Source organism: Parambassis ranga, chromosome 16 (genome assembly GCF_900634625.1).
Source record: "Parambassis ranga chromosome 16, fParRan2.1, whole genome shotgun sequence".
Taxonomy (NCBI): domain Eukaryota; kingdom Metazoa; phylum Chordata; class Actinopteri; family Ambassidae; genus Parambassis; species Parambassis ranga.
The window spans coordinates 20,678,896-20,823,074 of NC_041036.1; the positions used below are offsets into that span (position 1 = coordinate 20,678,896).

The 144,179-nt window shown below is 41.9% G+C and overlaps 3 protein-coding genes across 3 annotated transcripts in view; all 3 read left to right on the forward strand.

Annotated features, from left to right (window-relative positions):
• The first annotated feature begins 18,568 nt into the window (after positions 1-18,568).
• On the forward strand, positions 18,569-26,531 carry meox2a (mesenchyme homeobox 2a). The gene is made up of 3 exons (XM_028426412.1): positions 18,569-19,502; positions 22,623-22,795; positions 25,708-26,531. Exons 1-3 carry the CDS (start codon positions 18,938-18,940, stop codon positions 25,924-25,926), a joined length of 957 nt encoding a protein of 318 aa, XP_028282213.1. The 5' UTR covers positions 18,569-18,937; the 3' UTR covers positions 25,927-26,531.
• Positions 26,532-30,618: 4,087 nt separating this feature from the next.
• On the forward strand, positions 30,619-71,708 carry agmo (alkylglycerol monooxygenase). Its single transcript, XM_028426479.1, has 13 exons — positions 30,619-31,102; positions 35,476-35,606; positions 35,955-36,106; positions 49,319-49,422; positions 49,530-49,625; positions 51,230-51,296; positions 51,497-51,562; positions 51,745-51,824; positions 52,138-52,272; positions 55,453-55,569; positions 59,577-59,659; positions 60,525-60,630; positions 71,148-71,708. Exons 1-13 carry the CDS (start codon positions 30,983-30,985, stop codon positions 71,226-71,228), a joined length of 1,338 nt encoding a protein of 445 aa, XP_028282280.1. The 5' UTR covers positions 30,619-30,982; the 3' UTR covers positions 71,229-71,708.
• Positions 71,709-103,225: 31,517 nt separating this feature from the next.
• dgkb (diacylglycerol kinase, beta) overlaps positions 103,226-144,179 on the forward strand; it is a 54,926-nt gene continuing 13,972 nt past the window's right edge. The window contains exons 1-19 of the mRNA XM_028425163.1: positions 103,226-103,296; positions 106,095-106,171; positions 106,619-106,639; positions 107,238-107,385; positions 111,218-111,355; positions 115,431-115,480; positions 116,515-116,589; positions 116,687-116,806; positions 118,121-118,238; positions 118,478-118,566; positions 118,914-119,030; positions 119,313-119,411; positions 120,051-120,152; positions 121,724-121,797; positions 122,460-122,534; positions 125,499-125,584; positions 126,153-126,242; positions 126,480-126,640; positions 134,031-134,095. Coding sequence (XP_028280964.1) covers positions 103,227-103,296; positions 106,095-106,171; positions 106,619-106,639; positions 107,238-107,385; positions 111,218-111,355; positions 115,431-115,480; positions 116,515-116,589; positions 116,687-116,806; positions 118,121-118,238; positions 118,478-118,566; positions 118,914-119,030; positions 119,313-119,411; positions 120,051-120,152; positions 121,724-121,797; positions 122,460-122,534; positions 125,499-125,584; positions 126,153-126,242; positions 126,480-126,640; positions 134,031-134,095 — 1,775 coding nt within the window. The 5' untranslated portion in view covers position 103,226. The remainder of the gene's footprint in view (positions 103,297-106,094; positions 106,172-106,618; positions 106,640-107,237; positions 107,386-111,217; positions 111,356-115,430; positions 115,481-116,514; positions 116,590-116,686; positions 116,807-118,120; positions 118,239-118,477; positions 118,567-118,913; positions 119,031-119,312; positions 119,412-120,050; positions 120,153-121,723; positions 121,798-122,459; positions 122,535-125,498; positions 125,585-126,152; positions 126,243-126,479; positions 126,641-134,030; positions 134,096-144,179) is intronic.

Consider the following 144,179-nt stretch of genomic DNA (forward strand, 5'->3'; position numbering starts at 1 on the left):
TCACTCTATTGTGTTTATTTTATTGTCTTCTGCGGCCCCCGTACCCGCTCCCACATATTTCCTCCATCCTTTTGAGCTCCTGAGGGCCAAATGAATTCCACATTTCTCCCCCTCGGAGCTGTCACAGCTCCACGCACAGCTGAGGCTCGCCTTAAAAAATGAGACTCAGCAGGACGCTGGATCCCTCGCTGACAGCTTCGTCTGAAACAACCTGCTGGGAATGGAGATTCAGTCCGTCCGTCAGTCGGTGTCAGAACTTCATCTGACGCCCTGTGCCGCCAAAATGTGGATGGGCCCCGGGGCCCCTGTGTTGGTGCTGTGGCAAACCGCAACTGTGTGGTGAGCAACCTGCTGTTGAGTGGCAATGTTGTGAAGATCTGCCACAGCTCGTTGCAAATGAAGGGCTGCATTCAGTAGCCTGAAATCTAAGTTTTTCTTTGCCACAGAGGTAATGCCTGGACTCAGATCCAGAGCAGGATTTATACACTGCAGTGAGTCATGTCCTACATTATTATTAGGTGGGCAATCACTCAAAGCCTGTACTTCAATAAACGTAGGAATGCCTCAAAGGAAAAAAGAGCTCCTTTACTTGTAAATCTTAGCTTACAGTAAAGAAATATCAGCAGTAAAACGTGCTTGAAAGTCTTCTGTCACTTTATATTTTTTCCTTTCGCATGCAGTGTGAGGAGAGAGGAAAAAAGGTGAGGTCCAAACGATTTAATGATTTAGGCTGGAACACGTTAGCAAGTTTGAAATTTGTGCGTAAAGTTGTCCACTAGAGGGCAGAAAATGCCAAAAAAAACAGCTGTTTAGAATACTCAATTCAATTTTTTTGGCCACTAGAGGGCAGTATATGCCAAAAACACATGTTTACAGTACAAAAAGCCAGAGACCTTCACCTACAAAGTGAATCGCCATTTTTACTAGCTACCATGGAGATGTTTTTGTGAAGTAAGTGGGCGATGAACCAATCTGACATGCACTATACTGACATGGCCACAAGAGGGCACTATTTTGAAAAAAGCACCTCAAATCTGTTTTATAACTGTGATTAAAAGCCTTCTTGGCCTTCTTGGCATCCTTGTTTTTGTTTTTACCTGATGACTTGATTGACCACGAGTAAAGGCCACAATTTTTTCACCTTCACATTCCATATTTGGTCGAGCAGCTCCGAATAAAATATATCTGGCTCTTTAGATGTTGTTTTCCTCACACTAGCTAATTGCTAACATTTCTTGGGGGGCACTGAAATTGATATGATTAGGTCAAATCAGCTAAGCTAAAAGCAGTGAAAAGGGCCTTACATCTGCTATGTGCTGTTCTGCCCGCAGTGTGATTTCTTGCTAAGCTAAGAAGCTCTCTGGCCGGTGGTATCAGTCAGCAGTCGGATCCTAAATGATGTCTACATTAGCAGTGCCAAAAGGGAGGATTAGATGTAAGAGCGAGTTTAGAAACAGGGTGAATTGGCCCAAATTAGATCCAACAATTATGTACAATTACAGCGGTGGGAGGACGCGCTCGCACATCAGCCTGATTATTTGTGTTTGGAGGTGGCTCTGTGCTGTGGGTTAATGGATGGAGAACAGGAGGGAATGACTCATCCTGTGGACGTGCACGTGTCTGTGAGTTTTGAGGATGTCTAAAATGGGGGGGCAGGTGAAAAGGGGGACAGAACATTAATTTGCAGGCTATGAGCAGAAACAAGGAGACGAGGGATGAGGGTCGAACACGGCAGAATCAGATATCTCTTTTACTTTGATGTCATAAAGTTTGGTGGATAGAGCTGAAACTGAGGGAGCGCTGAGTTAGGTGGAAGCAGCTGTGGGTCCTGATAGGATCTCCATCATATTGACAGCCAGCCTGTTGCAGCTCTGGCTTCTGATTCACATTATGAAATATCAGCAGGACTCTGCGTCCGGACTCCTGGTTGCTTTCTTTGCTCCTCTGACACTGCTCGATCAATCCTTCATCCAGCAGCGAGCCAGGACGTCCATTTATTACAGACGACACCCACACAGAGCACAAAGGGTTGACAAACATTTCCATCATTTCTTATGTCTAAAACTCATCTTGCACCATCTTTAACCCTGTAACTTAAATAACTAGCAGGGCTGATGCTGACAGAGTAATCTGCTCCTGTGAAGTGACGTGTTTAGCCTTATCTGATTTGGCTGACTTAAATAAACTTTCATTGCTGCATTCAAAAAAGTTTATGGTTCCAATCCCAGCTAATAGGTCTTATAAGGCTGAGCTGCCTATCCTAACATTTAACAATATAACTGTTACATTAATATTAATACACGGAGGGGCTTCTGTTATTAAAGTGAGCGACCCTGACGCCTGAACAATGCTGACATAGTTTCATTATGACACTCTCTCTATGATTAACTGTATGATTCAAATGTAATGTCAAATTACTTGACAATGTGAAATACATTCTAAGATCATTTTATTTTAATGTATACTTTTTGAGGTCTGAGAACTATGAGCATCCACCGACCAACACAACATAGGAGAAATTAGGTGAAACAGTTAGCTGAATTCTGAGATGTGTGAGGGTGATCTGGGCGCCATTCAGAGTTGTAATTAGAGGATATACACAGACGGAGGAGGATGTGAAGAATACTGTGTATTTGTTTTCTTCTGTGATTGAGAAGTGCTATTTAGATGGTATTGAAAGCAGACTGTGAATGAGTCAAGTCTGCCAAAAAGTCAACTTTGAAGTTCTGATTCAGAAGAATGGTACTAAAGTATACTGGTGAAAAGTTATATTGATGGTCAAGGATAAAATCAGGTGTCTTCAGCTTTTGTCACCCCAAACTGGGCAAAGTCTGCCCCAGTCTGCACCAGTTGTGGACAGTTGTCATGTGTAGTCGGCACTAAAGTCTGTGTGTGAGGGTAACGGACCTCAGTTATTCAGGCCGAGTCTGAACTGATCACTGACCCTGCTGCAAACATGTGTTGTCACAGCCAATGAAAAGAGAGGGTGAGACACAGGAGGTAGTGTCAGAGGATGATGGCAAGGATCCACTACTTGATCCAAACCTGTTCTTTCTTCCTGCTGCTTTTTTCCGAGCAGGTAGCTGCAGCCACTCATGCAGTCTGTGATCAGGAGCAGGTGTGAAGTGTGTGACCTCATCATCATAAACATCTTCTGAAGTCAGTGTGTCCTCCTAGTCTGAAACTAAAGAGCTAATTAATGAATCATTTGTGTACAGAACAGACAGCATGAGGCAGACGGTTGGAGAGGAATAGGTGCCTGAGGGGAGGATATGTAACTCAGTCAGGCCATGATTTGTTGTGTTGTAAGTAGCCTGGTTCAACACATTTGGACAGGGTAAAGGCGTAGGCAAAGCTCATGGTTTGTCACTAATTGACGATACATTTTTCCCTTCAGTTGCCATTTTCGTCTGTCATCGCAACAAGTACGCACAGATGTTTTGGTTTCAAGGACTGAAACGTCGACCTCATGTTAGGTTTTCCTGGTGAGAACGGCCGGTCTCTGTATAGTGTGTTTGTCTGAGTTGTCTGGAGCTTTCTTACAGAGCATCATTCAAAAACATTTTGCAAAGGTTTTCGGGGGCCTGGAAACAGAAGCCAAGTGTGATCGGACAGCCAAAGCAAAGAATTACTTCTCAAATCATATCTGAATTATTCAGGCTGCACTGCCTGTTTCACACACACATTCACAGACTAACGACACCATAGAGACAAATTCCCACTTGACGATTCCCATGAACATGCCAACCCCCCCCCTCCCCCCCCCCCTCCAGCTTCACCAGGCCCCGCTTCTCTGAGCCTCCGCTCCCTCTGGGCCACGGTGAGGGACTGTAACTATTTTCTCCACACTGAAAAACCTCAAACACAACAACAGTGAGTCATAGTGATCTGCCCTAACACACACACACACACATCAGTGTTTTCAACCTTCGACGGATCAACTCATCATGAAAAGACTTTTGGAAGCTTGCTCCATCTCTCCTCCAAGATTTATGAGGCCAAATCATTCACAGCACTCACTTCCTGTCAGTGAACTCTCCAGACGTCCTCTTCTGTTTTATACTGTCACGTCCCATCTAGCTGGCTGGCTGTGGAATTTAGTGCACGGCTGGATTAGTGTTGTCCGCACATGTGTTTCGCTGCGGGAAGCTCTGTGCCGCTGCACCGTCCTCATTCAGCTTTTTTTTATGCACTTTGTGTTTTCTTTATATTTCTTGATCATCTCTCTGGCAGTGAGTAAAGCATTGGTACTGACAGAAATACAGCACCCTGTAAGACTCTCCGGCTCCTTCGGCTTCGCCGTCATCAGTTGGCTTGACGACTTCCTTTTCCGATGGCGCTGTGATTTTTTTTTTTTTACAGCCTTCTGCTCAGACACTTGAAGATGCTGAAACACTTGCACAAAGAGAGAGGCAGAAAGTGGCCCGGTAATATTTCAGTGACTTTAACATTCATACCGAAAGATCCACTTTTTGCTTCTCGTTGCAAATGAACCGTACGTCTCCAAGTAGCGACATGCTCCGGTGATATTTATTGATATGCAACAGTCCCTCAGAGCGTCTAATTGGCTGTTTTGGAACTGTCCCGACCTGTGATGACTCCCTCAGCTGCCAGCTCTCCTCCCAAAATGGCTGCCCCAACCACAAGCCCATGGTTGGCCCAAGCACTTTTCATAGAGAGGCTGTAAATCCTTTTTCTTTTCCCTTCTCTCTCTCTCTCCTTCACCCTCTTCATTACCCAAGTTGTTTTGTCAGCACACCATTGGGTGTAACAGAATACCATACTGACCAACATTTAGGTCATTTCCGCCTCTTAAGACCAGATATTGCTCTGCCGCAAAGGTAGCCGGATTGCCAGATTGGAACCCTGGGTTGCCAGATTGGGGACCCGGCTAATCTAATTAGAGAGTGAGGGAAAGAGGCCCGAGGGGCCCGCAGGACTGGGACTGTGGTGGAGCCAGGACCAGTTTCCCTCTTTTGAAAAACTATGCACCGCAAAATACAATGTGGTAATGTCTGCGGGCCTAATTCTTCCGGAGGGGAGAGAGAGGGAGAGAGAGAGAGAGACGGACTCTGTGCTGCAGACAGCCACATCCCTGGCTTCAGAGAGAGAGAGAGAGAGAGAGAGAGAGAGGGAGGGGGGAGCGGAGAAAAAAGAAAGTCCGAGGATGATTTATGTCCTGCTGTGCAGACGCAGAAATAAATCCAGCGACCTAGCGCAGAGGGGGAAGCAGGCCATAAAGCACAGGATCAATTCAGAACTGGTTCCCCTTTTTTGAAAAACCCCAAATGAGCTAAAATCTCCTCCCATGTCAAAGCCAATCTCTTTGTTTAATGTCACCGAGGCCTTTTTTATGATTGCTGCTCTTAAGAAGAAGAAAGAGAAGACGAAGAAGGGTTAATCTGTCTATCGATGACACATGAGGTTCAGTCAGTGGACGGAGCTGACACTTAGGGTCCTCTGTGGTGAACATGCTCATGTGGCTGTGTGGGAGGCCTCTTTAAAGAAATGCACCTCTAATTTGAGCCGTATAGGAGTTATTGGGGTTATTGCTCCTCGCCTTGGCCGCCACCTCTCATCGGTGTGTGGAGCCTGCATGCTGTCTTAGATGTCACACACACACACACATTTACGTGCACCTCCAGGTGGCCGAGAGCTGCACGTATATTTCACACCCACTCTGCTACGATCAATTTCACCTCCTCGCATGCGTCCAGTTAAGTGTGCAACTTTTACAAGGCAGAGAGGGATCGGTTTCAAACTCCCCCAGAAATCCCAGCTTCTTTCCATCTCTATTAAACAGACCTGATGTTGACCAGTAAAATGATCGCTATGCGTATGTGTGACCTCTTAAATCTGCTAGGGAGGACACACAGAGGCACTCATTTAAATAAACAAAGACAGATAAAGTCAGCTTTCTGAATAATGCATGCTAGACTTTTTATTTAACTAAAGGTAAAAAAACACACACCAGACCAGATTGTTTCAGTATATCTGTGTAATTATTCGGGACATACAAAAGCAAGCATTGACTATGGAAATAACTTTCAGTTAACAGTGTATTTAGACATAAAAATGTATGCATATAAAGTAGTTTTATTTAAATCAATGAGGACTACTGACCATATATTATCAAACTAACCTGAATGTTGCTGTTGTTAATCTAATCAGAAAAGAAGAAAAAAGCTCTGTACTGTAGCTTTATATAGTCGGTCATCCGAGTCTGCCCCATGCCGCAGCATCTCTGGTGGGTAAAGATATTGTAGCTTGAAGGCCAATGCTAACAAACTCGGCTAATTGTTGCTATAATTGGGTGATCGTACCAGGGCGATATATTCAGACAATATATGCATATATAACATTTTTAGTTTTAGTTTGCCTTGGTCTTATTGGAGGAACCACTGCTCTTTCTAATATCACAAGCAGCAGAGTAATAATGTTAATTAACATGCTAATAAATACATAAAAATAAAATGGGGAATTCACTTCTGGTATTGGTACTTGTGGTACATCTCCTCCACCTTATAACCTACATAAGCTTATTCATGTCCCTGTACTGATAGCTTTAGCTTTAGACTAGCTGCTTCATAGCACAGATGTCAGGCTGCAGTGTTTGCTTTAGCAATTTGCATTTATTTCATTGGCCTCTCGTGTGCGTTTAGAACCACAGAATTGGACGTCCTTTGCTAGTATATGGCCAGCACCGAGAGAGAAACACAAACAGCGTCAATGTGACAGAATTCAAACGTTTTTATTTTTTCAAAACAGAAATATTTTTTGTGTGCAAAGAATTTTTGAAAATGGACACCCTTACAGTGATTAGTGTGATGAACAGGTTCAGGACCACTGTTCTGACCACACACACATTGATCCTAAGTGGAAGCTTCAGTCTAATCTTCCTCTTCTCGGGTGCCGTTGCACCCAGGAGATTCCAGCAGAAAGACATATTTGGATCCTGGCACGGCACCCACTCTTCCTCTCTTTGCCTGTCTTTCTCACACATTGTAAATCTCCCCACATCTCGCCTCCTCTTCATTTCCCTGACGTTGACTAATTGTGCTTTATTGTGATTAAAGCCACCAGATGCTCCGGAGAAACTGGCCAAACCCCCGTAAACTCACAGCTCTTTTTCTTTCTTGTGGAGAGCAGCAGGAATGTCAGCCATCTTCCCATCAGCGCGGGACGCCACAACACGCTCGGATTTAAAGAGCGTGTTTACAGTGAAACGTTCCGCTGATGTGGGATAGATTTATTACTTATTTACTCTCCGGCCTGGCCCTGCTTTTTTGTTGGTCCCGGTTCTGATCACTTTCGATACCTCGAGCCAGACCACGAAGTGATGGTGGCATGTAAACACATTCGGCGAGAGCTGGATCCAGGAATGTGTGTGTTAGTGTTTGCGTGGGTGTGAGAATGAAGCAGGGAATCAGTGCATTTATACCCATGCCTGGATGTGTGTGTGTGTGTTCAGGCACTTTTTCATGTTTGTGCATGTATCCTTCTTGATTCCTGCCAGTTTGTGTGTGTTCTGCCTCCCACTCAGTGATGTGTAATTAGTCGGTTGTAATCAGCGCCTTTATACAGGATCAATCAGGTGGAAGATAAACACGGCCTGGTTGTGTAACACACTTCATTAGGAGGAAAAATGGAGCCGTGTGATCACAGAACATCATTACTGCTGCACATTTTAATACTTCTAATGCTCGCTCTTTAGGACTTCTGGGGTAAAACACAGGAGGCTGTACGTTTCTGTGCTAATCCTTGCTAAGCTGACTGTGTTAGATGTTTAAATGGAGAGTTTCAGTCCATCATCACTAGGAGAAGGTAAAAAGAGGTCAACATTTCCAGGCCTTTCCTTTAGTTTACTGTATTTCAGCTGCACAGCCAGATATGATCTGGTACTCCAACAACAACATGACCATCTGTTGTGTTTGGAGTGGGAGTGAGTGGAAATTGGCTAAATGTGATGTTTGTGTATTGGATAGTTTAACCCTTCTTAAAAAAAAAATTGATGGCAGTTGACTAAACTCATTACCCAGGTTGCTATGACTTAGCCTCACAGCATATGGACTTTTGCAGTTCACCACACAGCCTCTAGGGGCCGGCTCCAAAATGAAGTCAATCCCCTCAGACTCCCGTGTTAAAATGGTATACATAACAAAACATGTTTACAGCCTGGTACTCTATTGATAAGTTTGTGACAAGTGTACATTAGGACTTTAAATTTTGCATAATTATGGGCATGACCACTTTGAGGGGCAGTTGGGTTTTAACTTATAGGACGAGCTTCCTGCTCCTGCCGCTGCCCACCTGTTTCAGCTCCATTCAGAGTTTAGGTGGACTGTGAGGAGTCCCAACATGGTGACGGTCAGAGCCCCCCACAGACACTCAAAACACCTCCTCAGAAACCTACTCTAAGTTATGTCATGGACGCTTGGTCCGTAGCTATAAACAGTCTATGATCTATAGGTCTCAGAACTACACATTAGCACCTTTTTGCTTTTTGTTGATGGTGTACTAACAGACATCCTAACTCATCCTTGGATTTGAATTGTGATTTCTTAGTGTTGGGTTAGTCTTAGGGGCGAGCTGCCCAGAAGTCTATTTGTTTGGACAGACAATAAAGATAAGCATAAAACAAAGACATGTATTATTGTTCAGATGATGTTTGTATAGTTAGTAAATCCTCTGGCTGTGAAACATGCAGCAAAATTATATTATGCTTATTTATTTAGAGTTTATGTATTTATGTCACAGAACACTGAGCACAAGGCTTACAGTAACAGTTTAACCACACAGTATATTTTACCTGAAGGGGCAATAACAGAGATATTCTCAGATCACAGACACATTTCATTTTGTTGTTTGGACTTCTAATGACTCTTTTCTTCACAAAGTTGCACAAAAGCTCTAAAAACTGAGAAGTAAATCACTTTTTATGGAAAACTGTCTGGGATCCAAGTGGCAGACTTCCCACACTGGTTCCTGAGTGAGTCTGTTGCTTCAGAATGACAACATCCCTATTGTTTCCTGCTGGAAGATGAACTGCAGTAACGGCAACTGTCAAACCCCAGGTGTTGCTCTCTCCCCCTCTTTCCTCCTCCTTTGTCCTTTAGTTGTATCTTAATAAGGAGTTGTTGTGTGTGGGTCACTCCAAAGTTCAGCATTGTGTTGAAACAACAGGCAACATCAGTCCCAATATCTGCAGTTGATGAAGTTGTTTATGTTTGAAGTGTGGTCACATATGTGCTTGCTTCATGTGGACTCCATTAACCATTAATTCTACTTATATGAATGGAAGGTTCCACTAGAGGGCATTCATACCATAACATATGTATTCATTACTCAAAGCAACACTAGAAAATCTAGCTTGCAAAATGTTCAAATGTTACTTTCCAAGCATTAACGTGGCCATGTTATTAGAAAGAACTGAGGATTCAAATAAATGTTACATAATACATGTTGTAAATTGTTTGGACCTGCTTATTGATTAGCTAGACCCATAGACTGTAAATAAAGATGGATGAAGACAAATCCCCAAAAGTGAGGACAACAACATCTAGATTGCCCCCTGGTGGCTGGCTGCAGTATGGGCCATAAACCCCACCTCCTCCATGTAAGTGGATGGGACATGCACCCAACAAAAACTTAAAGCACTCCTCAAATAAATCTTGTTGTTGGTATGTTTGTATCACACTGATCTGTATTCAAGAGGGTTTTTATTTAATTAGTGATTGTTTGCTAAAAAAAAAAACAGCAGCCAACAGCAGCCATGCTTTGCAAACAGCTGAGGGAGGGGTGAGCTTGCTGTGGAAGTGGGTGAGTGAGGGGGAACAGCAGCAGCTACACTTCACAATCTCTACTACACAGAATATGGCTTCAAGATGGAGTCTTTTTTATTTTATTTTATTTTTTGTAACATGCCAGTGCCCGTAAGTGAGATATTTTGGCCACAGTTTTGCAATGGAGGTGAAGCTGTGTTGTCCAGCTGTATATATATCAGTCTCTGGCTAGACCTGCTTAGCAACCAAGTTTTCTATGCTAACAGTGCTAAAATGACCTAAGATTAGATTACCAGCAAGTATTCAAAAAAGCCTTTATATAATGTAATATGTGTTAAATGCTAAATGTCCACACATTTAAACTAAACATAACTCCCCCACACTGTAGTTACGTACTGATCAGACTGTAAACAGAAACATACAGACAGTAACTGCTCGTTCTCACTCCTGGCATTTCCTTCTGGTCTTGTGGGAGTTTTTCCCAGAGAAAGAGGCAAATGTCAGCTTGACTTTTTGGCCGAAACCAATGTTAAATATTTAAATATCTGTAACTGATGTTGCTGTAATTCCTTCTGTTGATCACTAGAGGTCAAAGCCTACTAGTAGTTAAGGAAGGTTGTGTTTCAGTATCAGAACTTTATCTGTAGTGATATGAAATTACTGCAGCTTGTCAAACTTCCACATTAAAAGTTGCAGTTCTTATGTGGTCACGGTTGGTCTGTTACATTCCAACAGGAAGTTCCTCCTCCTCCTCCTCCTCCTCTTCCTCCACCTCCTCCTTTTGTTTTAATGAAGCCCCTGGGAGGTTCTGGAAAGCCCTGGAACTGAATGCAGTCCATCCCGTCCAAACCGCCGCCTCCTCTTCAGTCCCAGCGAGCTTGGACCAAACCCTGCTCAGCCTCCTGCACATTGCACCGTCACCATGGCAACAGCAAACAGGACGGGATAGGGTCCTGCTGAAAAACAGGGCTATGATTTCAGCAGATGTCACGACACACACAAAGCTACAGAAAAGGCTCCACTCTGGTCAGTTTATAGCGTGACTCTCTGTGGAAATGATCCACAGGCAACACGTTTTCTATATTATCGGATTCTTTTAATGCAGCACAGGTCGTCCTGGTTTTTTTTAACAACGCGAAACACGGGGAGGACCTCAGCTGGTTGAAGGTGTCACAACATAAAATTCAGGAAATCGACACTTGAGTGTATAACAACCCATCTAACCCTGCCTGTAGCTGCGCCCTTACAGCATGCCTCTGTATCCTCCTATTGTCCTGGCCATGCGTCATGTCCACACGGCTGAAGCCAGGCGCTCCAGCCTCTGATTGGGCAGCGACATGGGATTGTTCTGGGGGAAATGCTTGGGAACTCCACTTCCCAGCGTGAGAGGAGACGGAGAGCAGAACGGCTCCCTGGAGGCCCAGCCAATGACCCCTCTGAGTGCAAACTATGCAGAGGTCACCGGGTTTCTATTGGGCAAGAGCTAAATCTGACTGACACTGAGCAGCAATAACCCTTGACTCCCGAGCTGCTGGAGAGACATGCTATTTATTTGCAGGCAGATAAATGTCAAGCAAACATTTGAACATTTTTGAAACATGCCTTCAGCAGAAAACAATCTGTGATGTAAACACAGAGCTGCCACTGAAGGAAAGCTTTAATACCAGCAGCCGTTTTGCCTTCATACAACATCCTTCTTTGTTTATACTTTAGGTCAATTTTTGAATCCTAAATTACAATTTGCATGAGCAGGGACTTTTTAAGGACACAACTCACTACATGCAGGTTTTGGTTCTGATAAGTAAATAAATTTGACTACATGCTGGGCTGAGATATGAAGCCAACATGGAAGTCTCAAAGCTACAGTACCTCCAGTGGCCACATGAGGTTGGGCCAAAAGTGAGTAAATCCACATAGACCTTCACCTCTCTGCTCATATTTGGATTGACCTGGGAGTTAGACAGGTGACGGTGACGACAGTTGTGTTCAAACCTTCTATATGCTGCTGCCAAATTCAGGATGCAGTAGGTACTTCCTACTGTAGAAGAAAGTCCAACACACACATGCTATATATGATGAATAGGTGGCTCCCACATGGGAAGGATATAGAGATAGTTAAAATCTGAAAAGAAACACATTTTTCCTATGTACAGTGCATACAGTACGTGCTACAATCTGTCCACATCTTTTTTTTTATAAGAGAATATTTTCAGGTTGAAGTCATTTGCAGTTTTAAGCATTAGAAGGTCCACTCATCAAATAAGATGATGAGTGTTGTGCTAGTACATCTAACTTAATGTAATGCTAATGTAATGTAACAAGTACATAGCAGCAGTAACCTGCATTCATCAGTCCAGTTCCCACACTTATGAAGCCACACATGTATAAACAGTCCCAGACCACTTTTATGACCCACCAGTGGAGGTCAGTGTTCTCCTGCTGCACCTCAGAGCAGAGCACCTTTAGGCCCTCAGGTCACAGCCCGCAGGGATTAATGACGGATGAGAACCGAGCAGGATCAGAAACCAGTAACCAGTGCTAATATGGCTGCAAGAAGCAAGCATGCAACTGACTGATAATCAAAGCTGAACTTCAGTGAGCAAGCGGAAAAAAAGCGTTTGATCTGATAGCAAAAAAAACTTTGGATGACAGCGAAACGTGCAAGGGTACATTTAAAAATAAAATATGATGAATATGTTTATGCAAACTTGTTCTATTTAATCAGCCACGGCCTCATGTTTTTTCCTTTATTGGTGTTTCTTTCATCTGTATTGTCCCAATAAAATATAGTATACAGTATGTAGTTATTATGAATGAAATGACTGAAATTGAAGTATGAAATTATTATACATAATACATACATACATTATACATACACAAACACTAGTTAACATTGTTAAACTAAGTTCATACTTTTTACATTGGCCTGAAAACCATTAGAGGTTGAAACTTTTATTTGTGATGTGTGTGTGTGTGTGTGTGTGTGTGTGTGTGTGTGGGAAAATATTTCTTTTTTGGAACACCTTTATATTTATATCTGTATACAGGCCAATGTCAGAGACCACTCCAAAACAAAAGCACCTTATAAGTAGAATACTCTTTTAAAGACGGTATAGTGAATCTAAGAAGCTTGGTAGACAGCTTCAGAACAGCTGGGAATATATGAGGAAAGTATGAAAGGGGACAGCTGTGATAGAAGGACGAGCGGTTTAAGCAGGGCCACCAAGTCACTCTTGAAGGCGTCTTTATTAGTTTTTTATCATGCAATGAATTGAATGCAAAGCAGTGTGCGGTGTACAAATGATTTTCTTCTGCCTCAACAAGTGCAACAACTAGCAGAGAGCAGCAGGTGTTCACCAATCACAGCCCACAGCACAGGATTGGTCGGGTGAGTGGAAACACCTGTGCAGGCAGACTTTGACATTCACCGTTTGTCCAGCTCCATTTAAAAGTCGATCTTTTTGAATGTTTCCAACAAAAAACTGCTTATTAGGTGTGTTTCGATCAATTATTGCAATTGCTCAAACTCATAGCTTTGTGCTATGGTAATGCTTTGATCCTGTTTTCCAGGATCAGGACGTGTTCGGACTTTGGCGCGTCAGTCGGAAACTTTTTTTTTTTTTGTCAATTTTTGGATGTTTAGATCTAACTTTTGTGAGTGTTTTTTTTTTCTCAAATTTTGCAGTAAACAGAGTGAACTCAGCTTGTGATTGGCTGCAGATAGCGAGCATACACAGTTCATCTCTGGTTTTGAGGCAAGTTGAACTTTGAAGTTCGCAAATTTGTCGTTTTCTGTACCTCTATCGCTGACTCATCATTTTGTATTTTACTGCACTGATGCTGAGCAGAAATCAAACTGATGGCACAGAGTCTGAATGAAGTGTTAATGAGATTCACCGGCACCCACACATTGACTTAACATTAGTCAGAGAGCGGGCCCTGTCCTCCCCATATATGAACGGAACAAATTCTCTGGGAATCATCCAGAAAGCCCTGCAGGAACCAAAAGAGAGAAGGAAGCCGTTAAATCATAAAAGGTTGACTTCACTCTTCTGAATGATTTGCCTTATTGGAACAACATGTTGAGGCCGGACCATCAGAGGGAGTGATGCAATATGGCCAGAGCTCCTTCACTGCGACTGGACCGAGGCCTGTGGTGTAACGTGCCATAGTGTGGCGCAGGAAGTTTGGGGTGCAGGCTGGTTTTGGTTTTCGGTCGGGTTGGGTGGGTGGGTGGGCAATCCAGTCGAACAAATAAAAAGAAAATCACTAATGGCCCCGTTCACAAATTGGATCTGTTCCCCTCGGCTGGCACCCGCTCCCCTCTCTGATGGTGAAGAGTGTGAAGGAGGGCGTTTACAAATTTAGTCTGGGAGGAAACGAGCTTAGCGCTGCGGCTGGCTGAAGACGGTGCCGCTTTTGGTTTTTTGGCGCTTGTACCAGGTCCAGATCTAAATGGAGGTTTTAGTGCGGCGACCCCGGGCTGTTTGAGGTGTGGTCTGACTCTTTGCGCGGGGGCCCTGCACAGCATCACACACGTCTACTCAGGCTCCAGTGCCTACAAGCAGGCGGAGGCGGAGGCAGAGGGGAACCGTCGCACCAGGCAGCTCCTCCAACCACCCCCCCACCCCCATTATAGATGATGATCTCACCCCGGCTGTCCACAGCCATTACAGACACAGAAAATGGCCACCTAAGAGCGGCAAGCGTGTGAGATGGCGCCATTAGACCCTCGAAACAGACACGATTAATAAAGAGACATAAACTTTTTGAGGGACAATATTTGCATTGTTTTATCATTTAATAATAGTAACAAATCAAACAACTGTATGTAATTTATAAAAAAGGCCTGAACAAAAGGGTTTCACCAAACTTTTAAATAAAAGAACTTAAAGTAGTAAAGTACAATGAAAAAGCTTTACAGTACAAAATAAATTAAAAAAAATTAAACAAGATTTTCTTTTTAAAATATATAAAATGTGTATTTTTTACACACATACAAATGCTTAGATTTAAACAGAGATATTTGATTCCTTACAAATGCTTCTGAGGTTGTCACAGCGTGTCACTGCCTGAGAAGAGTGTGTGTGATAGAGCTGTAAAGGGAGACAACATTTACTGTCTGTATTCATCATATATCACACACATCCCTCCTCCGTACAGACAATGTTCCTGACAACTGCTGTAAATCTGCGGCTGAGAGCCCTGAGGAAATGAGCGGCGACGACAGTTTCCACGCCGCCCGCAGATGTTCATCCCCACGCTCTGACGCTGTCACTGTCCCTGCTCTGTCATTAGAAAGATATTTTAGGACTGCCACCCTCTAAATGTTTGTTTTCTAAGGTAGTTTATGACTTGACAAAAAGTCATTTTCAAAATGCTCTCTCTCTGTTTTTCTTGTTATTTACATGGATGTTACTATGTCCTGTGGATGCAGGCGATTTACTGCGGCTCTGCACATCATTTATAATCACAGCCTACTTAGCTGCATGCTTTTAAAATAACTGAGAGAAGCTCACTGAACGTAACACACTCCGTGTTAGTACATGAGTGAAACTAGAGGAAAATGTTTAATAATGATTACACACGCACATACACAAGGCCCTTTAAACTGCCTATACTGTACTCTGAGGCTACATCAAAGCTGCTCAAATTACGCATCAGGGGCTGCTAAATTTAGGAAAGTGAGCGATTGAAAAGAGCTGAAAACGTAATCCAAAGAAAATTTAAAAAAACTCTACGACCTTATTTTAAAATTTAAATGAGTCTTTATAAAATGAAGAAACAGCTCATATAAACATACAATGTACATTTTAAAGTCATTTCCTTTCCTGTGCACACACAGTTTTAATATATTATCATTTATTCTGCTACTTGTCAAGTGAAAATATATGTTCAGAAGTTATAATGTGCCAGTAAATGCTGATGTATGGTGTAAATGCTAAAGGTGGTGGGGGATTTAAGGACACATTAAAGGGACAGTTCACCCCAAAATAAAATCTTAATACTATTTACTGTGGCCTGCAGTGCTGCATAGCGTTGGTATGAGTTTAGGAGGAATCAGCCTTCTCTCCAATATAATGGAACAGTCAATTACAAAAACTGATTTCCCCTCCAGAAATCATTATGTGTATGTTCAAGAAAGTCCACAGATGGCTTATGTGACACAGACATCATGGCCGTTCTCCTTGTGATACAGTAGAAAATAGTTCCTGCATTCACAACATTGCTCTGAGGTTTTTCTTAGGTAGCCTCTTGTGTATTTGTTGGCACTTTGAGCACCACAAATCGTCTTGTTGTATTATATCAGAGGAAAGGCAGAACTCTCCATGGCATTGTAGACAGAAAAAACAGTGTTTATTTTTGGGTGAAGTGTCCCTTTAATGAAAGCAGAGGGCTGTTTTAGAATCTTTTAGGGCAAAGCCGCAGTGTGTCACTGTTAGATTCACATGCTATCTTTAAATTGGTGTGAGAAAAGTTGGTGTGGTATGTTTGCTTTGGTGACGGCGGCTCGGAGCTGTAATCCTTTCCTGCCTGTGTGACTGACAGCCACAGGTTGAGCTGCAGGTTCTACCTTCAGGTTCTGTGTACTGTGGAGAAAACACACGAGAAAAACAACACAACCTCTCCCTCTTCACTTTTTGCACCTTAAACGACCTCTTCACCTCTTTTTCATTTCCCTGTTTCATTTCACACGTCGTCACGCACGCTCACAGTTGGACAAATGTGCGCTTTTTTTAGAGGCCAGGACAGGTAGTGAGAGATTTATGTTACTTAATTGTAGTCACAATATCTTCAAATGGAGCTGTTTTCTTTTCCATATAAGAAGTTTCCAGATGGATTTGGTTCAGGTCAGAGAGGAAAAGCGTCTGAAATTGTATTTACACCATCATGGACTGCTGAAACTCTTCACTAAATCTGACATTTACCGGTATTTTAAAGTTAGTGGCCCCTAAAGGCACCGCAAATGTAGATTTAAGAAGAATAAAACAGAAAGAATATTCACAAATTATGTAAAGAAAATTCAATTTGTAGACAGTACAACTGAGGGATACCTCATATTCACACAGTTAAAGTCTAATGTTGGTGCAGTATGAGTGTATCCCTGATTTACACACTCACACACTCACACTGGGACATTTTGCCTCATATAGCCCACAAAAAGGGGGCAAAGCCCAGGACTGACTGAAAACACCCACGCCACAGGCCATCAGTGCAGCGACAGGATTGGAAACACGTGTGCATTAATACCTGCTCAAGGCCTCCGAGCAAATATATAGCCCGGGCTAACCTGCTAATAGCCTTAATTTGTAAGATAAACATTAGAAGAAGTTTGACACTCACTCACCTAAGGTGCTTTTCCTTCTGCTGCGCTGCCTCTGCTGCCGTCTGAGGCTTTGCAGGGACTGGAGGGCTGGGTGGGGGTGCGGAGTGGGATCGACAGCCTTGCCTCCGCCATGCTATCTGTTAAAGTCATTTTCCTCTCAAAGAGGAATTAATTTCCTTTCTCAGGCGGCCCACAGAGCCTGTGGCACAGATTGTGTCGTCCCACTGGATCCCCAGAGTGGAGTCATTGTGACTGTCCACCCCTGACGGAGTTATGCAAACTCTGAAAACTCATTTTAATTTATATCAAATTATATATATTACTTGACTTTAATTTATCCTATATGGTCCTTTTACAATTCTAATAGACAATTCTAAATAGACAAGGAAAGATTTAGGGAGGTTAAAATATATATATATTTTTTTTAAATTATGGCTATGCTGTAAAGAGTAAAAAGTTTTGCTGCAAAAAAGTGATTTTTATTTTTCACATTTATTAGAATAATTTGTGATATTTTTAAATATAATGTAATAAGTGAATTTAACAAAACAAGTTTTTACCATTTTTTTTGTTTTTATTAACAAAATTTTTATTCCCAGAATAAATCAAAAATTGTTTCAGTGTGATAATGTGTGATAAGAGTATTTAATGTCTTTTTTTAGTTAGTATGTGGTGGAAAAGTGTCATCTTATATAAACACCTGTGATTTCCAGGAGTTTAATAAAATAATGAATTCATAAAAATGACAATATAAAGTATCACAGGTCCGATTACGAAAAAAAAATGTTAAAAAAAAAAGTGTTGCTGAACCTCATGACCTTCTATCAAACTTTACACGTGCGTCTGCTTCAGTTTGATGATGTGTTTCATTTCAAAATAAAATTAAACTCACATTTGACATTAAATCAAATTCTTAATAGTGATCCATCTTTTTTGCACTGCTGTAAATATATTTTTATGTTTAAATGATTAGGCCTCGTTGGTATAAAGTGTTTAGCTATACAGGAGCTCCTAGCAGGCAGAGCGGTGGGCACAGGAGTCCATTAATGGAAGCAGCCTGCTTCCACCAGACTAACAGTACGTGAAGAGGTCAAAACCGACAAAGACAGAATGACATGCTGAGTTAACCCCTGACACCTCTCCCCCCTCTATCTCTCCTCACTTCCCCTCATACGACCTCCCTCTCCCTCAGCTCCACCCATGAACCATTAAGGCTGTTTTCTTGAAGGGGGGAGTGGGGAGTGGGGGGGAGGGGGTGAGATGGCGATGGCCACTGGAGGTCAGATCCAAGTCCAAAATAAATTGCCTTCTTTCCTGAGGCTCAGCCATTTTAATAGTACAGATTTATTGTGCTGTGCTTTTTGGAGGGTGATCATATGTATGTGGTCAGTAGCGCGTATGCAGTCTATGACCCAGCCTCCCTCTCACGTTACACCCTATTTATAACATCCCCTCTGCCGGCTCCCCTCGTTCTGCAGTTCCTAGGAACCTCCTTCTGCTCCCAGCCTCGAGCTCCAGTCTGCTGTTCCTCCTGACATCTGAGAGGCTCTGCTGCTGCTTATCCTGGGCTAACTGTTTATCCTGTACAGCCTGGCAACCGGCCGCACGCTCCGGATTACCACAGGACACCCATTTCCACTCACATTACTTTCTGCTCTGACTATTTCATCTGTCTAACTGCAGGAAAAAAAGTTTTGGGATAGTCCGAGGAGAAGAGAAGCATCTTGGATATGTGCTTGTGATCTTTTTTGTTTTTTGGTTGATTTAGTAACTTTACTCCTTTCACTTGCCCTTCTCACCTTTCCTGGAGGGCCGTGTGTGTTTGCACATGATGGATCACACACTGTTTGGCTGCCTGCGGAGCCCCCACACCCCGGCACAGGCCCTGCATCCCGCCTTCACCCAGTCTCCCCTGACTCTGCACGGACGTTCGGACCACGTCTCCTACCCTGACCTGGCCTCCTCCTCGTCTTCCTCTTCCACCTCTTCACCCTCACCCTGCATCATCTCCAGCTACCCAGGAGATGAAGGCCTTTTCCCCGGGCAGCACCACCACCACCACCACCACCCTCACCGCGGCCACCTGACCTCCCAGCAGCATCACCACCCACCTCAGCACCACACTTCCTGGCATATCCCACAGATGCCGTCCCCCGGCAGCGGTACGCGCCACAGCCTTTGCCACCCGCACTCCCACTCGTCCCACGACAATGGTCCCACAACTCAAGATCTGGGCCACCCCGGCGGGCCAAGTATGTGCGCCAGCACCCCTAGCCTGGGCAGCGGCAGCACCCCTACAGGGGCCTCATGTGTGCCCGCAGACTTTGGCAGACAGACTCTGTCACCTGCTGAGGCTGAGAAGAGAAACAGCAAGAGAAAAAGTGACAGTTCCGGTAAGAAGAGATTCGACACACAAAGTTTTTATTCCTCAGATTTTTTCCACACAAATAACCAATTAAAAAGTTCAGGTAAAAAATCACCATGCAGACATTTTATATAAATATCTGCATTTTTCAAAATTCCTCACAACCACAAACATCTGTGTGCGGTACTCTAAATCCTTCAACAGAGCGACTGTGAAGAATTCTGCAGCCCTGATAGAAAAACAACAAAAAAACCTACAGTTTGTAGGTGTCGGCTGACATACAGCACGGCTGCAGGAGAGCAAAGGCCACATCTCCACTGTGTGGGCACATCAGACTACTAGCATGATTTGTTTGAAAAAAAAAATCACATCTGGTTTGTTGCGACAGTCTTCAGAGAATGAGGCACGCAGTAAAGAATTAATGTCACGGATTGTAAAAGACCGCACCGGCGCCTCACTCCACACTAAACACCCCAGCAGACGCAGGCACAGCTTTTCCTTCTTCTCTAAATGTTGTAGTTCAAATAAATCACCAAAATAAAATGAAGGTGTCACATTTCAGATATAGCGTAAAATAAATCATATTTAATTCATCAACAAATAATATTTTCCTTTTTATATAAATGATTTTAATATCCAGCAGAAGCATATGTGTTGTTGCCCCAAATCAGTGTTTTTATTTAGTTTTTTGTAAAATTTGTTTAGCTTCAGGTGGCTGCAGGTGTTTTAACTTTAATCTTAAAAAATATTATTAAAATAAATAAATCTTATTCACAAATAGGGATGTACATATTGTAAAAAAATTGTTTTTTTCCTCACACTTTTTCCACACAAATTCCTCTTGTAGGGCTGCCCTCAGATAGATAACACCTCCCCTGCTGGTCTGTGCAACATTTCCAACCTGCAGTCACTACAACAATCAATCACGGCGTGACAAACTGCTGGTGTCGGCACTAGGGACGTGATATTAGAGAAAGTTTCCAGTTTAAGTGTGCACGCTGCTCTGTCCATTTGAGGACTGAGCAAACCTTCAGTACGGATCCTTTAGAGGCCTCTTTGTATTCACATTATTGTACTTTTGATGATGATGATACCCGTGTTGGGATACAGGTGATCATCTACTCGTGACAATACATTTAAAAGTATTGAGACTTCTTTTATTGTGTAGTTTGTGTTAAACCTCCAGCTCCAGCTCTCCCCATGCAACATGTTGCAATAATCCTGTCCTCATTTGTCAAATCATTGAAAAGCCTCTGCTTCCAGATCCCTCTTCCCCCGTAACAACACTTCCTCATCACATGTGCTGTGCATTCTCTCTACGCTCAGCACCAAACACACTTGATTATTGGGGGGGCTGCTGACTCAATCAGCTGTCTAAATATCAGACTGCTGCCTGTTGCATGAGATTAGAGCTCCGTTTAAGTTTCACCATCTGGACTCAGAAAGTTGAGCGAAACCTGAATATAGATACAGAAACAACAACAGAACCACAGAGAGTTCATTTCCACATTCAAATATGAAGCCTCTCAGCTTTCTGCCTCTAATACCCAAGTTGTGATTGTTTTCTCAAGGAAGGCCGCAGGGTGGGCTAATGGGATGAGTAAGGGTGTCTGGTTTCTGGGTAACCTTTTTTTTTAAGCTGGGTCAAAGGGAGTGGTCCTTCCTTTAAATGTTACAAGGATTCTGTGTGGAACAATAAAAGGTGTTGAAGTCTTATGTTGCTTCACGGATGTTTCTGACTTCATTCCTGTGCAGATCATCACTGTGACCTGATTTTTTTCAGTGGGAACCCTGAGCGCTGTGCCCTGTCTGGGTGCGTGTATTTTTCTCATATTATTCCTTCTTTGTTTTTTGTGGAGATGAAAGTTACGGCTGGGACCTAATTGCTGTGGTGTTAGTGGCTGTGTCGTTAAAAGCCTGCCGCTCATTTTAACTCCAGGCCTGCTGGTCTGAAAAGCAGCTGGCTGTGTTGTACTTTTTTTTTTTTTATTTCCACTTTACACAACGTCTGTGTTTACCAGGGGATGAAGACGTCTGAAGGCTCGCTTCAATCACCGTATGGAGAGTTCGGTCTGAAATTACAGGGAGGGGAAAGGCGGGAAGGTCAAGGGGGTGGCACAAGCCGGACACAAGCTGCGGGTCAAGCAATGATCTGTTTTACATTTCGTAAAAAGTCATGCGGGAATTCTTGCAGTTTTATATCTGTTTTTGTTTGTCCTTGGCTCGAAAACTGTGCGATCGCCATACAAATATAACTTTTGTAGAGCAGTCTCAGTTTACCTCTCATCTTCTCGTCAGCCTCAAGGGAGTTATTTTGCTCTAGAAAACAAATATATATACTCTTAATTATAAGGATGATTCTCTTTATGACAGAAGAAGCAGCAGGGGTCCCTGTGGGGAGAAACCTTAGCTTGCAGAGGTAGCGACTCCTCTTGACGTCGGGCCTCGGGCTTGTATCGTTTTGTGAGTCTGGGATCTGCGGAACTATTTACAGTTTGGCTTGACGCAGGCCTGTTGGATTAACACACGCTACACAACAGGACCGCAGGATGAATTAGCGTGCGAGATCGCCTCTGCCTTCAAGTGCAGAGTGCAACTGAAGTGTGTCCAGCAGAAAAACCACATGGGCCGCTCACAATAGGAAAGTTTTGGAGGGCAAATGAAGCGTTCGTGTTTTCTTTGGAAAGTTGTGGAAACAGCAAAACAAGTTTTTTTTTTTTTTTTTTTTGTATGTCGGGTAAGGAATAGACGCGACATGAAGCATTATTTATTTATTTATTTATTTATTCATCAATCAGTTAACTGCCTCATATTTATTGACCATACCGCTGAAAAGGGATGAAAAAAATACTGCAGCAGATTTCTTTAAGACAAATTAAATCCATGTTGGCAGTATAAAAGTCAGCCTATTGTAATAGCACAGCTGCAGCAGTCAGACACACACATGTGTTGCCGCCCATGAGTCCTTCCAGCCACTTAAAGTATTCATAAACAATGGCTGAACAATAAAGTGTGACTGACAGCTCTCCCTGTGTTTCTCCCTTTACCTTGCCTCCTTTCTTGCACCTGCCACATAACCTTTTTTTTTTAAACTTTTGTTGCATATGAATCTGTGACAGACATTTGTGCGCCTGGTGTTTGCTTTCAGAGTCCCAGGACGGGAATTACAAGTCAGATGTGAGCAGCAAGCCCAGGAAGGAGAGGACGGCGTTCACCAAGGAGCAGATTCGAGAGCTGGAGGCCGAGTTCGCCCACCACAACTACCTAACCAGGCTAAGGCGCTACGAGATCGCCGTCAACCTGGACCTCACTGAAAGACAAGTATGCTCCTGCTTGTTTCCTCCTGGATTTAAATATTATTGACCCCCCTCCATTAACACATTAATGCCATGTTGTGAAAACAGAAGAGGCCTCAGGACTGCGAGGAGACTTCTCAGACTGCTACTGTGTTTTTGTAACTTCGGTTGCGAGGGGGCTTATTGTGCTCCAGATGTGGCTGTGTGACGGGACTATCATATTCCAGATGTTCCTGTCTATTCTTTCAGTCGAGCCGGGGAGACGGGTTTGAAGGAAGTGCTGTCTAGCAAGTCACTTCCTCTCTCCCACTATACCTAGCCGAGCACAAATTGGTCTCCGAGCGTGGGCTGGGCCGCTGTAAAATGCAGGCACATGAAATAAATAACAGGAGACAAATGGATGGGGTGGGGGGGGGGGGTGGAAGGAAACGTGCAGTCTGTTGTTCAGTGACACCAGTATGGAAGCTGTAACTCAGAGTCGACGCCTCCCTGGTCATTTTTAGTGATTAAATGTCAAGAAAGGAGTCAGGTAATTTATTTGGACAGTTTTATCAGTGATACTAAATTAAAACAATTCAGACTTTTCTAAGATTATACAATGAAACTGGACGGCATTAGTCCACACAAACATGACTGTTGCATTGGTTTGCTCCGTCACATGGTTGGGTTGTGTCAGAAGGTGGTCGCTCGTGCCCTCACTTGTTGATTTGGTTGCTTGCTAACACATGTGCATGTTAATGGGTGGGTTTTTAAATATTTATGCGCATGATAAACGTCTCGCTCATTTGCGCTAAGATGTCAAATATAGTCTGAAAAATCTACAGAGACATCTGAAAATGTTGCTTTTAGCTCAAAATGCTATCAAAAAGAAAAACGGGTGTCTTGACATAAGGGGTCACATTAAAATAATAAAATATATAAAAATATATATTTAAAAAAAAAACTTTCAGCATATGTGATTTAGTGTAATGAGATTAAATTAGATAATTATGATGGGAAAATTTGCATACTAGGGTTTTAAAAAATACAGAGGCTGCAATGCAAAAATACACAATGTGATATTAAATATATTTCCTGCTAATATTGCTAGTTTCCTATGTAAAAAAAACAAGACAGTGTCAGTGGAGTATTGTTTAACTCATATTGACAGATATGATATTGATAGTGATTTATGCACACTGATTTTCTGCCTGCTTGCAAAGCACAGCAGATTAACTACAGGGATACATGATGATGCAGGCTAAGTGAGGCAGGTATCAGCTTTAACATGAAATATTGAAGGGCAGATAAGTAACTCTCACTGTGTCTCCTCGGCACACCAGACATAAATGTCCCTTTTTTTACACCTACACATGTAATCACGTCATTTTTGATACATGCAATACAAGTATTATGTCACGTTATCTGACAATGCTAATATTTGATTTTACAGCCAGTGCTGCATCCAAACTTTACACAAACTCCAGCTTTAGTCTGATTTGTGAGCGTCTCAGATAATATTTAAAGCATCCTAAACAGCATGTTCCTGCCTGTAAAATTATTTGATATCAAAATGTCATTCATAACTTTCAGTGAGTTGTGTGCTTAAACTCCCAAGAGAGGACATTGATCCTAGAAATGTGCAGCGCTCATGGTGTCGTTTAAGAAGCTCCAGATAAAAATGTGTCCAAGAGACACAAAGACAGAACTGCAAATAAAAGATGTCTGCAGGTGTTCCTGAGCCTGCATTGTCGCATTCACTTTCTCACTCTTGAATGTGACGTGAAAAGTGATGAATCACGTTACGAAAACAGAGCACTCCACAGGGCCACCGAGCGCACACACACACACACACACACACAGGAGTCTGCCACCATAATTCCACTTCAGCCTGCTCCCAGACTGCTGCCATGAATCTTTCTGTGGCTTTAAACAGCAGTAAATGTGCATGAAATTTCTGCAAGCTCATGCAGCATATGTTGTGTGTGTGTGTGGGAAAATATACAGCGGGAGATAGTGAGGTAAATATTGGCAATACATTTATTTGGCCAAGGCACTTGATTTATGCTGTTTGGAGAAGTCTGATGGATCTCTTATGTTCTTGTAGGCTGTGAAAACTGGATTATTTTCAAGGATGGCAGCTTCAAGCTCAGACTTCTTGGAAGTTTTAGACCAGACTGAGGGCCTTTTTAACCAAAATGTCAGCATCTTTTGACATAAAAACAAAAGACACACCAGTTGTGAGCCCTCTATACATGCGTTTCATTATCAGAAGTGTGTTTGTGGATAGATGTTGTGCTCTAAAATAAGTGCCCACGCATGCTTAAAACAAGCTGTAATTCTAGATATGGATTACTGTGTCACTGTAGGTGTAATGTCAAGCTGTGCAGGTACTAAAAGATGTGTGTCCATGACCATGTGTGTGTGTTTAGGGCTTGAAAATAACATGTCCGGGTTTGATATTAGAGCCATAAATAAGTGATCCCACGCCTTGTAAAGAATCTGAAGTGAAACTTGTGCACCCCTGACGTTTAAGACAAACGTTTGCACCTAACTTCCTGGCCATGTGACCCTTCAGTCTCCTCGGAATGACACTCCCCAAAAATAAACCCACACAGGCCTGGGCGACAGGGAGCGAGCTCGACCTCCGTCCCCTCCTCCTCCTCCTCCCATCAGGCGCATGTGTCGACACTCAGGGAGCCTCTGCTGCTAGTTGACGTGTAAACCGTTTTAAGCAACAGCTTAATCATCAATCTGAGACGTAAATACGGCTGAGGCTGTTGAGTCAGGGAAAAACAGGTAGACGCCAAGTGGCAGATGGAACAGCACATCCACACATAATTGCTGCTGTACAAAAACAGCTGCCAAACTTTGAGAGGAAGTTGAGCTGTTGAGCTGAAAGTGCTTCTAATTGCTCTCTCCTGAATTTGAAAATTCTCTGTCTGTTTAACCCCGTAGGTGAAGGTGTGGTTTCAGAACAGGAGGATGAAGTGGAAGAGAGTTAAAGGTGGCCAGCAGGGGGCAGCGGCCCGAGAGAAAGAACTGGTGAATGTGAAAAAAGGGACGCTGCTGCCGTCGGAGTTCTCCGGCATCGCAGCGCTCCACCATTCGACGGACTCCTTAGCCAATGAGGACAGTCATGACAGCGACCAGAGCTCCGAGCATGCTCACTTATGATGCACTAACACTCTCCCGCCCAACCCTTTCAGAGTTAAAGGCCTTGCCTCTGCCTCAGGACTGTCCTCGGAAGGACTGCTGTTTGCTGATTCGCCATCGTCATACAACGATGCTAAATAAGTGTACAGATGTTAAAAAAATTGAAGTCGCCATGCAGGCAAAATGTAAGTTTCTGAGCACATAACGCAAGATGGTGGAATATTTCAAAGCACCATTGGTTAAAAATACCAAAATAGATATTATAAATATTGAAATGTGATGTCTTGGTTACAGAATATTACAATTTTTGAAATCATATTTAGATAAGCGTTAACATTCCATGTTATGTGCCTTGAGAGAAGCAGGCTAATGCTTTGATTTTGCACTGTTGAACATACAGCCTGCACCTCCACCCGTTTCTACTGTACAAAATGTAAATTACAATGTAATTGATCAAATGAAGTGCCAGGAAATCAAACTGCCTCGCTAATATAAATGATCTGTAAATAAATCTCAGTAATCCCAAATTATCCAGCTCACACAGTACCAAACACTGACAAACAAACGTATAAATCTGTTCAGTTGCAAATTGAATAAAATGTAACCAGTGGTGGTTCTTGTGATTATGTTTTTGTTGTGTTTTTTTCCCCATGTGTGAACCCAGCGTGATGAATGCATGTTCCACAGACTGAAGCTGAAATAAATCAACACACAGCCAGTGATGTGGGTGCATGAGAACTTCACCTTTGCCTGAGGGCAGTCCTGGAACTCCTGCCAAGACTCGAGAGAACCCGCAAAAAGGGTCGGATTTTGTTACAAACCCCATTTGAAAATCATTTCACGACTTGATCTCATCTTTCACCACATTGTGATTGTGCATTCTAATATGTTGAAGAAGCACACTGCACACCGTTTGTGGATTTAAATTTTTTCCTTCCCCCACAGGATGAATATGATCCAGTGCAGAGTATTCACAACTGTGGTGGACACCTCTACTGGGTCTGAAATATTAGCATTTACCATTCTATGTGTTGCCAGGCAACCAGAATAACTCCAGGAAGTCACGGGTCCAGTTTTTGGCTCAGCTCAGAGGTTGCATCCCTTAACGGATGTAGCCTAGAAAAATATCTTTTGTAGATTGCGCTAATTGTTGTTAAAAGCGATGGTCTGGCCTGTGGAACACTTCCTGTTTTATCACAAAGTTGCTTCTCTTGCCTAGCAACCTGATCGTCATCATCATCTTTGAAAGTCTTTGGCTAGTTATTGTCTTTGTGGAGTCCAATTTAATTCAATTCAATTTTATTTATATAGCGCATTTTACAATCAGAATTGCCTTCTATGCACCATACGCCTGGTCCCGACTGAAAGTTAGGACCAACTGGATGTGGCTGCTGGTGGTGAAATTAATTGGGTAATCTAACATGTGCAAGTCCACACACACAACATTTGACAAATGTTTACTGGTAGAATGACTGGATGACATGCATTACGATGGATCTGAACTCTTATCATGTAGCTACACTGGACCCTGAATAACACAATGTACAACAACACAACAGAGGCTCCCTCTGGCGGCCTATCTGGAAGGCAAAGATGTTAATAACCCTGTCATTAAAGTCTAGTGTTCTGATGAATTCTCGCTCGATAAAAAGCATAGCCAGGGTGTTTTAGTTTACAGAAAACGTCTCATTTTTCCTCACAGGACATTGAATAAAACGGATTATTACGATGATCCTCCTCATTTGTGTTAGGCCTGGGTTAAGTTAGCCCAAATGGTCAGTAAATAGTGAGGGCGGGACATGCTACCTGTCAATCATTTACATCCAGAAAATAAGTAAGAGCAGATTTAATGCACTTGAACTGTATAAAATTAGCCCATCCAGATATTCTGTGTTATTCAACTATTTGGTGCTGTTGCCACCGTAACGTTTAGTTTTAGGGAAACGTGAACTTTCAATCGTTTATATGTTGTTTAGACAGTGATTTTCCGTCTTTATTGCATAACGTAGTCCATTGATACCAGCCATCACTGATTTTGACAAGAATGATCACACCACCTTGAAAGAGAAACAACAACGGCAGCACATTTTGTTCACAGACTAAATAAGAAAAGAGCATTCAGCTCAGAGGGAGTTGTGAGTGAATCAGTTCAGGCAATGAACTGATTGAGAGGTTTCTACTACTAGTAACATCTATTCTCATTTCCTGTTGATTTGCATTGCTCATATAATTTGTATTTGAAGGCAGATATAAGCATGTGCTTCAGATACAGATAAGTGTGTTGCTTGGCAACAGTCCTGACACTGGACGTATTTACAGGGACACACTTTCAGTCCAGGCACAGCTACGATCTTGGTTTGATGCACTTGGTATTGATTTCATTCACGTCAGGTGCAGAATATACCTAGTTTTTTACACCCAGCTGTTGAAGGAGCCGTTGAAATGTAATCAGACTACGAATCTGTCCTTCAAAGGGAAGCAGCCCTTGGGTAGAGACACTTCTAGCCTTCTAATTGATCCATCATGGGCTAACCTATGGTCCCATGGTTCAATGTGTTCCATTGATGGCTGAAGTTTATTTAGCGTAATACAGCAGCCTCTGATGGCCTTAGAGTAAACTCTTAAATGTTCAGTATCAACTGCAGACAGCTAGGCAACGGGAGCTGTGCACCATGATGAACAGGAACCATCCAGTCCAACAGTTCCAGGCCACCCTTCAATAGACTGCATCCCTCAAACAACGCAGCTCACAAATTGAGACATAGCTCATGCACTAAGATAAGCTAAACTCAGCTAAGTCAAGTAGCTGCTGGCTCTAGCCTTACATTTAATGGATATAATTTATTAATTTCTATCAAAATGTTGAACTATTTATTTCAAGTTGACCTCCTACATAATACGACAGTTTAAAAGAAATGACATAAATCATCAATTTTATTTCAGTTCTATTAAATAACACTGACACTGATAACCCTGAAAACACTCAAACTCAATTTATCTACACGAAATAGATACATCGTAAAAATAAATAGTCGAATGTCAGTCCAGTGCCATGCACACTGCTGATTTCAATGAACATTCTAGCAGTAGTTCCCACCCTGTTTTCCTTGGAGCCCTCTCTGCTTGCATCTACGAGTCCCACAGCACACATAAACACCAAAAGTGATTGATTTCACATCTGTATTGGCAAAAATTAACACCAATCAATTTCCCTTTCCTTTGGTTCTCACTCTTTTAGTTATAGTATTGCATAAAAATGAAAGATTGTATAAAACATGTATTAATCTAAGACACGGCCTTGGGCCCCAACAGCCAACCTGTGTGATGATCTGCTGAATAACCTGTAACATGTCAGTTTGCTGCAGCAACATATTTATAAAGTCCCCGCACAAAGAATCACACTTAGTGGCAAAGTTCAAAAACTAATACCTTTTTTAACCCTTTGTGTATTGATCTGTGGGACCTGTTTTCATTTATAACCAAAAGAAAAATACTACAACCAAAGTTTTTTCCAAACTGAGACTCGCTGGCCTTGGCTCATTTTCACTGAACATATTTTAGAACACATTTTCAATGACTGGACCTGGGGCCCATAAAAGTGTGGAAATTAAAGGTCCTGAACCTTCGCTGTCTTAGGTTTGTGTTTCTGCCCCTGTCATTCCCACACAAGGTCCCTTCATGGCTGCTAGTCAGACAAGGACGCAAGCACAGCACACACAGGTGGCGGTTACTCATGTGCAGGACAAGTCTTCCTTTGAGCTTTTTATTCCATCCAGAAAATGATTCTGGACCGGACCAATGTAGAAGGAAGGTGTGTTTTCAGAGAGAGGTAGAAGGAGATGGAGCAAATTTATTTTCATGCCTGCTTTGGGGTTCTTATATTTAGGGAAGTATGTGGACCCAAGATTGACCCAAATATTAAACATATATGCTGTTTATATTGGAATTAGTAAACATCTGTTGATAGATACATAGATAGGGACAAATGACTTCCTCAGTCTGTCTGTGGAGCAGGCCGGGGACAGCAGTCTGTCCCTGAAGGAGTTATTTTAACAAAATAATAAATAAATAAATAAATAAATAAAAATCTGTTGAATTAAAAACCCAATAATTCAGTGTGTCCACCACACATGAACTGGCTGAGTAACATAAATATGAACACCACTCAAACCCTGCTTCCTTTAACAGGAGGAACCGGTTAAAGACAAAGAGGTTTGTATGACATTAGTCTTGGTTTGTTTTGGGCTTAGTTTAGATCATGTTTGAGTGGGATTATTTCAGTTTACTTTTATTGTTTACACTTTGTGACAGCTGAGTTCCTGTCATGTACTGTCTGTGTTTGACCAGTCTAACAAAACTATAGACATTTCCTCAATGACTGTAATTTAGTTCAGTGTGAACTACAGGTTCAATTTTCAATTTCAATTTTATTTAAATGTATTCAAATGTTTAAAACCTTTCCTCCTCACCACATGTTCCAGGCTCAGCTCAGCCTCTGTGAGCAGAGGCTTTGACTGTGGAAGCAGCCCCAGGCCTCCAGCCTGGAGACAGCCCATGTTTATTTACAGTCGCTACACAAAAACAGAGATTGATTAAATAGCTTTAGTGTCTTCATGCCTAGATGACAGGGACAGACTTTTTACTCCGTTACTTACACCACCGCCGTCCCCAGTTAAAACTACACCAAGCCTTCAGAGAGTGACAGTGTGTTGACCGGACCTCTGTCAGATGATCTCTGCCTGCTCCAGGGCTCCAGCGCGCACAGTGGAGGCAGCAGCAGCTCTCGCGAGACTTTGTGGCGGAATGTGAGTCCTGCCGAGCCCCAGCCTGACCAAAGGTAACGCGGCGTCCTGTGAACGATGGATTAATGGGTGACTGGTCGGGGACAGGATCCCTGCTCTGAAGCTCGCGGGCTGCCTTTACTCCACTGAAGAAGTTTGCAGCTGGCGCGCGCCCCGTTTCGCAACTGACCTACTTAAGTTTCGCGGCAGACACAGAGATCTGAGACAGGACCCGCGGCTCAGCTTCAGCTCCACACCTGCACAGGTAACACTCACCTGCGCCGCGGACAGCAGGCATGGCCGAAGCCCTGGAGCTCGGGTACGTGTCGCGGGGGGTTCGCTCCCTGTTTTTCATGCTCACGCCGAACGAGTCATCCTTCGAGAAGGTGGCAGAAGTCCCGCAGTACGTGCAGAAGGTGGGTGTAACCTCACATCTCTACCAGGTCAGGCTCTGTCCCTGCTCACCGCCAGATAGTGTTAAAGGTAAAAGAAGAAACAACCTCCTCTACAGTGGAAATGATCCAACATTAAACAACAAGTGCTTGAAAGTAACATTTGTGCAGCCAACAACATTTAAATGGCCAGGCTGCTCTTTCACCTCTGTTTCATAGGTGGCGCTAGTTTACAGTAGTATGTTCTGGTGACAATGGGGCGGGGTCGAATGTTTATCAGTTATTTTTGAATACTTTCTTCCTTTTGCTAACTTTGCTAAACAACTAACACAGTCTGTCACTAAACTTTAAAATGCCAAAGTTTTGGAGATGATACTGCTTAACCTTTAAGGAAGCACTACTTTTATTTGTTGATAGGTGGCGCTATTGAGAGAGTCCAGAATGAATGGGCCCTTATGGGCCACAGACATTTGTTTATGGACATTTTTGTTATGTTATTGGAGTTCTCCTGCCACATTCAGTCCTAACTGAACTGAACTGACCCATCAGCATCCATTAGCTGAACATTTGTGTGTTATGTTCCAAATTACCTTTAATCTTTATTTCAGTTTTTTCAATGTAGTTCTAAAATAAGTCAGAACTGTATTTGCCAAAACTTTGAATCAAATGTAAACTTTTTGTCTAGAAGCAGAGAGTTATTTTATCTAATGTATCCATTAGATGAAGGGCAGACATTTTTACTACATGTACATCGGCATGAACACGAGCTGAAATGATTCATCTAAAACATATCACTCCGGTGCAAGCGCCCTTAAAAGACAGTTGAGTTTTTTTAAAATGTTTCATCCACATACATAATTTTGCAGGTTTGCTCAATCTGACACTGTCGCTTCAAGTCTTAATATAAAGAAACAAGATATTTATTCATTTTTGAGCATTAAAGGTAGGGTAGGAGAAAACTCAGTGAGAGTCAGCCAGATTTGGAAAGTCAACACACGCCCCTTTCTCTCGGAGCTCACCAAGGAAGAGAGTGACAACCAGCCAACTATACGCACAGGGGCGCCTCGTTTGCGCCTCGGCTGATGTTTTTAGTGTTTTATAGCTTCCACAGGTGATTCATATTCTTCGTTTTAAAGGAAACTGCTGAACTAATCGGTTGCTATCGGATTGTAAAGAGAAGTTACACTAATTTAACAAAAAGTGCATCAGAGTGAAATCTCCTACCCTACCTTTAAATGTGTTTTGCGTGAAGATGCCTGAAATAATGTCTTTGGTTAACACAAGCCCACAGGATTTTTTATCAAGCTTACTCATGAGATGCTAACTTCTGCATCCCATCTGCACTCTATCATCAGAGAGTACCAGGCTGTAAAAATGTAGGTCTGCTTTAACATGACAGTCTATAGGATGGATTCGCTTTTGGAGCCAGTCCCAAGAAGCCACTTGAAAAACTGCAGTTTTTGGCCCTTTGGTGTCATTTCACAGCGTTCTAGGTTATCGTTTCTGAGTAGTGTGTGTACCTTCAGAAACCAATTTTGCACCACTTTGTTAAGTTACTTCTTAATGCGCAACTCATAAAATGGCTTCATCTCACTGTCAGTTAAGTGTCTCAATTGCTTTTTATTGTGGGGGTCCGTCTGGTACAGGTTTAACAGCATGTTTGTTATGAGGTTTTATGGGCTCATGATGGGAGGGGAACAATTACCCGCACAGCAGGGCTCCTTATAATCTACTACAAAGCGTGATTAAGCAAATTTGTTGTTGCTGCAGGGCTTGATGCTGAAGTTTTCATGGGTGTGCCTGAGCAGTTTAGTGACTCAGCACTGTTTACGGTGTTGGACATGTCATTCATTATCCTTCACAGCTGTTGTTCTATGATCCCAGCAGGCCAAATTAATTAGAAAAAACAAAACACTACCTTCTAATTTTGAAGTTGTTTGGATTTATGGGTTTGTGGTTTGCTGCCAGGTCTCTCAGTGATTCGGATGCAAACACAAAGTTTCCCAGACTGCAGTGATAAAAGTGTATTGTCAGGCTGCATGTTTTCAGCCAACATCAGTCATCCGCGACCTTATAAAAGGACTGTTTGGGGAAAATGGAGACATCTGGTCTACAAATGTCATGTTCCATGTAAGGTTGAATTTAAAAGAGAATAAAATACAATTATTAGACACCACAACAAACAGTCCACACAAGGTCCAAGTATGCAGACTGATGATATTAAGTTTATTTGTGAAGAAGACAAAAATACAAGAAAAGTTTAGAGCCCATGTGAGATCTCATAGAAACAGATAACACAGTAACGGAGGAGAGTGGAAAAGGGCTTAGCTGCATGCACTCTTTCTTTTTGCACAGCATGAGAATAAGCTTGCCCTGCTGAATAATTTTGTCCTAAGCTGTCAAGAACTTGGGGCTGCAGAGGTAAAACTATCTGCTTGACAGGGGAGCAAAAAGGAGGGAAGGCTTTAGGCTGGCGTCCAGAATGATAATCTCTCTCTCAGCGGGTTTGGAGGAGGTCTGCCTGCACTGCGAGCCCATTTGTTAGCTGCAGCTCTGCAGTCTGCTGCCAGATGTTGGAGCGTTGCGTGTGATCGCAGGTCCCTGGTGGTGCTCTCGCTGCTGCCTGTGCACACACACACACCTGCATGCTAAAGTGGAGTCATTCACATGGGGATATGCACACACACACACACTTTTTTCCTCCCTCTCCACCTGCAGATGTGCTCCTCTGTGGTCTGTCACAGACCTCATTCTTCGCTGCTGGCGGGACCATGTGTCCCCGGTTATGAGTGCAGTCACTTGGTCAACAAGCTCCTTCGTGGTAAAGCTAACCAGCCCGGCTGACACGCCGCTGAAGGCACAGTTGTGACCTGCTCGCTAACCCCTTCCCTCTCTAATTTGTTCCATGTTTGACAGACCCATTAAGAGGTTATTACATGTTTCCAGCACCGTTAGGAATGAAGCCTGTCACTGACGGTTCGGGTAGCGCTCACCATTTGTTTTGTCATTGGTAGAAACTACAGAAATGTTAAAGGGTTAAGGTATTTGAAGGTAAAATGTTACTTGTAAGTTTACCCCAGCAGCATGTGCTCCAGTGCTTTGCTCCTACACAAAAATGAAGCCTGGTGTGAAGTCATTGCATCAAAACAAACTTGCACAGCGAGTTTGGTTTAAATATAAATAAATTAAAATATAAATGAAAATGTCACTATTTCCAACAGAAAGCTTGCTTGTTTACCTGGTTTCGCTGAGGAGTCATGGTAGTATCATTAGGAAACTTTTGCACCTTTATTGCACCTAACTGCTCTCTGAGGAGCACCTAACAGCTGAGGATCTCCCCGACGGAACTCAGGTTTTTTTTGTTCGCTACAAAGAATCTGTTCTTAGAGCTGGCTCATTTGGGAATGACACATTACTACAGGTCACACTGGTCTGGCCGTCCATCCCAATTCTTTAAAAATATCCTAGATAAAATCCTAGATGTTATTAGCTATCCATGTTGGATAAATAGGTGTGATTGGTACAATAGGGTTTGTACTGAGTGGACCTGGCTGTGAAGTGGAGGGACACTCTTTACTAAGGATTTCCACAAAGTGAATGGTGTGGCTGGCTAGGCTAGGCTGAATGACCAATAGAGAGAAAATGTCCAATGCCATGTGAACTTTTCTTCAACATCACAAATAAAACTGTCATGCAGCTTCAGATTTAGGCACACCACAGTGTAAGAAAGAGGGAGGTAAGGATGGATGATCACGCTGGTGTTACTGTTGACCTGGATCAGCATTTCTGGCAAACAGGGAGTTCTGTTTTTCTTTGACAGTCATCTCCTCTGACATCAATTTTCTCTGCAGTAGGAGCCACACGCTGTGCTAGTTGCTAGTTGGCGAGTTACTCTGCTATCGTCATCATCTTGTATTTTCCAAGTGTCAAGGTGCATTAGCTGTGCTGCCTCTCTTATATAAAACTATGCAAATTTCATGTGTGTTTTAGACATTATGTTAATATTCCATTTTTATGGTCATTGTTTACACTGTTATATTGCCATGTGTTGTATCTGTGAGCATTGATTGATTTTTCCATGAAAACATTTTGCTTGGCTTCTACATAACATCACTTAAATGAAGCTCTGATGTTGAATTCATCCACTGAGATCATTTCTACCTCCACTGCTGCTCTGCTCACAAAAATGTTTGTGTTCTCCAATCTGCCAAGTCATTGTGGCTTTATACCCGTTGCTCCATGCTCTGACAGTGAAACAAACATGGATCACAAGACGTAAAAGTCCTCTTCGCTTTGAACTCATTTGCCAAAACAAACACTTACAGTTAACACAAACAACATCCTGTTTTTACAGTTTGCATCAGTGCTAATGTGTGTGTCTGTGTGTGTGTTTGCAGGCCACCCCTTTCTTCATAGGACTGATGGTGTTGGAGCTGGTTGTGGGCGTGTTGAAGACAGGAGGCTCTGTGGTCACCATCAGTGATGGACTCACCTCCATATCTGCTGGAATGATCCACAGACTCCCGCTGTGAGTGTTTATACAGGCTGTAGTCAGGTCATACTGCATGATAAAAGAGGACAGTACAGGTGTGTGAAAGAGCCGAAAGTTGAAGATATTACCTCTGTTCGTGTGAGCTTTAAAGCTCAGAAGACAGATAAGCCTTTACCACCATAATGCAGATATGGGGTAGGCTGTGCAGGATGTTTTTCTAACCAAGGTGAGCAGGGACAAGAAGCAGCTTTTTAATATTGATCCAGCTTACTGTTTGAGAGGCCATTGTACGGTCTGCTATCTCAGTGAGCAGCACAGGATTAATGTATGACCATCGCCCACTACACAGTGTAGCATTAACTGACATGAGTACACCTCCCTCAGGTTACTGATGAGAGGCTGTGAGCTGACTGCGTACATGTATGTGTGGGAACACTACCGCCTGGTGGAGCTGCCATGGGACTCTGCCTGGACCTGGTGGTTCACCTTCCTGGGAGTGGACTTCTGCTACTACTGGGTCCACCGTTTTGCTCACGGTACCAAGACACTCACACTGTAGTCAAAAATCAGTGGCAATCAATGACAAGCAAAAAGGAGTTTTGGCAAAAAAAGATTTCTTCAACACCCAGAATGCAATGCTACAAATAGCTGACCAGACATTCTAAAGCATAAGCTTAAGTTTTTTCACTACTGTAACATTTTAAGTCTGAGGGTATAGGTTGCTACAATTTAAAGTTCTGCACCTCCATGTAAACACAATATACCACAATTAGAAAGACATAAAATGTTCAAAAATTAAGGTTTAATTTTTTATTGATTAATCATTTTATACAAAATGGAATAAATCAAAGATGTTTCCAGTCTTTGACATGGGAACTCCAGTTACTGTATGTACTATCATTATAGTGTTTTGCAGAGTAATTGCAGAAAAAACAGAATCCTTACACAGAAAGAATTTTTGATGACCAGCAAAACTTTAAGTTGTATTTTCCAAAGGTGGTGCATTCAAGAACTATTGGAAAGTTTTCTTCATTTTCTTACACTAACTACATTGTGTTATGCAAAGGTCGATCATAATAATCAACATTTCTCCTAAAAATAACGTACTTTTTATTTTTACATCAAAATTATGGCTAAATAAGCTGCTTCCATGTCATGTTCAAGAATTGTGGAGTTTCCACTGTTTGTACTGAATGTTAGATCATTTTGCCAGTATCACTCTGCTACCTGTGCCAAACTTATCGTCTTTTAAGTTTTCTCTCAGATGAATACTAACAAAGACTACAAAGTCAGCTGATGATAAATGGTTGTAAAATGTTGATTTAGTTTGCCCATCCCTGTGGGGAGGAGTCGTGAAGATAGCACTCACATCATGCTTTCCTGGACGTTGTAGAGGAAGCAATTATTTTTGAGTTACATCCAGCTGCTTTAGAGCTGCACAGATGTGAGAGGCCTTGGTCTCTAGAGGGCTGTGGTTTCAACCCGGAGCTGTCACAGCAGCAGGCTGTATATAGCAATGTCTCGGAAGCAGCAGCGTCCTGCAGCATCACTATAAAAATACACAGATAAAAAATATATGTATGCCGGATACAGTATTTCTGCAGTAGTGGTGCAGCGTTCTTCACTCTTTGCATGTGTGTTGGCTCACTGATGCACGTGCCAGATGCTTGGCCACAACCGGATGAGAGGTATTTATTTGTGGCCTGCACTGATGTTTATTTGTCAGTGGCACATCAAGCTGCCCGCCGTCTAGTCCGCACAGTTTTGGACGAAAGTCCACTGCAGCACTGTTGATGCTAGAATCTGGCTAAACAGAGGCTGTGTTTTCAAAGCATCTGCTTGCCAAGTACTGGCTGATGTACTTTGAGGTGACTGAGAACATTGCCCCAGGATCCTGGTGGTTAATGCACATTTGGAGGTTTTGTTATTTTAGCATGGTAGCAAGCATGTTTAGCATTGTAACAATTTAAGTAAGTAAGAATTTTATTGAAGATGTCATGCTAAGTTCCAAAAAACATTATTGATACCATGGGAAAGTTTCACCAAAATTAGGCCTTTTGGAGCTTGAACAATAGACGGATAGTAAATATTGACAAACCTTGTGTGACCTCACAGATTCAGTTTTTAACTAGTAAAAGGCTCTGATGATGCAATCTTGACAGCACCAACCTCCGAGATAATTTATGTATGAGCAAAGAGGTGGAGCTACCGCAGACAGTGACAAGTCTCTGTACCAGGCTATAAAAATGTTGATTTCTGCTGTATAGTTGGAAATTTTAATACAGAGGTCCTGACTCACTTTTGAAGCCAGCCTCAAGTGGCCTCTACAGGAACTGCAGTTTTTTAAATTAGCCCTAGAGGTTGTTGTTTCACTGCAGCTTACCTGCGATGATCACTTTGGTTCTCAGTAATTTTGTTGATTACTTTCTCAGATAAAATAATCCTGTGATGTCACAGAAAAATGTGCAACATATCAGGAACCGATATCCTCATAACATAAGGTGGCAAAACGTCAGATCCAAGACATTATTGTGCGCTGTTATTCACATATCCCTATGGCTGCTAGTCCCCACTTTTATTTCCACATACTCATTGTTTAATCACCATACAGTAGTCAGCGGTAGCAATAAAGAGTGGGAGACAAACCAGCTTGTCTTACACTGAGCATGTTTCAAGCCTTCTGCAGTTACTGCTGCTAAAATCTATGTAAATTCTTTAAATCTGATTAGGAGAAGCAGCATTTCTGCAGAGCAATAGCTTTCCACTCACAAATCAAATTTTCAGTGTGTTTACTAGACAAAGATCAGCGGGTAGTGACACAGTGATTGGACTGAATAATCAATATGAGCCACAGTGCACATTTAAATCCAAAATCTGCACGAAACCAAAAGTAAGCTTTTTAGGAGCCAAAATGTTGTGGGAGAAATCTGTTTACTAAGCTGCATGTTAAAAGTTGCAAGTGGTTGTAGTGCATGTGAACATGAGAATCGTGGCTTCTTGTACTCATGTAAGAGTCTTTTAAACTGTTAGTTCATAACATATGAGGTGCACAAAAAACCGCCTGTAGAAGGAAACTCTCTAGAGCTTTAGAATACTTAAGCTGTCTTTATCGCAGTGATGCATGACAACAATGGTTCAACATATGGCAGGGTGCCTCGCCACAATATTGTATTATAGTCTAGATGTTGCAGAGCGACACAGTGGGAACATACACCTCATATGTACAGTCATGTGTTAATGCTGACCACTTTTATGATGAGCTGCTGTAAATCAGTAACAAAGGATAAGAAAGGTCATTCTATCAATTATTTTCCTTTTTTTAATCATAACATAACATATTGTAATGATTTTCTTGCAGTTTACTAGACTGACTTGTACAGTTACCTGCTATTGACTTTTTTTTCCAGTATTCCAGTGACATTGTTAATTAGCACTTGGAGACATCCCCCATTAGGCTGTGTACTTCTTGCACTTGATGCATGTATTTTTAGTTTTTGTGTCCATCTTGGGACCACACACTTCCCGAAATATAAATATAAGAACCCCAAAGCAGGCATGAAAATTAATATGATCCATCTCCTTCTACCTCTCTCCAAAAACACACACTAGTCCGCTCCAGAATCATTTTCTGGATGGAATCTGGACAAGAAAGCTCAAAAGAAGACTTGTTCTGCATGTGAGTAACTGCCATCTGTGTGTGCTGTGGTTGCATCTTTGTCTGACTAGCAGCCATGTGGGTGACTCCATTCTTGTGCAAGAAGACCATTTAATTTCTAAGTTTTTTCACATATTTCTTGTGAGCTTGTTAGCTGCTGACAGGCTGGTCCCGTGGCTCATCTTCGTTTTGGAACTAGCTGATGCTCAACCTCATTCGCTTCAAAGTCACTGTCAGACTCCTTACATCCAGCAACCTCTTCCTCTACTTCATCATCAAATGCTACAAAAGTAATTGCAAGGCCCTGTGAGCAGCGCCATCTTGGCCACCTTGATCAGTTGTAGCAAAGCTATAGTTATTGTGTCCTGCCTCCTGCCCCAAATGTGCAGCTTAGATAGAGTATGAGCAAATAAACATCGGTTCCCAGAAGACAGAGGGTAAGATGTGTGGGAATGTGTAAGCAGACAGGTCAATAATGTTGCAACCTTGTGCGGGAATGACAGGGGCAGAAACGAAACTAGCACACACACACACACTAATGTTCTGATGTTCATATATATATTAAAGAAAATGAGCCAAGGCCAATGAGTCTCAGTTTGGAAAAATAATTGGTCTTATCCTTTTTCTTTTAATGAAATATGAAAACAGGTCTCACAGACCCAAACACCATACAAGGGTTAATGAAGCGCCTGCTCCTGGGTCCGATCTTTTATTGTCTGATGATGCCAAGGAACGCCGCCAACAGTATCATATATCTGCTCTGCTTACTCAGTTGGAATCATTCTATTTTTAAACAGCAGAATCATTTTAATGTCTCAGAAAACTTTCCACTTACTTCCATTTCCTCTCTTTCCAGCCCTGTTGGGGTTGTTTTTATGGAACATTGTGGAGTGGCTGATAGCCGCCTGGTGCTGAGCTACCATGGTGCTCAATCAGGATGTATAAGCTTTTTCTGCCTTGTTACCGAAAGGGAAGTGGCTGTCTTCGACCACAGGGACAGGCCCGGCACGGTCCTCACTCCTCACTCTGGTCAGCCGAGGTCATCTTGGTCAACCAGACTCTGACCTCCAGCTCCTTTGGCCAAACTATTCAGAAAGGAACAGATGCAGGATTCTGTTTTTAATGAGTGTCACACTGTCATGTAATGACACTTTAGGAGCCCTGTTTTGTTTTATTGCACTCATCTCTTGGAACACTTGTACAGTCTTGGTGGTTTTTACTTCAAAACAGCAGGAACGTTGCATCTGTAATCCCTTTGTGTCAAGACACACAAGCTATAGATCTCAATATTGCATAATAAGGGAAGAGTTATAATTCAAAACAAAAAACAGTGCAAGAAGCAAAGCGACTCTCTGCTGAGGACATGTGAGCCCTTATTAGCCTGAACGTAATTAGTAGTTTTCAGTTTGACCAATTTTATGGACATTTTCAAAGTTTCCCCCTCATGACTTCCACATAAAAGCACAGCTCAGAGATAATTAAGTGGAAAGTCTATGAAAGCCTGCAGCTGTCTGTGCTGATGCCATCTTCACGGAGGGGACGTTACTGCTCAGGGTTCACTTTTGCCAGACGCTGTGATCCTGGAGATAGGAGCACCAGACCGAGAGGACACTGAGCTACCCTGGTGTGCAGGCGTTTTTTTTTTTTATCTAAGCACATTCAGCAGTCACAGAGGTAATAGAGGGTCCTCTGTAATAGAGGGTGATTAGGTCCTGTTTATGGCTTTTAGTTGGCATTTGGTCAGAATCTGAGTAGACAAACAGCAGTCTTGATTCAAGTTAAAGTTCAAGCAGTTGGGTGGCCTTTGTGCACACACTGACTCGGATTAGGTGCCTCTATTCCAAATTTCAGTGTCAATATTTGATTTTTGTTTGGCATGACCCAAAACCAGTGTTGTAGCTTCACTGCTTTCACTTGCAAATTCTTGATCGAAAATGTTTTCCAAGATTACTAATTGCTTGCCAGTTTCCAGGCAGCGTAACTCTTCCACCCTTTGACCCCCTGCTAAAGATTTTAACCACAACCCGAGGTTATGTAATGACTGTCCATCCACCTTCTTTAAACATATCGGTTCGATAACCTTTTCCACATTAGATTAGATTGTTTATTAGCCTCATGACCAAGGCCGGAGGAATTAGTTTTCTTTTGAGTACCTGTAGTCATCTGAGTGATCAAAGTATGGCAAACATTCCCCTGCAGTCAAACCTTTCTGTTCTGAAGCGTATTGGCTTTGGGTGAGCAACAGACTGGCTTGGTTTGGATGCGGCTGTGTTGTTGACAGGCCTGTTGATTCTGTTTATTCTAACCTCATATCGCAAGCGCCACTAATAGCAGCTCTGCTCTTGGGCAGCATCTATATCCAGGCATGCCAGTCGGAGCGAGGCCATTAATCAGCCAGTCAGCTGTCTCTGCTCTGATTATATGTGAGGTAATGGAGTTACGCTGCAGTTGTCTCACCACACTGCTGCTGCTGCTCTGCGTTACAGTTATAGCTCATCCTTTAAAGGTCCAGTGAAATGGTATCATTACTTCCTCAAAGTAATGGATTTGTAGTTGAAAGCTGAAATGTTTTGTTAGTATACCCACCACTATTTTCCTCTTTGTAAAGGCAAGAAAACCAATACAAACATGACATAAAATGCAGGACTGAGGAGTTTTACAGTAACTCAAAATATAAGAATATATAAATTTCATTTCTGAATAAATATGACCCAAAACATCAACTGATTTTTAGAGCTCGACTGATTACAGGCCAGGCCGACTTTATCGGCCGATATGAGCTATTTGCCAATCTATCTATTGGCAGTATCAGCTCTGATAAATATAAAGTTTTTAAAAAAGCAAAATGATGGGGAAAACATCATTTAACCATGTTGTGGGTGTTGAAGTTGTTCAGTTTGTCCATCAGAGGGCCATCTACAACTACCTCTGAGGCCAGCAACAGGTACGGAACTCCACGTGTATGACCAGCTGATCAAAACAGAGTCAGAGTTCAGACTGTCACTGCACACTCTTTGGCATGTGAATAACATTGCTTTGATAACAGTAAGAACAATCATTCCTAAATAATTCTGAGCCCAAATACCCTTGACAAAAAAACATTTCATTTTACAGTATTACTTTAGCATCATTTAGCATACAATGCCACTCATTTCTAAAAGTGCCTTCGAGGACTAGCAGGCTAATCGAAGTTACCCCTAGTGGTGAAACACCGTTTGGCCTAGACACGCCGCTCAACTTCCATTCACTCAGTAGCGAACACAAGCCAGCGATGGCTGCGCATTGCCAGCCAGCAGCTCTCAGTGGCTTAGCATGTGCTAGCTCTCGCTAGGCCTTGATGGTGTTCAGCTCTCCAGCCACTTGTCTATGATTAGCACAAGTAATCTGACGGTGAGAGGCAGAGAGCGAAATGCCATCATGACCTAGCTGAGCACTAGCACAGGCTAAGCCAAGGGGAAACAAATCTGATTTGAAATCAGAGTCCAGAGGTATTGATTTATTACTTGAACTCAGTGGATCCTACACAGCAATAGAAACATAAGGGCTAATGATGTTCCCATCCTTCTCCTGTCTACCTGTAGTTTAAAGCCCTGCAAAGAGTCACATGACTTATGCTCAAACAACCAAAGTCATTCTTAACCTCACACCTCAATGTAGCGTCCCTTATTGACATGCACTAACCACTGCACCAAGATGTCCATTGCTGCCCATCTCATATGATTCTTTATATACACTAGTATTATTATTTTAAATTAAAAGCAAACAAAAAATGAACATTTAAAAAAAAAAAAAAAAAAAAAAAAAAATCGTGTGTCTAAACTAAGGTGACCTCAAGGCCTTTTGAGGTGTATCCACAGTGATTGGGGCCGTTTTCAGTATGTTGGGTCTTAAAATGAGCAGCCTGTTTAATGTATTTTTGCTTTGCTAGCACCTCTTCATCCTGTGAAACCTTTGCTGGTGTGTCCACACCCTCCCTCTAATGCAGCCCTGTAGACAGCAGCGGTCGTTAAGGCAAACAGATGTGCTCAGCACTCCTCCGCTGTCCTCCGTCCCCGAGGAGACGCAGCCGACATGGATGTTATTGTTTGAAGAGGAGAGCTCCTCTGGGCTGTGGGGCAGGGTAGAGTGCCCCCGCGCGACTGGATCTCCATAAATCTTCGCTCTGACGGCAAGTTCCTGGCCCAGTGCAGGTTGCAGGGCCGACAAAAAAATCCAGGCCCTGCATGGTTTGCTGGTTCTGTTGGTAGGTTTGGTCAGGATGTGGGGGTTTCATTCACAGCAGCAGAAGAGAGCAAGTGAAAGGCCTCATGAGAGGGAAAGATAACATAAACAGTGATCTATGGGTCTCTGTGCTCATACTCTCTGTCAGCTGTATGTGTTGAAAGAGAGAGAAACTGGATTGATTGAACCAAGACAACACAAAGTGATAATATCCACAAGGCCCTGTGTATTCAGCGTTTGAACAGTGCAGAGTGTGTTATGATGTTTGGGAGGGTCGCTGAGCTCAGCAGAGGCCACAGTCCGGCTGTCTGCTGCCCTCGTGTGCTCCGCTCGGTGCACCAACTGACTTCTCTCTGTCAGCAGTGTTGACAGAGCAGGCTGCAGACTCTCCTGAGGGCAAAAAGTGTGCATGTGACAGGCAGGTTGTGAGAGGTTTTAAATAGAAGTGTTTTTCCACAATCAGTATCACTGAGATACCATTCATACAATCGGAGCATGTGTTCATCTGTCCAAATAAGTTTGAAATCAAATCAAAGAAGCATTAAACAATGAACAAAGAACACAGAAGCACACAGAATGTTGAACAGAAGTTAAACTAAGATCAGATTATAGGAAAGAATTGAAGAAATAAGACTTTGATTACATCATTTTTGTTAATCCATTGATTTGTTTATGGCGTCTCTTTTTCAGCAATATATAATATTTACGGTCAAGCTGGAAAGTATTTATACCCCAGGCAAACTTTTGACTTAAAGTTACTTTTGAAAAAAATTCCAAGGGTTACTACCATTGACAGAAAAAACATAGACAGAGCTTCCGTGACGTCACCCCTTTGTTTCTGAAGAGCCGTTTTGAGGCTCGGTGGGAGGCTCCGGGAGGCTCTGACCACCGCCATGTTGGCAGCATCATGTCCGCCAAAACTCCAAATGTGGACAAAGAAGGGGAGCACGAGCGGAGTTAAGGGGGGCGGGCAATCGTAGCAGGAAACTCGTGCTGTTTTAAGGCAACCGCCTGTCACTCAAGAGACAACGCCCGTAATTATGTGTAATTTTAAGTCCGAAAACAATTAAAAAGAGTGAGTTGTAAAAAATGCACCCCCCGTACAACTGACACTAGAAGAGAACCTATCATCTGAGACCAGAGTGGTTTTTTGTACCAGGCCGTAAACATGTTCATTTCTGATGTGAAGTTGGCCATTTTAACATGGGAGTCTATGGGAAATGACTCGCTTTTGGAGCCAGCCCCCAGTGGTTGCAGCGTGAACTGAAGTTTTGACACTTCACATGGGTGGACACAGACCAGATAAGGAACACAAAAGTCTGCTTGGCCTTTGCAAATTCTCATCTGGAGAAGAACACTTCTTGACTTCTGTTTTATGGTCTGATGAAACAAAGATTGAATTGTTTGGCCACAATGATGTTTCTTTTATTTGGCGTAAAAAAGGAGAAGCCTTCAAACCTAAGAACACCATCCCCACTGTCAAACCTTGTGGGAACTTAATGCTTTGGAGGTGTTTTGGACCAGGGATCCTAATCACAGTAAATGGCATCATGGAAAAACAAGCAATACATCAGGATTTTCAAAAACAACATCAGGCAGTCTGCAGAGAAACTAGGCCTTGGGCACCAGTGGACATTTTAGCATAACAACGACCCCAAACACGATCTGCTCTGATGATCTGAGTTGGCACCAGCCTGTTACTCAAAACAGTTGCACCCATTATTCAAAATTCTAAGTCATAATCATATGAGCGAGTTTAATTCCTCAGCCCTGGAGGTTGTCTCTTAGGAAGTACTGGCTGTTACAGCTGGGTATGAAAGAAAATCACCAACTGTGGAATCTTGTGATTTTTGTTTAAATTAGAAAAACCTTTTATCTACAAAACACTGCAAATGTTATCCCCTGACATTCAAGAGCCAATTTCTAGGTGCCAAAGGTCCAAAGTTACGTTGTGTGTCACAAGCTTTCGCCCACACAACTCTGGCAGCCAATGATCAGTGTAAAGGGGTGACTGTTACAATGCACAAAAAGGGATGTTTTGTTTTTACTATCCTTAGCATAGAGGAAATCATAATCACCAAGTTTGAAGGGGAAACACTACAAATAAGTGTTTCAGAACAATATGATCAATTACAATGGAACAGTAATTAACTAATATAGTAAGATACAAAAGAAAAACTCTGCTGCCTCACCTGTCACTTTCTATTCCTAGTTTTTACACCCTGTTTGTGTGAGCTGTAAGTGGGCCTGACCAGGGTTAGTGTGTTTAGTTTAGAGTGTGTGACTGAGGTGTGTGGACAGCATGAAGTATGGCAGCGACGGAGGGGAGTTTGGCCGACCATCCCGCCGAGTCCTGCGCTTGCTGTTTGTGTTGGCACCCAATCCAAGAGCCCTCCAATCCAAACACTGGAGGGCTGTTCACAGCCCATTACCCCTGTGATCGACAGGGCAGCCCACCACTCAGAGGGCTGCTTATGAGGGCTGTTGCTTGTTAGTGCCAGCAGTTTGTCGTTGAGGGTGATGACTGAGGCAGCTGATTGATGTAACTGTAAAAGCATTTTGGAAGCTGAGTGGTTAGAGTGTCAGTTTGGAGCTCCTCGTATGCTGATTATTTTTCTTCTTTTGAGGCATACTTTCACTTTATGGCAGCATTATTCAAGATACAGATTGGCAATCGCTGGCACTTTATGGGAGCTATATTTATGGAGTTCAATAGGAGTTTGGTTCCTGCATTTATATGACTGGTTATGTAAGCACTGCCCCTGACTGGTCTCAGCAGGATGTAAACAGACTGTTTCAAAGTCCAACTCAGTCATGTTATATGACTGATTATGACTTATAGTCCTTGATTATGTGTCATGATATAATTCAACAGTTTAACTTTACAAAAAGTAGAACATTACATCACCCTGTTCACAGGGGTTTTTGCAGAAAGCAGTGGAAGAGGGCCTAATTAAAGACATTGATGATGGGTTTTAAAATGTATGTGTTTTTAAATTAACTGTTAAAGCAACAATTTTTGAAGGTCCTTGAATGCACCATGAGTGAAAATTATGTCAAATCTAAGCTTAACTCTGTCTTCAAGTCCCAATTAAAAATTAGGTCAAAATAGTTACTAAATTATTCTGCAAAAAATCAGCACAAGACAAAAATTCTTTTGCTTGTAGAGTGAATGAGGAGATTTTTTTTTGCGTTTGAGTAACTGAATTGTTGTTCATTAGCTTACAATTATTGTTTGATGATTTATGTCTTTGTTACTGTGTTACTAGAACATGACATATTTGATTTCTCCCTGCCTTTAGCCATGATTGTGATGTGGTTGTGGGAAAAGTAAGGCCACAGTGGCTAAAAATGTAAAAGGAGGAGAAAAATGCTCAAAGAGAGAAGAATGTCCACTTATGGCAAATAATACATAAACCTGCACTCATGCACACCATGTGTATGACACGTATGAGGTATCCTTAGTATGAATCACAAATATGCTGGAGGTATTTTCTGAAGATTAGGTATAAACTGTTATAAACGTCCATCACCTGGTTAGTATGCTCTCATCCTTGTTATTCCTGAGAAATCCTGAACTAAGGCTCACTGGAGGCCAGATGGAAGTGCCGTCCTCAGCATTTCTCTTGCTCTTGCTGGGAATGTGGGCTCTGTGGCATTGGTTCTCACCATTAACGGGGCTTCCCTCCTGAATAAGCCCTGCCAAACTATGCAGTGTCCTGCAGAGTCCAGAGATGAGGACATGAGCTTGCAGTGAAGCCTAGCAGTTCCAACTTCCTATCAATGACAACAAGCATCAATCTTAGCCGCCCTTACTCCTGGACCCTGCCAAGCGTGACTCCAGCAAGAAGAAAAAAGGGAAACTCGTCAGGCTGCTGGAATTAAACAAAGGCTGGATTATCCTCTGAATATGTCTCTTAGCAGGACAGTTCATCTTAGAATCCCCCATGGCTCAGAGCGGAAGGAACGTCATAATTTTTCTGTTGACTGCTGTAGATGCAGCCAACCTCCTCCCCTCCTCCAACTCATGTCTGCAGACTCATGTCAGTTGCACTGAAAGGGCTAATAAAGTTTGAAATAAAATCCAACCGTATAGTCGCTTCCATTTTGAATCCCTCCAAATAACACCATTTAACACTGCATGTGACACTTCTAAAAACATTCTGTGTGACATTTATTCTCTCACACCTGCTGAAATCCAGCAATAACCCCGTGAAATAAGCGAGGTGTGGAGTATTGCTCAGGAGCGGTAGTTTTCACTCGGGGTTTAACAAACACTCGAGGAATTTTCACTTTTTAAAACGTATCCGCAAACTTTGTGGTGCTGCTCTGCTCTTACGGCACACAGCTTCACTTCTCTGCAGTGTTTGTTCAGGTGCAGCGAACCTGTGGCCCATCAGGCTTTACAACTGCTGACCTTAATACAATTCACAAGTTTATTATCAAGTGAGAAAGGAGTTTTATGTTAGAATGATTGTTGGAGAATAGAAGGGAGTAATCCCACAGCAGGAAACTATTACATGTATGTGCAATCTTTAAATACAATACAATACTGCATTTGATGTTAGACAAGAACATAAAACTGCTTTTCATGTCTGTACAAGCTACACGGTAATTTGTTTCCTATTTCTGTTGATACATCTTCCCAAAATGAAAAAGAAAATACTATCGTCCAATTTGCATTACGTCATAGTTACCTGCCTGGTGCTTTTGAAAACACTAGCTGAATAGTTTGTAGTACTAAATTCACCAAGCAGGAACCTCCCAAGCTTAGAAATGAAGCCCATGTGGAAGTGTCAAAAGCTGCAGTTCACATCACAGCCTCTAGCAAAGGTTCCAAAAGTTACTGAATTCCCATATGCCTCCATGTTAAAATGAACTTTACAGCAGAAATAGGTATGTTTGCGGCCAGCCACAAAGACTGTTGTGGTCTCTCTTAATAAGTTCCTTTTCAATGACAACATTGATATTATTGTTGTTGGTGTTGTTGGTTGTAGTTGTAGTGTAAATCTAATTAATTGCCAGCTCCTGCTTCTGTGACTGCCCACCACAGCTCCACTTGCTCTCCACCTCTTTGCCTGTATTTAGTTTTAAGCAGGAGTTTAGGTAGACTCGGACGAGATGGTGGTCACAGCTCCCACTTTAAGGTTGGCATTCATGCCCTCATTGTTTGGCTGGTATAGGTGCTACCATTCCACAAACTCAATAGTTTGAAAATAGAAAATAGTTTATGGTTCATGTGTGATTCTAACCATGACAATTACACTTTTTAAACACCCAATGGTGACCACAGTCACTCATCCCTTTACTATGCATCCCACATTACTATACATAGTCTACTGCTTATAGGGCTTTGTGGTTGTGTAATATTTGAAGGTTACTGTTCTCTTGTGCGGCAGCAGAAGCCAAAAGAAGGGAGGTGCCAAAAAAGTCCAGACGTGGTGGTCCGGAAACAGGCTGGAGATCCAGTGAAACTTAACAAGCATGTTCCCTTTGGATCTTAAAATGAAGTGTAACACAGATATTAATGTAGCAAGTATCACAACACAGCAGAGGAATGTAAACTGGAGCACTGGGACATCAGGCTGGACGCTAACCAGCTGCAGCCCAATATACCCTCATAGTCATAACAGCCTGAAATCCCCCCTCTAATGGCCAGCAAGTCTAAAGCCACAAGTTTTCATCACGGCTGGTCAGGAGTGGACAAATGAAAGTGTCTAGTTACTCATTTCAGGGCTGATTGTGGATGTAAATCACTTGTCGGGTGTGTGCGGCCTGTGGAGGAAGTTGCATGACTGCTATCAGCTCTTCAACAATCATGAGGAAGTGAATGACGTTATGTTGGCTAAATGTGTGTATGTGTTTTGTCCAGAGGTGGCCATCCTTTGGGCTGCTCATCAGGTTCACCACAGCTCAGAGTATTACAACCTCACCACGGCCCTTAGACAGTCCCTCACCCAGCAGCTCGCCTCATGGGTAAAATGTCACTCATTATCTTCAAGGAAGCACACCTTGTTATTCATGAACCTGACAAACAAGTAAGCCATCATGCTGTTTCAGGCAATGATTTCTCTCTTCTGCAGATTTTCTACCTGCCCATGGCTCTGGCTGTGCCTCCATCCGTCTTTGCTGTTCACATACAATTAAACCTGCTGTATCAGTTCTGGATACACACAGAGGTAAACTACTGAAGAGGCTTTATGTCGCAGTTACTATTCTTTTCCAATCACAGGAGTTCTCCTTTGTACCTACTCAAAGGTACTCGGAGAACTTCGCACTGCTTCACATTTATCGTTTTACTCACACAAGCACACAGCAGTGAAGTGTCTTGCCCAGGGACCCATCGCCTGGCCTGTGCCACAGACAACCCTGCCATTGAAGCATTAATATTATTTGTTTTAAAAAGGTGCCTAAATTAAATGTCAATTAAATGTTGACTGAGGGCTCCTTAAACCTTCTAGTAGTACTTGAATGCACCATGTGTGATACGTTCCCATTAAAAAATCTAAGCTGAAATTGATGCTTACTTAAAACAATGGTGAAAATAATGTTTTTTCACTAAAAAAACAGTGAAACTATGCATCATTGAATTGTTGGTGACCAGCAGTCCAAAGTGCTGGGAGCAGTTGGCTGATCTGCAAGCTTTCACAGAGTGAGTGAATGGGTTGTATGCTATGATTCTCTTAGCTTCCACAGAGGTGCAGAACTTTATATTGTCCACACTGACTAATAATGAAAAATTTCCAAAAATAGCTCAAGGCCCAGAAATCAAATATAATCAATCTGCATGCAGCACTAGCTCTGTGTAAATGTCCTCTGTTGTTCTATAGAGTTAATATAACTCTGTAATCTTTCTCTCTGTTCTTGCACTAATCCGTCTGTTAAATCCAGCCTTTGTGTGCTACAGTGGAACCTGCATTCAATAAAAAATAATGAGATTTTATGAAATATTCCAAACAGGAGCAAGACTGCTCTGTCTGCCTTTAAAGTGACTGCGAGTATCACTTTTACAATCCCTGCGATCGTTAGAGGGAATGAATGGATTTGGAACGCCTTCCATCTTTAGAGCACTATTAGTGAAAACAGTCGTAATAGTCACAATTTTCTGAGGGGATGTAATTTATGCCTCCTTTATAGGCTTTTCTCTTTTTTTGATGTCATGTAATTTACTGGCACACTCGCTATAGCTTCAGAGCTGGAGTGAAGTGGTGGAGACCCCCTTTCATTGAAGATAAAACTCTCACGCTCGGCTGCCAGACGCAGACGTTACATGGAAATAATGAATCACCGAGAAACACATTTCTGCAGACTGAGTGGTCTGTTATACTGACGTTAAACCATCAAAATATCTTTGTTTTTTCTTTGCAACAAAAAGAGAAGGATGACCTTTTGTTCATGTTGTGAATTTTGGTTTGTGTGAACTCAGGAATCCATAATCACTTGCTGATGTTTCATGTGTGCCAAGAAAAAAAAAGATTAATTTGTACAAAATGTACTCATGGTGCATTCAGTGACTGTTAAGACATCATGTACATGGGTTGTGTATGTGAGTGTTAATGGGTCTGACTGTTATCAGCAGCATTTCATGGGGTACTTTGTCTTTTTTCCACTGGTGGCTGCATTTGTCATTCAAATCTCCACCACAGGGTTAAATATCAGTCATCAATCTAGTTATCTTGTGTATACTTTTTACATTGCATTGTTTTATTTTGTAAAGGTTAAAATGACACAACCAAAAATACATTCTAAACTATATTTACTCACAAAGAATAAACTCTTTCAGTTGATCAAAGACCTCGGACCTCTGGAGTGGGTCTTCAACACCCCAAAACATCACAGAGTTCACCACGGTGAGATGAGTTTATTATTATTATGCATGAAAATCTGCTGTTTATAACAAAGACTTCAAGATTAAAGTTCACTTGTGTCTTTTATCTGATCAGATTCATTCTGACTGAGCTGATGTACCAATTGATCTGGAAAACAAATGAGATGAAAGAAAAGTTTATATAATTCCTGTAGTAGCCTAATAAACTGCTCTCTTCCACAGGGAGAAACCTTTATTGCATTGACAAGAACTATGGAGGAATTCTGATCATTTGGGACAGATTATTCGGTAGGAAAGGTTTTTTTTTTTAAGACTTTTAGCAATGTTTGATTGAGTATCAGTTTTTTCCAATCCTCATATGTGACAGGATAAAGTATATGAGTCACTTAACATGTGAAGTTCCTGCATTTGCTCTCTCCAAGAATAATGTATGAACATTGTGTTGATGTATCTGTTGTTGTCCTCCTCAGATACTTTTGCTGCTGAGTCTGATAAAGTGGTGTATGGCTTGGTTTTCCCTATCAAAACATTTGAAATCCTCTACGTGCAGGTTAGTTTCACCTCCTCGTCTCGTTGTTGTGGCTACCACCGGTCTAGCTGTGTGAGCTCATATTTCTCTCTCTGGCTGAATGTCCATTTTGTAACCATAACATTATTACTTCAATACAAACAAACTGCCCAGCTGAGCTGAAAGAAGCCAATAAAATGAAATGCCAGGTGGATGTTAGGATTATATTTGCTGCCCTCATTGGCACCATTGGCAGCATAAGCAATGGAAGTGCTCACATCACAGCTTTGTTAGCATTCATGTGTTTGTATATCGATGTCTGATATGTGTTTCTCTCTCTCTCTCTTTCTTTTAGTTGCATTACTATTTTCATTTGTGGCAAAAGTCCAAAACTTACAAAACTATCAGCCACAAATTATTGACTTTCCTCAATGGTCCAAGCTGGAAACCCGGTAAAGGTCGGCTGGGCGACCACGTTGACAATCCGAAGGTTTGTATATAAAAAAAAAAGTCCTCAGTCTTAATTACACAAAACAAAATGAGTCAGAGCATTCCTTATTGAAGGATTCATCCATTCTGCAGCTTTTACAAGGAACTGCCACATCAAATAGAGACTGCAAAAGCCTTTGTAGAGGCAACACAATAAGAGTTGAGTTTCACTGTCTTTAAACGGAGGAATAAAAAAAACCCACATGCAGTTGAGTGTAAATGTGTGTGCAGAAAGAAACAGGCTCCAGCCAAATGATCCGGTGGTTAGCTTTGAAATAGCGCTGATGGTGTCACATATTTAGTTTCCCTCGTGCTTCACACTTAAAAAAAAAACTCCCCTTTTGACTTCACAATTAAATGAGCCTTTTTAAACCTTACACACGGACCAAGCTGGAATTTAACTGAAATATCTTAAAAGGCTTCATGTAGGCGGCTGCTTGTTGATATCTGAAAGAGAGGGCAGCTGAACGCGTTTCAGCTTTTTGACAATAAGCAGAGCAGCGGGCTGGAATACCTACAGGGTCGGGGAGAACCCACATGTGGTGGTTAGGTTGCTCAGAATTGTGGAAAACCCCCTAAATGAGAACAGGCATCTGTGATTGGCCAATATTTGTTTTCCCATGAGAGGTTACAGTTCCAATAAAAAAGCCCTCAGGCCTAATTAGTTATCATATTGGACACAAAGGCAGACAAAAACAGGTCAAATGACTCAGGGAGTCTTACAGAAGGACTCATATATTCCTCAGTGTTTGGAGGAAACATCTACAGCCAATAAATCCTGGATGACTTTGTGAAATGGAACACAACAAGCTTGAAATTCAGCCTGAAGGAGTAACAAGAGGTTTTTGAAGAAAGAACCAAAAGACAAATTAGAACCTGTTTTTGGCCTGAACACATCGTGCTCACAAGATTTAAAGGCCCACTGACTGACCTGTCTTGTGTCTTCAAACCACCCCCCTCGCCTTCATGCTGCTTTTTTGTTAAAGTCATAATCCTCAGCATGTCATAAACATCTTTTATTCCAGCAGCAGTCACAGGCTGTGTTTTCATGTGTAGTCGTTTTTATTGTTACTGGCAGAGTACACTCTGTCATGCATACCCACGCACAAGGGATTCGCAGGAAATGATGCATGTATATATTGGCCAAAAAAACAATGGTGGCCATTTGGAAGAGGAGATGTGGCTTCTGTGATATAATGTGATGTGTCATAAATCCTTTTGTCTCAGGATTTGATTGGCTGCACTATGATGCTCCTCACATGCAGTTAACTATCGCCATGCCAAACAGCTGGATTATAGTGTTATTATGTTGAAAATGTTATTATTATTTTTTTGGTAGAGCAAATAAGTTTGAACACTTTTATTTACCATATATTTTTCCTTAAAAAAGCCTTAATTACTGCCCTGTTTGTTTAGACTAGATCACTGTCATACAATGTTATTTTTATTTGTTTTAGATACTTTAATAATCCCAGAGGGAAATTGTTTATGGCTGCTGCCAAGCAGCCAAGAGTGTCATACAATGACCAGCAAGGCGCACCACACCAGTGAGTACACTGGAGGCAGTGGGGGTAAAGTGTCTTTCCCAAGGGAAACACAACAATGACTTGGAGGAGTTGGGATCGAACCACCAACCTTCCGGTTATTGGACAACCCTGCTCTACCACTGTGCCACTGCTGCCCAAACTATACTACACTATGTGGTCTAAACTTTAACCAAGTGACATAAACATTTGATTTGCACTTAAAAGTGAGGACTGGAATCTAGCAGTACACGAGGTGTATAAGCCAAAGAACATGGTTCCAACAGTCCAACATTCTGTGTCTTGAACTGGGACTCTCATCAGGGCAGAAAGGAACCATGAAGAAGGCTATCTAAATATTTCAAAAGAAAACCCAAAGCATTTGGCAGCAGAACAGGGTCTTGTGTGTTGTTTTCCTCCCTAACATGGAAATGGCCTAGTATTAAGTATAGTATAGTAAGTATAAGTATTTTCAAGTGAAAAAGCAAACGCAAGTGACAATCAGTGACTGGCCTGCACAAAGCTCTGACCTCGTATTGGAAATCTGTGGAGCATTCTAAAGACCAAGGTCCATGCCAGGAAATCTGGAGGATGGGCTTGGATTCCTCAGGAGACATGTCTTGAACTTGTTGAAAACTACACCAAGTGACTCCAGGTTGATATCAAACATACATGACACACAAGGTAGAATGATGTAATCTTTATAAATAAGACTAGTGTGTTTGGTAATGTTGTATTCAAATTCCTTTGCTCTGGTGAGCAGAAGGTGGAAAATATGTGAAAAAGAATGACGTACATAGAAGTGATAATAGTTTTCTTTAAATATATATCTAGGGTACATTAACCTTTAGGTTTATGTACATTATTCTGATTGCTTTGCTCATATTCAAAGGGCTCCCACAGCCAATCCTGAAGTTGAAATGTAACAAACTATTTGTCCGTCTTTATTTACAATATACAGTCTGCACCAGTCAGCATAACCTGAGAAACTGCTGGCAGTTGCTACCATTTTTCAGGTTTTGTGGTGATCTGATTGGCCGAGGTTAACCTGTGATACAAAGATATTTCTAATCTAAGAAAGATGTTTCTAATTCTCTAAAGACTCTATGTTAAATCTGGCAATCTGTTGTGTATGAATATTGATGCATGCATATATTTCCAAAGATTCTTTTGAGATTTCTGAGCCTTGCCAGTCTTGTCGTGAGGCAGGTCCAACCAATCAGCAACAGTTATTGAGAGACTTTAGGTGTGATGACAGCCAGAAGTTAGCCTTTTATCTTATATTTTCCAACAAGGCGGCAAAAACCATCTGCTGACTCTGCTAACTTTTAGTGAATAAAATGTCGTGTTTCCTCTTTAGTGACTCATTGGTTGGACTGGGCTGATAGATGATGGGTGAAGTAAATTGTTCGTTTATTCACTGATGCACCATCATGAGTCTGCTGTGCGTGAATACCTTTGAGTGTAACATGCTGAAATGCACATCTGAAAATAAACTGTTTTAATAGCACCCAGCTCCAACTGCACTGAACATGTAACATGAATGAATTGCTGTTATATAAGTGCAGGCTGATGTGAGAATTTGTCCAGAAAATTGCTCTACTTAGAAAAAAAAACGAGGGTTTGGGGAATTAAACATGTTTATTTTCCATGTGCAGGTTACTGGAAAGGAAGTGCCTCACCATCCCAGTTGGTCGCTGCCTTTACAAGTTTATGTGGTCATACATTTCCTGCTGGTGCTGAGGACCTACCATGAGTTGTTTGAAAACAAGATGGTATGTATCACATTATGAAATAGTTTTTTAAAGGTTTATTCAGTCAGAGCTGTCAAATGTATTAAAGGCTTTTAGGCGACCTTTTACTGGACTGACATGTGATATGTTTAGGCTACTGTAATCTCTCATATAAAGTATGACATGATGGTCTGGAGCTCTTAATTTAAGGCTGCCAGAGTTGTTTGTTTGCCAACATCATTTCATCTAATTATGCAGTTTGTTGTGGCTGGTCTGGGGCGGAGAGAGAGTCCTCTACTTAGCCAGCAGAAAAGACTAGCTCTGTCTAACATCATGACAGAATGACTGATCGACATTCCCCTTTAGAACAACCTTTGTCTATTATTTTCCACTCGACAAGCCAAAAGACCCCCTTCCTCCTCCGTCAGGAAAAAAAAAAAGAAAAGAAAAAAGAAGCAGGTCTCCTCAGCAGTTATCTTTGGAAGGCGTTTCTCCCTAAGCATAGTTTTGGTTAGCCAAAAAGTGCTGTCACACCCAGCCTCTTCAAACTCACAAATAAAATGGCCTGATCGCTACCTCCATGGGGCTCTTTCAGTTGTGGTCCCCTTTCTCTCTCACTCTCAAACACACACACACACACACATGCACACCTCCCCTAGCAGAGCGCCAAGGGTTCCCCTCCCTCTTGGCAAATGAAACACCAGCTGGTGGTCCAGCAGTGAACACAAACGCCTTAATTGTCGAGTCAACCATTTCCCAACCCAAATAGCCTTCAGGATGCAGCAATCAGGACTTGGAGGGAAAATAACAAAGTGAGCACTCTGGTCAACAATAAATCATGTCACTGTTATGTATTTATACCCACATGTTCACTAGCCGCTTATTTAGCTTGACAATTGATGATACGCTGCACGACAATTTATGGTCTTTTGCGCTAATTCGAAGCCATAAAAACACGGTTATTTCAAACAAGTGAAGCCACTCTTCAATTACATCATCATGCATGTATCATTATAGGTTTGCTAAACAGTTATTATTAGAGGCAACGAGGGACGTTGAGCGTGACAAGTCTTTTTATCTCAGCCCAAGTCTCCATTAGTGTTTTCATGTCTGCTACCTTCTATAGTGTGAGTTAAGATTTAAAGCACTACGGAGCAACATAAAGCCTAAACATCTGACATGATATGTGGACATTAATCATGTTGGATCTCACCTGAGGGTGTAAAAGTGCAACTTTAGTGCCCTAAAAGCACAAAATGTCTATTTCTGTGAGTTAGCAGTGAGCTAACATCTAGCTACTGTGCTTCTGTGTGAATCATGTCTGACATGTGATTGAAGCATCAAGTCATATTAAAATAATCTTGAGCTTTTTCTAAGAACATTTTTTTAGCCTGATCTTGCCCAAAAAGGTTGTTTTTATGATGATGCAGTTTTACGTGGGGTTTACACAGCTATGCACCCTCCTGTGGTCAGGAAGTTGCTGCAACTACTCATAAGGAAATGTTCAGCGGGACACACTTGTCATTTGCTGCTCTAAGCTATAAAAGTCTGTTAATGATGAGAGCTGTTGAAAATGCACTGAAACATTTGCCTTGACTTCTGGTGCACTTGGTCCCTTAGATCCTTACATTTTCAGGGTTGTGTTTTTAGCACATGTGTTGTCAAAGTGGTAAAGAGTTTTAGTGTGTTAAGGTCTGTCAGCCATTGTAGTTTTAACCCAAATATGAGCTTTACCCAAACTAATCCAAGTACTTTTGATTTCTAAACCGGATCAAACAGCTAGTAAAAAAGTAATGATATGACATGGGGCGCAAACCCAGCTTGGGTTGATACCACAATCTGACCGCCTGGAGGCATAAGTGCTGTTCACATAGGACATAGGAGATTTTATTCAGATGCATTTTTTTGTTAAATTAGCGTAACTTCTCTTTACACTCCAAAAGCAGCCGATTAGTTAGACAGTTTCGCAACAAAACGAAAAATATTAATAATCTGTGGAAGAGATAAGATGCTAAAAACATCATCCACTCATCCTGGCGGACTCTGTCTGGAATTACTGCCTTGTCGCTCCCATCCTGCTCTGCGCGCACCAGAGAAATATGTGCACTGGATGCGTGTGAATGCTAAGTCCTTGGCACACAAAATCTTGCTGGTTCTTACTGGGTTTTTAAGATCTCCTACCTCACTCTACCTCACTCCAGCTGCATGCTGCGGCCGACAGAGAGGACTCTTGCAGCTGGACTGATGGGGTTCCGATTGGAGGATGAGGATGAAGAGTGAAGGTGTTGTTTTGTAATGCTCTTCAATCATGATGAACTAGTTTGAACTGGTTAGCTATTAGCTGCAAACTATCTCCGTCCAAAAGGCAGGCTGATTATCATTTAAGTAGGAACATGTGACTCGCAGTCAGGTAGTTTTATACAGGGTAGAATGAAGAACCTCTGTTTTATGTACGTATTCAAATATTTCAAAACAGTTACAATAACAAAAAACCTTACATATTATATAACTTGGTTAGTGAACTTAAGCTGAGGTGTAGACGACCTTACAAACACAGCCCAACATCAAATAAGCCCAGTCACACATACACATTTATCTATGCTGCCACATTGTTTTCTTAGACAAGATCCTGTCAAATACTAACAAGCAACATTGTGTCACCTCAGAGGTAGCTGCCGGCTAATATTGAGCAGTGATAGTGTTGCATGCTTCCTGCAGAGCTGCAGGCCCACTCAGGCTATAGAGGAGGGACCATTTACATTGTTATGAGCAAATATACCATTAAAACAATTTTGTTAGCATTATTTAAAGTAATAAAATAATCTTCACTGTAAGTGAGATGCATTGCAGTAGAAGTGTTTTATTTACTTTAAATGTGTCCATTCATAACAATAACAGTGGGTGATTAATCAAGCAGACTTTTAGCTACTTGTCCCTTATTATGATTGTGACTTTGTGAAGTAATGTTTCATATGTAAGGCTGCATTTCCTTATATTTATTATGGATGTCATAATAATAGCTGAGTAATGAGTTAGTCTGCTTCAGGAAGAATAACACAATTAATCCTCTACTCACTGAACAGCACTAACACCAGATTTTAACTTTGCTGCAGGTTTACACTTAATCACATTAAAAATGAGCAAGAAGCTATAAAAACATCCTTTTATTCCTGTAAGGTGACATATGTAATGTGTCCATCATAGATAGTCAAAGATCATGTGACCTGAACAGGGCTGTCCTGTGATTTCTCTCGGTTGTTAAGCACAGATACAGTAACTCATGGATTTATGGAAAATCTAACTGTGTCATCCCTCTGTGTTCCCATACTCAGATAATGCACCTCTTATGGAAGCTTATGGATTGTTGCTCTTGGATAAACATAAAGAAATACAGCTTTGTTGCATCCTTTTGATGGGTTGATTTTATGTTGACTATATATGGCCTTCTGGGTATATACAGTATGGGAGCCGTCAGTGAGAGTTGGCTGCTAGGCTATGTATTAAGTGTCAGAGAAATATAAACCGAAGCTGACAGCACAGAGCATCCTCAGGAGACACCGGGCTTCCAGCTGCAGCCCATAGCCAAGGCCGTAGGTTAGAGAACACAAATTAGACCGAACATCACGTCCTGTACTTTGTGTCTATGAGGGAATCTGCATGGGATTTCTGTTCCAATTTGGGTTGTTTTGGCTCTTTTTCTGGGATTCAGACTGCCGTCTCCTTAACTGTGGTCAAGTCTCCTGTCAAGACCCATCTGGGATGATTAGAGCGTCCATGTAAACTAGGCATGTCAGTGTAAAGAGGCAGAGTGCGTTTTGCTGCAGCGCACTGCTTGTGTATGCCAGTACACTTTATTCTGAAGGTCAGACATGTTTTGGTTGGCATCACAGAGTAAACAGTCGAACAGCCGTGTGGTTTATGACTGCTCTCCCAGTCAGGTCCCCTGTGATTGTAACTTGACCAGCCATGATATTGATTTACGGTTTTAATTCTAATGTATTTTTTCCTAACCACATTTCTCTTGGCATGCAAATTTGTTTCTATCCTAGATGCTGTCCCAGTTAACTATTCTGGGTATGACTGTCTACATTCTGCTTACCCTCACCTCCCTGGGCTTCATCATCGACCAGAGGTGCAGTACTCACCTTTGTTCATGGACACATTTTAAAGGTTTAGGGTTTTTAAAGAAAAGAGAAAAAATGTTTGCAGCGACCAGGCTTAGACAGAAGCAAGTGACAGGTCTGATTAGCCAGCTTTAAAGTTTGAACAAATGTTCTGTATCTTAGAGTGTCAAAAGTAAACAAACCTTTGTTTTCAGTATCTGTTGTGGAGCCATTGTGCAGCAGAAACCACAACTACATTTTTTCCATTAACTGCTGATCAGTTTTCCACAACAGCTCGGAGGATTGTTTTAGTCCATACCTCAATACAGAACAGCTACAAGTCTCAGATGTCGGTGGGTTTCCTCACTGCTTGCTCATGTCCTATTAGTCCTACTAATAGCTGCAAATTCACATCGATCGAAATAGTTTTTGGGTCATGCTGCATGTAGTTTACTGCTCAGCCATCTTATGTTTTTTATGTTTTACCAGCTGCACTGAGAACTTTAAAACTTTACTTGAACTTTAAATGACTGCATTCATTGTAAGTTTAAATTATTAGTTTAGGGTACAGAAGAGTAATTGATTGACTTTTTCCAGCTTGAGTCAGTGAGTTGTGTGATCGTGGCGTCAGAGGCCAGGTCATTAGGATTCATGCTCCTGGGGATTGATGGGTAATGTCTCTTGGTAACTGAACTCCACTGGATAAGCATGTAAAGTATCAGTTCCCACAGTAATATTAAACTCAGGTGACCAGAATGTTAGTATTGGATTATACATTATATATTAAAAAGACTTTCCTTATTGATGTCAGGGCTCATGTGAGCTCTATCAGCTCTCAAAATAAATAGGATTGCACCTCAGCGTTCAGTTCTTGACTGATATATCCTTGTTTAGGCCAGAGGCTGCTGTCTTGGAGATGGCTCGCTGTGTTGTCATGGTGACAATGCAGAGGTACAGCTTCATGAAGCCCTTCCTGCCTTCACTGGCCGTGCCCACAGAGGTAAGACAAGATGCAGTGCATTAAAATATCATTTAAACTAAGTACATTAGCTTTATAGACAATTTCCTCAATTTCTGCAGCTGTGGCTAATTTGGCACATTTATTATTATATTATTTGTTTATATTTAATACACTATATACCTCAAGTACCATGTAAGTGACTGGTAAGCTGGTAGTGCTCCCTGTAATTGTAAATCATGTTTCCTTTTTCTGTTCACCGTGTGCTGGACATCTGCCGATATCATTTTGACAAAAAATATATGTAGTGTATTTCTGGAATGATTATTTAGTATTATCAAATATCCTTTATAAGATTTTTCACTGTGCGGTAATATGATGCCTCAGACGCAGCATTTGGCATCCTCCCTTCTATTAAAGCATAGCTTAGCGTTAACCAAGGAACCACACTATGTGCAACACTGTAGACCCAAATAACATAACGTCAGCCCACAACACCTAATTAGCTTGCTGTTAGCATGTAGATTGAAGGGAATCAATGCCTAAATATGTGTGCAGCCTAATTACTGTTTGTTTTGTGGCCACACACTCAGCTTTTGAGTCTGCATCATAAATCGAGATGTTTGTAACTGTGAAAACAAAAAATAGAAAGAAAGAATGTTCATGTCATGCCTGATAAATCGTCAGGTTATAAAATCATTGACAGGAAAAAAACGAAAAAGTTCTCTTTCCCCTCATGTGTGTGTCGCCTGTTTGCCTGTGATTGTGTGGTCTGTTTCATGTGTGTGAAATGTGTGTGAGCTGGGTGCTAAGTCCAGCCCTACAGCCCTGTGATCTATGAGTCCAGATGCTTCGCCCAATTGACCATAAAATTGGCGTGCCTTTCTGGCTCTGGCAGCACAACTGTAGATGGCGGCTGACCTCTCATTACTTGCCCTCCCTCCTCTCCAGCCTCTTTCTTTCTTTCTTTCTCTCTTGCTCTTGCTCTTGCCTGCACTCGCTTGCTTGTGGCATCTGAGCCAGCGCGAATAAGAGCAACACTTCTGGAACCAATTAGTGTCGTCTGCTGCTAACTAGGCTCTGGCTGATGAGATTTGCACGTGAGGTTTGCAATCGCTGCTTTTATGTCCTCTGACTCCACATCTGTGCCGCTCAGGTGTTCAAATGACAACCTGAGCCGTTCCCACCAATTCTGTTTCTCACCATAAAATAAAGTAAAACTGAATGAATCCTAATTTTTTAAAGACTCGTTTAGAAAAAGAAAAAAAAACCTTTGATTTATGCTGCACGTGCTCCACGGCTGTGTCGCTGTGACAGCACTGTAGGTTTTATGCAGCCGTTTCCTTAAGCAAATCATTAGGCCTCATTTCAAGCTGCAGTACGGCAGGTTGAGCTGAATAAACGTCTTGCTCGCAGGTGGGGCTCATTGAAAATCCTTCCAATTTATTCGAAATGGTCCCTGACATATTCATGCCCTTTGTTCATAGCTACAGCAAAGGGGGGGAAATGGTGGAACCGCCCCCAAACTTTAAGGTACATTAATGATATATGGGTCTGACGCGTGAGGGGAGCAGCTCTTTGTTGCACAGGGAGGGGCATGTTTTGAAGTTGGGCCAATCAATTAACAGTCACTCGAGATGGAGAAGGGAAATTCACATTTAATTGTATTCAGGCTCACTGTACGAGAGAAAAAAAACTACAAAAACTAGGTCGGTTTGTGGTCCTTCAAAACCAGTGGTGTGATATACTGCACCCTTAAAGCTCACAGTGGTATTTATAGTGGCTCTGGAGATTTCCCTTGTAAAGCTGCAGGCTTGACCTGTAAACCAGGGCTGCTCCCAGCCGCCCAAACCCACGTCTGCGCGACTCACATGAAGGCCTCGCCGCTTCAGACGAGACAAGCCTGGTGACCGTCTGTGTGTGTGCATGTATGTGTGTTTGAGCAAAGAGCACTATGTCTGTGTGTATGTGTGCTAATGGGACATTTTGCAGCTAAAAAGCAAACTGGTGTTTGGGTCCATTGATGGAGTTCTTATTGGACCACATCATTCTGTGTGAAAACTTGTTTTGAACAGCAGTTTTTAAGCTCCTTGGCTAATCCAGGTATGGGCAAAGAGGTGGAGCCTTAGTGGAACCAGCAGGCTGAACATCTGAGGTACCCGTCACTCAAAGCAGTCACACCCACAGACTGTCCCCATGTCGGCAGTGTTTGAAACTGCCTACTGCATGAGTGAAGTTGAGGTGGACGAGGAATAACCTTGCAATGTCAGTTGGCAACTGCCTGTCACTCAAAGCTTTTATGCACCCCCCCCCCCCCCCCCCCCCCCCCATGTAAAGTTGCTATAATTGTCAAAGGAGCCTGAAACAATTTCTGCGCCAGGCTGTTTGTGATACTTCCACGCTGGCTTCATTTCACCCTTAATAATGCATAACTGTCTTAATATACACAATATATACATAAATATAACCGTGTGTCACCAAGCAAGTGTTTTTTTTCTGCTGGAACTACACGTACTTGTAGCTTGGTATGGGGGCTGAACAGCAGGGTGTTGTTGTTGTTGTTTGAAAGCTGGTCATACTACAGTAGATGTAACATGTCGGAAGCCTGAATCAGAATGGATTGATATTTAAACCTGATATATAAATTGGAAGCTAAGAGGATCAGCTAATGATTGACGATCTCTTGAGTGTGGCCGTCACATTACATCACCTGTAACCTAGTTTTTAATCTCACGTCCAAATGGACAATTGTAATATCAGGTGCCCCCCTGTCTGCGTGTGTCTCAGCTCGTGCACTGCATTCAGCTACTAGTACTTGTGTAATTCGGTCTGTAATGACATAACATGCTTGTGTGCTGTGTGGGCCTCTGGTTTTGCCTGAAGGCACGGGGAAACAAGCTGCAGACACTGAATATCCCTGAGTAATTACTCAGTGTGTGAAGTCACAGTAATTTAGGAGCTCATAAAAATACACCTGTCTCAGGAAAAGAGAGCGTGTCCTTCCACCAGGCTTCTTATGTTTTGGAGTGGAAAAGGGAAAAAAATGCACAAAAACACAAAGGCGTCCTTTTGTTTTTTTCCAGTTGCGCTCTGTTTTTACAGTTCTAAAATGAAGCAAAAATCACCCAAATACAATCATAAAAAGGCAGAGAGGCTTTTAATATGGTCTATTCTGCTTTTCTTGTACAATATGACTGAAATGTTTCCTTGTAATAAAAGAGTTTAAGAAGTGGTACATTAGCTCATGACAGTTTGACACTTGAGAAGCAAATCTAAATCTTTGTAATCCCTTTGATTCCAGAATACATAAAACAAAAACATTTAAATTGTGTTCAAACACTCATTAGATTTTCCGTCTCTGTGCTGATACTGTTTTCCAATCTCTCAAGAGCCCCTTTCTGTCAGACTTGGATGGGAAAGATAAATGTTCTGCAGCCAGAAGAAGAGGTCAGAACAATATTATTAAGTTCATATCAAACACAAAGACTGAGGCTTTAGCACAAACTGGCTTTATCTGCAGTGCATCACCTGACTTCTCTGTCTTTCCCACCATCAGTGAGCTGTGCAGATAAGACCGCGAGCGGTGAGAGGTCAGCGCTATCTTAGCGCGTCGTTTCCACTCAGGTGCGAGAGGTTAGCAGCCTTTTTATGAAGCAGAAATGTGTGGTGGCAAGAGGCGGTGCTGAGGTTAAGGGGCTTGTTTGGGCCTGTGGAAACTCGGTGAGCATGACATCATCTGAGAGCTCACAGGAATGGAAAGGAAAGGAAATCTCCTCCCAGGGAGAAAATGGAGGGATTTGAAAGAGAAGCGCTGGGTACGACTGTTCCGTTGGAGTAAACAGCGGGGTGGTCGAGCATACACAGTGTGAAATATTATCACTCAATGTGCAGGGGATCGTGCCCGTCAAAGAGTAACCGCTTGGTTTATGTTGTCAAACCGCTTGCCAGGTAAAGCTATGGAAATCTAACATCAAGTAGCCCTCTGGGAGTTCTCTCTGCGTATTTAGTTTGGGTTTGTGGCTTAGGTTCTGCAGCCAACACTGACTTTCTTTTACATTTGTCTTCCTATTTGTGCTTTAATTCACGGATGAAACACAACAGTCATCCAGTTTGTGATGCAGCCTCAGAGCCAGCATGTGAACCTGATTGAACCTGACAACGGCTGTTTCTCCCTCTCTCACAAATTCAATGATAAAAGTTCAAATATAAATAAGTCATCAAAGATTTTTCCTGTAAAATACATCAAACTCCTGCTGAATGAAGGCTCAGCTTATTAATGTAGCTATCTTTATTGCAGTGCAGCTTTTCATCACTCTTCCCTCAGTTTATTAATCTCTCTCAGCCATGCTTATTGGCTTACTGGCTAACAATCACACATCTGATATTGCAGTAAAATGAAATTCTTCATGGCCCTTTTTAACAATAGATCAGGCTACGGTAGTATCTTGCCTGGAAAATATCTCTTGCTGCCAGGATTTCTTGGAAAAACTTCAAATATAAGGTTGTAAACATTTTGGGTAGCCACTGTCACACAGAAACTGCATTAGAGCCCCACCGATCAATACTAACACAGTAAGGCAATAGTCTCGAGGGTCACGTACAGTCATGTTCATAAATATTAGAACAATGCTAAGGTTTTTGACTTTTGGCCTCTCTACACCACCACTGAATTTGAAATGAAATGAAGTGGAGACTTCACTGCTTTAATTCAAGGGTTTTGACAAAGGTGTAGCATTAACCGTTCAAGAATTACAGCCAATGATACACACGTTTTTATTGGCTCATATATGTAAAGGAACAAATGGCTGACAGCAGCTGCATGTCCATGACTAATCAGAGATCAAATATCCAAGTCCAGGAGGATGGTGTTCACTGGAACTCTCACCGTGACGGGTGAAGAGGTGATGAAGATTCTCAGTTGTCCAGGTCATTTTCATTCAGAAGGACTGATGTCGCTGCGAGTGCTATGCCAGTTAAAGGCCATCATTATTCTGAAAAACATAAAAAACACTGCAAGAAGCCCATACAATCGTCACTGGAGCATTCTTTAAAATAAAGGAATGAACCATGGTGAAGGAGAACCCTTTATAACATCTGATCAGGTCAAGAACAGTCTGGAGGAGATGGGCGTGTCACTGTCATAGTCTACAGTCAGAGACGTCTTTATGAAAGTTAATGCAGACCACTGGTCACACTCGAGATCAGAAAGGACTAGACTTATTAGACTAGTTCCTGAAGAAGACTCTGTGGACTGAGGAAGCCATGATGAACTTGTACCAGAATGATGGCAGAGAAAAGCCTGGAGAAGGAAACAGCTGGTGATCCAAAGCAGCACATCTTCAGTCAGACATGGTTGTTATGGCACAGACATGTATGTCTGCTAATGGACAGGATCACTGCTGTTGATGGATGATGTGACATATTGATGATCTGAAAGAAGCAGCAGGATGAACTCTCGATAAACTTGTTACAGTGGCACCTGTAAAAGGACAGGGATGTGCTCAGCAGCAAATGAGAGAGAGCCCTCACCCTGCTGCTGTTTGTTGCATTCTGCTCTGAACCTGTCCACTCATGAACTTTTTGCTCTCTCACACTGACAGACGTCACCTTCTATGAGGTCCTAACCTGCTGCTTTCTCAAATACAGTTGGTCATCTTCTTTAAGTTGACTTACTGCTTCGTTTTCCAGTTAGAACCTTCTCGTTGTGGTCCAATCCTGTTTTACATTCTCGCCTCATTGTCTTTGTCAGAGGTGGACATTTTTCCTGATTGCTGAGCTGATTTTTGTAAATGACTCTCTTTTTGGACGTAACTACCTTAAATCCCACAGAAAACTACACAACAGAGACCATTATAATTCTTATAAATATGCGTGGGTGGATTGAAGGAGAAGCAGTTGAAGATGGATGGATGGATTGAAGGAGTAAGGATACACTTCTTACAGGCCCTCAGAGACTCATACGGATACTTTGAACAAATTCACAGTGGACCCAGACGTCTTCTCTTTGCTCTATTAAAATACAGAGGTTCCAGCTTGTTTTTTTCAGTGCGTTAGTGCTTTTTGACCACCCATGGTCAACATAAACTTCTTTTACTGAGGCTGCACTGGTGACTAGCTGCTGGACTTGAGGTATGAAAAGGACCGTCTGTGTATGTTTTCAATAACAAACGCACGCAACGTTCTAAACAGCCGCATCGTTCTAAATCAGCATATCATTACACGGCCGCGTGCTTTGCTACACTTTCACTGCACCACTTCACATGTGTTTTGTCTGGCTGTCCGTGCTGTAGGCGTGTGCGTGGGAGTGTAACGGCGATATTTCTCATGGCAGTGCTACAGAGTAGGCACGGCGGCGGCTCTCTGGTGGGACGTTAACCTGCTCACCGTATCCTTCCTGAGTCTGCTCAAACAAGCCGAACACTGAGGCCGTATATCAGCTCATAATGAACAGGAAGTCCTCCGTGTGTGTGTGTGTGTACGTGCAGTATGTGTGTGAGGACACACATGCGTTTGTGCAGGTGTGTGTCACTGAATGGCTATATATATAGGCTGTGTAAGTGCACATGCACATCTGTTAACCCCCTGTTTGGTGTATTGAAATGGGGGGGGGGGTTGCTTTTTGTAGACTTTCACAGAAAATACTGGAATTTTTATGATGTTATTATTCACAGGAGTGACTGAGTTTGAACACATTTTATCCCAGACCCTCTGCTGTGTACTGTATGTTCCAAACAGTTTCACATTATAGAGTGAAAAGTGTGTATTGTAATAACATGTTTATGTTGTAATAATGTGAAAATATCTTGCTATCTTGTCTTTCTTGCATGGAACTTATATAGTTCACCATGCAGAGGCACAATAGTCTGCAGTTCCTCAGCAGCACTATCGAGTGAATTTCCTACAATGCAGGGTAGTCTTCTCTACTGTATTTTATTACTCCAATATATATATATATATATATATATATATATATATATATATATATATATATATATATATATATATATTTCATATATATTTCACATCCTTTCTGCTCAGGTGTCTCTCTCTCCCCATGCATACTGAGAAATTGCAGAACTGTTGCTGTGTGACTGCCAGTCACAGTAGCATGATTAATGGTTTCCCAGTCGCGCCAAAGAACACAGGATATTTATTACTATTAATTTTTATTAGATGTTTCAGTTGCTAACAGTTTTTATGGTGAATTTTAAAACGTGACACGCAGAATGAATTGATTTTGGTGAAATATCACAATTTTCGGTTCGTTTTGATCATGTATGTGACCCCTGACACCCCCCACACTTCCAGCCAGAGGACCCCAAACTTTAATTCCCTTCTGTTGTTGTTGCAATTATTGAAATGTTTACTATATGTTTGCTATGTTTTAAACAAAAGTTGACTGGTTATAAAAAAGACATCATAGTTTGCATCTCGGTTACTGTAGTTACTGGATCATTTGCTGCCTGAAAAGGACAGAGTTAAGCTAATGGTGTAGGACCTAAAAATAATGACCTTTGGCTTCATAATGTGTATGAGTCAAACTGATGAACATAAACGTCAGCAAAGTTTCACATAGCAACACATGAGCTAAATTAGATATATCCTTAAATTACTTCATGAACAAATCAAAGTGCTTCAATCCTTTGTTCCCATTCCTGCTAGGCGCTTGAGCATTAGTCCATAAATCCTAAATGGAGTACTGTGGCACAATTTTTTCAACTTTCCATCTTGTGGGTGTGTCAAATTGCAAACATCACTACATTACAGAAAGAGGTCTCCAAGTAAAAGCCTCAACAGGAGAAATACATAAGTGCTAACAAAGACACACAGGAAGTCATTTCCTCAACAACAGACATTTGTAGGCTCAGTAGTGCAGTTTCATCAGCAGTATTGCATCATATTTTTAACACCCTTCTTCGGTTTGAGGCTGGATGGGGAAGGCTCTTTCAGTTGCCATCTTGGGCTGAGGTGGGCAGGCAATATGAAGTTCTGACTTTGTACAGCTGTCATGGGAAAATGAACTACAGAGGCTGAAACAGAAATAGAAACATACGTGTATGCACAAAGGACTTTTTAAATATAAACAACAGCATTATCAGCAAAATGTAGTGTAAATATAAATGTATACATTACATTTTTAACATGCCAGGGCAGCAATGAAACACTGTAGCTGTGCTGTTGTAGCTGTCAGTGTTGAACGGTTGAGTTTTCTGATACAGTTCAGTCCAGGTCTGGTGGACTGTATGTAGGCAGCCATATGGAGAGGGAGCTCTGGAAACATCCCATTACAGGTCATACATCACACGTCTGACAGCAGCCATTCTGCCATGTTTTCATTTCAATCACGAGTGCAGCTGCGTTAGAGAGCGGCGAAGAGCCGACATGTTAACCCGCTCAAAGCTGGAAGATCTATCTATCTGTCCTTTGTCAGTCTATTTATGTATATATCTGTATGTCTGTGGACCTTCCTACCTTTCTGTCGGCCCTATTTATAATTATTTAGTGACAGGTTTAGCCATCTTCACCAACTTCTGTTTTTAATTCTTACACATTAATGGTTAAAACATTGTTACTATTGAAACAATTATTTGTCTTCATATTTGTTAGATAGTGATGAAGCACATTTAGATAATAATATCTAATACTATTCAGATCCATGTGTGTGTGCCCTGTGTTCAGAACAAAGTGAGTGTGAATGAATCTGCTGAGATTGAAAGCTGTTGTGCTTAAATGATCAGACCTGCTTGCTTCCATTGTGTAGTCTGTCCCACATGGATTTCCTGTAGAGTCCGTTAAATTGTAGCTCAGTGGGGTGAACGAGGGGAGATCGGTGCCCGCGACGTGCGACTTTGATACAGCCCTCTGTTATGTTTCGGGGGTTTTTCTGTGAGATGTAATATGCAGAGTTTTGCCAGGCCAGCACCCCACTCTGCATCCTAATCTGTCTCAGAGACAGAGACAATTTGTAATCTTCCATCTGTTTTTCCTTTGAGACACATTTTCTAATGTCCAAACAGCATATGTATGCGGTCATCACCATCATCATTAGACTAGATCTAAATTCAATATAGAGTAAATAGATAACATTACACTGGAAAATGTAACTTTGTATCATCATATTATTCTGCTTCTCTATAACTATTCTTCTGATGTGTACATCAGATACAAAAAAGGTGGAGTAGATATAACCATTGAGTACCTCACTATGAAATGTCATATTTTACATAACAGCGTAACTATAGTGAATACATTTTGTGACACAGAATGATGAATATTGTACATAAATGCGGCATTCCTGCATTCATCTGATACCAGCTGTGTAACCCGGTTGGTTGTGAGTTTTGGCAGCAGTGTCGGGAAACCTGAAAGGATGAGGGTCAGACATGTTTTTAATCTCGTAACACCCTCCCTTCTTTTCCTTTGTTTCGTCCATCGATCACTCTCAGCAGGGACTCTGTTCTCAGGACAGGTAGAGGAGCAGAGAGAGAGGAGGTCTGTGTTATACTCTCTCTCTCTCTCTCTCTGCATCTCCCAGAGGAAAACAGCTGGTGTGTTCAGACAGAAATGTCGTTTTTTTTTTTTCCCATCAGGCATTTCTGCCTATGATGGACAGTGGTCTGGTTTTGGCTGGAGTTGTGTTGTAGGATGCAGTTTATGGGCCAGAACGCAGCGAGGGGTGAAGGCGAGGGCTGTTTCTGGCAAAGTCCCACCTCCCCTGTGGTTATGACACTTTTGACCCTGTCGTGAGAGCAGACCTGCTCCTTAACCCCTGAGCCCACTATCATCCTGAGACTGGCTGCATGTGACTGTTTTCTTTCAATTACAGATTGACTTTCACTGCTTAGCCTCATGTTTTCATACCTGGCATTCATGTGTCAAAGTGTTTTTAGCTAAGACATCAGTTTAGTCCTAGTTATTCAATTTTATTTAGAGATATATTATTATCAAGGCCAGTTCCATCTAAAATCACCTGTTCAAGTGAAGAGGATTTGTATATTTAAATTCACATTAATCTGGTCTTTACTTGGGAAGAGAGCACATCATTTTAATCCATAATTTATCACTGAAATATAAGTTTTTAAAAGCAAAAAAAAATCCAATTATATTATTTTGATTCTTGTTTGATTCAGTTAATTAATTTAGATTTATTAAAACAATTATTTTGAAATATTTATTACACCAGTTAATAATCAAGTAATATATTAGGGTGATATCCACCAGCAATACTTTTAGTTAGTCCATGAGATTATGATAATGAAATATTGAATTAAATTGTCAAATAGTTGTTTTATGATTTAGACATCATTTTGTCCATACAAAGAATTAAAAAAAAGTAATCCATTAGCATTATTTAAACTATTGTTATACACATTCCTGTAAGTATTTAATCAATAAAATGTGTCAAAGAATTGATAAATTAGGATTAGAATGTAAGTACTAACAAAGATTTAATCTGTAATTTAATCCCTCGTTCTCTTTGGCGCTCTAATCTTGAGTCTGTAGCCATGATCCTGAATGGATACTGTAGTCCTTCTAACTCTCCCCTGTGTGTTTCCCAGGCCTTTGTCTCCCTCTCTCTGCTGTACTGGGCTCTGCAGAGCATCTCTCAGCTGCTCAGCCTCAAGAAGAAGGCTGCCTGAGTCAACAGGAGACGACACCGAGTGCTGGCTGGAAAACCTACATAATTCCATAATAACATGTTTTTAATCAAAACACTGTAAAAAGATGATCTGATTACATTTTAATGTTTATTATGCAGAGAACTATATTGTTTGATTAACTCTTTATATTTAATGAAGCCAATTCCCACTTACCCAGTAGATTAAGGTGCTTCCTTACTTTTATCTGTTCTGATAAACAGCTCTTTTTATGGGTATATTATTATTAAAAATGGCAATCCATGTTGTTATCCATGTTGAAAAAAACACTGTTAAAAGTGGTGCTCGAGTATCAATCATCCAGAATGTTTATTATTTCACATGCACGTATATACCTCTATTGAAACAAGCACTGCTCACACTGATGCCTTTTCATCAACTATTCATTTTAAATTGCAGCACTGCACGAGACTGTACAGTCCTAGTGTTTGTCGTTTGTAATAAAACACCAATTTAGTGTAATCAGTTCTTGTGTTCTTTAATTTAACTGATGCTGTGAGCTTTATTATTAGGGCCCGAGCACCGAATGGTGCAAGAGCCCTATTGAAACCCTTAGTTAATATTATTATTATTGTTATTATTATTATTTATTTGCTTATTTATTTTCAAGGAAACCCCAGGTATGCATGCACATTCAGACGGTTCCTTATCAAACCATCATTGGTCCCTTTTAAACCCAGAGCCTGATTAAACCTGTGACTCAGTGTTTTAATGTGAAGACACATTGAAAAAGGGTGAATTAAAGAAGGTGAGTCTCATTCTGAGACTGCAAACAACTGAGATCTATGTACAAGCTGTTCCTGGTCGCTGTCACCGGTGGTGGTAATACATACATTACATTGTATCAGCACTGGTGCTTGTCCTAATTTGTAGTACAGTACATATATTGTAGGAAACTCTGTACTAGGGTTGACCATGGGTCGATACTATCCCAAAACCTGGATAACCCTTCTGGATGAGCCTATGTATTAACTCAATTCATGTTGACAGACACTGGGAGTTCAACACAAACAGTGTCTTCAGGTATCTGCACACAGCCTTATGCCTTTATAGGCATGAAGGTAGGTCTAGGTAGTAAGTAGTCAGATATCCAGGAGCTTGAAGTCGGCCAACTGAGGTTCTCAATCAGCTTAAATGAAATGGAAAAAATAAAGTTTCAACTCAAAGGCAACAGCACAGCTGTTATCTGTAAGTACCTCTTAAATGACCTGACATCAACAATTTACTAGCTGAATCCCACGGCAGACGTGTGTATTATGCAGTTGCTGGTGTATGTGTGTGGTCTGTAAACAGACATGTATTATGTTGAATCTGACCATAAAACAATCAAAGAAAAACAAAAACCATCTAACATAGCTGCTAACATGCTGTTAGTATGTATGTATACTGACAGCTGCTGATGATGCAAACTGCAAACGTAAACAAGTACATGGAATAAAGTCTGGCAGTTGCCTGATAAAAACCACTAGAGCGCAGTGTTGCCAGATTGATTGATTTTTCATAATTGTCCATTTGCATGTAGTTGCGATGGATGCTGTAGTAAAGACAGTTTTTCTGTTGAACTAGGCCGTCTCTTCTCAAATTAACGTCATGATTTTAATGCTTTGTCGAGATCCATATTACGTGAATGAATTTGTGTTTATTGTTAGAAGAATGTTCATGTTAGAAGGTTAGATGTTATATAGAGTGGAGCTGCTAGCTCTTCGTCCAAACCTCCCCCTTTTTCGGGCTTGGGACCGGCAAAGTGACCCAAAGAGACGCTCTGGCAGAGTTACTAAGGCTTTAGAGTTCCCCCTCTGTTGAAAACTGTTTCAATGTTGTCCAGCAGTCTCAACCTCAACTCATGAGGGAGATCAAAAAGGCCACACACAGCTTTAAGGATGACAAATGTTCTCTTATTTTGGATGTACCCAGACAAGACGGTCACGTGTGTTTGCTCATGTTTGCTCTATTCGCAGGTACCATCCAATTTTGCAGGGTAAACCGAGGTAATTTATATTATTGATATAATATATATATCAACAAATAAAATCAACAGCACTGCTGTGTTCACAAAAATAAATTGTTTGTATACTGTAGTATATACTACAGTATATCTGTTACTTAACAGTTTAGGACAAAACACAGATTTAAGTTCTGTATATAAGGAAAAAAATGCGAGTGTATCTTGTGTATATAATATATATATATATATAAATTATATATCATAGTATATTCTGTGCCTAACAGGTTGTGTTTTGTCCCAAACTGTTAAGTAACAGATATACAACACACACACACATATTTTTTTCTTGATATACTGTACTTAAATCTGTGTTTTGCCTCAGACTGAAGACTGTTTTGTGAACACAGCAGTGCTGTTGATTTTATAATTGTATATATAAATTATATATTATATATTAGTATGTTCTGTGCCTAACAGGTTGTTTTTTGTCCCAAACTGTAAAAAAAAAAGTAACACACACCCTTTTCTTTATATACTGTATTTAAATCTGTATCTTGTATATATAATATATAAATTATATATTATATATTAGTATGTTCTGTGCCTAACAGGTTGTGTTTTGTCCCAAACTGTTAAGTAACACACATCCTTTTCTTTATATACTGTACTTAAATCTGTTTTGTCTCAGATGTTAAGTAACAGATATACTGTACAAACACATTTGGTTTGTCAGCTTGTGCAAGAACTTAGTATATTGGTTTTGTAGTTCTGAGTAAGAACCTGGGACCATGCTGAGTTGTTGCACTAGTTGGAGACTCACTCTCCTCGGCACTCTACATAGGACAGAATGTTTTCAATTTGTCCCCAAACAAAGTGCAGATATCCTCCTCTGTTTGGTGGAGAGTCAGCAGTGCTGCTTGAGTTAGACTCATCCTCAACACCTTGGCTTGTTGAGGGAGTCGTCACCTTTGCACTGGTGCTGGCTGAGGAAGTCTCGTCCTCCACTCTTGCTTCATTTTTGGAAGAAGCAGTTGCCAGCTGTTGTTTTATATTGGTACATATTGAGACAAGGATCCTCTTGCAAACAAGGAAAAATCCCACAGTACAAGATTGGAGAATTCTAAGCAGACACATGTCTCCTTGACCAGTGGCACTTCTCTCTGACTCACTGTTTTCTAACAGATATTTAAACCTCTCAGCAACAAAGTGAGGCCTGTAATGAGAAGATCCTTGTACAAACGTCGGAGAGAAAACTGAGGATGATCCACTGCTCTGTTGTTTTAGCTTTTTGAGACATTGGTTCCATCTGCTTTTTGACTCTGTGTCTGATGATGAATACTTGTTTGACATTATTTGATGCACAGTTGAACAACAGAGTTAGAATTGTGGAGATACTGTAAACTGTAAGACAGGGGTGATGTCAGAGTGGTGTGCTTGTAATCTTCCTGATGACATCATAAGTTTTCCTTTGTGCCTTTGATGTGCTCACATAAGCCACGCCCACACACACACACACACACACACACACACACACACACACACACACACAGGGCAATGAAAATGGGAAGACATTAAAACACACACAGTGAAAAGTTCAACTCAGCCAGCTCTTACCACCAAAAAGAAGAATAACTACGGTGTTAAATGTGCGCCTGTCTGCATGAGGGGTAGCAGAAGACCTAACATGTGATGCCTTCAAGAAAGATGGTTAGTTAGTACTTCAGATAAAACAATATCAACTTTTCACTTGGTTAGTGCGTCTAATTCATCATAAAACCATTCCTTCTAAACTAAGTTAAGTGTTTGTGCTGTGCCTTAAAATGGATGGCAATGACCTCTTTATGTTCTTTAAAACAATTTCATACATTCTGTACTTTTCCTTTTATTTCAGCGTGCCAAACATTTAACATACCAGAAGACAGGCAGCTAGATATGAAGGTGTATGACCAATATGACACAGAAGTTGATGCCAATGTCTTTGAAGAGTTCGTGAATGAGTCCCCCGGAACCACCCGTCATCTTGACCAATGAACAACTTATTTATCACTGACAATTGACAAATGTGTTCATATTAAACTAAAAGGTTTGGATGGGAGGGTCAGTTTTTCATTTAATATGCTACTGTTTGGTTTATATTCCTTAATGCATAGACGCTTCTCCATCATCTTCATCATGCTCAGCAGCACCTGACAATACTATCATTGAGCTGCTAAAGGAAGTAAACACATAGGGTGTGGACATTGGGTGGACATTGTTGTTCAGTCTAATCTACATGTGATTCATGTTTTTATGTATTTAATCTATATTATTTTTCTGTCTATAAAAACGTTCTGCCTGTATTGCTGAAGACCATTCAAAGAAAAAGCTGCTAAAGAATGAGGTGCCTCTGTCAAATCTCCCAGAAGTAACTTATCTTTTACAAATAATATTTAATACATGTGTTGGCAGTTGTTGGGCCAGGTCGTGCTCAACCCAGATCCTTCACCACTGACAAAGTGTTATCTAATGAGGCTGTGGAAGCAGCTACTGCTCTTAAAACACACTGCTGATGAAGAGAAAGCTGCAGATGTTTTCTCAGTCGTTCCATGGCTAATGCTCTTTGCATTACAGATAGAACAAGAGGCACCTGTTTGGTGAGATCACTGCCAACAAAGTCTTGGAAACCTGGCCCACCAATTTCGAAAGTTATAAAGGAAAGCCATGGACTGGTGCCCACCACAGAGCTCTTCCAATGAGTTCTTTTTTATTTTATTTTTATTTATAGCGCCAGATCACAACAGAAGTCATTTAATGGTCCCTTACTATAGAACATGTTTATACCTTTTCCTTTTACTAAACAAAGTCACTTCAGCATGTTCACAGGTCTCCCCTGCTCTGCGTCACGTACGGCGCAGTTCCAGCAGCACAGACACACACGCAGGGGAGCAGGCACCCACCTGCAGACAGAAAATATATAAAAAATAAAACATATCGCGAAAATATGCCACTGCTTCACTTCAATAAATCCCTGCACGACTGTATTGTTTCGCATTAAAACTACACTGACTGTACCCCTGCACACACAAGTGCTGCTCAGGCTAACACAGAGCGCTAACACGCTAACGGTAGCCTGCCAGCTACGCTGCAAAAGTAAAGCAAAGCCCTGTTGGATTGCGTCAGCTGGCGACGAGCTGCGCTCTCAGTGTGTTGAGGATGAATTCAACGTGCCTGTGTAGAAAACTCCGAGTACTGTTCACCGCATACCTCTGACTGCTGTATGACGCGACCATGTTAGCTACAACGAATGCTAACTAATCTTAGCTGCTTGTAGCCTGTCTACCCCAACGTGAACAATGACTGACATTTCTTCTTAAGCTCAATGTCCATTTATCTGAAGGCATGCACATTATTTCACATAAAGATAATAAACTCATTGAAAACGTACCAACAGTAGTTTCAAGCAGAGGCAGATCTACTGCGCATGCTCTTGCTCTGCTAGTTGAACTCATTCTGGTTGGGTTTGAGAGGGCCTCGGAGTCAAAGCAAATATATTTATGTTACAGCTGCTGAACATATTTGGGTACTGTTGGAATTAATAATATTTACATAAGACAAACAACATAATAAAGTTTCACCACTAAGAGGGGCTTGAATTTGAGTTTTTTGAGTGTAGCAGCAATCAAACTAATTGTTGCCTAGCAGCAATCAAAGTAAATAGAAGAAAGAGGGTGAAGAACAATAGTTTGATTGCCTAGCAACAGCAATCAACTGCTAATTTAAAATACAAACATTCTGATGTTCTTAGTGATCACAGTCACACAGCAGAGAGTGGGCGGAGCCTATGTGGGCAGATCAAAGGCACTTCTGTGATGTCACTCATTAAAACCTTTATACATGCAGCATATATCATTCTCACGGACTTCCATTGACCGGCAACATGACTCGGTTCTGTCCACTAAAGTTATTGTTCCCCAACCTATATCAATCCATTGAAGGAATGACACGAGGCGCTGTTCTGAGAGCCGAAGAAACACTTGGATTCGATTCACAAGAAGTGAGTTATGAAATATTTCTACCAGACCAGGGGATGGTTAATGAACACAGTCTAACATACTTTTTATCAAATAACACCAAGAAACAACTGTTGACCAGAATGGGGCTAGCCATTGTTGTCATTGGATCAACAGCTTCACTTTCTTGGTTGTTGATAAGATCAGGTGTGCTTAGAAGATCTTCTATAACAGACTTCTTCAGTGGTTGCAAGAGGAAGATTGTTTCTGTTGCTTCCAATGTTAAACGAAGGCTGGCACCTGCTGTAACTGGAGCAATAGATGAGGACGAGACTCCCTCAACAAGCCAAGGAGTTGAAGTCGAGACTCCCTCAACAAGCCAAGGAGTTGAAGTCGAGGCTCCCTCAACAAGCCAAGGAGTTGAAGTCGAGACTCCCTCAACAAGCCAAGGAGTTGAAGTCGAGGCTCCCTCAACAAGCCAAGGAGTTGAAGTCGAGGCTCCCTCAACAAGCCAAGGAGTTGAAGTCGAGACTCCCTCAACAAGCCAAGGAGTTGAAGTCGAGGCTCCCTCAACAAGCCAAGGAGTTGAAGTCGAGGCTCCCTCAACAAGCCAAGGAGTTGAAGTCGAGGCTCCCTCAACAAGCCAAGGAGTTGAAGTCGAGGCTCCCTCAACAAGCCAAGGAGTTGAAGATGAGACTGACTCGACAAGCCAAGAAGTTGAGGATGAGTCTAACTCAAGCAGCACTGCTGCTGTGGTTGACTCTCCACCAAACAGAGGAGGATATCTGCACTTTGTTTGGGGAAAAATTGAAAACATTCTGTCCTATGTAGAGTGCTGAGGAGAGTGAGTCTCCAACTAGAAAGGGCATTTCCTGAAGAAAATGCAAGTTTGATTGCTGCAGCTGAAGCATTACTTTGAATGCTGATGTGAAGGATTGCTCTGAAATGCTGGAGAATCAGAGGAATTCAGAGCTTTGTGCGCCTCTGTGTGTCAGCTTGTCACCATGGCAACAGCCATGCAACCTCAAAAACCACTCCAACTTTGAGCCTGGCGTTCGGAAACGATTTGGAATTCAAGTTTGACGTATGGAAGAAGAAGAAGAAGAAGCTGCAGCAATCAAACTTGCATTTTCTTCAGAAAAGAAGAATTTTAAGAATTTATAGTTTCCTTATTTAATCCTTGTTTAATCCTAAATATAAAATAACTTATTGTTTTGAGTTCATCTCCCTGTTTTTCTTGTGTTTGTTACTTTTATCAGTACTTTTCATTTGTGAATGTATTTTGTTAACATTAACCTTTCTTGCTGTCAGCTTATTTTGATTGAAATACACAGTAATGTATTTTGTTAAGACATAACAGAATATAATAACAGGTACAATCGTGATATTTCATAGTTATTTTCTTGTTTACTGCAACAACTTTTTTTTTCGTTCATCTGTATGTTCTACACATAGAGTGGATTGACAACAGGATTCTTTGATTTAGCACCTTCACAGATCCATGTCAGGAGTCAGGTTTGAGCCAGGGCTTTTTTTTTGGTGTTTTGTTATGTTATCCTGATTCTTGCTTTATTTTCTGTTTCTGTATTTACTTCCTGTTTTATTTTGAAATCACTGACCTCCCTCTTGTTTCAGGTGTCTTGACTTCCCCTTCCTCGTGTGCTCCCTCCTCCTCCCGGGATTACCTGCTCCTCCCTAATGTGTGCCACCTGTGTCTCATTGTCTCCAAGCCTCCCTTGTATATCTAGTCTGTCTTCCCTTCACTCGGTGTCAGTTTGTTTTGTGTCTTTGCGGGTTCATGTCGTCCTCTCTACGCCTTGCCAGCCTTCACGGACTTTGACCTCACGCCATGGTAAAACCTTGTTTGCCTTGTACCTTTTTGAACCTCATGCTAAGAACAGCCCTTTTGACTTTTGGAACTGACTGGAGTTCGCTTTGATTTGTTTGTTTGCGAGAAATAAATGACTTTGATTGTTGAGAACCGCTCCTGTCGTGCACTTGTGTCCTCTCCTCATCGCTGAGCCTTGACATTACAAACTGACCATAATGGACACAGCAGACAGTGAGTCGGTTCAGTCGGCCTTCTCTGGGCATGAATGCCGTCTCAGGCAGCAGGAAGAGCAACTCGAGCGCCTCCACCAAGCCTACGTGGAGCTCTCAGGGAACGCCAAACGGCAGTACGACGCCCTGAGTGATCAGCTCAGCAGGCTCGCCCACCCGCTCCAACAGCAGCAGCCTCCTGTTAACCCACCTGCCATCCCAGCGGAGAACGCCGACGTCGCCGTGCCTTCACCTGCTTCGGCACAGCCATCGACCTTCCAGATCCCCGTGGCCCTTCCAGAGCGCTACTCGGGCGAGTCAGGTGACTGCCGCCCATATATTACCCAATGCAGACTGCTGTTTGCTCGACAACCATCCGCCTTTCCCACCGATGAATCTAAGATCTCCCTCTTCATCTCCTGTCTTTCCGGACGGGCTGAGGCGTGGGCTACGGCGGAGGTGGACAACGCCACACCAAACTGCGCTACCTACAAGACCTTCATTGCTGCCTTCTCCCAAGTTTTTCAACGGTCTCGGCCGGGCAGAGAGGCAGCCCGCTCCCTGTTCAACCTCTCGAAAGGAGCTCGCAGCGTGATGGATTATGCCATTGAATTTAGATCTCTAGCCACAGACAGCGGGTGGAATCAAACTGCTCTGTATGACGCCTTTTTGAATGGGCTTTCAGATCAGCTTCAGGACAGGCTGATATCCGTGGACTTGCCCCCCACGCTTGACAATTTGATTTCTTTAGTGACTAGGATAGAGAACAGGCTACGTGATCGACATAAGCCTCTGTGTTCTCCGGTTAGGGTGAGCAACCACACGCCTTCACTAACACCCTTTCATTCATCCTCCACAGGTGAACTTCCACCAGCCACGCAGGTAGAAGAGCCCATGCAGCTGGGTCGTAGCCGCCTTACCCCACTCCAACGGGAGCACCGGAGGCGGTCGGGTGAGTGTTTTTACTGCGGTCAGAAGGGTCACATGGTTGCTGCTTGCCAGCTTCGCCCAAAATGCCCCCGCTCGTCGATAACTGTGGGCAATCTGATGAGGGGGGGCCCATTGCCCACAAAAGCAAATTCATGTATTTTGGATGTTTCTATTCTGTTTAAGGGTGGCTCTCTTCCCACCAAAGCGCTTGCGGACTCCGGGTCCGAACAGAACCTTCTTGACTTCGAGCTGGCCAGACAGGTGGGCATACCTATGACTCCCCTGGATAAGTCCATTCCTGTCACTTCACTAAATGGAAATCTGGTCTCCACAGTAACATCTATCTCTGCCCCCATTCATTTAGTAGTTTCTGGTAACCATCATGAGGTCATTAAATTTTTCATTTTTTCCTCTCCCCAAAACCCAGTAGTTCTTGGACACCCCTGGTTCGTTTTTCACAATCCCATAATTGACTGGCCCTCCAGCCGAATCACCGGCTGGAGTGATCACTGCCACGCCACCTGTCTGCGCTCAGCTCGACACCCAAGCTATGACCCTCCTGACTCGGTGGAAACGCCGCCCTCGCCTGATTTGTCTCTAGTGCCTCCAGAGTATCACGACCTGGCTGCCGTGTTTAGCAAAGACAGGGCTCTCTCCCTGCCGCCTCACCGCCCATATGACTGCCCCATTGACCTCCAGCCCGGAGCTTCCTTGCCTAAGGCCAGGCTGTATAGCCTGGCAAAGCCCGAGCGCGAGGCAATGGAGCAGTACATTTCGGACTCTCTGGCATCAGGCATAATCAGACCGTCTTCTTCCCCTGTGGGTGCTGGTTTCTTCTTTGTAGGGAAAAAAGACGGAACTCTCAGACCCTGCATAGATTACCATGAACTTAACCAGATCACTATCAGGAACACTTACCCTCTTCCACTCATGAACTCTGCCTTCGAATCTCTCCAGCAGGCTCGGATCTTCACCAAGCTCGACCTCCGTAACGCCTACCATCTGGTGCGTATCCGCAAAGGTGACGAGTGGAAAACCGCCTTTAACACCCACCTCGGACATTTTGAGTATCTGGTTATGCCCTTCGGGCTAACTAACGCTCCTGCAGTGTTCCAGAATCTTGTTAATGATGTTCTTCGTGACTTCCTGTATCGTTTTGTGTTCGTCTATTTAGACGATATTTTGGTGTTTTCCAGGAGCGCCACCGAACACAGGCGGCATGTTAGGATGGTGCTCCAGAGACTGCTTGAAAACAAGCTGTTTGTGAAGGCTGGCAAGTGCGAATTTCACTCACCCTCTGTTTCCTTTTTAGGTTACGTGGTGGCGGGAGGGGAGGTGAGATCCGACCCAGGGAAAGTCAAAGCCGTGCTGGAATGGCAGACCCCCGACAGCCGTAAACAGCTTCAGAAATTCTTGGGGTTCGCGAACTTCCTGAGGAGGTTTATCCGGGGTTACAGCACGGTGGCGGCTCCCCTGACGGCTCTCACCTCCCCGGCAGCTCCTTTTGTTTGGACACCTGAGGCAGATGCTTCCTTCCGCCACCTTAAGTCTTTGTTTTCCTCCGCGCCTGTCTTGATTCAGCCAGACCCCTCCAACCAGTTCATTGTCGAGGTTGACGCCTCAAACTATGGAGTTGGGGCGGTCCTATCTCAAAGGTCAGGGCAAGACAACAGGGTGCACCCTTGTGCCTACTTCTCCCGCCGGTTCACCCCGGCGGAGAAGAATTATGATGTAGGCAATAAAGAGCTTTTGGCCATCAAGCTGGCCTTAGAGGAATGGCGTCACTGGTTGGAGGGGGCAGAACACCCCTTCGTAGTCTGGACAGATCATAAAAACCTGACCTACATCCGGACTGCGAAGAGGCTGAATTCAAGGCAGGCGCGGTGGGCTTTGTTTTTTGAAAGATTTAATTTCACTATTTCTTACCGCCCTGGCTCAAAGAATGGTAAACCCGATGCTCTCTCCAGACTCCATGAACCTCCTGGCTCTCCTCATGAACCAGAGTTCATTGTGCCTCCCTCCTGCGTTCTGGGGGCCCTGACGTGGCGGCTGGCCAATGAGATCCGGGAAGCCCAGGCAACGGATCCTGATCCAGGTGGGGGCCCCACTAATAAACTGTATGTTCCTCTCACCACGCGCTCCAAGGTCCTTCAGTGGGCCCATTCCTCCCGCCTAACCTGCCATCCTGGGGCTCGCCGGACAGAATCATTCATTCGCCGCCGGTTCTGGTGGCCCGGCCTAGCCAAAGATACTAAGGAGTTTGTGGCAGCCTGCACCACTTGTGCCCAGGCCAAGTCTAGCAACCAACCCCCTGCCGGCGAACTTCAACCTCTCCCTGTGCCAGGCCGGCCGTGGACACACATTGCGCTGGACTTCGTGACAGGTTTGCCCCCTTCCAGGGGGAAAACAACCATTCTCACCATTGTTGACCGCTTCTCCAAAGCAGCACATTTCATTGCATTGACTAAGCTACCCACTGCCTCTGAAACTGCCATGCTACTTATTAAACATGTCTTCCGGCTCCACGGCATCCCCAGTGACATTGTTTCTGACCGTGGGCCTCAGTTCATCTCGCAGGTTTGGCGGGCCTTCTGTGCTGCCTTCGGGACCAACGTCAGCCTCTCCTCAGGGTTCCATCCCCAGACCAACGGCCAGACGGAGAGGGCTAACCAGGACCTAGAAGCCGCTCTCCGATGTATCTGCACCCGCCGTCAAGCATCATGGAGTTCGGACCTGCCATGGGTAGAGTACGCTCACAATACACTCACCTCATCTGCCTCTGGTCTCTCTCCCTTCGAGTCCTCCCTAGGATACCAACCTCCTCTATTCCCTGAAGATGAGGCAGACATCGCAGTGCCCTCCGTCCAACACCATTTCCGGCGGTGCAGACGCATCTGGAGGGAGGCCCGTGCAGCCTTGCTACGATCTTCTGCTCAAAACAAGCGGCTGGCTGACCGTCACCGCTCCAAGGCTCCATCCTATGCCGTGGGTCAATCAGTCTATCTCTCTACAGCCAATATCAAGCTTCGCACCGAATCCAAAAAACTCTCTCCACGATTCATTGGCCCTTTTCAAATAATAAAGATTGTGAATCCAGTCTCCGTCAAGCTCCGCCTTCCAAGAGCCATGAGGATACATCCGGTGTTCCATGTCTCACAGTTGAAACCGTACATTTCCAGTCCTCTCCAACCCACTGCCGCTCCTCCGCCACCTCCTCGACTCATCGACGGTCAGCCAGCCTTCACCGTTCGTCGACTCCTGGATGTGAGACGTCGGGGCAGGGGCCTTCAGTACCTGGTCGACTGGCAGGGATACGGCCCTGAGGAAAGGTCCTGGGTCCCCACATCTCGGGTCTTGGACCCTACCCTTATCCGGGCTTTCCATCGCCGACATCCGGATAAGCCAGGAGGTGCACCTAGAGGCGCACGTTGAGGGGGGGGGTACTGTCAGGAGTCAGGTTTGAGCCAGGGCTTTTATTTTGGTGTTTTGTTATGTTATCCTGATTCTTGCTTTATTTTCTGTTTCTGTATTTACTTCCTGTTTTATTTTGAAATCACTGACCTCCCTCTTGTTTCAGGTGTCTTGACTTCCCCTTCCTCGTGTGCTCCCTCCTCCTCCCGGGATTACCTGCTCCTCCCTAATGTGTGCCACCTGTGTCTCATTGTCTCCAAGCCTCCCTTGTATATCTAGTCTGTCTTCCCTTCACTCAGTGTCAGTTTGTTTTGTGTCTTTGCGGGTTCATGTCGTCCTCTCTACGCCTTGCCAGCCTTCACGGACTTTGACCTCACGCCATGGTAAAACCTTGTTTGCCTTGTACCTTTTTGAACCTCATGCTAAGAAGAGCCCTTTTGACTTTTGGAACTGACTGGAGTTCGCTTTGATTTGTTTGTTTGCGAGAAATAAATGACTTTGATTGTTGAGAACCGCTCCTGTCGTGCACTTGTGTCCTCTCCTCATCGCTGAGCCTTGACAATCCATGCTGTAACAGTATGTTTGGTGTTCTAATCCTGAGTCTTTACAACGCACTTGAGCTATAATTCTGAATGAAGATGATAATTTATTCAATAAATCATTGTCTAACAGATTAACAGTGTGAATTTTTTCCTCCTAACTTCCACATTTTGAATAGGAGTGACAAATGGTTCACAGCAGATGGTGCTGTTATCTCTGGGTAAGTGACATAGCTACAGTGAATGCACCTGTTCGTCATGTTGCAAGAGGAAATATGATTCATCAGACGACCTCCTTCCATTCCTCCCGTTTTAAGATAAGATAAGATAAGATAAAACTTAATTAATCCTGAAGGAAATTCTTGTGCCAGAGGTATCAAGTTACATTAAATGCAGTTAAGTACAGAGTATAAGAGTATAAGTGTCACTATAATCCAAATCAGAGTACAGTACGCAGTATGAGCACAATATATGATGCATGGATACAAATATGGAGATGTAAGGTGCTAAGTAAACATAAATATAGACAAGTGGAGGGAATGACAGTGATGCCTGACATGATTATCTAGCTCCTCTCCCTACAGAAAGGGGAGGAGTTATACAGTCTGATGGCAGGAAGGCCCTCCTGTGGCGTTCTGTGCTGCTCCTCGTCAATGTGGACACCCAGGTATTTGTAGCTGTCCACAATGTCCACGTTGGTACCCTTGATGCTGACCGGGTCTGGGAGTGTCTGGTGCTTCCTGAAGTCCACCACCAGCTCTCTTGTCTTTGTGACATTCAGCTGCAGGTGGTTCTGTCTGCACCACTCCACGAAGCTGTCCACCACACTCATATACTCCGCCTCCCGACCTCTGCTGGTACAGCCCACAATGGCAGAGTCATCCGAGAACTTCTGCAGGTGGCAGGACTGTGAGCAGTGTCTGAAGTCCGATGTATAGAGTGTGAACAGGAATGGAGACAGTACTGTGCCCTGGGGTGCCCCCGTGCTGCTCACTATCGTGTCCGAGACGGTGTTCCTCAGCCTCACAAATTGTGGTCGACCTGTAAGATAGTTAGTGATCCAGGTGACCAGTGGGGTCTCTACCTGCATGTCCAGGAGCTTCCTCTTCAAAAGGGCAGGCTGCACGGTGTTAAACGCACTGGAAAAATCAAAGAACATGATTCTAACAGTGTTACCTGCCTCCTCCAAGTAGGTGTGTGCTCTGTGCAGCAGGTAGATGATGGCGTCCTCCACTCCAATACGTGGCTGGTAAGCAAACTGCAGGGGGTCCAGCGATGGTTCCACAACAGCACGCAGGTGTTTCAGGACCAGCCTCTCCAGAGACTTCATCACATGTGAAGTCAGAGCAACTGGTCTGTAGTCGCTGTGTGTGCTTGGATGTTTGGTCTTGGGCACAGGAACAAGGCATGTTGTCTTCCACAGGGCAGGGACAGTCATCAGGCTCAGACTCAGGGAGAAGATGTGCTGGAAGACCCCACACAGCTGTGTGGCGCAGTCCCTGAGTACTCTGGGGCTGAGTCCATCCGGTCCTACAGCTTTTCCCGGTCGTAGGCGACTGAACTCCCTCCTCACATCTTCTGTGGTGATGGTAACTGTGGACACAGAAGAGCAGAGAGAGAGATCTGATGGGGGAGGGGGGCAGGGAGGCTGGGGGGTTGTTAATGGAAGGTGGGGTAAGGGGGGCAGGGTGATGTTATTGATGGGGAGGTGAGACTGGTTAGTATGGTTAGGGGGAGGGGGAGGAGGAGGAGGTACATTGTTGTTATTGACAGGTGTTAATGGTGCATCACAGGGAGGGGGAGGGTGGTCAGGGAGTGGACTATCAAACCTGTTGAAAAACAGGTTCAGCTGGTTGGCCTCCTGCAGATCTCCATCCATCAGCTGGTCAGAGATCCTATTGTGGCTGGTGATGGTTCGCATGCCACTCCATACCTCCCTCAAGTTGTTCCGGGCAAGTTGGCTCTCCAGCTTCCTCCTGTAGCTCTCCTTGCCCTCTCCAATCTTCTCCTTCACCTCTGCCTGGGCCCTCCTCATCTCCCCTCCGTCTCCACTCATGAAGGCTTCTTTCTGTTGAGTGATGCCTTGATGTCCTTTGTCACCCATGGTTTATTGTTTGAAAAGCAGCGTATTGACCTGGTGGGGATTAGAGAATCAAATTTTCATCTCTGATTCACAGCGACTTCTTATAAACTCACACCAATCCATCCTGCCAGGCTCCAAGCAGCATGTAAACTTTATGGGCTTAACCCAAACCTGGATGTCAGAGGCATGCACACTTTCTTCTTCCCTCCTCTTAGTTACATTCAATATGTAATACTCATGTTATTTTACCCACCAGCAACAAATCTGCTAATCATAAGATGATAACAGTTTTGTGAATGGAACCACCTGCAGTAGCTGTGGATTACCTGCAGTGCTGCTAATGACTGTCTGCACCTGTGCATCACAGCTTTAGATCAAACTAAAAGAAAGAAGATTCAGAGCTTTTGTGAACATATTATTGGTGTGAGCCCCAGAAGGCACGCAACGCAGACAAACTATGGGAGGTAGTACTGTCCTGTGCCAGCTGTGGCTGTGTATCAGACACAATAAGTAAAAGCAACCCTTTATACACAAACACAGCAACATCTGTGTGATGTCACAAGATGATCATTTCTATCCAAGAGTCAAAAACCAGGACGTGCCTTCATTCATCTGATTGGTTACCTTGTGTGAAACAGATGGTTCATCCATTGAAAGTCGGTCCTTTCCAAACTGATTTCTACAGAGGATAGTGGGATGGTTGTGTGTAAGTAGCTACTTGGTGCATTAAGTGTGAGTGCATCAGTTTTGAGATGTGTATGTATTGGTTTTTTGGTGCCAACCTTGAGAGGCTAATTGAAAAAAACTACATCATTATGTGGAGAAGCATTTCTCATACCGTTCTAAGAAAAACACTTTACTTAGGTCAAATGCTGACTAGTTAAATAGCAGTAAATAAATAGCATACGGTAAAGATAAGGTAAAATCAAAGTAGCACAGATATACAAATATAATATACACCTCTAATTTCACACAACAGTGGTGTACATTTTTTAGTTGCCATCCAGAGGGAGCTAACAGAGGAAACCTACCGGGCTCAGTCCTGAAGCCTTTACAGGAATATTAGAAATTGCAGTTCATGGCACAGCCTCTAGGGGCTACTGTCAATGTGTACCACACTAAAAGTCATAATCATGCAGCTTCATAGGCTGCAGGCTGCAGTGGGTTCTCATCATTGACAGTTACCATTGACAATATAATCACCTATCAGCAGTTGTCCTTCTTTGGACCGCTTGGTAAGTTTTATGCCAGAACTTTCTGCCACCTTAACCACAATATCTATAATAATACAGTCATCAAATTGTATGTTGCTCATCATACACCACGTGCAGGTTATGTAAAATGTTTAATTTGCAAGAAGGAGCAGAAGAGGCTGTGTGTGTGAATATTCATGATGTGTCATATTAGCAGGTCTGCAGATGTTCTTACTCGACTGTACATATGTGCACGAAAGACTCGCTGTGCGATCACTAAAATATCAGACGCTTTCACAAATGTGTTCACCGAGCAGATGTGAGTAACATCTGTGCAGAACAAGCAGATGTACACACACACACGCACACACCACAATGTGAGAGAAAATGTGAAACAAAATGCTGCTGCTACTGCATGAAGGTAGTGAGTATAATCATAGTAAGGTCTGCAATAATGTGTTTACAACAAAATTCCAAGACAACACAGACAGGCAGGCGAGGGGACAGAAGAGAAGACATATCTTTACAGAAATCAGTCATCAGGTAAATAAATGACAAGGAAGTGGTTAACTTGTCAATAGGAGCCCTTCATCAGCACTCCTTTATTTATTGAATTATTTTGGTAAACAGTAAAGCTGTGGAGACGTGATTCTCAAGGTGTGGGCTCCCCCTAGTGGAATTTTAGAACTACTGAGCAATGAACTTATTACTTACTAACTAAATTATTAAACCATGATGTCATTGAAACAGGATTTAAAATAGGTTTGAGCTTCCTGATTGTATTATGTTTTGACATAAAAATAAATGCATGTGCAAACATCTGGAGTTGTGTTGCATGTTGTGTGCATCGTTTCATACATGCATTGGTCTTTGCTCTTCATTATGTGCATACATAGCAGTTGTTCTGTGTCCACACACATTTTCATAGTGGATTGTAGGTTTCTGTTAGAGCACACAGCGCCGCTCCTTCAGTGCTGTTAGTTGGAGCAGCATTTATTCAGATCCCAGAGGAGACCTTACTCCTGCCTTGCTGTTTAAGTCTTCTTTAAGGCCTCAATAAATGTTTTATTAGAATAAGATCTTAATTTGATTCTCCCTTTTGTGCAGTAGCCCATTTTATGGACTTGCATTTCAGGAACTCTGGCTAATGTCTAAAGGAAAACATCTATTAGTGTTTCATAGTAGAGATGTTCAGGTTGAATAAAGTCCTAAAACCCCACAAAAAATACAAATAAAACTATTAATTGTAAAATGTCAAATGTAGGAAATGTTGTGTAAGTGGATATCTTTTAAATAAGAGAATGTATTGCAGTGGGTTGTTCAGGGTGTGCATGAATACTCAGGCAAATTATCCATATTTATCCCTTATTAACTGTTATGCTTGTTGTGTTTTGTGAAAATGTGAAACACTAGTGTTTGCCTATAGTTAATCATTTACTTACACAATTACTGAACCAAAAATGATTTTAAATGCATACATTTGGCATATTCTTTATATTATTATAATGCTAAGAGTGTGTTTTCACTGGAAAGTTCATATGTTATTCAAACTTGGTTAAAGTTATAGCTCTTCCCCAGGAGATCAGACCGAGTCTATCTGCTTTTAAATCCCTTTAATGACATGGTTTTATAAGTGTGCCAGATCTTTATTGACTGATTGTTTTGTGTTTTATCTTGACACTATATAAACACTGTTTATAATTGTATGATTTTGTTATGTTGTATTCTTTTGTGTGTTTTATGTGATGTAAAGCACTTTGTAATTCGGTTTTGAAAAGAGCTATTCAAATAGCGTTGACCATTGTGGTTTGAAAATCCAGACTGCTGAGCGGAGATACTCTGATTGCATTGGTATCATTTCTTCTTTTTGACTGTATCACAAATGAAATTCTTTCTTCCTAGGAAACTGCCGCGGAGGTTCTCATTGCCATATTGCAGATTTGGTTGGATTTGTGGAGGATTTCGGTTTTGGCTCTCCACCTGTTTGTTTTCACTAACACAGCCTGATCCTTTGAGAGCTTTTTTCTGCAGCTCCCTCTGCAAACATGTATTTGTCCTCTTCAGAGCCTTTTTCTTTGCTTCTGACTTATAGTCATTTTCCAGACGTATCAGACGGTCATGCAGCCTAAATCTGCAGCCTTATCTGGTTGTTTGTCTTGCTTCATAGTGTGGAACTGCTATGATAAGATCTGCAGCTCCAGTAATTTTCCATAGAATGTCTCCTTTTCTGGCTTTCTCCTCAGCTTCTATTGTATTTTTCCATGTCTGTCTTTTGAAAGCTCATCATTGCTTCAGATCATCATCTTCTTCTTCCAGGCTCTCTGTGAGCTCCATCATTTCTTCATACATGACCTCCTTGTCCTCCTTCTTTTCCAAGTCTTGTTTGGAGGCCCTTGAGTTTCCTCTGCAGGGCTTTATTCTTCTGTTTCTTCTGATCTCCTCCTGATGCTGTGCCTGGTTCTGCTTCGTGATGGTATGATGGTCCCTGTGCTGTGAGGCCATGACATGTTTGTTCTCCTGGAGAATAGAGTCAAGTGTCATTGCCATACAGTAACTTGCTTATATCTTCAGACAGGTCAATAAATGACAAAGAAGTGGTTTTAATGTGGAATGACAGATTAGGAGCCCTTCATGCTCATCAGCACTTTATTTATTGATTTTGTTTGGTAAACAGTTAAGATGTAAAGATATTGTCCTTCAGCTCTGGTTCTTAAGTCTTAAGCTCCACCAGACAACCAAAGGCCCATTGATTTGTTCAGAAGCATTTGTTTTGCACTCAAGTGCTCACAACCTTATTTTCAGAGCATGTCTCTCAAACACTAATGGTTGCTAGGTTACAAAAACCTTTTGTAGAGCTTCAGCAATTCTTTGTTGAAAATGTCAAATTTCTATAATTTACTTCACAGAGGTGAGCAAAATGATAGACAGAAATCACACCCTGGCAACAGCTGACCCGTGCACACTTTTGCAATGATGTCTGCACTGTTCTTCATTGGTGGATGGAGAGAAGTGTCACTGGTGAAGACAGCAGCGTTCCAAAAGTTAAACTGAGGCGTTAAATTGAGCAGTGAGGGACGATTTTGCTCCGAGGACACTGAGCTCCACTGGTCTGTATAGAAACCAGGTGCTGTTGCTGCATAGAAGGCTGCCTGTGGACACAGGCCCAGGCTGTTACAGGAAACCACACAGAGCAGGCAGGGTACGACCTGAAAAACACGAGGACCACTACCTCAGGTTCTGGGTGATAATCCTGCTGAGATTAGCACAGCGCTGTCTCACTTTAGGATCCTTTAAATATGGCATGTGGTCTAAATATTTATCAGTTGGCTCCGTATGACTCCTAACACGTGCTAGGATTAATTAGTTCCCTGATTGATTGAGTCATTTTACAAAAGACTCCACAAATGAAACACAGCTAAACTTTTGCTTGTTAACGTTAACTGCAGGTTGCTAGGCAAGAAGAGCCACTGACCAACTTGTGCCATTTAGTGTGACCTTTGTGATCACAACCAGACATACCTCCATAAAGGTTGTAGCCATTAATGGTCTGATCTGTGGAGGATGGGTTGTGAAGGAACCATCCACTGCATCCTTCAGGATACAGGAAGACACTGTGAACAGCTGCATATTGCAGCCCTCAGATGTACCCCAAACTGAACCACAAGACCCATGTATGAGATATACTGTGCTGAATTATATTCAGTGGTTGCTACTAATGATGAAGAATGCTACAGCAATCCCACTAAATATGGGAGCCATTAAGAGAATTCTACTGGCTTGGACCTGTTTACTTCAGTACAACTTGTAATTGTTTTTGAATATTCATTGATAAAGATTAATATTATCTCGGGTTGTCCCTGTGCTCTTACTGTCTGCTTTTTAATGATCCATGTGGACATTAAAAGTCATCCATAAGCTGACATATCGATCCTGATGCAGGAAGGAAATGGGCGCGACACCCCACTAATACGCGGTGAGGGAATTCTGCCCACGGCCCCACATAATGGAACGCAGCAATGACGCTCAAGATAGAGACGATCAATACAGAGTCAATGACAATTAGATCTCTGAGGGCTCCTCTAATATAATACAGCACAATGGGGGCCACTGGATCATCAGCATCTCTAAACACAAAAGTCGACACTACACTTTCTCCTTCACCTTTCAATCTCTCTGTCTGAAGGGAGACATTTGGGTCAAATACAACACTGAAATGCTTTTAAAAAGGGTAAAGAGTGACTGCTCTAACCTTTGTGGTGGCCATTTTCAGCTGTGGATTAATACACATTTCAGAATCCGAATCAGAATTCCTTTATTTATCCCCGAGGGCGGATTCATTTCGTGATTCAGTGAGTGTTTGTACCGCAGCGTGTGGAGGAATAACTTAATGCTAGCATTCATCACTCTAAAGAAACATGTTGCACACTGCAGTCACTTTAAAGATACAAACTATGAGCTCAGTGATGAAGAAGAAGGGATGTGTTTTTTAACGTAACCATGCCTCCACTGAAGTATTACTAAATATAATTTATGAGTTATTTACACGTTCTATGAATAATCAATCAATACAGACCAAAACAGTGTTTCTACAGGGCTGTACACAGGTTTTTTTTTCTGCTCAAAATTTGGAATTTAATATGGAGATTTCTGGGAAGCACCCACAAGTGGCCAGTTATGGAACTGCATTTCTTTAAGTTGCACTGATAATCTAAGCAATCCTGGCCACTCTGTAGGTCTGACATTGGTAATTAGTGAGTGCTATTGATTGTATTTATTTATTTTTTACAAAACTATTAGTTCACATACAACATTAGAATTTTGACTTACCATTAAAAAAGAAACAAGTTAAGGTATAAGCCGCCATCCTTTTCCAAAAGGATATCATCTATGAATCAACTATGAAGCAGAGCATCAGCAGTGAAGACATGTTCATATGTACTATGCTACAAATAGCTCTCCTGTAAGTAAAAGCATTGCATTGGAAATGTAATCACAGAGTATACAAGTATTGAAATGTAGTGCTTATGTGACACGTTTTATCTCACACCACCATTACAATAAGCCTGGAAGGAATCCAGGTCTTCTTCTGCTCCTCCAGGACATGCCAGTTCGATGTCATCATGGCACTTGTTAGAGTAGAATGTGTTCTGCTCAGTGGATCGAGGACAAATCACATCAGCAGTCATTGGAAAAACTGTGTGCACCAGACAAGTGCAGAAACATCACCTTTGATGTACAGATGAGTGCTGGAGTAGGCCAATACTTGACTCTGCCAAACCTGGTTAGTGATGAGCTAACCAGGATCATCCTGACCAGCTGTGGATGTAGCACAACACAAAGCTTTTGACTGACAGGTTATCAGCATCTCTGCTTTGGAGGCCATGGTGATAAGGGTGGAATGTCCTCTCCGGTACCTCAGAAAGGAGCGGGACAGGTGGATCGGTATGGCATGCTGCTGGGATCCGTAGAGACCTATAAGTCAAAGGACTCTTAATTTACCAGTCCATCTACATTTCAAGCCACATCTATGGCAAGGAGCTATGATTAGCAACCAGAATTATGAGATCATGAATACAAGCAGCTAAAAGGGGATGTCTGAGCCTTACAGATAGGTTGAGGAACTTGGTTATCTATAAAGAGCTCAGTGTAGTGCTCGTCCACGCTGAAAGGAGCCAGTTAATGTAGTTCAGGCACATGGTCAGGGTGCCCCCTGGACACCTCCCTGGTGACATGTTCTGTGCAAGTGCAGAGGCAGGTTATACACTCTGGATGAGGAACAAATAACAAGTATTTAAATTTTGCTCTGGTGGATCAACCGGGTTGTAAGCAGAGCTTCCAAATACCACAAAAAAGAAAAGAAAAAAACAAACTGGGACAAGACAGGGGGACATGTGTGCTTCCCCCACATAGGCTGCTGCCCCCACAACCTGACCCTGGAAGACAGTGGAAAACAATGGATGGATGGAGGTTATCTCATTTAAGCACAGTGACAAAAACATGCAAGATTGAGCCTCTGCAAAATAGGGCTTACTCTGTTTACTTTGCACAGATCTGAGGTTTTATCTTCTGCATAAAGACGTCACACATCAGCAGGAACATGTTTAGTGTCTGTAGTTCTTTGTTTTTCTGCTCTTTTTTTCTCATTACATGGCAGATGGGAAGAGCGAACAAATGTGATTTGCTCCCTCAGAGCCACAGAATGTTCCAGTGACTCATCCTATGCTAATACTCTATAGTTCAGTGTTCTGCATGAGGACAGAGAGAAAGTCCCACTACACAACATATGCATGAATTCACAAATACGGCCACATGCAAACACACCTGACAGATGTCCAATGAGGTCTCAGATGTTATGTCATTCTATTTCTATTATTCTGTCTCTCTCTCATTCTGTGTGTGTGTGTGTGTGGTTGGACCGCATGCCCTGCAGGCTTTGCTGTCAGAACAGGATGACGAGCACAAAATGACAAACTGCAGACACGTCTGTCATCACAAAAATCTCTGATCAAACAAATGTGAGAATTTCTTGTGTGTTTGTGTGTTATATAAAAAACAGCTTACAATTAACCCAACTTTAGTGTATTATATCTGACATGCACTTAGCATTGCAATCGCCATGCCAACGGAGACAAAGAGGTGAATCATAACAGCTGGGTTGTGTGTTCAGAACATTAAATGATCAGTCTATGTTCCCACATGGTGTGAGTGTAATTAGAAGCGTCTCACAGAATAGCTTTTCAGATGATACAGTCTCAGCTCTCACTGTGCTCTGTATAAAGGTAAACAAGCTTCTAAATATAACTGCAGCAATTAAGCATGCAATCAATTAGGCAGCTGACAGAAAATCAATCACCAGCTGTTTCACTAATTGATTAGTGAATTCTGCGTTTCAGACAAGCTTTTATTTTTTATTTATTTTTACAAACTGTTCGATTTTATCGCTTTTTAAAACAATTTTTGTGCAGAATTTTGACATCAGATCATTTTCAGGCCTTATTGACTCAAACATCTTTGTATAATTTTAACCAAAAGCTACATGAGCCTTGCACTCTTAAAACAGCTGCTGCTTCTCTCCCTGACTTTTCCTTTCTGATGTTGTCCATATAAAAAGCACATTATATCATATACAATGCTGTTTCTCTATTTTTAAACTGAATCTCCCCTCGTGCACGGCTGTGGCTGTTCTCTGACGGCTGTGGTGGTAATCCAGTGAGAGTTGAAATCCAGATTCTTTCTGGTGTTCTGGTGTCTGACTAAAATGGAAGCGCTTCACCGTGGCTGTCACCACACTATGGTACACTTTAGTTACGCTTTTGTTATGCGGCCGGTGTACATGTGGCTTTAGCCTTAATAGCATTATTATTATTATTGATAGACACAGATTTGTCTTGCAAGGCTTTAAGCTCTGTGCTTGTGACAGAACCACCAGTGGTTCAGACCATCAACCTACTTAGTAAATGTGGATTTGACATGCTAACAGCTACTTGCTAGCTTTCATATCTTCATGTTTTCTTAGCTGTTGGCTGAAGTAAACTCATGAAAGACACAGTGATTGATTATTCAATCAGCTTCCAGGTATTCTTTTGCCTTGTTAAACAGAGCATCAGGTCAGTGACAGCCTGTTACATATATGCTACATTCTCTTGGTATGTTTTTAGATCAGTCCGAATTATCAGTCCGATAATTGATCACTTGATCAGTTGTTTTGGTGTTAGTATTTTTGAGTCTTTGGACATTTTTTCTGTATTATTTCGTAATTTTGTTATATAAAGCAAAAATGTATATGTATATGCTCCTGCTCAAATATTTGACATTACAAAACACACAGCCAGGAGCTAGGATGTAAAATTGCTCACATAATTTCAAAGAAAAAGGAGTTTTCTGTCCAGCCTGGATGGAAACCATTTTTTAATGATCACTACTCCCCTAACATACTGAGACATTTCTTGAAAATGGCAGCTCCCTGCAGGCCTCGATTAAGTGTTTGTGCATTAGTGTCAGTCTCTCTTCATTCCTAATGCTCTTTTGAATGTGCCTGAGGATGTGAACTGTGTGAGGGAGTGAGGCAGACTCAGCTGTCTGTTACCTAGCCAGCATCAATCAGGCAGCAGCCCCCCACGGGAAAGAAGACCCCGGGTCAGCCTGTGTAGATGCTCAGGATGGGACCTTACATAATGGTCCCATTATGATACATAGTGTTCTGCACTACTAGACACGGGCCTGCTATTTTTAGCACAACGGGGCAGAAGTGAGGTAGAACTAATATATATTTGTGTAACATGGAGGTTTGATCGTGTTATAAAGTCCATTAAAGCTGTAGCATGTTTACTCTGCCACCCGCCAGGCAGTGCTGTAATCAGTGTGTCTGTTGACTGGGGTGCACACAGGGAGGTAACACATTTTATATATCACTGCCCTAAACAAAATTGCCTCGGTGTGAAGGTCATGCTTTGAACTATTAATCCCTTTCTCTGTTTGCTGTTTATAATATTCTCATTTATTGGTCTTTGCTGGGTCGTTAGTGTGAGCAGCAATTACCCACCTTACCTGAGTAGAAGAGGATATTTCCCCACCTGCTAGTTGTAGACACAAACCTCCACTGCAGAAAAATCCAGCCAATAACATGAATGTATCTCCTGATAATGCTGCTCTGATGTTCAGGAAGTGAGGGGATTCCATCAGTAGGGTGATTGTGTGCAAAACTGTGTGTGAGCCTAATTACAATTTGCAGTCAGGTGCAACATTATTGTAAAGAGCATGCCCCATCAAGCATGTTTAGCATTGAAATGACTGCTGAGAGCACACTACTGCAATAAGCTGCAAGATACAAGGAGACAAGGAAAAACAGGACACCTGAACCTATCCAAGTGGCTTTAATGTTTGTTTTAATTAAGCTAATGTGGGACTCTGGACCCTAGTTCTAAAAGTAAGCCATTCCCTATATACACTGCCACTTCAAAGCATGTGTACCCTTTAGAATGGTATCTGCATAAAAATGACTCAAAACATCAACAGATTTTCACACATCAACAAAGCAGATAAAGAGAACCTAAATAAACAAATGAAACTGAATACTTGCACATTTATTTATTATTTATTTTTCAAGAACATTAATCATTTGTACATATCTGTTGCAAAAGTATGTGAAACCTTGTTTTCAGTAGCTAGTGTGACCGACTTAAACATGGTTACTGCTGATCAGTCGTAGCAGCTTGGAGTTTTCTGCAGTCCAAACCCCTTCAGTTCTGAGAGGTTTGTGGGGTTCCTCACATCAACTGCTTGCTCCAGGTTCCTCCGTAACATGTGTTTTGGATTTAGGCCAAGACTTGGCCATTCCAAAATGTTCATTTTGTTCTTTGTTTGTGTGCATGGGGTATTGGTCTTTGTCTGCATGACCTTCAGCTCAGGGTCAGGTGACCTGACATTTCTTTTAGAGTCTGCTAGTATAATTCAGAGTACATTGGTCCCATTAATGGCTACATTTTGGCAAACTCCAGATGGGCTGAAATGTTTTGGAGAGCAGTGGCTTTGTCTTTGTCACTCTACCATGCTCACCATGGTTGTTCAGTGTCCTTCTGATGTCCTTCTTACGAACATTAAAATCAGCTAATGTGAGAGAGGCCTTTTAATATTTAGAATTTAGATCCTTGTAACCTCTCAGACTGTTACGCATCTTTGGTGTTCAGCCACTACAAGTAACAGACTGTCTATGGATTTGTTATCTAATCTGATGAGAAATAAGTCTTTTTTCGGAGGTCCTCAGAAAGCTCCTTTGTCCGTGCCATCATACACTTCCACAAACGGATGTTGTGAAGATAAGACTGAAAAGTCCCTTCAGTCTGATCTGATTTGATTCTGGCACTAAGCAGCACCATCAGTATCATTACACTGAATACACTCGAGCAGATAGACCCTTATTTAACCTTAAGTCACTTGTAATTCTAGAAGTTCATATACTTTTGCACTTCACATATATGTACACATATATTGGCTCATTTTAGTGAATAAATCCTTCCTAAAATCCTAAAAGCTCCAGTTGTGTGACTGGGTTGTCTTGTCTGCTATCAGGATGTAAAAAACTGCTGGTCAGGGTTTCAGCCTGAGCCAGGGCTTTTACCTCCCTCTCATTTCAGGAGTCTTGTCTTCCCCTTCCTTGTGTGCTCCCTCCTCCTCCTGGTGATTACCTGCTCCTCCCAAATGTGTCTCACCTGTGCCTCATTGTCTCTCCCTTCCCTCTGTATATGTTGTGTGTCTTCCCTTCACTTGGTGTCAGTTCGTCTTGTGTGCTAAGCCAAGACTTACCAGCCTTCATACGTTGTGAACTTTGGAAATCTAGCATTTTGACTCTCTTTTGTACTTCGTACCAAGCTTTGTGTTTTGTGGAGACTGCTCTGGTGAACCATCCTCTGTCCAAATAAAGGACTTTGTTTTGCCTTACTACTGCCTGCTGTCCTGCGCTTGTATTTAAACGTTAGTGTATGTAACCCAGAAAAATTTTACAATAATAATAATGGGGATTCCTGTTGTTTTGTGTTGTTGTAGTAGCATTGTTTTGTCAGGAGGGGGCAGTGAGACGCTGCAGAGAGGTGAAGACAGCGTCATACTTACGAAAAAATAGAGGAAGAGTGTAGTGAAGGAGATGCTAGCAAGTTCAAGATGAGAAAGTACGTAGTTGAAATTTGATTTGAAGAAATCGACTGAATAGTAGTTTTTGGGAAGTGTGATCTTCATATTTCTGAAGGACTTCAAAGGATACACGGAGCGGAGGATTAAGTTTATTTGATGTTTTTTTGTACTCCGGTGAGTGTTTGTAGCATAAGCTATTAGTTAGCTAACATGGAGGCATGAGCACTTTGTGCTTCCAAACACCAGGATTCAGGTCATTTATGCTTGTTTGTCTATTTTTGGTGTGTTATGATAAGATGTTAAAAACCAATCGGAGAGTGAGTGCGAGTATGAGAGTGTGTTGGACTGCGTGTATGAGTGAACCATGCTAGTAGCAAACTAATCCGTTACTGTTGAAAGCATTTATCCAGCGGTAAATTAAACTGACTGAATTTATGATATTCTAGATCTGGTAACATTGTGTTTGGGGAGAAAGATTAGAAGAGTATTGTCCTGTTCATGTAGGTTTTTTTTTGTACTCCGTGGAAGCCGTCGTCGGGACGTGCTGTCACCGAGAGGCCCGCTGACCTGAAGATCCGCGCAGAGGACCGGGACACGAAGAGCACCTGGAGGCCACCATCCAGTCGAGACTGCCAAAGACTGCCTCACAACCTAACACTCAGATACGCACAGCAAATAGCACACTACCCGGGTAGATGGACCATCTCTTTGATATTTATTTTTTTCTTAGAGCTCTGAATTTTAAAAAATTAAATTTTATTTTAATTCTTGTCTCTTTTAAATACTTCTCAGCCTGAGTTGGCTTGTGAAGGAAAAGACTATTGAACTGAACAAACTAGTTGTATACTGGTTGAATTGATGCATTATTTTCCAGAGACCTGTTGTTTTATAAGGGAATCGGTGAACCAAGTGCACTTATGAGACTGTTTTTTTTTTGTATAATAAATGCCGGCTGTTGGTTCTTGTTAAATTAGCCTGTGGTCATTCATTTTCTCATTTTCCTACTCCTCCTTGAGAAGAACCTTAGTGGAGTTATATTACCTTGCAGTATAGCAAGAGAAGTGTTACATGTAGGTTTACAAAAACTGTACAGGACATTTATCTGATACCTATGGATTACAACATCCATATAAATGCAGTCTTGAAAAATGTATTGTAGAGTGAATGAGGCCAGATGTGCATCAGTCTGAGGAGCAGATGCCCTGTGGTTATCCACTGCCAGTCACATGTTAGGGGACATGTCAATACTTCAGCTGCCTCTGCCCCTCTGACACAAATGTAAACACCCACATGACCTACACAGACAGCCCGGAGGCAGCTAAACTAAAACACAAACGTTATTGGTTAACTGGCAAGCCACCCAACCTACACACCACCCATATCTGGGTCATCATTCAGCAATCTTACATGAAAGCCATGATGTCACACTGATTGGTTGGATTACACTGCTGGTTTTTGGGAGGGAGTACATAACAGTGTTGAAGTCATGTATAAGTGGCTTGATACATGGAGATACTGAGCTTGTTCTGATGTGGCTGGATGTTTTAAATGTATTAGGCATTTTGTAGCACAGATCTTCCTTGTGTTTTAAACACACCCTCCATCAACGTAATAAAATTAAGCATATATTAATTCAATATTAATATCTATTTCCATGCTTACGTAAACCTGCCCAGGCACTACACTCATGGTGATGTTCGGTATTTGTTTTTTTTTTAATGAATGGAGGCAGGACATAGATTAGAATGGCATGCATTTTTAATTTGGTTGGATTTAGAAAACAACATCACTTTGGTTCACGGCATTGCTCAAGTATCAATAATTTATGTACCTCTTTTTTCTGTGTTCCTGACTTCCACACTTATGTGGTATAGTACCAAAGCCACAGCTCTTTAAGTGGCCACTTGAGGCTATAGCTCCAAAAATGAGACACCCCCTATAGAGCTCCATGTGAGCATGTCTACAGCAAAAAGTAAGCATGTCTACAGGCTGCATTCAGTCTATCGATAATAACCACATTTTATTGATCCCCAAGGAAAGCTTAGTCATTAGATTTTGTCAGTCCACAAAATGTCAATGGGATGTTTCCATTGGCTTTTTCAGATCATTGCAGAAAATCAGGTCAGTGATGCACAAAGGTTTATGACAAATGCATGAAGCTCACTATTCAAATGCTATCATGACATTCATGGCCTCCAATACTGTTTGTAGTTCTATTGAACCACTTATTAGCAGGAGCTTTTATAAAGACCTGTGAAAAAAATATCAGTGGGGTATTCAGTAGTGCAGTTCATGTCATGGAATTTTTATTTATTTATTTATTGACACTAGATTATAATTTAATCTCATGCTAACTAAGAAAAAACACCACACTGTTTTATTTGTCACTACTGATGTTTTCATCCCTGATGTTATATTTGTGTGTCTGATAAGGGAAAAGAGTAGAGAACACCATTATGTATGACATCCTCCGCTTCCTCCTTCTCATCTGCATCATCTCTGTCTTGCTTTTCTGCCCTCTGGAGAGGATTTCCCACAGGTTGCTGCACTTACAGCCTGTCGTGTTGAATGCTGATGTGGCTGGTTGGCTGGATGGTTGATGCTTGCCACTGTGACTGGAGCGGAGATGGCTTGTAAAGGAGGAGGAATATGGGGAGTAGAAGAGAGAGAGAGAGAGATGAGAAAGCAGGAGTGCATTGAACCTCAGGGTTTTCAGGAGAGGGAGGGAGGGGGAGGTGTGGGGCAGAGGGGAGGGATGTAGGGATGTGACGTGAGCGAGCGGGAGTATGGAAACTGATCATTGCAGGCAGAGCAGCGCTGGATAATTCTGCTCTCTCTCATCCCCTCCTCTCTCTTTTCTCCTCTCTCTCTCACATCACTGTGAGGCTGCTCTGACCAGACACTGCCGGATAAAAACAAACCCCATCCTCATACTCATACACTTGACATGCAACGGAGTGGTGGTGGGGGTGCTGCAGCTCCTTCCTCTCTCTTTCATAAACACACAGTCTAATCACTGACACCCACCTTGCCTTTGCAGCCGACAGAAGATCCAGAGGAGGATACGGCTGGAATGTCACCGAGGAGCTCCATCTGAAAACATCTGCCTGGAGGACTCCTCCCTCATCTAGGTCCAGCTCTGCAGCAGGTGAGCAGCATGTTGATATCTCATTCATGGTGCTGCGTGTCGCAGTGTCACTACCTAATAGTACAGAATCTGTGTGTCATGGCTCCACCAGAGTGTGTTACATCTTTATCTCCTCCCTGCCTGCACCACTGGACAACGATCTGACAACATTTGCAGAGCTGCAGGAACAGCCCTCACACACCATTTCTATCAGTCAGCCTCTGTGCAGATAAATAACACCATTCCCTTTATTTGTGTTTAAGAAGATGTTGCAGAGCGTTTATAGTTTCAGCTCCAGGGGCAGATCAAAGTTGATGTGAGGGAGGGCTGATTCCCACGCACCCAGCGTGATAACGCAGCAACACTGCTGGCTGCACATTGTGTTGACTTGTCTGTGTATCATATTATTGTATATAATTGATGAAGGTTTTTATACAATCACTGGCATGACACAAACTAAAATTAGACACACGCACACACCTCATTACAAACACACCAAAGTATAATATTTACACACACACACACAGCACTCTCCTCCACATCAATGAGCATCCACTTGTTGATCTGGGGTTTTGGTTCCCTGTAATTGGGTCAAATGCTTCATTGCCAATGTGACACACACACACACACACACACAGATGCCTGTGTGACATTTACATAAACATATAATTACATGCACACTAATACTACACAAACAAGCCAGAAAGCATGACCAGAGCAGAAGTGTGATGCTGAATGAATTAGTGCAGCTTAGTCAGTTTGTGTTGTGTTTTTGTGCAGACCCTTGCTGCTTTACAACACAATATATTTGCGCTCTGTGTTCTGCCTCTGTTTGAAGTGCATCATCTTGCCTTAAATCAGCTGCACACTCCCACATATTCTGTTTGGCATAAACTCTGGTTTAACTCTCAGAACACCAAACTGAGTGTTTTTCACTCCTGTTATTTACAGTCGGCGTGGGATCAATTTTCACAGAAACATAAAATCCTGCACCTCTGTGGAAACAGCCCCATCATGTAGAGACAACTCACACTGGAATCTGTACCACATTTTTACAAGTGCCCACAGATGCTGCTGATTTGGGGGGAAACATGGGACCTCCACATGCTTTAAATATTTGTTTGTGTTTATTTCACAGGCTTTTACAAACAGTTTTCTCTCTATCTCTGCACATCAACTCTAGAAAGCCAGCAGATCGGCAAAATAGTCACTGCTGCTCATATGTGAGTTAATGGCATCCTAGTTGCAACAAACATTATTTATTTATGTATTTATTTTATGACACTTTACGTTAGGCTTAGATTTGGTTCCTGAAAAAGTTGTGCATTCAAATACCATGAGAAAGTCACATAATTCTTCTGCTTTTATTTTCCATGATGAAAGGTGTAGTTGGGCAATTTTTAAGAAGTGTGTATTTCAAAACCTGTCTTGGGGGTTTTGAGAGTTCTGGCTCATAATTTAACTGGATACTGGACTCAGTTCAAAACTAGAAGCACCTGCCTATAAAATGGCTGATTTAGCACTGAACTGATGCTAATGTAATGATACCTAATGTAAAACAGCACTTCACTTCCTTTGTCTAGTGTTCAAAAATCTGATCATCTATTAGTATTAAATATGTTTTATTTCTAAATAAAAGTAGACATGTTACTAACCATTGATTTTAGGATTAAAGCCCTCTCCATCCTTGTGTTACTATGGTGGGTTCTGGTTTGTGTTAAACCCCTGCCCCACCTGACAAAACATGAATGTCAGTGCCTGAAATGCCGAGGTCACGCAACAGCAGAACATGGCAAATAAAATGACATTTTGGTTGAGATGGCAGCTGCAGAAGGAAGGAGCTGGCAGGCACAACATATCCCTGTTAGGGGAACGGAACAAAATCATGGAGCCATGTCTTTTTTTTACGATTATTTAGTAGGTCTGGTTGCCACCTGTAATGAGTTTCTAACCTGCTTTGCCACTTGGTAAAAAAAATATGTGGTTGTGAATGAAATGTGATGATTTGATGTCTGCTGTTGTTTTCCAGTGTGACGACCCCACTGTGTGCTGCTACCTGGGAATGCTCGGTGGACACAGAGACGTGGTCTGAACACAATGAGCAGCCCGGACAAATGGGTCACTCTGACCCCAGCCGAATTCGCCTTGCTACAGGAATACACTCAGTGTGAGTGGAAGATGTTCTCTCTGACTGTGTTAAGGAGGTGACACATTAGCCTTTACCTTCAGGCAGACATTGATTGTGACAAGCTGCTAATTAGTTTTAAACTACAGTTAGAATGACCTGTGATGTGTGTGACCCATTCACCGGATTGCCCTGTGTAGTTTCTGACATTTTACCGCCTGTTTGTCTGATTAGCCTCACTTCTAGAAGCAGCCTGCCTAGCAGCAAACAAAATTAGCAACTAGCTGGTGGACAAGGTGGAGCATGTTTGCAGTTAGTTACATCTATGACATTGAAACCAGATCCATCAGGGTCTAACAGCTATTGATGTTAGCAGTGCCTCAATTTGGGAGCTGCATGATCTAATGGACAACTATGATGTGTGGTGGCTTTGGTGGTCTATGAAGCACCAAGTGTTGTTAAGTGAAATGATCTGGTCTATGAAGGACTTCTTGTTTGAGCTACTGGTTATCACTGGATGCTGCTCCTGTTGCCTGGCAACCATACTCTTAGAATTCTGTATGTGAAACGTGACATGTTTACTTGAAAAAAATCTATTGTCACAGACATGTAATGAATCCTGTGATGTGTTGGGCCACAAAGGATCCAACACCCATTGCATCCTCCACCACCAACACATGACACATTTGTTGTTGTGTCGCTATGATGCACTTCGTTTACAATATCTTCCTTTGAAGGATGCAGCACCAGCTACAAAGTGCTCGTGATTTTTCACCGCACGACCTCTTGGTCTCACTCCTATGAGACTGAACCAGCCAATTGGAATCTAGAATCCTCTGGCTTCGTTTATTTTACAGTATTAAGTGATCCATCAAGAACTTCTGTAGTTACATTTAAGCACCCAAAGTACTACATTCACAATGCTAACGCTGTCAGTGACGCATGATTAAAATAATTCCAATTTATGTACACATTCCCCAACATGTTTAGCACCATCTTGCCCTAGTGGAGACAGTGCTGTCACAGGGTCTCAGTGTGGTGGGGTTGGTGGTACTTAACATTACTAAGAAGTGACAACAAACTCCCCTATATAGTGAGTAGGTAGCAGGTCCAACAAGTCCTATGAGGCTCCCTCTGTAACGTTACTTCTTACAAGACCAAGACCAGGAAGATCAAATTTCAGTTAAAGACTTTGTTTAGTGTTGCCTGTTGTCTGAGTTTGCATTCTTTCCTCCAATCACTCCTCAAATATTTAAATATTGTCATTTAGGATTTTCGCTTTGTTACTTTATAGGAAATTAGTACGATTCTTTTCTGACTTTGTGCTTTCAGTGATCCTCCAGTTCTCTGGATACCTGAGGTTTGTCTTACAGTCCCAGCTGTTGACACATTTCTTCATGTAAAATGTTTTAAAATGGTACCAGGAGTGTAAATTACAGTAATATACGGCAGGCTGAGAGCAGGATGCTGTGCACCAACCACAGGTACTTTGAAAAGTCAAACCGTCAGTAGGTGATGGAACTTACATGTTAACGTTTCTTGTGCTTTTGTATCAGCTGTCCTTGCTGCTATTTTCAGATATTATAACCATTGCCTCTATTATTTGCGTTTCATGCACATACGATGAATCTTAATAATGAATGCTTTTCAGCCAGGCTCTCTTGTACCAGTGTTACGCTTTGAGATGACAGTTCTTCCTTTAATTGCTCTGAGCCTGGGCCTTGTTCTGTACTGCGCTTCTCTCTCCATGAAACAAGAGCCAATCAGGTTCTGTCTGGATGTTGTTGTCGACGTTATGCCAGTGGTTGGCAGTTTTTCATACCTTTCAATTGTTTGAAATTAAAACTGAGCAGAATAAAAAAACAGCAAGAGAGAACTACATCATGTGTGCATGCCAGACAGATTTGCCATAATTAAGTTTCAACGACTCTGCAGCTACAGGTTATAAAGCACCTCTTTCTCTGAGCTGTAACAATGAGCAGCGATGGCGCCTCACCTTCCCTCACCATCTCCCCCCTTCATCTCCCCTCTAATGTATCTTCTCCCACTTCTCATTAAAGTGAGCAGCGCACCTTTCATAACGTTTTAATAGCTGTGTGCCAGGGCAGATCTGACTCCCGACAATTAGTTCCTCTTTATGTGATATATAATAGCTAATGTGGGTAGTGGTGACTCATAATTATTTCTACCTTTATTAAACTAAAAACATGTCCTGAATACACTGAACATGACAGTCAGTGGATACATCCAGATCTATTAGTGCTGGAAAGAAGGAGAGCACATGAAAAAGTGTCACACACGGGCTGACATTGCACTATTTTGTACTCACACATGACCCGGACCATCCAGTGCATGTGAGAGGCTTCGGATTAACCTTGGTAACATTAGGAACTTGCTATCTGTGGTGCTGGAAATTGATTTAGCAGTGGGGCTCTTAAAGTCTCATCTCAGTCTCAGCCTGATGAAGTTCTATCTGCGTCTGAGAGCTCTAACAGCAAGTGACAAATAATCAGGCACTAATTAGATTATTCTAGTCCAGTATGGGGCCACAATCAGGATTTCTTTCAGGAGCAGAAATCTTTTGTTCGTTTGTGAGTCAACTGAACCTTCAGCTGTGCCATTTTAAGAATAACCAGGTTCTCTTTGTGCTGCAGCCACTGTATGAGAAATCACATTGGTCCAAAAAAAATCATAATAATAAATAAATCCATGGCCAAACAACAGTGTATAATGCACTTTACATAACAGTATTTGCAGACATACGGGCATAAAGCAAACAGAATTGATGAGTATTTAATATCAAACAGATGGTGACTTCACTGTTTTGTTTTTCTGCTCAGACTCCACAAAGAAGCTGAAGGATGTGCTGCAGGAGTTCCATGGAGATGGTGTGTTGGCCAAATACAATCCAGAGGAGGTATGCTCAGTTTACACTGCATTGTGTAATCTCACCTCTCAGGACACCTCTGCAGTAACAAAATGAACCATTGGCTGCTAACGTTGCTTTGTTTGGTTACTATGGTTGTTTCTATTCTGGCCTTGAGTAATCACTTAAGTTGCAATACTTCCATATTTTGTCTACATTTCACACCTTCCAGTATATACAGTATACAGTATATATATAACATATACATATACATATAACATATATGTATAACATGATACAAACATTATATATATATATATATATATATATATAATGTTTGTATCATGTTTCTTTGGGAAAATATGTAGTATTTCTGAAAAAGACAGTTTGCATGTTCACAGTCTGAGTCAGTACAGCTGTGTATGAACTGAATGAATGAATGAATGCATCCTTGTTGAATGTTAAGTTTCTTCCTTTCTTCCATGCTGCTGGTTGTAGAAGCAGGAAATCCTCAGCCAGGTAAATTTGATGTCATTTCTCTTTTTTAGCAAACGTATATATGTTAGTCCTCACTGAATAACTCAACTCACAATTTCTAGAGAACTCCACTGAAATATGTTGTTTTATACTAAGTGATGACAGAAAACTGTAAAACCTTACATCTGTTACTAACAACCTCTGTAAGCACAGCAGCTGTTGTTTTAGGGCTTTTACATTGTTCTTCACATAAGTGCTCTGTGAGAGGGGTGGATAACAAAAGACTGTTAGAAATGATTACACTGTACATGTGTCGAGGCCGCCATTTGTCCACGACATTTTCCAGGTGTGAAACCTTCAGATAACATCCCTCAGCTGCCACCTATTACTTTGTTCTGTGAGTGGTCTGGGTATCCTTAGCAACCCTTTGACAATACTGTGTCCGCTGTGGGTTGGCTGCCACTTTAGGACTCTGCTCATGCTCCTCCTGGTCTGACCTTAGGTCACAAACATAATGACCTTTGTTAATGTCAGCCAGCCAGAGAACAGATGCACCAACCACAGCACATGTGATGTCATGTAAGAAAAGACCAACGCTTCTTACTAATAAACATGATCTATTACCATTCTGTTTTTTTAGGAGATTGACTACGAGGGCTTTAAGGTCTTTATGCAAACGTTCCTGGAGAGTGAACTCCCCGAAGAGTTCTGTCAACACCTCTTCATGTCGTTTAGCAACAAGGGGCCCAAACCCAGTCCCTCATCCTCTGACAAGCCCAGAGTCTCTGGTAAGAGCAGAGAGGAATTCCTCTCCCTGACAAATGCTCGCTTCATAAACACAGAATGTTAGTGTTCTAGAGTAACAGGTATCTGTGAAAAGACCAGAGCAGCTTTAGGTGCTAAAGTGCAGGCAGTTTGTCAATTATTCTCATGGCTCACTTGAAAATCTCAGGTTTTCAAAATGAGCCACTTTTGCTGCCATTTCCAGAAACTTTGAGTGCTTCATCGCATAAAAAGGCACCATTACTGTTTCTGTTTTCAAGCAATCAGGCAGTCCATCAGATTTTCTGCCAAGTCCAGCTCAGTGTTACACATTGTAAATTATAGCCTAATGCCTGCCAATTGTCTTGGCAACGGTCTTGTTTGTTTACAGCAATACTGATATCTCTTTCTTGTGTGGAAATGACTAAGGTATTAAAATTGAACGCATAACACATCAGATCACAGCAGGCTCAGCCCCTGCACTGACACTTGGCTTTACACCCCCATAGACTATTTGCTATGCTAGGTAAAGAGACTGTTGTTAGAAAAGGAGCACCCTCATCATCCGAATTGGCATATGATCACACTAAGGTTCTCATTCAGGTTCAAGGCTCAGTCTGTGAGTGGTCATCATGCTCTGAGGTGTCATAAAGCCACAGTAGGAGGTGTTTTGAGTGTATAGAGCTCTCAGCAAAACATTGTATTTGCAGTTTTGGTTTTCTGTGTCCCTGAAACTAGCATGTTCTGATGAGATATTATGAGACATGAGCCGTCTAGCTATCTGGCAGTTGTGTGTCCTGCTACTTTCAGCCACCTGTAGTAGATGGTTTTGTTTCCTTTTTGATCTGATTGGTTGAAGTTAGCTCATGACAGACATTGACTGACAGATGGTTTATCTAGTTACATGTAGAGTATTCTTTTCAAAGTCTTCTTTCCAGTTAGTTCCCTTTGGAGACTTCAATGAAGGTTCTCTGTAACAAACCATCTGGTGTGTCAGGTAGTTTCATAGCATTTGAACACTGACACAGTGCTACTTGTCGTAGAAGCTGGAATCTGTAACAAACTGCTAAAATTTGCTGCAAAGATCCTAAATGTATTATTTTTATTATCCATAAAAACCTGTTTAGCAGACTGATGTGTTGTATAAAAGAAACTAAAATAACAAAATATAGGCCATTAAAAACTGCAGTTCCCATCGTGGCCTTTGGGGGGCTGGCTTTAAAATGTATTGACACATTATTCTTTCAGTGTCCCTGCACTTTTGCATATTGTTATTGTCTTTTAATAGGGATGCACAATATTAAATACTGAGTGCTGATATGTGCACATAAGGGAACGTCAAGCTTTTATTTTGAGGGAAATAATAACTAATGATGATGAGCAAACAAGTGCACTCAAATGCTGACACTCCACTCCACTCCACTCTCCACACCACATCTGTTTTTTTTTTTACCTTTTTTTTTTTTTTTTTACAATGACAGTTAGTGGCATCATGTCTGTTGAGTTTCTATGCTCCACTTAGGAGCATAGAAAGCAGCTGCTGGCTGATTTCCATCTTAAGGCTGGCATCTCCTCATTCTGACATCTTGCTGATAAAATTGTGCTTATACAATAGAAATACTTTATTCATCCCAAGCTCGGGAGCTGCAACACAGACACTCAGCATAATAAACATATACCTCTAATGGTACAAATAAACAGTGTAGACATTATTTACTGAAAATATAAACATTTAAAACAATAAATTGGACAGGTGCTCATGTTATTGTATAGGCTCAGCATAGCACACATATATCCAATTTCATAGAAATACAGACTCATATGGACATGTCAGATAAATGTATGTATACCTGAAACATTCAGACGACAATATTTTCTCCTAATATGAAACTTCAGAAAGTTCAGGTTTTAATAAGCAGTTTAATAGTTTATTAAGCTGCAACTTTAATGAACGATAACTGAGCGTGTAAGAGTTTTTAAAATAATAGAACTGCCTCTTAATGCTTTTTCCTTTTTGTGTTTAACCTGCTGTACACTGAAGAGCAGGATGAGTAGTTTCTAATTCAACAGTAAAGGTCACCCGTGGATGAAACCATGTGCAGTGCAAATTAGAAATCTGGGTAAACTAAGGACACCAACTCACATGACAACAGTTGTTTCACTATTGTGCATGCAATATTTAGTGCACATTGTGTGCCCCATTTACCTCACAGGGCCTGTGTGGAACTGGAGCAGTGCAGCCTACGGTATGTGGGTGTGCTGATTGGCTCTTATTGATCCACTTTTTGTTGGGTATAAACCCGCCCACCACCCTGTGTGTGTGTGTGTGTGTGTGTGTGTCTGAGCACCAACACAAACACGTGTGTCAATACAGTACACTGTTGTCTGTACACAGGATCCTGGAAGCAAATAGTTAATGGAGGATGTAGTATTGTATTCTTGTTTCAAAGCAAGTTGTGCATGGCCTGTATACCTCTATAGACAGGTGTTAGGCAGGTGAGTCAGTAGCAGCAGATCAAGTCCCAGATATCAATGATATCTGAGCTCCTATAGGAGAGCAAATGGCAACATTGTAGGAAACTCTTTTGTGTTATTCACGTTTTTCATTTTTCTAAACAAAAGCACACACAGGCACGATTGTACACAACTCAGCATCACTGTGATAGGATAATGGCTAATTCAAGTCTGTACCTCCTCATTGACCAACTGGGAGCGGTTCTAAGAGAAGACACTGTATAAACCTCTGCACATGTCACCCGTCAGCTCCCTCTGCCACTATAACTATACCAACTTTTTAGTTATTTTTTTCCTGGAGCTGTGTGATGGTCTTCACCACAGCTTCCATGGTTGCTCCCCCTAATTTCACTTGCATCTTCCAATCTCCAATTATTCCAATTATTCGCTTCAGTCATTTGTTGTTGGGAAAGCCTCTATGAGTCCATTCATGTCAGCGACGGGCCAACGTGGGGTCTAGGTATATATGTCTATGGGGCTTAAGGTGAAAGTTTTGGAAATTATTTTTATTTTGTTGCGCTTGGATAAGACCCCAGGGTTTTTGTTTAAGTTCTGTTACACGTTTATGATGTCCGTTTATTGAATAATTTTCGTTTGTATTGTATATTGATCTTGCCACAAATTAATAATATATTTGTCTTTATTTTAGTTTTCACAGTGATTTAATAAGATCGTCAGTAAAAGGAAACTGCTTGTGTCAGCATGTGCAGCATGGAATTATAGTCTTTAAAAAAACGAGTAGTTACTTAAACTGTAAAATTTGGATATGGGGTGAGGCAGCCATCTTTAAGGTCTGTCCCAGAAAACACATTTCTACCAAAGGTTAGTTTGGAAAGTTAGTCTTGTTCTATTCAGTTCTGATATATAATATGAAAGTGTAATGAAGGATGATGTCCTTTTGTTGTTTTGTTTGTCTTTTAAAGTGGCGCTGTTTAATAATGGGAATAAGTGCATGGAAAGCTGCTGGTAAGAGCAGAGCTCATCCCTTTGTAAGGCGAGAAAATAGTGAAGAAGCTTGGTGCTGTAAAATGTGTTTAATGTTGTGAAAACCAAAGCTTGATTATCTCCTAAACCTAAAAAAGTATTCGGACTCAATCGGACTAAACAGTGAAAACACTGAATATAGTGGCCATGTGGAAAGCCTTGTGTGTGTAAATGTGATGTGTAATACACAGAAATCACAACTCTGGTCGTCTTTGCTGTTAAAAACAATAACAGACTGTAATATTGTTTGGTCAGTGTGCATAATGACTGATGTCAGGCATCCTACCACAGCAGGTTGTTGGGCTAACATAAGAGGCATTGCAGAGGATGTTCTGACCTTTCATCTGTGTATCCCTGCAGGACTGAAGCTGATCAAAGCCACCTCCACCCCTCTGAAGACCTCCACCCTGCCCCGGCCTCTGGATACTGTGCAGCTTAAGGACATTGTGTGTTACCTCTCGTTGCTGGAGGGCGGGCGTCCTGAGGACAAGCTTGAGTGTGAGTACTGCCCTGTGTCATGTGGATGGTTCCTGTATTAATATGCAGCTGTGAAGACGTCCTGATATTACATTAATGCAGCAAAGTGATGCAAGAAACACAGGGAACCTTTGCATACATAAATAAAGAGAGAAAACACCAGACAACCAAGCCACCAGGAGGTTCAAGAAATGTCACCAGTTGAGTTAAACCTCAGGGGGGCGGAAAGCAGTTTTTAAGGCTAAGTAATGTCAGACTGACGCTCAGTGAAAAGGGCAAAGGGTAAGAGAGGGCAAAGGCAGACATTTGTGTTTTCTGTGCGTGTTCTGGCCAAATGGATTAAACATTAAAACAGCCTAAAAAATGTAAGATCTCAGAAAAAGAACACTTTTTTCATATTTAGGAATGTTTGGAGCAACATGCTGTTCAAAGCAGCACCAAGCAGTCAAAAGACATGTAACAATGACGAACAGTGGTGGAAGACCGGATGGCTCCCATGTAAAATTCACCTGTTTGTTATAGGCAATAAAACTACTTAGTCAGGTCTAAACATTAAAACATTATGTCTGAAGCTAACCAGGTGGGGTTGCAGGAAAGGCAGCCTAGAGGCTGGTTTAGCACTGTGATTGCTGTGATAATTAGCGGTAGCAATGTATTCCAGCTATTTCGGACTAGGTGCTCCTGCGCCGGCATTTTAAAAAACCTCTTGTTGACTACAGACATGGACAAAAAAACAACAAGGTTAACTCTCTCTCGATCACCATTGCTCCCTGAAACATGAAGTGGCGGGAGCTAATCAATCAATGAGAGACTTTAAAGAACCAAACCCACCTCTACTGGTCTAGAGGTGAATTGCACCGTGCCTCAACGGGGGTACGTCGCAAATTCATATAAAGTATAAACCATGGTTAAGCAGGGACGCCCTAATCTGCCTCTCCCTGGCTACCATCTCTAGCCATGTCAGAGTGACACCTTACCAGCGAGCCCTGCAGGGGGGCGTCCTAACCAGTAGCTACTTTCAACACAAAGAAGCAGCAGCTCTACTCTGAGCCAGATGACCGAGTTCCTCAGTCTATCTCGACGGGAGGACGTTATGTCTTATCTGTGGGGTTGCTATTTTTACTCCTAGTCTCACAGTCACCAACACAAACCCAACGTACATTGTCTTGGTCAGGTGAGCACCATGTGAGTGTTATACAAAAGAGTGAATTCTCTACGGCAAGTACCTCAAATTTAAACATTAGATTTATGAGTGAACTACTACTGTTGTTTTCCCTTTGAGGTTATCCAATGAAATGTAACCACTAACATCCTTTCTACTGTGTTCTTCTTTAGGATGTACGCTGCCTCATTTGGCAGCTTATTGACACATCTCTTAATTGCATTTGTCACATAACTTACTCACAAGGTTACATTGCTTAATTGGACAGCAGGCTTTTTTTCTCTGTGTTGCTATAATTCTCATCCATCTGTTGAATTATTGAACAGAGCAGCGCTCATTAAGCTCAGGGATGGCTAAATAATTTAACTCATGCTGTGTGTGAGAGAGAGAGAGAGAGAAGAGAGAGAGACTCATCTCACACACACACAGACACACACAAATAGTACTAACTGTAGGTGATGTCTTATTGAAGGCTCTTTCCCTGCATCCCTGTCCTCTCTCCTTCCTCCTCCACCATGTTTTTTTTCTGTAGCAGATGGGTCCCTCTGCTGGTTTGTTGGAGAATTGCTCAGATTTCAGTGCTGATGTTTCATAAAGAGATTTTCTGTTACAGAAGAAATCACTTAGAGAAGATGCTCATGATTTCAAAAAATCTGTCCAGATCTGTTAATATTAATTAATATAATAATATTTAATATTAATAAGTGGATATGTTTTAATGTTGTTCACTTCAAATAGCAAGGACTGGTTGTGATTTAAGGTTTGCAAAAAAAGTGCTATTTCAATAATGAAATATAAAATAAAAGTGACAAAACTGTGCATCCAAAGATTATGAGGCTACTAATGAGCTGGTATATTTACTGTGCAGCACAGTCAGCACAGCAATGGCATTATCCACTGTCACTGCCCCAGCTGAAGGACAAATGTGCCCCTATGTGTGCTCATGTGTTTTTTGTATTTCTTTTGTATTTTTTGTATTGATACAGACAAAGTGCTAAAAATGATGTGAACAGCTCAGAATAACTGGCTAAAAGTCATTTGTTATGTATGTTATATATAAGTGATACTGAATTAAATATCAGCTGTAGTTCAGCAAACCAATCCTGACATTTTTGAATGAAATGAATTTGAAATGTAGTTTTAAAACTACATTATAAGATCTAAATCTAAAATATCTTGTAAACATACATTACTATCATCAAAATGTAGTACCTCCATTTTCTATGTGATTATGTTTTATTATATCGTATATAATACAAATCATCTGATCATTGTGTGTCAAATACAACTTTAGACAAAAAAACAGCAGTTTTTTTTCCACCACAGTATTTTACTTGGATTGAGGTCTGGACTTTGACTAATCCACTCCAAAACCTTGATTCTTTTATTTTTCAGTCATTCTGATGTAGATTAGCTGCTGAGCTTTGGATCATTGTTCTGTTGTATGAGCCAGTTTCCACCAAGCTTTAACAGACAGCTGTCCTCACATTTGTCTCTAGAACACTCTGGTATACAGAGGACTTCATGGTCCACTCAATGACTGCACGGTGTCCAGATCCTGTGTCTGTAAAACAAACAAACAATCATCATCCCTCCACCACCGTGCTGACTGTGTGTATGAGGTGTTTCTGCTGAAATGTTGTGTTTGGTTTTCAGTAGACATGGTGGTGAACATTAAGACCAAACAGCTCCTCTCTGGTCTCATGTGTCCATAGGACATTGTTCCACAAGTGTTGTTCTTTGTTCAGATGCAGTTTAGTGAACCTCAGTCCTGCTTCCATGAAGAGTCTTTCTCCTGGTAACCCTTCAAACAAACTGTACTTGTTCAGTCTTCTTCTAATTGTGCTGTCACATTAACACTGAGCATGCTCAGTGAGGTCTGTAGGCTCTGACATGTAGCTCTTGGGTTTTTTTTATTTCCCTGATCTCTGGGTGAATGTTCTGGGACGTCCACTCCTGTGAAGATTGACAGCTGTCTGGAATGTTTTTCTCCTGTGAATAATCTTTCTCTCTGTAGAACGTTGAACTCCAAACAGTTTGAAATGGTTTTAGAAGTGTTTCAGATGAGATGTGCAGCAACAGCTGCTTCTCTAACACCATTGTTTATGTCTTTCTCTCTTGTCATTGTGTTAACACACACCTGATCCAGAACATCTGTTTTTACAGAGGTCTGTACACCTGCTGATGATCAATTTATCAAGGACTGATCATCATGCAGCACCTGCTGCAGCTCAAACAATTAAATCCTATGGAAGCAGTAAGAGGGGACACAGTATTAAACATGTGTTTCCCCCTTTCTTTTATACAAAAAATAGAATTAACTAACTTTTGAACATGATTGTAATAAATCTAAAAACGTTTTTTGTCCCAAGCCTCCTTTTCCCCCCAAATAATTAGATGAAGTATAACTTTAGGAACATAGCTGCTTTTAATAACTCTTAATGGTTTTTTGGGTCTCTTTAGGGCCCCACAGTCACCTCCTCTAACACTCCAACCAACACCAAACACCAGACCACACCTCCCCCTCCTTTTCTCCCTAAAAAGGTCTCACCCCCTCAGGAAACTGGCAATCAGCTCCTCGTTAATGGCCTAACGAGCCTCCATCTGACATCAGCCCTTACGATGCCCGCTGCACCTCACAGGCGGAGGCTGGGTTTGAGTGTGGGTGTGGGTGTGGGTGCAGTGGTGGTGTAGAGCACTTCTATCTATAGGCGTGAAAATGATCTATAGTCTGGTCATGTTTTACTGTATGATCATGAGTGACGTCAAGGGACAACCAGTCACAGCTGTGGTTAAGCAGCTGACGGTTTCCATGGTGATGAGTGAATGGCAATTATGGGACACTTAAAGTTGGCAGCACTCAGATGTGGGCTTTGTTTGACATTTGCATTGAAGCAGTGTTGTGGCTTGACGTATTTGTGTTTGTCTCCACAGTCATGTTTCGCCTCTATGACACAGATGGAAACGGATCTCTGGACAGCTCGGTAAACATTCCTCTTTTAAGGTTACCCACTGTATAACTGATCCCACCTGCAACAGTGGGTGTATGTGTGAGCAAAAGCAGCTGTTTTGTACAGAAGTCAATATTAAAAATCAAGAATTAAGCAAAGGTTAATCTCATAAATTAAAAGAATGGGTTTGTATCATTTGCAGATTTCTCCTGTTATGTGCATGTAATAGTTCATGTGTAAGTGAATGAAATAAGAGGAAAACAAGTGTGGGCTGTTTTATTTATCAATGACAGAGAAGTGGTATAAGTCCAAGTCAAGTCTCAAATGACTGAAATGAATATTATCTCACTAGACTGAAAGCACCCTGTACCATCATCTATTATTCTACAGAAATATCGTTCCCCACCTGCAAGAAGTGTACTTGTGACCATATACGTTTATCTATTCATCAGCTAACTGGGCTAGCTCATAACATCAACTGCCTCCTAGGCTCCTAGCGATCAAATAATTGACTCATAATGAATCAAATAAAACTGTAATGTCAGGTGAGGTGAGGTTTCCCCCTAACCAAGTGATAGACGGACTATCCTTATGCTTTTTGAGGTGCCCCATCTCTGGTATGTATAGGTTGTGTGTATGAGAGATTGGCAGATTAAAATGGGGGCTAATAGAATGCAGGGAGGAGTAATGATGAGGACCCAGCTACATTCATTTCAGTGTGAACAAAATGTATTCAAGATTTTCGAAAAAAAAGCTCACCATCTTACACCAGAGTGCATCATAGTGATTCAGTGTGCCACCAGATAACAATGTCAACCTCCCCCCACCCCGCTTTGCCCCCAAAACAACCATTGTAATTAAACCATCAGCCTCAGAGCTCTTCCCACACTGCCTTTGTTTTCCCTCTATGTGCAAAAGAGTGACATTCCCAACCTGCTATTACTGGCTGTTTATCAGTCTATTCATGCCAGAGTCATTTAGTGACATCAACTTGTAAGGCTGCAATATACAGAAAGGTAAATACAGTATTTTGGTGCCTGTAATGACCGTCTGTGGTCTCTCCACAGGAGCTGGAGCACATTATTTCCCAGATGATGCATGTAGCAGAGTACCTGGAGTGGGACGTAACAGAGCTGAAGCCAGTAGGACAGACTCACTTTTGTATCCATTTGTAATCACAGTGAAATGTATTGGCTTTCAAAAAAAAATGAATGGGATCGGTATTTGCTTTTTCTGTAGATCCTTCAGGAAATGATGCAGGAGATCGACTATGATCACGATGGCACTGTGTCACTGGAGGAGTGGATTCAAGGAGGGATGACCACCATCCCGCTGCTCGTCCTGCTGGGCCTGGAGACGGTGAGTCCACAGCATTGGCTGTGTATACAGATGGACAGTGTGGTTCTGCCTCTGCCCATTGTACAAAGGTGAGACCAAAACATATGGCTTATGGGTGATGGTTAGGATGCCATCCTGGAAGCAGAGTCTCTGCAGTAGAGGTCCAGAGGTGAACCTACATCATTGTTGTTCAACCAAAACACTCATCTACTTCTGCGTCAGCCAGCATGTTAAGAATTAGATAACAAGCCTAAACCACCTCTGAGAAAAACTTCTCAGCTTTGAAGTCCTCTTAGTTTTTAGTTTGGTCCAGGTCCAGTCCACTAACACGGAGGAGGTGGGGTTTATGACCTATGCTGCAACCACCAAAGGGAGATCCAGATGTTTTGGCCAGATGAGCTGTTGTGGCGTTTATCTTGTACAATCTCTAGTTCACAGAGTGGTGAGAGAGCAGAGAATTTCTTCAAATGTGGCACCATGGTCAGAGGTCAAAGGTCATGTACATTCCATTCCTGTGAATGCCACATCCTTAGTTTGGGGAATGCAGGATGAAGGATGCTGTCTACACTGCATGACAGTGCCCTGAAGAGATATAAATGCCTACATCATGTGTTCAGTTCCTAAAACCTGCAAAAGCATTAGAATTGTAGCATTGGGGTGCCTCATCCTTTTTTTTTTCTTTACATGCCCAGAATACAGTCTGTAGTAATGAAAGAAAACACAAACCACACACTTTACATTTATAAGAAGTGTGTTGCTATCAAGTTGCTACAAATGCCACCAAATGTCTATACTATTGAAGAGTGGTAGACTCTTAAAAAAGTCAAGTTCAAGTTAGAGGGCTCATGAGATGCTTTGAGAATTTGCCTATTTGCATTAACATAAAATGACATGGACAATAACAATGTTATTTAAGGTGGTATTATTTGGTGTGTTTGGTTCTATGCAGTTTTTGACATGTTATCAGATTTATATTATGAATATAAATTACTGTAATATATTGTGTCAACATTTTAAATATATAAATGCATGATTATTGCTAGCAATTACTACAAACCGATTTTGTTTCATGTGTTTTCCTGAAAACCTGAGTATTAAACATCAGTTTACATTTTTGTCCACTAGGTGGAGGCATTTGACCAGCTTTCATAGCTATCACTACCAAATGTCATTTTTTATGAATGAATATTACTACAAGAGGAGGACAGCAAACCCCCTCAGCTTTATGAGTTTAAACTGTTTTTGAAAAAAGATACAATGAAAACATAACTGTAAGAATAACCAACAAGTTAAGATACTTGAGTCAAGTAATAATTCATTGATGTGTCACTGCAGAATGTAAAAGATGATGGGCAGCATGTGTGGAGACTGAAGCACTTCAACAAGCCAGCCTACTGTAACCTGTGTCTCAACATGCTGATTGGCCTGGGGAAGCAGGGCCTCTGCTGTTCATGTGAGTAACGCACATTCATACCATGGAAAGTAATCAAGCATTGTGTTTTGTACATTCCAATACCACTATGTGTGTGTTTATATTAACACAGAAACAACTAGTGTAAACATAATTAGCTTATTAGCATTAGTGGGACATGCTGTTTTTAAAGTTTGTGCTGGAAATTCTGAAAATGTAAAAAAAAAAAAACTACACTACACTTTACACTTTTATTGTTCTTCTTTCTTCTTTTTTTTCAGTCTGCAAGTACACAGTCCATGAGCGCTGCGTGGCTCGTGCTCCGCTGTCTTGCATCAAAACTTACGTCAAGTCCAAGAAAAACACAGAGGTGCGTCCAATTCAAGTGTTTACCAGTCGGCACGCTTGGATCAGCAATGCTCCATGCAGCTCAGGACAAGGGCTCCTCTTCCTCTAATGGAATTGAAACAACTCAATCTGCTGCTAAGCATTTCTAATTAGCAGAATGAGGCCAGTTTAGAGGCAGACAGTGTTGTTTCTTTGCCTCTTTCTTTCTTGTTCCTGCTTGCTTGTTTTCTCTCCCTCCTTGCTGTCTTTAATTGTCGTGTCACTTGTACCTTTGTATGTATCTTGTTGTTTTTTTTTTTTTGGGCACCATGTTTTCTTTTGTCACTTCTTTCCTCTCACCGTGTGCTGTCTCTCTCCCTCTCTCTGCAGGTAATGCATCATTTCTGGGTGGAAGGGAACTGCCCCACCAAGTGTGACAAGTGTCACAAAACCATTAAGTGTTACCAGGGCCTGACTGGGCTCCACTGTGTGTGGTGTCAAATCACGGTAAGTCGCCACCCTGAGGAGAGGCAGCCACCTCCTCATTATATTCCCACTGCTTCTTGTTGTTTAGGGTTTCGTTTTTGCACCTCTGATACCTCACAAGTCATCCTGCCAATTTACACTCAGAAAACACTTGTTTGCAGTTTCAAGTTAACAGAAAATAAAACAGAGGCAACGACACATGTAATGCAAATAAAACCCGCGCATATACCTGAAATTGTATCGTTAAACACGTGCTGTTATTGACACAAGTGGGTTGTTAATAATGGCTGCCACCTCCTCCAGCTCCATAACAAGTGTGCCTCGCATGTGAAACCCGAGTGTGACTGCGGACCCCTGAAGGATCACATCCTGCCCCCCAACTCAATCTGCCCCATCGTCCTGGTAAGTAAGACTTCACTCGTCACCTGGTCAGCACAAGTCAGCCTGACCTGGACTGACACAGTGTTATCTGAGGATCCAATCATCAGCTTGTGTTCTCCCACTGAGCGTGCAAATGGCAACAATTTATATTTGAGAAGTTTATTTCTACAATTTCAGTTTCAGGGGAACGGGCCAAAAAGGCAGAAAAAAACATAGTAAAGACACGTTGTATCCAGTGTGTTTTTATTATCGTTTGTATTAGCTGGTTATTATTATTATTTTAAATGTGTCCAGAAAAGTGCTTGTAAGCCCTAAATAAAGCATCACTCTCTAGACGTTTCCTTTAATTAGCACCAAATAAAACTAAATAAAACTTTCCAGGCAACATAGGGTTAAAATATTCAGTTATGATAAACCACTGTTTCACTGCATTGTTTATTCTACCAGGAATAAAATAAAGTTTTAAATACACAAGTATTCTATATTCATCTATTGTTGTTGACTTTAGAGCAAGTCAAGGCCGTGCTGTGGTTACATTACAGTAGCTTTCTGTCACTGCCATCAGTCCACATACTAAACTTAAACACTTTTTCCTTGTTGTAGAAAAGCCCACTTTTTGTTGGTTGGTGCATCCTCTAACTGTTTGACCTCTGACCTCAGGAAAGGCAGTCCACGCTGAGAAAAGACTCTCGGTCCAGCCAGTCGAGCCGGGGGAAGATGCAGAGAGCCAACTCCGTCACAGTCGATGGACAAGGACTTCAGGTTAGACTATGTACAGTGACTGTACTCATATCCAGCTAATCACAATCTGTTATAATAAGGTCACACTGCAGCATATGTTGCAGATCATTAGGTAGAAACCTTTACAACAGCAGAGTGATAATCATTTGAAAACAAATGGAGAGTTGATGGAGATCAGTGCTGGATGCGCCAGCTGTACCTGCAGCAGCAGCTTCTGTGTGTGTGTTTTGAAATGCAGCTGTTGGGATGTATGCCGGGGCTCCGCAGGCTTCAAACAGCAGAGGCCTGATCCTCTCTAATATCTGTCAGCCAGCATGTCGACGATGGAAACCTGCCGCCGTCTGCGGCGACTGCTCGTCTACGCGTGGCTGGGAGAGAAATATGATGAATCATATCCCAGGCACATCCATCTATGCCTCTCGCTGGCTAACCAGCGTAATAATCAAGATTATTATTTATAATTACAGGAAGTAATGGATCACTCCGGACTGGACAGGGAGCTCATTAATTCACCCTCGGCCTGCTGGGATAGCAGACAGGGGGATTTAAGTGCTTCATCTGTGTCAGGGAGAGCACTGGGCGCGTTCAGTCGCAGACTGACTGCAGGATTTAAACAGGGGCCGGACCCCAGCTTGTTTGGGTGGCTGTTTTGTGAGTTTGGCCGCCAGCGTCCCAGGCTCTGCTCGTATGTTTCCCTGTTGCTCAGAGACGCAGGAAAATCCTCAAACCGCCCTGCTGATTAGGAGGCACTGACTATTGCCACTAAATTGTGAATTATGAGATATCAGCTTCAGGGTATTGATTGTTTGATAGATGAGTTGTTTTATGGGCACTGAAGCCTGAAGAATAGGAGCGTAATGATGGACTCGTGCCGCTGTTTGCTGTGTAGCCAGTTTGGTGGACTTGTTACGGAGGCGCCTTCAGGGTGTAGCATCAGCAACATAAAGAACACTAGATTCACTTTTATCTTAGTTAGGCTTCATGTATGTTTATAACAGTACTGAAAACAAGTCTACATGGTACTATTAAGTAAACCAAAAATCATAAAGAAAATTTCTTGTAAGTCAAGTAGCCTGTTTATCACAGGATAGATCTAAATCAGACTTAATTATAATATTAACAATCATAATAATAATATTGTTCTTTTATTAATAATAATACTAATTTGAAAATAAATAACACATGGATTAGCTACAAATACTGTACTTGTTAGTCTTATTTGTGCAACATTTGCTAAAAACAATAAAGCCCTGTTCTCTGATTCTTTTTTTTTGATACCCTTCATCAGAAAAATTAAAAGTATAGACTAATATTTTTTTAATCTTGTTCGTGCCAATAACATAAAATAAATTAGCCTAAAAATCTTTTACTACATCAGATTTTGTCTGGCAGAACCTTTGGAGCGCTAACACCTCTCCTTGGTCAGGTAACAGGAAAAAAACTGCAGTAAAACATGGACTAGATGACTGGCATTGCTTGGAAGTGCTGTATATACTCTAACATGTCTGAGGGATATGGCTTGAAAGTGAATTCCTGTGAAGCATCCTGCAGTCTCCAAACACCAACGGTTTGTTTTGACATCTCCCATTCAGATCACAACAATAGAGGGCACTCATCCTCTGCTAGTGTTTGTCAATCCGAAGAGCGGGGGGAAGCAGGGAGAGAGGTAAGTACACAATCTGTCTCAACATGCTACAAGAGTCCTCTAAAGCCCGCTCCTCAGCCGCACAGGGAAGAAGGCAGCGGCGTGGCCCCTGGCTGCCAAATGCTTTAGGCTTGCTTAGTCAAATAAAAACACAATAACATTTACCTAAAGCGCTGGCCGCTTGCACCACCAGCTCTCTCTCTCTCTCTCTCACTCACTCACACACACACACACACTCTCTCTCTCTCTCTCTCACTCACACACACACACACACACACACACACACTCTCTCTCCCTCTCTCTCGCTCCTTAGACACCCTTCTCACTGTCATATCCCTGGCTGGTCCCCCTTCTTTAACCCAGGGCTAATTGGGTTATTACTGAAACATATTCATTCACTCCTTATTACGCCCGCCCTCATTTGTTTAAATTATGAGATCAAAATACGACTTCAGCTAGTTGATATAATGAAATTGAAATTAAAATGAATTAGTCTTTCTAATGGTTTCTCCTCCAGGGGACTTTGGGTATGTCCCACCCTACTGCCCAGTCCACTGCCTTGTCATATTCTGATTGGACGCTGGTCTGTACTAACCTGAAGGCGAAAGGAGACTAGTGTGGGATATTGGAGCATCAGTTGTTGTTTCGGATGTTTTTAACAGATGTTTTCTTTACTCTTGCAGAATTTACAGAAAGTTCCAATATCTCCTGAACCCGAGACAAGTGTACAACCTGGCCAAGAATGGACCCATGCCGGGGTATGGTATTCTAACAAGGCATATTTTCTTTGACAAAAATGATAAAGGGCATGTTCATAGTTCTACAAGTCTGTCTACTGACAAATATAAAATAGACAAGCATATAACTGTACCTAAGGATTAGCCTGTGGTACAGGTCGCAGGGTCTGTTTAACGGAGCCTGAAGTACAGTAATTCAACATGAAATACACTTACCCTGAGATGACAGCCAACATAGATTCTCTCTAAGCTGCAACCCTTGGGCCTGAGAGCTAAAGCCTGCAGTTCCTTTAGTGTCCACTTGAGGCTGGTTCCACACAGACCTCCTTGTTGAAATGTCCAACTTTACAGCATAAAACATATTTAACTTGTTAAGTTTAGTCTCAACAGACAAATGGGGGTAATTGGTTCCCCTTCATGTTTGAAAAAGGGGGGAGTACTCGGGTAGTTGCCTTATATTCATACCCACTAGATGTCGCCAAAACTTGCAGACTGGTCCTTTAAAACGATATGGGAGGCTGGTTTTGCTTGTAATACTGTATCTGATATATTTCAGTATTAGGAACAAACAGGTAAAATGCAAATATTTTTACATTTAGTTAAAATTAAACATTTTTTTAATAAATAAATGAAGCTAGGCCTTTCCACCCCAACCCTATTTTTAAGGCCTCAGCTTCAAAATGGCATGCCCAAAATAAATGGAGTATATCTCAGCAACCACAAGGTGTATTTAAATCATTTGGTGTCATATTAAAGTGAAGACCTGGGAGATTCGCTCATATGCATAAGTATTAGTTCGCTTGCCTCAGGCTCTGTGTAAGTTAAGATGGCACACAGCAAAAATGAACAATTTTTTTCTTGTCTGTTGAAAATTCACACTTTTACAATGATTTAACTTGTATAGCTTGGTATAAACAGGAGGAATGATTGAGATGTCCAAACACATCAAACAATCAATAACTGCTGTTATGGCACTGATTATGTTAAGACTTTCTGTATGTTACATTTATTTAGTTATTTACATGTTTCAATGACTTTAAAGAATTGCTGGTGCATCTCCTGGCAAAGAAAAGATGATCAAACTGTATTTTCATCATGAAATGTTATTTACTTCTACTGATAGATAGGAAATTATATATGTTTTAATATTAAATGTTATTCATGTCAAACCAGAAAGAAACAAACGGAAGGAAGAGGGACAGAAAAAAAAGAAAAGTCCAAATCATTTCTTTGTTTGTTAGCTCACAAATCATATCACCTAATGATCTTCTGTTTACTAACATAATGATGTTTTGTCCCATATAATAACCACCATCACATGCAAGAGAGGCCTTTACTATTAAAGCCTACTCTTGGTTCCCTCACACAGCACAGACACAAATGAGGTGAGTTCACACATAACAAATCCTGGAGACAACAGTACCATGCTGTATCCTCAGAGGAGCGGCGGCTCCATATGCATAATGGCGTATGAGAACGGAGAGCCGCCGACACAAATGACTGACGGATAGAGAGGGGTGAAGCTCTCACCATACCACATGTGATCACGCATACAGACAAGCAGCTCACTGCAGGCTGACGGTGTGGGCAGTGTCAGGTTTCCTATGGTTCACATTTGTGATTAAGAAAATGAATGGATCATTTACATGCAGGAGGCTCCTTCACTTTGCCGTGTGCGTCCAGCAGCGTTTAAAGACACAGGAATGCCTTGGCGCCGTGCTGCCACGTTGTTTGCCTTTGATTAGATCTGAAAACAGAATCTGTACACCTCATAAAAAAAAAAAATAAACACACAACTGCACACACACATGAGGATTTGGCCTGGTGACAGCTCTCATATCACACGTTGTGCCAACACAGAGCTGAGTTTTGAGGACTAACCTTCCGTCCAGTGTCGAGCCGGTCTGTGGCCTGAAGCATCGCCTGCCTCTGGTCTGGAGCTGAACTCAGAGCTGCACCTCAGAGCTGAGAACATTCTAGATGACCTTGCCCCATCGTAACCTTGTTAATACTTTGTCAAGTGTACCCTCTGCAGCTCACATTAGCAGGGTGAACGGTCACCGTCGGACACTGCAGGCCAAGGCAGCCGCACGCACTGCTGTCAATTAGCTGCCTCACTAACACAATTACAGCAAATTAAGTGTTTGTTTCTTGGTATTTAAATATCCCCAAAGTTGCCTTTCATGTTTGTGGTCATCTGTTTTGCGTCTAATATGGTTTGCGGTCCCAGTTGGAGAGTAATTGAGCGAATCATTTACCCGCCATATGAGGCTCAGAAGATGGCTCATTCAGTTAGGGGCTTTGTTATTGTGAAGGAACGGAAGAAGTTGGACTGAACATTGCCTGTCATGATCCAATTAGCCCTTGAACAGGCAGGCTAGCTCCCTGAATGAATAATTATCAATGCCACATGTGTTATTTTGTGGGATTAGATGAGGTTTGCAGTGAAGCAGTGTGCTGTGGCAGGAATATGCTCATGATATACACCCAAAAAGCAAAATAATCACCCGGTTAATATTTTAAAATGAGAAATTAAATAAAAAATGACCTCCACTTAAGAACTCTCCTCTGTTTAGCCTAAGTACAAATCACTGTTATACAATGTTACTATGTGGTCTAAGCTTTAACTGAGTGACTCTTTTGGGTCAAACTGGATGAAGGTGACACAGACTGGAAGTCTAGGAACAAAGAGAGAGAGGAACAAAGATCCCTGTTCCCACAGTCAAACACGGTGGTGGCAGTATAATGCTGTGGGAATACTTCAGTGTGACTAGAACTGGGAATCTTATCAGGGTTAAAGTAAAATCAGAACATCTGGAAAGAAAATAGTGTTAAGACGTATTTAAAGACCAATGTGAAAAGAGAATTTCCATAGGGGGACTAATCTTTTTGTCTCCAACTCCCCTTATTGAAGCAGCCTAATATTTCAGCCAACACATGCTTTCAATGCCCTAATAAAACATGATTTCTGACTGTTTGTTGCAGGTTGAACTTCTTCAGAGATGTTCCTGACTTCAGAGTGTTGGCCTGCGGCGGGGACGGCACTGTGGGCTGGATCCTGGACTTCATTGGTACGCGCACAGTGTTCAGTCTTTCCATTGCATCAGTTGGGGACTCGAAACCTCACTCTGCCTCGAGCTACTGCACAACATTGTAGAAGTCAAACACCCCATTTCCTTTTTTGGCAAAATTGCATTTGTTTTTATTAGTTTTCCCGGCCAGCAGCACTCTTGTTGTTCAGCCAGAAATGGTAAAGCGTAATTTATGGGTTGTATATAAACACTTTCATTACGTCCGAGCCTGCGTATTCAGGGGTGGTAAAATGGGATGATTACGTGTGTTGGGAAAACAACATATTAGTCATCATTTGAAAGAAAAAAAATCACCTGGCCTCCTCTCTTTGGTTGTGAAGATGTGTTACTTGTGCAGCCTTCTCAAAAATTGCCTCAATTTTTTATCAATCAAAACAAAGAGAGGTAATAACTGTCAGGCAAAATGTGTCTCTTGAAATAGACTGTACAACTGGACGCTCATATTGACTTGTAGTTTTTGCAAAAATGGATTTGGTGCTTTCTTTGCAAGTTTTTGCACACTGAGTTTGGTTTGTCCCCCATTATGACATTTGTGCCACTACTACAGATAAGGCCAACCTGGACAGGAACCCCCCTGTGTGCATACTTCCTCTTGGCACGGGCAACGACCTGGCAAGATGTCTGCGATGGGGAGGAGGTACTGACAGAAAACACATACGTATCTGTGAAAAAACACAGGCCTTGAAGCAACAGACTGAGACATACAGAGGCTGTACCACACTTCTTTCCTATTATTTACCTCCATATTTACAGCAACACACACGTTATAGTTTAAAGAGCATCTAAGAAGCTAAGTGAACATCACATAAAATCACCATAAACACAAATAGCAGAATAATGGTAATTAAAATTGTCTTGTGCTATTTTTCCGGAGGCTACGAGGGTGAGAGCCTGCTGAAGATCTTAAAAGACATCGAGAACAGTACAGAGCTGATGCTGGATCGCTGGAAGATTGATGTCACTCCCACAGACAAGGAGGAGCGCGGGGACCCGGTGCCTTACAGCATTATAAACAACTACTTCTCCATCGGGGTGGTAAGTCCATTAACACACAGACTGTCCTTAATTTGGTGTCTCTGGTCCTGGTTCCAATTACACTGAAAAAAAACACAAGAAAATTGTGACCAGGTGAGAGAAGAAATATTAGAATTCTGAGTAAGAAGCACTTAGTGCTACATGATGAAAGCAGTTACAGTAAATACATCTGTAGGTAAATAATCTCTGATTCTGTGTGGAATTTTAATGGCACACAGGCAATTGACAGCTGATTGAATGTTGCCTAGCAATTCCATGACGCCTCTCGCTGCTACACAAACACCTCCATGTGATAGGCATTGTGGCGAGTCTCACGTTTAAGTGTCAAATATTAAAGAAATGCATTTAATTTGTTAGAATTTGCATCACAAATTGTATATTCTCAGTGGTTTTGCTATAATTTATTCACACACTGTTATTAATCTAAGTTAACCAGATAAAATACACAGTTGTATGTAAATTTCATTAAATGCAGCTTAAAAAAACAGGATTAAAACATTGTGTCATTCCAAAAACAAAGCCAAAAAATGCATAATGAAAAAAAAATATTAAATAAGTTGCAACGGAGTATTAGTCGCACCAGTGAGCCAGCCTAAATCCCTACGTTTTTAGCATGAGCATTAGCATGAGCATGGGACACACGCATTTCAACAAGTTCTCACCCGGAGAAATTATTAGCTTCACCACACATAACTCCTATAAATATCCTGTAAATGGGTAAAAGGCAGACTACGGTGTGTCTGGAATTAGCGACATATCGACCAATCAGAAAATAGAATTCCTTGTTGCCAGGTGAGGTCTGAGGCTCAGCTGCAAGCACACGTTCCATTAACGTGCACATCACCTATGCTCGGAATGCAAAGTGTGGACAAGCTGGAGGTGGAAGAGAAACGTCAGGAGAGGGACAGAACGGCTGCCATTATATCTGTGCTGGGACGTCAGGACACAAGGCCAACTAATTGTACAGTTGTGTTGTGTACAGTTAGTTCTGAAGGAAGTACTTGCAGATGAGTAGTAGTGGAACATGCAGAGTGGCCCCTGCTGTTGAATCATATACATACCAGGTCTATATTTTGGACAAATGGAAAGGGTCTCGACTGATTAGCCGTTAAGAAAGTACCATAAGCTTTCAGGTTGATTCTAATGCACAGCCCTCTCTTTTGGCCTTTCACTGTATAACAGATAGACCCCATAACAGCTCCCTAAAAGTGAAGTCAAAACACCTGGAACGCCCCCTGATGGCTGGCTGCAGTATAGGTCAAAAACCCCGCCTCTTCCATGTTAAGGGATTGGACATGAGCCCAAGAGAGATGGTTTATGGCTTGTATGCTAGTTTTTATCTCACTGATCTGTGTCCAATTGTTGGCTGTTGCTAGTGCCAGTAGCCAATGGAGGGGTGGATAGTGGCTGTAACTTTCCATAATTAAGTACATGATTTTGTCAGGTCACTCACAGATTTGAATTTTAAAACTAGTTGGATAGGTTTACAAAAGCCCTTCTTCTTCCTCACATTTGCCGTAGAACAACAACCTAACAGGTGGCGTGCAAACTTTGTGTTTTACAGTTAAATAACACCATCATTAACGAAAAATAGTGTTTTACTTATAAATAATAAATTGACAAACTAGGACTAGGATCCCACACTAGGATTGTTTCACCTTTTTAATTCTTCTTCACCAAAGTTCCGTTAAAGAGAAAGTCTGTGACACAGGAAAACAAAGGTGCTGATAAACAACTGCAACAAAAAAAACTCGCACAGAAGCCACTGAGGTGCACTCTGACATTCAGTAAATTAGGTAGTCCCTCTCTGTAAGTTAAATACAGTGTGTAGCGTCTGCAGTAACTGAATTATCACTCAATGTATTTGTTTGATTCACATATTAAAGGCATTTATTGAGATGTGCTCAATCCTCAACCGTCTCTGAGGACTTGTTGTGCATCTGCGTGGAGCCGCGCAGCCATCAGCACCTCCTCTGTCCATCTCCACCGTAATGACACTGATTTCACGTAGCTCATGTTAGCCATTACTGATAAATGTCAGGGGGAAATATGGTAATTGACATTTGCAGGTGGCAGAGGAGGGAGCCACTCAGGGTTGTGAGATTTGTACAGTCTGTGTTAAGGAACCTAAGTGATGCATGGCCCTACAAATGTTAGTTGAATAACACCTCCAGCTCGGGCCCCTAATGACAATGTTTGAGGATATTAGAGGACAGGTCTTGTTAACATTGTGATAGAGGAGAACAATGGCTGTAATCTGTCAGCAGTGCTGAACATATGGTGATGTGTTCAGGGGGGAATTGGTTACAGAGTGAAAAACACATCACATCATCAATCCTAATGTTTAAGTGCATTATGTCAAAATCTGTTAACCTTATTCACACAGAATTCTAAATCAAGCACAGAAAAGCAAAAAAAGAAGAAATAAATGCTGTGATGAATCAGTATGAAATGCCTACAGTACATGTTGATCCAGTAATGAGAAATACCTTGCTGACATCACATTTACAGCAGAATAAACACACAACATGATGTATTTGTATAGGTGGAAACTTTTAGAAAACTAACCTGATTAAATGACATGAATGCTTCAGGTTTTGCTATCTGTATTTAGCTTAGTCAGATTGACTGATTTTACATGTGTACATTTGTGCAGATAAACATAGTACATGGCTTCATAAACCATAGACAACATCATTCTACCTCTACAATTATTTCAAAGTGAGGCCAGGCGCTGCCATTTGAAATGGTCGCCATCTTGGAACTAGAGTCTGTGCAGCAGAGGTCGAGACTTGAAGGTGTGTTGACACAGTTCTACCCCAACACCAAGCCACTTCCACATGGAGTGCACCTCCCTCAGCTTTGGCCATGGTCCATTGGCCGCTGATTGCTAAGTACTTCCTTTTTTTAGCCAATAATAACCAATTAAACAGAAACCGATCATAAAAAAAAAAAAACTCAGATCTGTGCGATAAAAATCAAAATCGCTAACAAGCCGTAAACATAGTCACATCCACTAACATTAAAGAGGCGGGGTTTATGTCCCATAGTGCAGCTGCCAACACAGGGCAATCCAGATGTTTTGGCCTTGCTTTTGAGGAGCTGTCATGTCGTCCATCTTTATGTACAGCCTCTATCAGAAACAAGTAAACAGTCAGCTTTAGAATTTTATTCACTACTGTTGTTTTTCTAGCAAGCTATAGCATGATTGTATTGTTTGCTCGGGTGGCAGAACACCACCCTCAGCACCTTTCTTTTTGAAACTTATCTGGCTGTCGAATGAGAGCACAATGCTTGATAAAATACACAACACAAGTTTTAATGCCTTAATGGGAGGCGCTGATTTCTTCAGCTTTGGCCTGACGGGTTCATAAACTCATTATTGCTCTGTTAGTGGGATTAGTACCCAGCAGGCGTGATGATGACAAATGAAGTTGTTTGGAGGGGAGGGGGGATTAAGAAGACTTTGAGCTCTCTGTGGATTTGAGTGTGATATAATATTTGGTTTGCATCATATTTTTGTTTCTTTCCGTTGAATGAAAAAAATGACATTAAAGATTATGCAAGAAGTCGAGCTTATAATTACCTCAGAGATTATGCAGATGAGAAGTAGATTGTTTCTGTAATGATGCTGTTGAAACCAAAAGATCAGCAGTAGCAGCCAAAGCGTGATAGTGTTACTGCCAACATACTGTGTGCTTAAACAGAGTTTTCTGTTCGTCTGATAGCGCACATGTTAAATTCCTGAGTCTTATCACTACCACAGTCCAGGTAATTCTTCCAAAAAAAGGGAGAATTCTTCACCTAACCTTCTGCCAGCGCCTCGTTGGTTGGAGAATTAATGGTGCCATCCCTTTGGGAGGATGTGGAAGTGACGTGAAGTGTAATGATCTCAATCAGGGCCATGGGTGAGAGACAGAACTAATCACTGAGCGCGCTCCGCTACCATAATGCAGTCAGTCGCCCTAATGACCCCAGCGCTCCTGTCAAAGCCATTACTCTCCCCTGTAGTGAAAGGCACATCAAACCGCTGGGGCCCACTCATAATTGGACTAAACTTTGAGCTATGAGAGGACATTACACATGTCCTGTATTAATTTGGGTGAGATTTTTACATTGGTAATTATTTGAGGGCAAAGAGGAGGGGAGACGGTAAGCGATCTGACACTGTCTCACTGCTACAGGGAGGTCAGAGGATAAGAATGTGGCCTACATGTGCTGATGGTGTGGTGGACAAGTCCTGTCTCATTCCGCTTTTATGGTTTTAATCTCAAACAATCAGACTGCAAGGTCAATTTAAATTTTGTGAGTTAAGGACTAATATTTCAAATAAGCCTGTCCCCATCATCTGGGATCAATAGTTCAATCTCTGAAGATGGGACATGTGAGCGTTTTTTCTCCAGCTGCATCTCTACATGTTCACAGGGGCTAGACCTTACCCATCCCCTTACTCTGTTTGTAATGCCAAACCTTAACCACTAGTTTTAAAGCCAAATCTAGCTGTGATTAGAGTTGTTAAAAAAGTAAGTTAACAAAAAGTAAGTTAACAGCTGGGTGTCAGGGGACTCGAACCTTTGACCTCTGATCTGCCATGTTGTATCGACCTGCACCATCCCTAAACTCCTATGATCAGGTGATGTTGGACAACAAGCAAAATAATAATAATAATGTCATATGTCAGGCAATGGTCTCTTCTAGTGTCAACTGTAGGGTGGTTGATTTATTTATGTATGTATTATGTCATTTTTATTTTATGATTACATAGAATTTTCCTCACCTTGAGAATGCTGTCTCACACCACATGCTTCGTGCTTCTGCGACCGCCTACCTCAGCTCCAGATACAGGTTAAAAAAGAAAAGAAAAAAAAATCATAAAGTTAAATGACTTTTTATTTTTTATATATAGTCTTTATATATTCAGTCTCCGTGTTATTGATTTGAGGCTGTATGTCTGTCAGGCCGTCCTGTTTTAAAAGTTTGCCAGTTTAGAGCAAACAAACACTGCAGCACTGCAGAATGACAAAGTGCTTCACCCACTCCTGGTTTGCTTGAAATCATTGTGTACTGTTGCAAAAGCCACAGCTCCACTTGTACAGATCTCAGATAATAGACCCCAAACCAAAGGGGAGACAACCTCTCCTCGCTTTTGCTCTCTTGTTTGCAGCTATTGTCCTGTTTGTAAGAAAATCAAGTTACAATCTCTCAGATATATCCATCACCTCACCTTTCTGGCTCGCGTGGAAGCGTGAGGCGAGTCTGCGGGGATCTTGAAGAAATCTTTTGGTCTTCTGCTTACAGCGTCTTGAAGAGACATCAAGAGAAGCTCCATTGATTTTTCTCTTTTGGCTTCTCCTAAATATCTGTACAGAGAGCTAGCAGGGGGTCCTCCCTGTAGGTGCTGTTTCAATAGTGCCACTCAAAATGGAGTGGGTCAACACAGATTGCTTCAACAGAGGAAGGGGAGGTGGGGTGGGGGGGAGAAACAAACCCCAAAAAACTTTACAGCAACTTCTTTCCTCACTCTTTCTTGAGATGTTTTCAGAGCCGGACAAGTTTCCTGTTCGTCAAGAGTCTTTCCACACAAGCCTTGCCAGCGTTTTTCTGCTGACATGAAAGCATGAATTAAAGGTTTCTCCCTATGTAGTCCATTATTTGGGACTTCACACACTTTTAAAGACACACACACACTCATATCTGTTCTGTTTCCATCCTTATTGTTTGAAAAAAGCCTCTAAGAAGTTAACATTTAAATGTATATACACACACACACGTGTATAAATATATATAAAAGTATGAAAGCTCAATTCAATAAAATTTCATTAAATCAATCAGCTACTTAATACTTGAAAACTATTTTTACTGTATTTAACACTTTATACCTGTCCCATTTACAGCATCACAGTGATGTGGATATTTTCACCTGGGATTAGAAGGCGTTCTCATTATCTGAACTCTGACTGCATTGTGATTTCACACTGATAAGAAAAACAGCACCGTTATCAGGTTTTTTGTAATAACATTATTTTTTTCTTTTTTCAGGAAAGAAAAAAAATAGGAGAAAAAATTAAGCCACAGTCATAGTAGTTCAACAGATCTGTGTTTCTATAAGGAGACACTCTCTGAGTGGATTCTGAGTGGCCTGTTAAACCTACTGTACACACATGCACACATTGTTGAATGCAATGTGTTCTTGAAGACTCAACACCACTCCGCTGCAGTGATGTGCAGGTGGAGCGCTGTGACATTACTATTACTGGATGTTGGTACAGATACAAGGCACACCTCTAATGTGATCAGATGCAACAAATACATCTACCAAAAACTGAGAACATGGTGGAGAGATATGTTGCATTTAAATGTGTTTGATGTTTTAAAAGGCTCAGTTTCAACTCAAACTGTGATCTTTTTCTAATTTGTGAAAATTAAGTGAAAAGCCAGAATAGGTTAAAGACATGTAACCACCATATTCCCAACCACTTCTATTTAGGGATTTTTCTTCACATTGTTAGATTACATGGCCAGATTTCTTCTGCCAAAACGAAACCCTATGTTTCTTTGGTGAAAATCCACCACTGTGAAATTAATGTGGATGTTATGAATTTATGTTTAAAAGAAATATTTTGCACCTGCCTCAAATAATATGACCATGCTTGTCGAACCATCTCCCTTCAGATGATCCAGCGCATCAATAACATCTCTAAATCACTTTCTCTCCATCAGCTAAGTAGATTGTAGGGGTTATAAATATGCACATGCTTCGATACTACATAACAGACTGAGGTTGTGTTAATGTGGAGGTGGAGCATCTTGTGAGTCTCACTGTAATAGTCTATGTAATGTGAACTATGACGCCTTAACACCAGCAGCTCCAAAGTGGCTGCACTTTTTGCCCCAGGCCACAGAGTAGGAGGCAAGGAGAGCGAAGGGAGGTGAGAGAAAGGTCGAGAGTGACAGAGAAAGGGAGAGGGGGAGAGAGAGAGAGATGGGGGAGAAGTGCATCATTGGGGGGGGTTGCCGGGGTGTCGGCAGCATCCTGTAGGTTAGTTGGGAGCTGTGATTACTCACAATGTGTGTTTAATTAATTAGCCCGTGTGGAGACGGCGTGCTGTTCATCAGGGTTTCTGTCGATACATCCATCCCAGGCTCAGCCCCGCTGCCACCTCTTTTTATCTTATAGAAATATACAGCAAGGACAACAAGGTGCAAGTGTTCTGGTGGTTCTTTAGGGAGGGGACGCCTTGGACATGTATTTGTGCTGTCCTCACCACCTGGGAGTGCATGACTCTCACCTCCTGTTTAAGCCGAATTCCTCTGCACTGTCCTCTGCCCTGTACTGACCTTTAAATGCCTTCATTTACGTAGCTTAACTGAAAATCTGATTCTCTTTCAGGATGCCTCTATCGCACATCGTTTCCATGTCATGAGAGAGAAGCACCCTGAGAAGTTTAACAGCAGGTATGTTTAAGTCAGTTTGCCTTTTGTGTTACACTTCCACATAAATTCACACCCACCTTAAAATTATAGAAATCCAGCTGAGATGCAACACATTGCAGAGAACTGACTTTAATTTAGACAAGTAAAATGATTCCTACAATAAATCCACCTGAGAGTTTAATTTAAGTAGCCTACTGGGGTGCAAGCTAACATGTGTTGATGAGGATGTGTAATCTCCTTACACACCTACTCTCAGAGATGACAGACACACTGGATGTGGAAGGGTTGATGCTGGTTTCAGTTTAGACTTTCATCGACGAGGACAAGGTTCAAATAGCACAGTTATTTTCACATCACAGACTAGTTCCTGAGACAAAACTCCATGCTCCTTCTTTCTCTGCAATTTCCGCCTACCATGACCCTAGTCCTACTCTAAACAACACACACAACCTGCACTGTATCCAAACATGGGTGGTAATCTTTTCAGGTGTTTAACCTATTTGTATGTGTTTTCTTAAATTCCTAAGTACGTTGTACTCTTGGCTGCCTTGAAATCGTCACTGACAACAATATTTCAAAACAAAATCCTGTTTTTGGAAGGAGATGCTCTTAGGGATGGGACCTAAGGCCTGTCTTTGGACCCAGACCCTTTGTATTCCACATGCATATTGTTACATTCTGATCTTTAATTGATGGAATTGAAAATAAAATGTCTTAAACTAACAATAAAATACAAAATGTTATAGAAATCAGATCCCAAAGGGTTTACAGTCAGAAGTAACGAGCGGAACCTCTGCGTGGCCCCTCCATGACTGCATTGCTGCTCAGCGTGATGAATGGCCCGGCCTCATGTTTAGCATTTGTGATTACCTGGAGGAGATGTGTTCACCTTTAGAGATGAACAAATGTGGCATCTATGTTTCCATCAATATTTAACGTCTCCAATGCATCTCCACTAGTGCCAAGGAGTAATTGCGGGCCTAATTGAATTTGCTTGGCTAGTTTGACATCATGGATCAGTCAGAGTGATGACACACAACCTCCTAATAATCCCATTTGTACTCATTATCATATTTTACTCTGGTCTTAGTACAACATTTAGTCAGCCATCCTTCTTCAGCTAAGGCAGTGAGAGGGTCCAAACTGAAGTGATAGGGGTGGGGGTTTCAAATCAACACAGGCTTGTCATACAATGGTTACCAATGGTTACGGCAGATGTGGCACCATGTTGGAGGAAAGCCAACAGGCGGGGGAGACTTCTGAATTTTCTCATTAAACAAAGAGGGTGTTGGGTGCTCATCAGCCACTTATTGCACATACTTACATACAGATGTCAGGTTATTGTCCCGTTTGTCCAACATTCTTCTGTACACGCAGGACGCTGCATCTCTGTTGTTTTACACCATTTTAAGCCTCTGTGAAAAATGATTGAGATATTTTAAGAAAATTATTCTGTCTGTTATTTGAATTCAATTAATAATTCATGTGGGCGAATGAGTTTAGGATCTCTCTATTACACACTATCCTTGCCGATTCAATAATGCATGATTATAGTTTTTCAAGGTAGCATAGATTTTGTTAGATTTGTCCAAAGGGCTCATGTCCATTGGAAGTATATCGCAACTTGTCACACACTCACTTTTCCTACAGCTGGAAGCTGTTTTACAGGAACTTGCGTGACGATTGAAGCAAAGTGTGGCGTGTCTCGAGGGAAAGGTATTTCACCGTTCCACAACGAATGAATAAAAGAAGAAAGACTTGCTGTAATGTTTTTAATACATTATAAGATAAAATAAGGTCATTCGGTATGGCCTTACAATGTACTTGAAACCACCAATACAATGCTTCAATCTTTTTCACACATTAACCATTGAAATAGCCTAAATGCAACTATTAACTAGCTAAATTAGCAACATAATCACAACATACAAAAAATATAGATAAAAACATTAAAAAAAAAGTTACAATTAAATTAAATGAAAATAATGGTACAGATGCTGTGAGGTTGTCCTACATTTGCCTGAAAAATGTAGCATTGTCACTTACAATATAAAACAGACCACCAAAGATTATCATTAAATGCATATTATAGTATTGCACAGGATGTGTGTAGTTATACTTAATATATTTTAGGTTTATTATTTATTTTGCGATTAATTATTTGTGATTAAATTCTCTTATCTAAAGCCCCTTATTATCTACACCCTTTTTGATACATTCATTTAAATAAAATTATATATCTATATTTGTGTGTGTGTTCAGTATGCATTTCTATACATCTTTTTTTGCATTTTATTTAAACCTTTGTTCTGGAAAATGTCAAAATGAACATCAAAAAAAGAAAAGATTTCACTGCAATGTGTGAAAAGTGAAAATGTGATTTTATCAGCAGTAACGGCTCCTTATTTCCCTTATGAACCAAACCTATAGATTCTCTCACTGCTTTGACCTTAAAGAAACTGAATATTTAATCAGCTTTAATTACCAAGCAAACAACATCATTAGGCAACAACATTTAATTATGAAATGAGGGGATTTTGTTGGGGGTCATACTCTCTCTCTCTCTGTGTCTTTCTCTCTCACTCTCCCTTCATTTGTCTCATTCTATCCATCTTCTGTATTTGCACCTTGGGGTGATTACCAGGGTGAAGGTGTGAAGATTTGACACTCGGCAGATAGATTCATTTACTGCCACTGCCGGACCTGGAGGTGATAATGAGGTCGAGGATTAAAAGCAGACAATCAGTCGGCCCGTGACAAGGGTTGTGCCACCTCCTCCCACCCATGCCACGCCTCCTCGACTGCCTTGTTAAAATACACTGCTCCCCCCCTTTTTTGCTGATCTCCTACTGTATGTAATTACACGCTAATCTCAGACTCTGAGGGAAAGAGATGGATAGTGAGAGAAACAAAAAAAAGAAGAGGAAGAGTTGAAGATGAAGCACTGCTGTTGGCTTCATCTGTTTTTCTCTCATACTTTTAACTTTATGCTTCTTTATGGACATGTCCTTACATAGCATTATAGAGGAGGTGCGTCAACCTATAGCTGCAAATGATTTGCATAAAGTTGAGCGTCTGGCTACTGTATGCATTTAATGTGATTTTTCACACCTTACTCCAGCCAACAGTTAAACCAATAGTTTATTTATAAAGAACAGGGCATGCAGGAACCCACAGTGCTTTAAAATAATGGAAAATACGGCCCTGTTCACACTGGACAAAGTCAATCCAGCTAGAGTGGGATTGAATCCAGAGCCTTTAAAGTTGATATGTTCAGACCTATTTTCCTATCTGCCGATCACACTGCGCTCAGTCCACACTGCGCCTGTTTGTTCCTTCAAACAGCTAGGTGCCGTCTCGTAAAATACAGAGTCCGTTCAGGCAGGACCGTGTGCATGCTTTGTGCATTTTTTTTTTCCGTGTCTCATTCTTTGTTTTTTTTGGTTCAAAAAGCAGGTTATTACTTTGTAACCCTGTCGAAAATAAAATCTGGGCAAAGCTGTTGTAGTTCGATGGTTGTTTACATACAGCGTTTGTACGCGACCCGAACACTGTCCCTGTGAACCCGGAAGTAAGTTCAGACCTGAGCCAGATGAAATTCAATCCGGCTAGATCCACCTCCGAGAGGTGGATTGAAATCAATCCAGATATATCCGGATACAGCCTGAATCCTGCTCTAGCTTGATTACCCTAGTGTGAACAGGGTCTAAATGAACACACTTTAGGTCAGAGGTCAACTATGCATAGCAGACATTACTTCCTACATGTACATCTCAGCTCATCCGTGCAGTGATACCAAATATATATGGCTTCTATCTCAAGTGAATAATTAACAGTGTATTGATATCATCTGTTCTCAGTTTGGTATCACTTTCTGTGTCATTCAAATCATATTTTCAAAACAAAATTAACCTCCGTGCAGCGTTTTCCGCATTAATCAACAACATCAGATCAGTGAGGGAAAACATCTAAACTGGGACCTTTGAGCTGCCGTGTGAAAGCTGCTGTGGCTTCACCTGCAATGTTTGTTTACTCTGCGGCATCCATTATGGGGCCTTGATGTTCCCATGATATTTGCCCCGCTTACCCAGATCTATTTTTGGGTTCTGAGACATCTAACACCGTCACCGTCGCTCCTCCAGAGCCCTTCTGCCCCCGTGCACCCACAGGCTCTCGCTGTGCTGTGTAACCATCCTGAGCTAACCTTTCCTGAAGGCAGAGGGAAGCCCAGGCATGAAGCACTCTTTAGCATAATGAGTGTGTTCATCAAAGCCCTGCGATGTGCTGGATGGGGCCGCCGGATTCACCAACACACGCGCCCATCAACACACCCATGCTAATGAGTGTGCACCCGGGTACGTGTGTGTGTATGGGTGTGTGTGTGTGTTTTTCCTGCTGAGCTGGGAAGAGGGGCCACAGGTGATGGTGCTATATTACACATACACATACACCCATTTACACACACATGCACGGTGGACCTCGGCAGCCCCTCAGACCTCATTTGAGGATGAAATCGTTTATGTGACCAAAGTGTCATCTATAATTAATGACCACTTGTGTGTAATTTAGAGGGATCTCACCTGTGGCCCTGTCCCCAGCTCAGTGGGAGCACGCACACACACACACACAGATATAAGTGCTCCAGCTCACACTTAAAAACAAAAAAAGTGTTCACATCCAGCAGTAAATAAAAAAAGAAATCTCTGTGATAATAATTTAACAGATTCACTTTGATAAACTGAACTGAATCACACTCTCACTAGCTGCTCCCTACTGACGTGTTAGAATCCAGATAAATACGCTCCAAAAAGTGCCTCCAGGCTTTGTAAATAATACGAAACCATTAATTAACAGCATTGCTTTGTTAAATGTGTGTAAGGTGTCTCAAAATGAATGTTTTAACTGGTGCAGTAGCACAGAATGTTTTATTTTACCACTTAAATTATCTTGAAAGTTGTTTTTAATTGTTCGACAACAGCACCTTTAATGCTTAGACTCAATGAAAATTAATTGCCGGTCTCCTTTGTAGCAGCTCGTTAGTTTGGTATGCAGTGACTACAGTCAAGTTCATAAATATTGGAATAATAGTCAGTTATTTGGCATTTGTCCTCTAAACACCACCACACTGAAGCATCTTATAGGTTTTGCAGAATTTGTCTAAATTTGAGCAGAGAGTATAGATCTATACAGTCCAGAATCTATCCTTCTGCTTCTATCAACAGTCACATCATCCATCAACAGCAGTGATCCTGTCCATTAGCAGACATACTGTACATGTCTGTGCCATAACAACCATGTCTGACTGAAGATGTGCTGCTTTGGATCACCAGCTGTTTCCTTCTCCAGGCTTTTCTCTGCCATCATTCTGGTACAAGTTCATCATGGCTTCCTCAGTCCACAGAGTCTTATTCGTCAACTAGTTGTCTGACAAAGTCTAGTCTGTCCTTTCTGATCTTGAGTGTGACCAGTGGTCTGCAGCTTTTTGTAAAGCGCCTGTATTAACTTTCATAAAGACGTCTCTGACTGTAGACTATGACAGTGACACGTCCACCTCCTCCAGACTGTTCTTGACTTAATCAGATGTTATAAAGGGTTCTCCTTCACCATGGACAGAATCTTGTCTATAGTGAATCCACTTTAGTTGTCTTCTGTGGTGTTCCAGGTTTCTCTTGTTGAGTTTGTCAGTTCATTCCATCCACTTAAAGGTATTCAAGACTGTCATGTAGACACATCTGTAGACCCTGAAAGTTAATAGTTTTTTTTATTGTTTTCCATTGGCTGTTTGATTATTGTAGAATCTCAGACTTCAGGATTGGGAAACAGAAAATACTAAAATATTCAGATATTTAGGACTCTCTCCTCCTGCATGCACTTTATTATTAAAATAAATAATAATAATTAAAGCTGCAAGCAGCATTGCGGTCCCTTGCAATCCGCAGGGCCATCGCTGTCCCCTCTCCTATGTTCTCGTCTCATATGCTCTTCTGTGCTCTCATTTCCAGAGACGTAGAACAAAAACATGTTTAAAAGACAAATTTCCTGCTGCTAGTAGGTGGCGCTATGACCGTATCATCATATTACCATATATATCTGTTAGGAGTTGGATCCATAGCAGTTCTGTAAGATTTTGTCCACATTGCATGAAGTATGTTGGTGGTACTGCAGAAAATAGAGCGAGTTCCTTGTAATGGCGAATGGTCAACTTTGAGGCCACGCCCCCGCCACACTGTAAGACTTTTGTAAGAGTTTTGGAATGCGTCTATTGCCTATGGTGTCCTGAGTGGACACAGTGAATTTCAGCTCAATTGGATGAAGTATGCAAGGCGTGAAACGTTTTGTAGGAGGGTCAGAAATCCCCAAAAATGTCCGCAAATTTCAAAATGGTGGACTTCCTGTTGGGCTTGTAGGGGGGGGTCCAAGAGACTTTTTTGTGCGTCTTGGGGTGATACATATGTGTGCCATTTTTCATGAACTTGTGTCAAACCAGCCAGAGGTAGGGGGCGCGTTAGGGGGCGCTATAGAGCCATTTCCCATGTTCAAATCTTTCACCTGTAGTAAATCAATCAATCAATGCAGTGACACATTGGTTGGTAATGGACCTTGTTTGCTTATGTAAAAACTGAGACTTGCTTTGTTTACTAAAGTAAGGGACTTTTACATATAAATAAACATCTATTACATTCATATATCCATATTTTAGTATATCTGCCAGTTGTGGTGACATTCCTGCCCTAGCTGGTAGCGACAAGGTTTAGAAGGCTTAAAATGGGAGACCTGGATGGATGGATATGTCCAATGATTAGAGTAATCTGAGTCCAAATATTTTTTTTTTGTCAAAATGAGAAATAACACATAGCTAGCATGCTATCAAAAATTAGCAATGGTGTGTCTTTTCTTAAAGGAGCATGCAGAAAAAAGAGAAGAGGCTGAACACACACTTGTCCTCTTACTACTCTAGGTTGTAAAGTATTTGGAGCTAGCTATGTAGCTAACACATTTACTATATCTAAATAATACAGTTAGTGAACATGTCTTTATTTCAACTGCTTGCCAACATGAGCTTGGGATTTTTCAGTAGTGTATCTGTATGTATTTTTCTGAGGCCCAAGCTGGGTGAGCTTAGCTTTGGTTCCACTGACTGAGTGATGGATAGTCCCGGTTAACTCTCTTCCATGGAGTACTACAGGGGAAAGTCCTGAAGCCTGAAACATTTTAGTCTATTCTGTACCAATCAGATAAAAATCTGTGTTGTCACAAATGTTTTTGTGTTAGGTGTGTTAGTATTTGTGTAATTACTTTGACTACCAGAAGAGGGAGACAAATGTGTTGCGCTGTATCTTTAAATGAATCAGTAAGGGTGTTCTGCCTGCATAGCTTGAAGCCTTTGTTTCAAGGCTATCATTTTAGCATTTCCACATGTGTATTTGCTTCTAGAGGTTATAAATATTTTACACACCTCCTAGACTCACCTTGCAATGGAAAGAAAGACATTTTCGACCGTGCTGCTCAGGTCGTTTCTCAAACTGCCGGGCGGAGTGGCTTTCGGCAGTGTCATGTTAAACAGAACAGTGCATTGATGCAATGCACAAAGAGGAGAGTTTTAAAGTCAATGCGATATTTATCACCTCTGATCAAGAAGAAATTAGTGTGAAAATAAGGTCGTAGATCATCATGGGTTAGATTAAGTGTCAGAGGGGAAGAAAAATCAATGCGTTCAGTGTGGCCAGTGGAAAGTGCATCTAAAGGTGCTGTGGCCCCAGGACAGCGACGCTACACTGAAGCTTATCGCCTCTGACATCCTTTAATGTGGTGACCAAGCAGTGGCAGTTTGATGAACATGGCTGTTTTGTTTAGATTCAGGCTGTTTGAGCTGCATTTGTCTTTCTGCTGCACGGCTCTCCTGTCTGTCACCTTTTTTGCTTGGGATGTTTTTCTAATGTGTGTGTGTGGTTTCTTGGCCACAGAGTTTGTTTTGTCGTCTCTTTTTCAGTTTTGTTTTATGATTTGTTTGTGCAAATGAAAGACACCTCTGTGACGGTGGAAACCTGAGCCGCTGTTTTCTCTTCGGCCTGCCAGCTGTGACTTCTACAGCTGATCTCACATAGCTCACCGCTAAAGTTATTACTGCAGGACGCTTTGCATTGATACACTGCAGGTACAATCACAACACCAGGGACCAGGGATGAACACTCACTACATGTGTTTTTCTCCTTCTGATGTAACAGATGGACTTCTAAGATGTCCTGGAAGGACGCGGCGACTTAACGTCAGCCAACAGTATAAGTAAATGAGCACTTTATGTTCACTTTTATTACACTTACTATAAAGTAAGGTCCTTCTAATCTACCTTAAAAGTAGTATCTTACTCAAATGGACTCCTCATTAATCCTGTGACATGCTGGCCACTGTTAAAGATGCTGCTCGCGGTCAGTCAGTGAGATGTGTTTGGCATCGGTCAGCAGATGACAAATGTTAATCCGATCCAGCCAATGAGATGCCTCTAATTACCTAATGAACAGAGACATGAGGTGATTTGTTGCCATGGTGCACTTGTTAGGTTAAGTGGTGGGAATCGACAGGACGGTTAGATGTTGTCTCTTACAGTATCTACAGTTGCTTTTCTGTAAAAAGGCACAGCTCTCTGTTTATGTAAAAATGTGTGTCAATGTTAGGAAGCAGGTTAGGGATGGATGTAGTAATCCAGCACAGCTTTACTTAGGGTCCAGGAGGCACATCACACTGACAGGTTCTTTTTGTTTTGTTTCATTTTTTCAGTCAGTTTTAAGCATTTGAAACCACTAGTTAAACCATCGACAACCATCCCCAGGATGGTTCCCTGTCCTCATGATCACATAGAGATGTGAAGCAGGAGAAACACACACACACATGCTGCATTTTCAAGGACTGAAATATCGACCTCATGTTACGTTTTCTTGTTGCAGGCAGGCTTCATTCTTGTATAAATTTGTAAACCACTTGCTGAATACAACTTTTTTATCCAGTGTTATTAATCATGAGTTATTCAGAAAGACATGAGGAATGGGCTACAGTGGTGTGGAACCAACTACCCTAACCAACTGTTGGTCAAGCATCACACGCAAAAAAGTTGAGTTGATGGTAATAAGTCCCAGTGATGACGCCAGCATGCACACAAGGTCACTGACCTGATCTATAAGTAGAGGATAATGCACCTTCTGGTATACTGAGGGCCCTGCTAACCGGATTGTAGGATAATACAATATAGTCACACTCACAATCACAAAAGCTTCCAAAGACACACCAGACCCAGCTTCAGCAAAGCAGCAACAAAGGCTCATGGGATACCAAACATTGCCTGTGCTCCATCTGACTCCATCGACCACTGGTTTTGAATATGTTTTTCAGAGTAGCCACCTTCATTTGTTTATTTGCAAACGTACACACATCTTTGTTGATGTGTTCTCTGGATGTTCCCTCAGAGCTTACAGAGTGATGAAGGTGATAGTGGTGGACCAGATGTATGCCTCTCAGCGTGGCTCCTGTTGTCCTCCTGCCCCTATCCCACCTCCCTCTGCTATTGACCATGTTGCACATTATAAATCAGCTGTGAGTCGGGCTACCTTGCAAGTACCCTAATGAAAGCTCATTTATAAAGAGGCTAAATGGTCCTGACAAAAGTCCTAATGAGGAAATCAATAATTCAGTGATTGTTACTGTGCTTATACTAATACGTTCCTCGTGTAGTGCATGAATTCCAGCTAAGCAAAGGTCATTTTTTACTGTGTTCACTTCTGCGTGTCAGCAGTCGTAGGTTTTTTTTTTTTCTGTGAAAAGAGAACAGAACAGAATCCAATGCTCCTGAGAGAAATTATGGGGTTGCTGTTTAAAAAACAGGCATACATATGTATAAGAGCACAGACAAGGTTAATGAGACTACTTGAAACATTTGACATTACACTTTCTATTCTATCTCATTTTAAATCACTCAGACCAAAAATAAAATTGTTTAAATGGAAAAAAAACACATCATTATTGGGGTTGAACAGAGAGAGAGAGAAAAAAATCAAAGCTTGCATGAACTGAGACTTAAGAAGGTAAACATTAGCGTGTCATCATCATAGTGGTA

Excerpts from the sequence above, each read along its gene's own strand:
- meox2a (XM_028426412.1), top strand. The coding sequence starts at position 18,938 with ATGATGGATCACACACTGTTTGGCTGCCTGCGGAGCCCCCACACCCCG. Across the intron at positions 19,503-22,622 it reads GAGAAAAAGTGACAGTTCCG|AGTCCCAGGACGGGAATTAC; the intron begins GTAAGAAGAGAT and ends GTTTGCTTTCAG. Across the intron at positions 22,796-25,707 it reads TGGACCTCACTGAAAGACAA|GTGAAGGTGTGGTTTCAGAA; the intron begins GTATGCTCCTGC and ends TTAACCCCGTAG.
- agmo (XM_028426479.1), top strand. The coding sequence starts at position 30,983 with ATGGCCGAAGCCCTGGAGCTCGGGTACGTGTCGCGGGGGGTTCGCTCC. Across the intron at positions 36,107-49,318 it reads GGTCCACCGTTTTGCTCACG|AGGTGGCCATCCTTTGGGCT; the intron begins GTACCAAGACAC and ends TGTTTTGTCCAG. Across the intron at positions 51,297-51,496 it reads ACATCACAGAGTTCACCACG|GGAGAAACCTTTATTGCATT; the intron begins GTGAGATGAGTT and ends TCTCTTCCACAG.